This window comes from Rhipicephalus sanguineus, chromosome 10 (genome assembly GCF_013339695.2).
Source record: "Rhipicephalus sanguineus isolate Rsan-2018 chromosome 10, BIME_Rsan_1.4, whole genome shotgun sequence".
NCBI lineage: Eukaryota > Metazoa > Arthropoda > Arachnida > Ixodida > Ixodidae > Rhipicephalus > Rhipicephalus sanguineus.
In genome coordinates this window covers 25,955,624-26,099,802 of record NC_051185.1, presented here as the reverse complement: position 1 = coordinate 26,099,802, position 144,179 = coordinate 25,955,624, and the positions used below count along the sequence as shown (strand labels likewise).

General features: G+C 45.6%; 3 protein-coding genes across 3 annotated transcripts; 2 read left to right on the top strand and 1 right to left on the bottom strand.

Annotated features, from left to right (window-relative positions):
• Window positions 1–6,285: 6,285 nt before the first annotated feature.
• Window positions 6,286–9,570, bottom strand: LOC119406278 (uncharacterized). The gene is made up of 3 exons (XM_049420026.1): window positions 9,565–9,570; window positions 9,211–9,468; window positions 6,286–6,534 (listed from the first exon to the last, which is right to left on the bottom strand). The coding sequence occupies exons 1-3, from the start codon at window positions 9,568–9,570 to the stop codon at window positions 6,301–6,303; spliced, it is 498 nt and encodes a 165-aa protein (XP_049275983.1). The 3' UTR covers window positions 6,286–6,300.
• A 61,539-nt stretch (window positions 9,571–71,109) lies between these two features.
• LOC125760227 (uncharacterized) lies at window positions 71,110–134,424 on the top strand. The gene is made up of 3 exons (XM_049420025.1): window positions 71,110–71,393; window positions 107,268–107,723; window positions 134,237–134,424. Exons 1-3 carry the CDS (start codon window positions 71,294–71,296, stop codon window positions 134,422–134,424), a joined length of 744 nt encoding a protein of 247 aa, XP_049275982.1. The 5' UTR covers window positions 71,110–71,293.
• Window positions 134,425–134,813: 389 nt separating this feature from the next.
• LOC119372603 (hemicentin-2) lies at window positions 134,814–142,000 on the top strand. Its single transcript, XM_037643081.2, has 6 exons — window positions 134,814–135,238; window positions 135,550–136,008; window positions 137,681–137,974; window positions 138,960–139,286; window positions 139,981–140,307; window positions 141,464–142,000. Exons 1-6 carry the CDS (start codon window positions 135,001–135,003, stop codon window positions 141,718–141,720), a joined length of 1,902 nt encoding a protein of 633 aa, XP_037499009.2. The 5' UTR covers window positions 134,814–135,000; the 3' UTR covers window positions 141,721–142,000.
• Window positions 142,001–144,179: the final 2,179 nt, after the last annotated feature.

Here is a 144,179-nt window from a genome sequence, read left to right as displayed (position 1 = left end):
TTCTTTTTTTTTTTTTTTTTTGATAATGCACAATAGCTGCGGCGGACACTGGCAGCGGACGCCACCGCCACCGCTCATAATAGCTTACGGTGCAAAAAGAGAAACTACTTAATAAAAGGGGTACTGATACGAAAGTTTTCAGTTGTCGTTTTTTTTTTTTGCAGTAAATGTAAGGCCAAGACCTCAGGAGCCTAGAAAATGTACTGGTAAGCGTCAGTGCAACCTGAAAAAGTAATTGCAGCATGTTTTTAAAACCTGGTTTCGGTTACGACTGTACCCTGACTTCACAACACGGTAAGAGGTTCTCGTCACGTGCTCACGCAAGATATCGTGACGTTTCCACGGCCGTTCCGCGCTGTTGTTCCGTTGACTACGCACAATGGGCCATTTTGAATGTTTTGGTGACGCACAAGAGGGCATTTCGAAAGTTTCGGTACCTGACGTCATCACAAGTAGCCAGACTGCTGTGTGAAGTCACCAGAATTAGTACTGTAGCCTGACGTCAAGCTAGTGTCGATATCGGTAGATGCGCCTTGGGAAAATTGACTTTGTTATCAAAATCAAATATGTTATCAGCATTTGTTGAGCTTCATACTTGCTCAGAGCCGTCTTTGTACGCAAATTTGCATGACAGAGTAAATTCGCATTCGAAAAGTAGTGTCAGTACCCCTTGAAGAATACTGCAGGAGGGCGGTAAGCTGTCCTTACATAAGCTGCACGATGGCGTGCTTGGAAAATACGTTCCAAGACTTTTATGTGCTCTACGATTTGGGAGATCAGTAAGCCCTCCCTGGCATTCCTCAGCGTCGTCACTCAAAGGTATTGATGCAGCTCTTCGTTGAGAATAAATGCGAATTATTTATTGTACCAAGTACTGTACTATGCGAAAGCGCCTTCTCTGTCCTGCTGTTGCCTCAATGAGAGGAGCGTTGGTTACGTGGCACTTCGTATGACAAACGCACTAATTACTAACAATTTATACTGCTGTACGCGCAATGCTATGGGACAGCAGTAAGCTGTACAGTGCTCGTGTTTAGAAAAAATTTATTGTATCACTGACGGTTAACAACAATAACAATTTAACATCACGTTTTCTTGCTAGAAATACGTTCACGAGAAGGACAAAACATAATTCGGTAACATGGACATAAATAAACACATGAAATGGCGCGGAGGTAACAAGTACAATTGATGTTTAACACATTTACGCACACATACAAATAATGTCACAAAAAGTAGCGAAACATCGACTGTCGACGGAGCCAGATAGACTAGGCCATGCTGTGTGTTAGCTACATTTCTCGTCCTTCAATGTTTCCCTGGCTGCCGCTTAAATTGTGAATTGAAACTGCAACAGCATGTGGTGATGGTTTAAAGAATAGGAAACAATAATAACGAATATTGTTGGCAGCGCATATCCTTTATGCCATCACATTTAGCGCAAGCAGAGGATGAGAAAAAGTTTTAGAAACATTTTTAATCTTGCACTGCCGTTTCCGGAGTGCGGTCAGAATGGGGAGCTGTGTATTTTACGCATAAAAGAGACCTTTATTACCAAGTCACCGCTGGCGCATGCATTCGTGCAGTGCTGTTGTGAGTGGCCGTAGGTGTGAGAATGTTACAACTTAACAAAAACAATATGAACTCTACCCACGTAAGAATTTTGGCGACATGGGATGTCATCATGACGGCACATGTCGCCAAAATTTGCTACGTGATCACGGCACCACTGTGACGTCACATAATGTGACGTCACGGGATGACATCATCACACGATGGCTCCCTGTCACTTCGGAGCGACGACATTATTCTTTAAAGATAGGTCAAAATAATTTCGAACGCATAGGAATTGAGGGGCACGTAAATCTTAGCACACAACCCTGCGGAAGTCACGCCACATCCCCCCCCCCCTTTTTCGTTGGTCGAGTCGGAAAAAAAAAAAGATCTGCGCAATGAATGCAAAAATCAGAATGGTGAAGAGATCCTTGGTGCAACATCAATGCCCTCGGTCGCCATGGTCGTCAAAAAACATGTGTAGTGAAACATGCGTAGTCATAACGTTGCGTGTTAAAAGTGGCTTCAAAGGTGCGACTGGGTTAAGGTACGAGCCAGAATTGGCTCCCCCCTTTAGATGGTTAGGAAAGGCAGCCGCCCCCCCCCCCCCACCCCCACTTATGGCACGCCTAGCGCACGAGTGTTTCCGAATTGAGCCGCCATCAAAAGTATAATCGCTGCGGTAGGGAGCCAAAGCTGCGACCTCAAACTCAGCAACGGATGTTGTTTATTTATAGTTACATTGGCTTCATTGCCAACGTCAATCTTGTGTGCGTGGTATCTCTTAAAGGCCTGTTATTATGACTTTACTAATCTTAATTTCATCTTCTAATGTCACGTTCCCATGCGGTGTTCTACCTGTCGATGTCCGTCTAGTTACATGTCCTGGTTACAATTCCATTACTTGCCCGTTTTCTGTGCAATACACTTCTTGTGCGGTTGTGGCAACTAAGTCCAGAATGATGATGATGATGATGATGATGATGATGATGATGACTTGGGGATATTCCCTTTGTATCGGGCGGGCAAGATTAATTTGCCCTAGCCAGCGAAAAAAAAAAGAAGAAAGAAAAAAAACACACACACACACACACACACTCACAGCACCGTAAATAAGTCTGTACGGCTAATTCACTGCCGCTGCGTCGCTCGCCACCACCGCACCAGCCTTGCTTTGGTGGTGCGAACTGCTGCATAGTTCACTGCACCAGCCGTTTCATCGCCTGCGTGCAGCACCGTGTCACTCGTGCGCGCAAACCCCAGTGCCTCGGGCAGAGTAGTGCCCTCTCGCTGGTGGGGGCACAGAGACGTACAGCGTAGCACAAGGTGGGGGATGGTTTCCTCTTCCTGCTCGCACACCCGGCATAAAGCCCTCGTGTCGTCGGTAGCTTCGTCGAAACGACGGCGGTACACAAGTGTTCGCAGTGCCCCAGCCCGCGCTTCAAACAAAAGGCCGCTACCCCCATTTGTGTCGTAGATGCGTTCCTTTTCTATAACACTTTTGTGCTTGCGGTACTCCGTCAATGTTGTCTTAGAACACATCGCCTTCCGCCACTTTTCGTTTTCTTCTTCCCGTACTTGTTCTTGAACGGCCCGAGCCCATTGGTACTCCCTGGTTGCCGTCACGGGCTTCGCGAAGAACCCGAACTTTCGGCGGAGGGTGTGCAACCGCGCAGCCCATTCAGTCCTCGTTCCGGTCAAGTGTGTGTAGCGGAACAAGCGCCGTGCCCACCTGCGGTCGTTCATGAGACGCAGGCGGCCCTCGTAGGCGATCTTGCTCCTGGCTTCTCTAGCCTCATACGACGACCACCCCACGTCTCCTTGAATGGCCTCTATGGCAACTCGCCCGTGGCAGCCCAACGCCAGTCGACCAACCTCTCGCTGCCCTCACTCCAGCCACTGTCTAGTTCCTGACTGGAAGGTCAGCACAGCATTGGCAAACGAGAGGCATGGGACGTGCACACACTTCCACATTTCTCGGACCAGCAGGAAGCGGTTGCAGCCCCAGAGACTTCGCTTGCGCAACACGTTCGCCGCTTTGCGTGATGTCTGACGGATGTTTTCCTCGTGGATGTCTAGGACATGGCTCGATGTGCTCAGTTGTACACCGAGGTACCTGTACTCATCTCTCCGCGGAATCTGCCCACCCTCCGGTAGCGACACCACCGCAGATGTGTCCGTGCCTGCGAACACCAGCACCGCTGATTTCTTGGCGTTGAAGCGCAATCCGAGTTTGCTCAGGTGATTTGCCGATAGTGTGACGAGATGCTGCAGGTCTCCCACATTGTCAGCCATTAGAACAATATCATCGGCATATACCAAGCCCGGCAGTTTCCAGGGCACGGGTGTTCCGCCATAGGAGTGAGCTAGCGAGAATTCACCTCCATCCTCCAGCAGCATCCTCTCCAGGCTGGCTGTATACAGCATATACAGCAGCGGCGACAATGGGCATCCCTGTTTGAGGCCTCGCATCACCTTCACTGGTTCAGCTTGAGCTTCGGCAAAGCACGCAAACACCGTATTGTTCGTGTGTAGTCGGCGCAGTAGACTGACCCATGTCTTCGGCATGCCAATTTGTGTCATACAGTGAAACAGCGGGTCATGCGGTACGCTATCATAGGCCTTGGCGACGTCGAGAAAACAAGTGTACAGCCCTCTATTCTCCTTGCGTGCTATCTCGATAGCCTGTGTGAGCACAAATACATTGTCCTCGAGGCGCCGTCTGCTTCGGAAACCATTCTGTAGCTCAGTCAACTTTTCGTCGTGTTCTGCCCAGCCGCTCATCCATGTCTTTAAGATTTGTGCGAAAGTTCGGTATAGCACACTTGTAACTGTGAGCGGTCTGTACTCACGCAACAGCCCTGCATCCCCTCCTCTCTTCGGCACCAGGATTACTCGGCCACAGAGCCAATCCTCTGGTATCGGTTCTCCTGTCATAATGCCCGAGAAGATGTCCGCCAATTTCTGCCTTGCCTCGTCCCCGAAGCATTTGATCAGCCCCGCAGGTATGCCATCAAGCCCTCGGGCGGTGTGTGCTCCTATACGTGCAATCGCTCGGTCTAGAGCTGGACGGGTCACTTCCCATTTCACGTTATTGCTCAGGCGGTATGGGAACAGCGGCGCCATCTGTGGGTATTAGGCCGAAACGATGGGCCGCGGGAGAGACACTGTGCGCGCTTTCCGTCGACAGGCGGCGTGCCGCGGTTTCGTCGTTGCCGGCAAAAACTTTCTGCCAAGAAGTACGCGCAGGAGACTTCTTAGTTTGTCCAGTGAAAAAGGAACGGCCGAGTTAAGCACCGAATTGTGAAGTTCTCTGCAGCGGAATGACTGTTAAAGACTTGGCGAGCTGGTTCAACGTGCATTACACAGAGGCGCATGGAAAAGGAAGAACACCCGCCGTGGCTTAGCTTACGGCAACAAAAAAAAAAAAAAATCTGTGGACCTTGTTTTATTGGAAAACCTGGGGGCAAGTTGGCGTGTGCGTGCCTGACGTACCTTTCTTTCTTTCTTTCTTTCTTTCTTTCTTTCTTTCTTTCTTTCTTTCTTTCTTTCTTTCTTTCTTTCTTTCTTTCTCATTGCGTAATGCTCCCTCCTAGTTTTCTCCATCCTCCATGCCGGGAATAGGACCTTCATCCCCGTGCTTAGCAGCGAAACACTTCAGTTGTTTCAGCCAACAATGACGGTCATGCGTTCATATCCGGACAACGCAATGTGGCAACGTTAAATGACAAGTGACCCTTAAAAAAAGATCAGATTATCATATCAGAAACCGCTGATTACTGACAAGCCCACGCTTGTCCTCACCTCTTAGTCTTCCCGTTCTTGTCAGCTTTCATTGGTATTGTCCTTTGCACGAGTGATGCGTTACTGCCCGTCCTGAAGTATTTAGCACTTCTCTGTTTAGTACGATTAACGAGAGATTGACGACTTATCGTTACCAAACTGTTACAACGCAAGGTTGGGAGGAACCAGCCAAACCGGCAGAGAGTAGTATGAGAATGTTAAGCCGACTTGCCCAATCTTCAACACTATAGTCGGTTAATCCTAAGAATAAATACAAGCTCAGCCCCCAGATGGAAGAGAGTCGTACTGCGCTGTTTCAGTTGTAACCGTACGTTTTCGCCGCTAATACGAACACTGAGCAAATTAATAATTGAACGTTGTCGTCCGTACTGCAAACATTACGTTTTCCCGAGAAGTGATGTGGGAATCTTCGCTGAAGCTTGCCGTGAAGTTTTGGATCGAAAACTACCGACATGTGCTTGTGTCTGTATGGGAAAATCCCCTACTTGAAATACGCGAGATGTGCCTGACGTCACGAGGAACGAGGAAATGCTATTGGATAGGGCCTATATGCAATTTTTCTCTGGGTGGGGAGGCGACAGCTGTGGGTGGAGCTTATTCATAGGTTAATTGTACCCGACTGTAGAGAGTCCCTATCGCTGAGCTGATAATCACCCGCCATGGTGGTCTAGTGGTTATGGTGTTCGACTGCCGGCCTGAAGGTCGCGGGATCGAATGCCAGCCGCGGCGGCCGCATTTCGTTGGAGGCGAGAATGCTGGAGCCCCATGTACATAGATTGAAGTGCACGTTAAAGAACACCAACTGGTCCAAATTTCCGGAGCCCCTCACTACGGCGTCTCTGATAATCATCGTGGTCATGAGACGTGAAGCACCAACAATTATTATGAGCTGGTAATCTCGAAGAAAAGGAACACCACTGAGCCAACAACAAGCATCTTTTTTTACTGGCCATTCCTCGTTCGGTTCGAGTACGGACAGCGCTTCTTGGGGCTCAAGCGGTTACTGCGCGTACAGCCGAAGGCTCGTGCAAAGTTCGGCGAGCTACTCGCGACGACGTGGCAGCGGTAGCGGGCGCCTGGTTCTCCCTTGGCGCACATGCCAGCGCAGGCTGAGATGAAGAAGAGCATGTCTTCGCTCAGGAATTCCAGTCCGGGAAGTGCAAGCAGCTGGCCCACCTTTGCCGAAGAAAAACAAAGTTATACAACATAGTCAAGCCGCAGTACCGTCATCTACTTACGTTATCGAAAAGATATACATAAGCTAATCATACTATCGGATGGAATATATGATACAATGCACAATGTAAGCAAATTCTAGGGCTAATTACTAGAGACCGGATTTTAGACAAATGCCTATTTTGTTCCTTGCACTCCTATCGCGCCATTCTTATATATGAGCATGAATTAGAGGTTAAGAAGGGCTTTTATAGTGTTTTTATAGTGCCTATAAATGCCTATTTTTGGTGTTCGTGCCTAAATGCTTATAAATGCCTATAAATGCCTATTTTCAAAATTCGCGCTTATATGAACACTATTTAGCCTCAAGTTTCACTCCCGGTGCTGTATGAGACCGTTATTCGTGTTACCGCGTAAGACTGACTGTTGGGAACAGTGGGGTTCAACCTAGTCCCCCAGTTCAACCAACTCCCGGAAACAAGCGCTAGCAGCAGTGAAGCGGGACACGCCGGCGAGCATTCGCCGCCGCGCTGACATGGCCCGAGCGGTTGGCAAATGAGAAACCGCGGAGAGCCGTCAACGGAAAGGAGAGTGAAGAGCAAAAAAAAAAAGAAAAATGTTATGTGCACGCAGCTTTTGTTTTGTTTGTAATTTGCTTTTTAAGGTGTTCACTGCAGTAGCGTAGCCAGAAATCTTGTTCAGGGGAGGGCCGGGGGGGACAACCATACCTTATATATGTTCGTGCATGCGTTCGTATGTGTGCGTGTATATACACACACACAATACTGAAAAGTTTAGGGGAGGGGGAGGTTTAAACCCCCCCGCCCCCCTACCTCTTCGGCCTGGCTACGCCAGTGGTTCACTGCCAGGGGAGAAATTGGCTCTACGCAATTCGACCTGGCCAATAGGAGGAATCCCTGCCTTCTGGTCTTTTAGCAATCTGGCTGTCTGCTCCTGCTCTGCACTTCTCAGTCATGCTGAAAAGATACTCAGGAGTGTGTTGATTCGACAGTGGACACTTGACTCACTCTACAGAACATGGGAGTGCGAACCGTGCGCGACAAAACACGCTATGTTCAAATGTTGGCTCCTTTGTGCCATCTTAAGCAATAACATTTTTGTTTTCCTGTCGTAGATAGAGGTCGCGCACGTCTTCGTTTGAAATTATTTGCATTTATGTGAAAGTTTATCGGGCCTATATTTACGATATTAGAGGCCTAAAACGTTGTTTTGCGTGCCTATTTTTGGCGCCTAAAACGAGCTTTTTTAGCGTCTAAAAATCCGGCCTCTACTAATTACACTTTTGACTCCTGTAAGTATGCTATAGTTAGGCATGCTGTCGCATGCATCCCTAGCTATACGGCCACCCCTTGACCTCTAATCATGTTATCAAGTAGCCTTTTTGCTCTCAACGCTAGCACTCTGAAACATGTCTGAATAAGTATTTGAAGTATAGATCTCTGACCTGTGCCACCACATGACGCTATCAATAACTGCGCTACATACAGTGCACCTAACAATGCTGACCCAGCCTTAAAAGGGGCTTATAAGTATGCTAAGTACAGCACACCTAATTGTGCTAGCATGTCTAATCACTACGGAACCACTATGAAGTGTCACACTGCCCTGAGCAAATGGATGTGGTCAGTGCAGACACACCTAAGTGGGCTAGCACATAACACCCCCTACCGTATACTTGTAGTTAAGCCGGTACGTTTCGTTAAAGAACCATAAACCACCAAGAGATGCTCGCGCACTCCCCTGTGTGCCTTTCCGCTATTCCCAGCGACCGTCATGACGTCACCTGTCTGGTTAGGTACGTCACGAGCAGAAGACGCTGTCGAGCGGGCGAACCTGTTAGTCTGCTAGCAGGTGTACGCGTTCCCTGCTCTATCTCAAACGACGAGGAGGAGCACTCGGAAAGGTGGAGAGATGAGCCGACGCACGTAGCGTAGCGAAGAAAAGAGCGAAACGAGCAAGGGTCGCGTTTCTATTAACAAACGCACATAGCTCTGCAAGCGTTCGCTGTGGACTCGTGCAACGACTGCAACGCCACAACTGAATTTCAACCTCTGGGTGGTTTAGTCCAACACCAGGGCCAGTTTAGGCACCCACTAAGCCGGTAAGCTTTTACACTTTGCGACACCATTTGCATAGACTGCCTATAAATGCAATAAATTTTTACGATTTCATGTGAAGGTTCCGGAAACCAAGCTTAAAGCAAAACAAATGGGAGTGTTAGAATAAATTGTTGTAATTTACAGCAAACAATTGTACTTACAACGAAAATATTTGTTTAATTATTGTACACTCCGTCATGACATATTCATAAACCGAATTAAACAACGCACTCAAACTACTTCCGATAGTTATGTGCCAGCAGCAAGCATTCCTGAAAAGGTAAAAATAATTCGAAATTCCTGCCGAAACCCTCCAGGCCCAACGTGGATTTAAACGTGGTACTGTCTTCGCCAAATTGATCGTTTGTAGCAAAATAATTCAACCACACTTGACATAAAGGAACTTTGGGCACCAAGAATGCTTAATTTACCATTAGCTCACTATTCAGGGCTCATTGCTTGCCAAAAGTGCACAGAAACGGCAAAAGTAAGTCGCGTCTCCAAACGAGGACGCCGTGTCTCAGGGGGTTATAGACATCTTTCAACGTTTTCTGACCTCATAGTGTCGATCGACGAACGCTGCCACTACTTCGGTGGCCAGAGCCAAGCGAGCCCAGTCGTTGCCGGGCCCGACTAGAGGCTCGTTGGACTGCAGGCACCCCAGCCAAGACTGGCCCAGCGGCGCTCCACGGAGGAGGGCTGTGACCAGTTCGAGGGCGAAGCCGCCGTAGTTGAGCGAGGCGGGCGCGTCGGCGCCGAAGCGAGGTGGAAGGAGCCAGGTGAGGGGAATGCGGCCTCTGCCGCTTGCGGTCACCTGCGGGAAGAAGGCGCGTCACCGAAAACTAGAGCTACCTGTGGTGCGCGACATATTGAGTATTAAATACAGAGTCTCCTCAACGAACTGGATCACGTTCATGACCTAAATAAGAAAATTTTCGAAAAATATTGAAAGAAATTGCTCTAAATAATTGCACTCAGTGCGATAAGTACAGACATTTCGCTTAATCATCATTTTTGCGCGTTTCTTTTCTTGTAGTCAAATATTCACAGTGTGCCGTAATTGTTTTTAGTGACATTTCAATCTTTGTCAGCTTTTCTTTTCATTTTGTTCTTGCAGCTTAGGAATGCACCTGAGTGCAGATTCGCTCATTACTTCACCCTATTGAGTTAAGGATATTTTAGGTATTTAATGACTACTTACTGTCTCGCTCCTCTTTTATATTTTTGATGGTTTATGTCAGGTTCGAAAATAGCTGATTATGAGTCTTTATATACAGTGTTGTCAGATAATTGCGCCTAAATTGTGTATTACATTGTCCCTGTCCCAGGCTGTATTTCGAAGCAAAAGCCTCCGTTAGGCTCTGTGGCTTTTGTTTTGGTTCAATTTCTGTTAAATGAACAAAAATAAAAATAAAACACAAGACACGCTAGGGTGACACGCCATGTAGACTGTAGTCTAGCAAGTGGGGAGGAAAGAGAAATGAGAGTGAGGAGGAGGGGAAAGAAAAGGGGAGAGGGTAAAGCCTAGTATAGCGATGTATACAAGAGGTATTATAACAAGAGTGACGGGAAGGAAGTGATGGTGAGGAGTGATATGAGGTTGAGGAGGAGAGAAAGGAGGACGGGAAGGCCACCATCTACGCTGTTTCCACAGTCTTCGCACTAACAGTGCGCAGCTGTCGCAATTTTTTTTTTTGTTTTATGTTAGAGGCAGGTAAGCCTGACGCATTTGGCTACTTGCCTGCACTTCGGGGTGCCTCGGTGGCGGGATTGGGTAAAAGTAGCCGGAGCCACCGAAGAACACGCTGTGCAGTTCTTTGCTCCGGATGTGAGTCAGTGCGGTCAAGTAGGCCTCCAGGAGGGAGTGATGTTTGTCGTCCTCGGTCACTCGCAGGTCTTCGTAGAAGTTGTCCAGGTCGCTCGTCGTGGGCAGGGCCAAAGTGAACTTGGCATTTCTAGAGATGCATGCACGATGGGTGGGTGTCATCGCGCGTGTATTGAAACAATACTGAACTATATTGAAGCTTTGTCAAAAATTATGTTGAACCCATGAATCATATATATTGAAAATGTTTAACACTATAGAGAAATATATGTATTTAAAAATGCCTTAAAGTGCATTCTTATATATAAAAAGGTCAGCTATATGAGCTGATTGTCGAACTGTGCTACACTGAATAAAGTAATTAAGGCGGGAGGTTTTTTATGAGCAAGGAGCGTGTTTGAGCTCGACCGCGGGGCCTAATTGTAATGTTGAAGCGATGTTAGCAATGAGACACAAGATGTGTCTTTTTCGGAGAAGTTGTTTCATATACGATTTGTGAATACCTGCACCGCAAACATAGGTGAAAAATGAAATATATATTTAAGAAAAAAACATACGCACGTGATACAGAATAAGCAATTGCTAGTTAAGAAAAGTTCAAAAACAAGAACAAGGCAAATATATGCTGATGCTTCCACATTCCCAGTTTGCCTTTCATTTGTTGGTTTAGGCAGCTTTCATTTTCTTTTGCTCTTACGCGATTTTGAGCAATAAAATCCCGAACTTTTACCCCAGTGTAGTTACATTCCACGAATAACTTTTCTGTCAGCCAACTCATCTTCCTAATCTTCTAAGAATCACCTAACTATCGAGAAGAAAGCTTTATGTTTGATGGCGTGCTTTGGTAAGCTCAAGGTACGACAATTCTTTGTTGTGTGATGTTTTGACTGCAAGCAGAATGTGCGAATCATGCTTAGAGGGTCAAAGACCATCAAAATTGCGATACTGTCAACTTATAGTGAGAGAAGTTTAAAAAAAATGAAATTAGCATACCCTGATGATGGAAGTCTTCTGCCGGCTACAAAAACGCTCACGACAGAACTGATGAAACCGCGCCATACATTTATACTGGTTCACTGGCTATCCACGAGGTGGTGTTCGGTCATCCAGCTCGTCTTTCGAATAATCGATCGAAGGGCTTCGCAGCACGGACGTGTGTTAGTTGTTATGAAGAGGAAACTGCCTTCCATTACCGCCGGTTGTGCTGAGTGTTAGCCCGAGAATAACATTCTTAATCAACAGCCTTAGATTGCTCATCAAACGTGAAAAGTGACCGTCGTCGGTGTACGCACGATTGATGCAAATTTTTATGACGCGATGACGTCATCATGACGCGACAGGTCGCCAAATTTGTGACGTCATCATGAAGTAACTATGACGTTAGGCAGCGTGAGGTTACACGATGACGTTACTTGACATCTTCGCTTAGTCAAAGTTAGGTCGTCAGCCGCCACGGTGGTCTAGTGTTTACGGTGCTCGACTACTGAACCGAAGGTCGCGGGATCGAATCCCGGCCCGCGGGGATTGCATTTTCGACGGAGGCGGAAATTCTTGAGGCTCGTGCACGTAGATTTAGGTCACGTTAAAGAACCCCAGGTGGTCGAAATTTCCGGAGCATTCTCCTACGGCGTCCCTGAATCATATCGTGGTTTTGGGACGTGAAACTCCGAGATTAAGACTTTGATAATACCGTAATGAAAGGTAAATACAAGCATTACTAGGCCTAAGTATGTTTTCTGTAGGATCCTCAGGGCCAAGGAGAAGCCCAGCGTCCCAATCGCGATCCCGGCCGGGGCGGTCGCATTTCGATGGAAGCGAAATGCTGGAGGCCCGTGTACTGTACGATGTCAGCGCACGTTAAAGAAAACCGGATGGTCGAAATTTCTGGAGCCCTTCACTGCGGTGTGCCTCATAATCATATCGAGGTTTCGGCTCGTAAAACACCAGATAATATTATTAGTGCCCCATTCGTTCACTGCGGCTAACAGTGTCATCACATACTGCCTACGTCAGGAGCTAGAGTGGGTCTATGCAACATGACATGCTGATTCATCCTTATCTGTCTGCTTAGTCCGATTGTGCTTTTCGTCATCGCATACACCCTACGTCAGCAGCTAGAGTGTTTCTACGCAACGTGACAATACGCTGCGTCAATCTTATACTCGGGGATGGCAGTGGAGTGAAGGCTACGGAGGCGGAGCTTCCACACATTCGCGCTACTCCGCTAGTAGAACGGCAGCTTGCAGCTGATATCGATTCCAGTTTGGGTTTTGCTTGCTCGCAGCGTTAACGCGTTTAGAAAAAGATATAGATGAAAAATGTGAATGGGAGATAGTCATTTCGATGGTTCAGTATACAGTGTCAATTTTTATGAAAGGGAACACGCGAACGCGTGGCCTGCGCTCTGCGACGGCTGCCTTCAGCTCCGTCAACCGACAGCTAACGAAACCTCGCCCACTTTGGCGTCATCTATTGGCAAACAAAATAACAAGTCATGGCCGGTTGCGAAGCGCCTTTAGATAACGCTGCCTCTCGGCTCGCGTTAAGGGCAATTCCTGCAGCTCGCGCAGTGCTGGCACGCCACGCTCGATTTGTTGACAGGCAGACGACGCGCTGCCTGCATCGCCCGTTACGCGAGCCGAGATGCAGCGTTATCTAAAAGCGCTTCCCAACCGGCCATGACTTGTTATTTTGTTTGCCAATAGATGACGCCAAAACGGGCGAGCTTTCGTTAGCTGTCGGTTGACGGAGCTTACGGCAGCCGCCGGAGCGCGCAGGCCATGCGCTCCCGTGTTCCCTTTCATAAAAATTGACACTGTACATTTCAGCGTCACATTTCGAGTATGTTCTGATTGGAGAACGAAACGGCGAGCTTGCGGCAGCACACGGCCCAACAAACGTCACGGACGCCATCTTTACTTTGGAAAACAGACGCGCAGAAAACGTGCTGCTGTCTAAGAAATAATGAAAAAAATTCTTGTACAGCTAACAACTTTCTTTGTATACCTACGACTCCCCGTGCCTGTTATAGTCTCGCAATAAATTAGGCAGTATTTATGAGTGTAATGGAAATTAGAAAATTAGCAATAAACTTGGGTACTATTTCCAGGCGTGCTAGCAGTCATGCGCGTTGCTGTTCTGTAGCTCCCACATCACTGCCAAGAAAAGTTGCCCCCAAGTATAGACGATTATACCAAACATGGGTGCCGCCTCCTTGGGCTGTTAAACGAATGTTTTTTGTTTTGTTTTGTATATCGCGACTTGAATTAACAAGGTCGTTGAACGTCGAATGCACCGGCTCAACAGTTTTCATGCGTATGCGTCCACCGTAGCACTGTTCGTTTAGTTCTTAATGACAAAACGGCAAGGTTGTAGTCTACAGTTCAGTGCCTTGTCCAGTCGTGTTTCGTTTCACTATCACGCGACGAGATGCTGACTCATTCATATATGGAGACTTTTGTCAGTGCTTCCGTTTCGGCTCACCTTCGCTGTACAACGTAACAACTATGCTGACTCATTCGTATCTCGCTTTTTGCAGTGCTGGTGTGTACGTTCACCTCCGCCGTACGACGTCATAATATTATGACTCAATGTTTTGTCCAGGGTGTCGTAAGAAAATGTTTTCGGTTTCGCTTTTTATTTCTTTCCACCGAGAAATGTTCCGTTCTGTTACTGTTCCGGAACAAAAAACAGTTGTTCCATAACGGTTCGTAACGGTTTTTATTCGTGTACAAAAAAAATTGAAATTAAAATAACGATAAAAATAGTAGATAAAAATTCATTTTTCTCATAAGTCAATTACGAATTATCTGAGTAGGCTGAATACTTTGTGTCAAATGTGTGAGCATGATGTTAGAAGCAGCACGTTATCGAGTGTAGTCTCTGATATGCGAGACCGCTGTTCTGATAAAACAAGCTTCAGCGCTGACAGTGCCCTCTTCACGCTGGCCTGTGTTACTGGCACATCAAGGTCCACTTGCGTTAATATAAACAGTTCCGGTTGCAACTCTTCTCAGAATACCGTAGGTACACGCAACAACAGTAATAAGGAATAACAGAGACAGGAAAGCGTGCTGACTTTCAACTGAATTTATTGAAGGCACTCCGGCAGCTTTTATACAAGGTGGACGATGGGTGCGCATGGGCGACCACACGTGTGTGATCATGCATAACATTGTTAACTGAGAAAGAATGCTCTCTATCAGATAGGTGAATTGATGGTGTGCTAATGCATCGATCCGCAGCCTTCCTGATAAAAGCCGCTTCTATAATCTCTTTCTCGTTTTCGCTTTCCTCAAAAACATTGTCTCGTGGAATAGAGGATTACATTTGCATTCCTTGCAATGCGCAGTCTTGTGGCTACCACATCCATTTTTTCCCACTGCTTCTGTGCTGTACCTACGATATTAAGCATGAATCAACTCGATCAAATCAAGCTCTCGTTGCAACTCTCTTCGTTTCTTTTTCTTTTTGCGGAATTTCAACACATCTTTACTTTGGAATCTATTAGCGCGTATAATGTCCCCTGAGAAATGGATTAATGCTCACGTCGCATGACCGCGGTTGTTCTGCATCGGGAACTTTTCACTTGAAACGTAAAATCGATAAAAAATATTTCGATTTCCCTCCGAAACGAAATAATAGATAAAGTTTCATTTAAGTTTTCATTCCGGTCAAAAATATCGTTTTCTTTTTCGTTTTTCGTTTTTGGTTTTCGTTCCGTTCCAACACACTGGTTTTGTCCGAGTGTGTTTCGGTCCACCTTCGCTCTACAACGTGACAATATGCCGACTCACTTTCCCCGTACAGCGACTCCGTGTATCTTCATGAAGCTGACGAGGGCCTCGGCAACGTCTCTGAAGGTGAGCTCAGCCTCCTGCCAGCCTTTGTAAGAGTTCAACGCCTGCATGCCCGGCATCATGGTCGGGTATGGCATGAGACGGTAGACGGCATCGAAACAGGTGGCCTCGGCAGTATCGGTTGAAAACCTGAGGAGAAAAGAAACGGAAAGGAGAGAAATAAGCTAGAGGTAGCGTTATGATGCTACTCCGAAAGGCACACTAATGCTGCTTAGCCTTAAAAGCTATATTTTTTAGGAGTCTTGTGATATCGATATCACACGTTCATTTTGAAAAGCTAAAATGAAAGTTATTGTCTGCAAACATGTTATTTCTGGCACAATGCTTCAAACATGAAGAAAAGACACAAGAGACAGTAGAGCAATCGCATACTGCCAACGTCAGCAGCTGAAGTGTGTCTATACAACGTGACATGCGTTTGTGACTTGTGTTTGTGATGTGACAGTAATTTTAGGCGCCAACTCGCCCAGAAACAAGTTCTTCTAGAGGTCGGAGTCGTTTAATTTTTGAATTTCGCGCCATAAGCCTTTGTTTACAGCATTTTCCTCCCGTGTCTTTATTTACCCACGTAAAAGGGCTAAGGTCATTCGAATATTTGTTGATATTTGTGCAATATGAAAAAAAAAATTCTACTTCTGGAATTCTCTTGCTATTTTTGCACATAAAGGCGTTGCTGTTGACCGTTTTGCAAAGTAAATACAAGAACTTACCGTATACCACTGCTGTACTTTTCACTAGCCGCTAGTAATGGATCGAGCTAGTTTCGTTAGTTCTTGAGGCAAAAGTATTTTTCCCCTTCAAGATTTGATTTCATTTGCACCCCTTTGCCTGCAGCGTCTACCCTCCCACTCATACACCTCTCCAATGCTGGATTAATTAGTACTAACAGAAAAAGCCAATGAAAATATCGGGTATGTTATGTGTAGTTATTATATGACGTAAATATGAAGAAAGTAAAGTGGACCAAAAGATAACTTGCCACTGACAGGGACCGAACCTACGACCTTCGAATAACGCGTGCGATGCTGTAGACTCTAGAGCATCGTACGCGTTATTCCAAGGTGGCAGGTTCGGTCCCTGCCAGCGGCAAGTTATCTTTTCGTCCACTTTACTTGATTCGTATTTACGTCATATAACATATAATTACTACCAATACCATCCCCTATACTTTCCTTGGCTTTCCTGCCCGTTAGTTCTAATTAATGATGTGTTTTACACGAGGGGGGGGGGGGGGGGGGGGGCTAGGGGGTCTGTCTCCGCCCGCACGCACGCCAGTGCCAGTACCTACCATACTAATCATTTACTTCAACTCGTAAGTAACGGTAGGTTATGGGTCCAACCAGAATGGTTAATTTGTATACAATCTTAATCCTGAATTAAAACATTTCATGTGACTTTTAAAAGAGTACTGACACGGCTTTCAGGCATAGCAAAAATGATCTTTTCCGTTTCCTTGGTATGCAGCGTTAACGCTCTCCACACATCGGAGTCAGACAAAACGTATAATATATTTTTCTTCTATTTTGAAGTTTTTGTCGCCAGGCATCTGCGAGCCAGGCCCACCGCAGTGGACATTATCACGGCGAGTCAACAAAGTTCCACTGGGTTTGCCAACTCTGTCCTGCATGCAGCCTAAATCGGAGGAATCGCTGTCGGAGTCGCTGGACGGCAATTCACTCATCGTTGTTTACTTGCGCCATATGCGACTGACAGCACATGGCATTGCTGCTGCTAGTACATCGTGAGTTGCCGCCTCCACGTGTCGTCAGGCTGTGTTTAACACGTCACGTGGAACCGCCGCTTCGATATCGAAACCGAAGGTGTTTTTAAAGCTAGCGGTATGAAAAATACATTCGCTGCATTGCCAGGCATCACGATACTCTTTGTATGGTTTTCGACACCAGTGTTCCTACACGGAGAAACAATCCGAAAATATTTAATATTAGTTTCAGTCAGGGGCGTAGGCAGAATTTTTTTTCGGAAAGGGGGGGGGGGGGCGCACCTTCTTCAACTGAAGTGGTAGCCGGGCTGGCATGTGCTCTCTATGCTATGGTAAAAAATTCCGGGGGTGGGGGGGGGGGGCGGCACGGGCCCGGTGTGCCAAGCCCTAGCCACGCCCCTGGTTTCAGTACTTCTTTGAGCCAGGGAGAACCCGCGATATTCGCAAATGCTCCGCAACGCCACCCTACTCACCTGGGGTCGGCAAGCGGACCCAACTGACGCACCAGCTCCCATGTGACGTAGGCGGTCACGTTGTGGGGTGGCACATCGTACAAGAGGAAGTCCTGGTATCCCAGCGTGAGCGGATGGCCCACTGCGACCTCGCTCAGGTTGTAGACGGTTGGCGACGGCGGCCGATCCGATGTCGAGGCGCCTCCAGGCAACATTGACACGATGGAGTAGTACCGGTCGGGGTCGTCGTCTGGAATCAGTGCGGTCAACCCCAGCACGATCTCTTCGGTGGCCATGATGCCGTGCGCGATCGACTCTACGGTGCGGGCTTGGTATTGGGTGTCGTTTGCTTCGCCGCGCTTGTTAGCCTGTGATATAAGATCGACAGCTTTGGTTAAAAATTCAGTTTTACCGCAAGAGCGAAGCAATAAATGCGATAGCAATAAATTGGAATGCCGTACGAAGAAAAGCTATCAGCTCACCCCTTTTGAAAACACGCCTGCTGCAGCGAGCGAAGTTACCATCGGGATGTCTATGACTTTAAAGCAAACTTTTCGATGAAAGCACAACACGTACAAAGCTACGAGCCATCCGTTAAACCCCCTCTACAGATAAGCGCGGGAGCACAGGCGATCACGCCCTGTGTGCCACGATACGGAGCCCAAGGCGCGCACACCCACGGGTGGGGCGATACCCTTTAAAGCGCGCCCATTGGCCCTTTGCTCCATCTCGCGGGTGATGGTGAATAAGTCTCTGCCACGCCGAAGCACCTGAGAGATCTGGGTACCACCAACGGAAAATGGTGTACATAAAAAACTCGCCGTTATTATGCCGGAGGATTTGTGCGTTTGTGGCCGAGTGGTCAAACGCGTCGCGCCGCGGAGCGGGGGTCATAGGTTCGAACCCCCGGTCTCTCTATTCAGAAAAACTTTCTTTCGTCTCCATATAATTGCTATCACAATAAAAAGCATTAACTCTTTTTACGTCTTCTGGTATCCGTGTTTGGGTATTGATGGCTTCGACTTTCATCATCATCGTCAGCCTATCTAATATGTACTGCGGGATAAGGCTTCTTCCAGTGATCTCGAAGTAACCTCGCCCTGTGCCAGCCGATTCTATTTTATGCCATTACGTGGACTTTATCTTCATTTAGAACAAAAAACGTGCATTTCGGCTAGTTGACAGTTGACAAATACATTGCAAGGGACGGCAAGACAGATGCACAGACTATACAGATTGAAATATCACTATGTAGGGCGAATGAACTGGTATTAAAACAATACGAGTACACACATTTTAATCCGGACTCAGCCGGAGGGTATGAACAAGAAGCATCGCCGCGGCGTTGCAGCACACTTGCCTGCCCCAGAATCACGTTGATGTATCTCTGGACGAAGTGCGGGTATGTGTTTTCGCGGCGCATGCGATCTCGCTCGCGCCGCCACAGTTTGAAGTCTATGCCGGTGCGGAGGTCTAAGGACAGCAGCGGTCGGCCATCATGTCGACGCCATGTTGGATGGCGACGCAGGTCAAACAGCGTCTGCAAGCAGGCGTGCAGAGAACGCGGTAATGATGCGGCCAAAGTGTTCGGCTATAGGAGGTATGCACTGACGTCATAGACGCCACCATTTTGTTGCGCGGCATTGCACAGTGAAAAGCTACGCTTATCTCCGTCTGTTATCTCCGCAAGCACAGTGGAAGCAAGGTATCGTGAAACAAAATGGCGTAAGCTGAGTCACGCGAATACTTCCTTTAGAGTATACGGTGTCCCATCTACCATGCACAGAGATTTAGCGAAAAACTAAAGAGGGGGGGAGGGGGTGTAGAAAATCACTTTACACAAACTACACCTAGTACGTATTGTTTCCATTGCAGTGGAGCACACGGCAGTATTTATTGCTTGTATAACGTGTAATTAGGTAATTCTAGATATTAACTGAATTAGTGTCCTCATTATCAAGGGGTCAATTGAGCACATGTGTAGACACTGCAGAGACACCGAGCTGCTCGACTTTCGGCAGCTCGACTGCTATACAAAGCCTGCGAAATGTGAAAAATACTGAACAAGGGTGTCAATGCTGGCTAGTTGATATTTCATTGCAAAGCTTGGCTGTAGCGCCAAGTGTCTTTCGTGTCGTGTAACTTTGATAACTTTGTTACTTCGCGCTATAAGCAGACATTGCCAAAAATTTTAAAATACCATGTGAATATACTTGAGCACTAACAGACAATAATGCCAAGGAAAGTGTAGGGGATGTTATTAGTAGTAAATGTAAGGTAAATGTGAAGAAAGAAAAGTGGACGAAAAGATAACTTGCCGCGGGCAGGGACAGAACCTGCGACCTTCGAATAACGCGTCCGATGCTCTACCAACTGAGGAGGAGCGCTGGCTTCTCCGCCTTTTCACCAATACTGTGCTGTGCCCGGCAGTATTAAAACATTTCAATTCGGCTTTCTCGGGCGCGTGCCCTCACTGTGCGGAGGAGTCTTCTGACACCTATCACATGGTGTGGGCATGCCCCTCCAATCCTGCCTACCCACCCCACTCCCACCCCACCCGAGAGGACTGGGAAGCTGTCCTGCTCGGCTGCTCCGACCTCCAAGCCCAACAGGCATTGGTGGACAGAGCCCGGGCCGCCGCGGCAGCTACAGGAATTCCGGATTAGGAATCCCTCCTAGTGTTTGTGAAGGGCGGGCCCATCGGCTCACCCCGTCCACACCTCTCGCTGTATATAGCTTAATAAATGTTTTCCACAACCACCGCCACCATCCCCCCGTCCATTTTATGGGACATATGTGTACATTTAAAACGTGGAAATGTCAGTCAGCGCCGCCAGTAGCCATGGCGGCGAGTGTGGAACACTCCTTTTTCTGCCGGTTGGCGTCACGTAGCACGTGAACTTATTACGAGCTGGCAGCTGACCAATAATCCCTCGCATACTACCTGAAAGTATCAAGTCTGCCAGAACGAGACCCTCGCTATGAATGAAGGAAAGAAGTGAAAATCTTAAGGGTTCGTTTTTCTTTGTTATACACAATATAATGAGCACTAACAGACAATAATTCTTCTGTTGTAAAGCTCACGAAAAGAAATGTCTACGCTTGGTCCTCTGCAAATCTTGCCTTGAGGTCGTAGTACAGGTCGAGCTTGAGGGCAAGTTCGACCGGGTTCTCGACGTCGTCGTTGAAGGTGCCGAGCCCCAGGTCGCGTAGAAAGGCGGCCAGGGTGTCGGCACGGTGCTCCATCGAAGCTGCCAGGCACCGGCTGTAGAGCACGGCAGCCTTAGACGAGCTAGAGGACACCTGGCTACGTCCGGGTAGTCCCCGTTGGTCAATGGCGGCGGTTGGGGGCGGCTGGCCTCCTGCCGCGCTCGGACTACGTCGCACGTAGGTTGGGTGTAAGGATCAGGATGTGAGAGGAGTTAACTATGTCACTGTGTACACTACCTTGACGTTAGTTTGATCATCGCCCTTAGTTTTAAAGGACGACCTCTAAACCACTCAGAGTTCAAAGACGAGAGAGTGGTTTCTTTTTCACCTTCCCCATTCTTCATACAGGTGCTACCTCCTCGTCGCCACTCATTTCTTCATAAAACACGTGGACAATGTCAGCACTATGCGTCGAGCATATCAGGATTTCGCGCTTTTCGGCTACAGGCTGTTATCTCCGCTTGCGCAGTCGAAAACGCCTGAAACGTTCAATGAGTTGATCGCCATTATAGTCATGCGAGGCAAGGTAGAACGGGCGTGTGACTGCATAGCAAAGCAGGGTAGGGTAATTTACAACTGATATCCCTCGTACGTGGGCCAATTGAGAGCTTATTTCTTCATGACATCACGTTAACGAACTTCTCGCGTCACGAATCATGCCGAAAAGACGGGAAAACGCCAGGAGAGAATAACGCGCTCTTTTTTTTATTTCCAGAGCTAGTTTACGGACCCGTTAAGACAGCACGCAGAATTTAAGAGTGCTATATGGTGCCTCCTTATAAAACGTATAGTGGTGACTACTCCGCGCCTGGAAACGGCTACAGAACCATTGAACGTCACGCTTACATGCAGTTGCACGTTAAGGAGCCCTCATTGCTACCCACTTAGTCATGACAACAAAAGTCGAAGCTATCATCCTTGACCTAATTGATGTCCATACTATCAACGGAGCATTTTTGAATTATCTGTATGCTATCTATAGCGATTTGTCTTAAAGATTTGTATTTTTACCTGCTGAGCCTGTAAAAGTCAAGAACATGGTAACTGGGAATTGGGAAATAGTTTAGCAAATGGCAATAGTTTATATATTTATTTCCTTTTCTACGTACAAATTATTTATGCTGCAAAAAAAAATAATCCATAAGACCCTTGTTTTCGTTCCTGCAACTGCGTCTTCCACATTTCCGATCGAATCACTGTGTGTCTTGTGATCTCTCTACATTGTTGAAATCTACAACGTAACTAAGTGCAGATCCTTGTTGCCTTACTCTGCATTGAGCTGCGCCGGAACTTCGCCACTCCCCACCCCCCTCGCTATATAGAACGCTGCACGCCTATGCACCTGCTTCATTGCAGCATGAATCATTAAGAATATTCCAAATGATGAAAGTCTGGGCAATAGAACAGATGACTTGTCCAGGAAGTCAGTGAGTTAGTAAGCAAAACGTTGACGTGTTTGTGATAGAGTGAGCGCCTTCACGAGTGATTCGAGTGATCTCTCACCGGCTGCCCGAGACCACGCGGGAGGTCGTGGCGTTCGCGCGCTCAGCGGCGATGCGCTGGAGCCCAGAGCGTGCGTGCCACGTCAGCAGCTCCATCTGCTTGTCGTGCGTGCTGGTGAACGAGGGCTCCTTCATCCACCCCGAGCACACGTACGCGTACAGGTTGTCGCACGGGCTGCCGCGACGGTCCAGCGTCTCCTGCAGATTGCGCGTCATCGACATTCAAGCGAACAGAGCCTTGATATGGCCTGAAGGAGTGCTGACACCAAAAGCTCCGAATGAAGAAGGGTTCTTAGGTGGGCTAGTTGGGTAGAAAACGGGACATTGAACACTCAAGATGAAGCGCTGACTGTCAACAGTTTTTTTTATATTGAAAAAGCAGAGCGTATACAGGAAGGCGAACAATGAAAAAAAAGAAAGAAAGAAAAGAAGGCGCAAATGCTATCAAGTCACTTACCCAGCCGGCATAACTATCAATTTCGATAATGATTGCCATTTTAAATGACGTAATGAAAAGCAGATTTTATGAAATGGCAGTCAAAAGCCAAAAAAAGTGCAAAACAGGACCAAATGTTCCAGGGTCAGTAAAAAACTAATTGTTTCTCTTTTTTTAATACTCATTTAATAACGTGTTCGGATTATTAAGGCCAAAGTCTTAGATGCCTCATCAGACGTGAAAATCGACCCTTGGCGTCAGCACAAGTGATGCAAGAAAAAATTGACGTCGCCATATGACCTCATCATGGCGTCACAGATAGCTTAAGATTGTGACGTCATCATGACGTTACTCTGATGTTGCATAACGTAACGTCATGTGACTGCATCATCCCATGACATCGCCACTTGGTCAAACATGGGCCGTTCATGGTGGCAGTGCGCTGCAGAAAGCTTGCAATACCTTCAATCCCGGAAGCATTGCAAAGTTATGTTAGCTGCAGAAAGCATTCCGAGTGGGGTGGGGAAGGATCAGTGCATCTACTCAGAAGAAAATGAAGACGGCCTTCACCTCCGAGTCGTGTTAACCAAATGCGTAAGTGATCGTGTGACTTTTGTAGCGTTAGCTACACTGGCCTAGGTTGAGCAATTTCGCGTGGCGTCTGGAGAGCCGTGCTGCGCAAGCGCGAGGAGCAGTGGCGTAACACGGCGCACAGCTGGCGCACCGAAGCCGCCGCGCGCCTCGCGGGTCTGCGCATTCCAGAGGAGTGACGTCACAGCCGCGTCAGACGCACTGGCGCCGGCGCGTGCCCAGCTGTGCGCCTCCGTTGCCCAGTAGCCAAGTCTGACGCTGTGCCTGGCGTTGAGGCCATAGATACGGCAGCGTGTTACTACACTGAGCACCGAGCCGTCTTTGTGGCAACTAATGGAGAAGCAATCTGACGTTGAGCAAAAATAAATATACATGTGTCACATGCGTATACCGTGTGTGTGTCATTGAAGCAGCAGTAAGCATGATAATATAGCTATTCCTAGACAACCAGGAAAGCTAAAAATAATCAGCTGAGCCTTAGCTCACTCTACGTATATCCTGGCATAGCCGAGCTAAGCCACTGCTGAATGTTTTGTGCATGGAGCCCACGGAATGCTTTCGCACCTGGTATGGTTGAACAACACTACGTTTACCAAGTTAGGAATCCGGCTGCTCACCTTGAGCAGCGTTACGGTCAGGCGGCACGAGGTGGCGTTGCATAGTTGCGCGGCCCGGCGCCGGAAGCGCTCGGCCGCGCCGGCGCCACCTGGTAGCCGCATGGGCATCCCGTGGCGGCTGCGTGTCAGAACCAGCAGCACTGTGGTCATCACCACCACCAGGGCGAGCAGGACGAGCCCGACGCGCATGAACAGCACCTGCTGCTCCGGGCTGAGGCGGCGCTCCGTCAGCCGGTAGTCCATGGCTGCACAAAAAAGCATGGCTGATCCCACCGTCGCAGGAATCGGTATAACACGAAAGTGAAGCGTGTCGTACCAGAAGTAGTTGATTGTTTATTGTACATATAAGGCGCCTTCGCGAAGCCTCGTGCATATGCCTCGGTACCGCAGTGAACAGAGCGCCAGGCACCTATCATCGGGAACCGACAGGTCGTGGGTTCGACTCCCAGGTCTGCCGAGTGAAGAGAACTTTTTCTTCTCGTTTTTCCTTGTCACCTGTTCTTGTACATTTTACCGACATCACTTCCGTCACGGAAATGACGTCAGTGAAGTCTTGGTGGCCCCTGGCATACAACACTTTTGTGTTAAAGTAATTATCCAATGTCGTACTTGAAGCCAGCGAGGCAATCAATGCCGAACGCCAGGCAAGTCGCAACGGCAAAACACCAACCGTCGTTGCGAAAAGACGCTTGGACGGCGAGAAAAAGCGCGCGAAAGAAAAATGAAAATGCAGGCGGTGACGACGCCTTGGAAGTTCCCACACTGACCCCCCCCCCCCCCCGCCAAATTGTCAGAATTTGCCGGCGTCTGCCTCGGCCTCCACAAATCTGTATCCTAAAACCAGAACACACAGCCTTCTATCAAAGCTAGCAACATAACTGAATTGTAATGATGCGTTGCAAAAGTGCGCGCAGACGAATGACCACAAGAACGCCAAACGGACACAGACCTTGCGCCTTGGTTATACGTCTGTGTGAACCTCTGCAGTGCTTTATTACCCTTCAGTATGCCATATTGCACCAGCACCTCCACCAGATGTCACGTAGTCGTGACGTCGACGAAGACAGCAGTCAGCAGGTCCGAGGTGAAACTGTTTATTTGGCCGAACTTTTGGCCGAGAAACTTATAGTCAAACTGCAGCAATACGCTGATAGCGGTGGACAGAACGTCGACCGTCGATCAACTGACAAGCGATCAAGCGCGTCGGCTTTTATACAGGTGCTATCGAACTTTCCAGCAATATCGCTGGTGGCGGCGTTATCTCTAGACAAAGCGGAACATTCGCGTGCGGGGCGCAATCTTAATAAACTGGTCTACTACAATCGCGACGCTTCTAGAACACTACTTCGCGGACAGCGTCGAGCGTTGATAACCGTCCCTGCCGGTCAAACCCGAATACATCAAAACAAGACAAGAAGTGGGCGTGGCAATATCAAGTAGGCCCAATTGGAACACTTTGGAACATACACATCACATGGCGTATTGCGGGCTGCATTACTCTATATGCACTAATTAGCCAGAGTGCACACGAAGACGCGACCCGCATCAGGTGCGTGCTCAAGAAATCCGGCTGCACGAAATTAAATCGGAGCAGTGTGCCACGGCGTACGTGTCCCATAGACCACCGCGCGGTTTCGGATCTAAAAGCTACACTCCACGCTCTGAAATGCCACTGTGACGCTAAGCCTAACCGCATAGCCTAACTCCATATGATTAAGTATTCACGATGGTGCGACAGCCAGTAGAGCTTACACGGCAAAAGTTACGGCAATGGTACGCCACAATCCATCCACAAGCCAACTAAACTATCTCCGAGTACAGACACCTGACAAACATTCGACCGCGTCAAATTCCACGCGTCGTGTTAAGCGATTACCTTTGGTCTGCTGCTGAATTCACATTCTTCTGACTTGGTCAGCGTTTTCAGGAGCTCTTCCTAAAGTAAGCATTTCGTGCAGAAAAAGGGAAGGAGGAAAGAAGGGAAACAGAAATGGCGGCTGTGAAAATGTCGCGGAGCTCCGCTCTGCCGACTTACCGCGTCGCAGGTCGGTCTTCTTCTGGTGGTTGGAACGGGCGGCGCGAGCTTGAGATCGAACGAGACACGAGCACACGATAATGATGATGATAATGAGGATGATGACCTGATGATGATGTCATTATCATATGGCTCGCGCCCAAATTGGCGGATTGGCCAAGAATTGTACATGTAAAATTTTAAATATTAACGCGGTAGCGTTAGAGAGCTCGTGTCGCAGAAATTCCGCTGTCGGCGTCGGCACCGTTGGTTGTGAGCGAAAAATCATCCGTGAGCGAAAAATCGAGAAAGTAGCAAATAAAACTAAACGATAAAATCTTCGGTCCCAATGAGGATCGAACCCAGGCCGTTCGCGTGGCAAGCAGGTGTCTTACCACAAAGCCACGATGTTGCTTGCAGTTGCTTCGGACAAAAACACTACATAAATGCCATGTAGTAGAAGGAGTCTCCTTAACGCATTTTGTTCGGCACGTGTCACGACGAAAACGAGCCCATACGGTAGGCGCATTCGCGAGGCCATCAAACTACGTCGAAAAACGCCGGGATAGTGCAGCCATCGCCGCTAAATACACACACGAACTTTCAAACAGCTCTAAAAATGGACAACTATGTCCATCTAGAGGAAAACTTATCAAGCCAACGCAGCAATCGCTAGATAATGTGCTGCCATCTGTGAGGTATTGTGAGAAATATGTCTCGACTTTTCATGGCATCCGAGAGGGCCGGCGCGCGGCGTATAGGCACTGTACACTGACCAGATGGAGCTGCGTTGCTCACACTGCCCTGTCTCAAAGTCTTCGACATTCACCGTTAGGGGCACGCAGAAAATAGACGCGTGCTCGCGTCTCCCATGTATCCCGGCCACGGATCCCGGCCACAATCCGCCGGCAGATGCAGGGCGCGAAACGCGCGCGTCGCGTTCCAATTTCATTGAGGCCGTCTCAAGGTTGCTTCTTTTATCCGCTAGGCTATGTATTCTGGCGCTGCAGTCAGACTGGCAAACTCGACTGAACGGTGCCTATATCTTGGAGGCCATGCGACTCTTGCTTTAGATCGAAAGCCTGTAAAATTCGCACGCGTGCGTGCGTGTGTGAGTGTAACAATACACATTAATAAGTATGCACTTAGTGGTTGAAGTGCGCACTAGGGGCCGGATTTCGCTATCGCGTTCAACTCTTAAAGGCGAAGCTTAAGGGTCACCCAATTTTTTTGAGTAATAACTAAGGATTAAAGAGAAAGGAAATGCAAACACATAACAGAAATAGTGCAGTAATTATTTGCGTGTACATTCAGACCAGACAGCTAAATGGTTATTCTGAAGAGGAATTATAACACCGAGATTAAAGTGTAACCCAACATGCCTTTTTTGTAGTTATTGACTCATTACTACTACAAGAATACCTAGGAATTTGTAACTGCGTTCTTTTTGTTTCTTGAAGAAAAGCACAAACAGCATAAAAACATTCCTGTGACTTATAAATCGTGCTTCTTCTTCATTCAACCGACAGAATATGCATGTGCCACCTTTTTTTCGGTATTATATTCACTTGGCAAGTTTTTATGACTATCTGCGCACATTTTGTTTATTTCGAAAGTTTGTCCAGCGGCATAAGTTATTCAGTACATAATGGGGGTATTTGGTGTCCCTTTTTTGGTTATCGCTGTCGACGGTGGTTTGAAACAAGACGTCTACATTAGCATTCCTTTATCTGACGTAAACATTCAATGAATGTGTGTAACGGCGCAACTTTAGCCACCCCTATAGAGGAGAGCCCTGAGCACGCATATGCTAGTGAATGTCAAAGAGCGATGGTCATATTACAGCAGCGTTTTCTTTTCTACACGCGAAGCATCTATTTGGCGTGTATATCTCAAAGTACTGCAATATTTTTCTGATCAAACATTCTTTTATATCGTGAATGTTCTGCAGGCTTTCAAGCGCCGGCTGCATTTTCGATAGAGGCGAAAATGTTTGAGGCCCGTGTACTTGATTTAGGTGCCCGTGAAGGAACCCCAGGCGGTCGGAATTTCCGGAGCCCTCCACTGCGCGTCCCTCATAATCACAACGTGGTTTTGAGACGTTAAACCACAGATAATGTTAGATTACGTAAAATGACACGAGGCGTGACTATTTACATTATTATTATTATTAGTAGTAGTAGTAGTAGTAGTATGTGCAGGCTTTCAAGGCTTCTTCAGGTTTTATTGCGATAGCAATTATATGGACAGTCTCGGCTGAATTTTGCCGTCGTCGTCGCCCATCATGCACCATATATGTATAAGTATATATATATATATATATATATATATATATATATATATATATAGATATAAAACTCCCAAAGAAAAATAATTCAGAAAAATGCTTCCGAAGCGCGGAATCGAACCAGGGACCTCTTGCTCCGCAGCGAGTGGCGCTATCCACTACGCCACGAAACGCAGATCCTCCACGTAGCTAACGGCGAGCGTTATATACACACCATTTACCGCTGGACGGACTCAGAGACGCTAGGCGCTTATAAGCGTTTCTTCATTACCAGCGAGATGGTGTTAGGAGCGCGACAGGTGGATTTAAAAGTCGTCGGCGAGCGCGCTCGCTTCTTGTTATGTTTGCGCAGGGAGAACCTTGCCCTTCCGCTGTCTGCTCGCGCGGTTTTCTCGTGCTGAGGCGAAGAGGGATGTTTCACGCTTTCACCGTGATGTCCGCGCTCATGAATACGGAGCGTACGAAAGTCACTCGAGCTCAAGGGACGCCGCTAAACGAACAAACAGAAGATGAGCGCGAACTATCGAGTGTCACAGCTCGACACTTGAAGCACTCTAGTTTCCTCCGCTGCTTTGGCCGCCTTTGCAACAGGAGCGCTGTTCAAACTGAGAGTATCCATTGGCGAGCCTCGCTTCGTATAGCATTAGTTTCTTGCTATCGCATTCATTGCTTCGCCCTTGCGGCGAAGCTGTGACTTTTTTTTACGACCTACGTGTATCGTATGCGTGACAGCGACGCAGCTTTTTATGTACGTACGTGTACACAGGGATCCGCTGTTAAAGGGAACATCGGAGCGTGTGGCGGCAGCTCGGCGGCACCGCCGGCCAGCGGTTGCAACGAGTTTCGCGCAAGCGCAGTGCGCGCTGTGAGTAGTGCTCTTTCGTCGTCTGCTGCCGTCTGCTTCCGCGCTGCGAATCGTCGCGAAGCGAACCGTTTACGCGACGATAGAGCACCGGGTACGGTGCTCACTGCGTCTGCGCGAACCTCGTTGCAGCCGACGGCTGGCGGTGGCGCCGAGCTGCCGCCACACGTTCCGATTTTCCCTTTAACAGTGGATCCCTGTGTGCGTGCGATAAATATCAGCCGGGAATGACAAAGTCTGCATTGTGCGTCATCGCAAATAAGACTGCGCTTTGCGTGGTGGCGGTATCGATAAACCACTGCGTCATGACGCCAGCAAACTGTTCGAGCAAATAAACACAATGACAAAAACAAGTAGCTGTTGTTATTTCTTCTCGCCAGGTTGATCCGCATTCTGATCCTCGAAATAGGCCTTTGTCTGCTCGATTCGATGTTGAATGTGGATGTTGGATACGCGAACAGAATCTATTGTCAAGATGCGTGAAATTCGTCCACACTTTTTCATTTCCTTCGTTTTATGATATAGCCACCGCGACCTGTAGCTTTTATTTTTGATGTCCCTCGTTTCTGAAAGTTTTGCGCCCTCTGAGAAGAAGTCTGCTTTCTATTTCTCGTGTGACATCAGTGCGTACCAAGAGGCGTTCGTGTCAAGTCGAAAGCGCTGGTCATTTTCCACGTGCATGTTGTGAGTGCGTGGGTGTACGCGTGTGTGTATACAGGCTGTTTCAGATAAAAAGCACCAAGTATTAAAAAATTAAGCGTAGGCGCTACGTGTCTCCAATTAGCACAGTATACTTCTGAACCATATAGAGCACTTCAGAATATTTATTTCCGATTCGCAAAGCTCGTTAATTAACAAAGATTGCTTTGAAATTTTTAAATAGTAACCAGAGAAAATTTTTCAATGCAAAATTTGTAGCGCTTGTTCAAAAACGCCGAAGTTTTTAATCTATGATAACATAACTCCCCTGCTTAATTTTTTTCCGGCTTTTCTTAAATCGCGCGAATTAGAAAAAATGCCTCGTCACTGTCGCTTAACGCGCTGTGCTTTTAGTGCCCTCAAACGTAAGTTGAACAAATTATCAAAGGCTGCTTCGCGGCACGGACGTCGATTGAACAGGTTACCGTTGACTGTAAAGAAGGTTAAGCGACAAAAGGAGCATACCGTATCAACATAAAAAAATTCTCCAGCGTAAAACCAGCAGCCACGGAGCACATGACACATGAGACAGTAGGCAGCATCTGTTGCGTAGGCGTTTTATCTTTTCTTTTCGCACGAGTGAAGAAACACATCGGAAGGGGCGAGGGTGAAATTGTGATGAAGGACAGATACAAAAGATTCACTCACGCTTGGCGGCCGCTCTTTCGTAGATTCTATCTTTTTAACGCGGTAGCGTTAGAGAGCTCGTGTCGCAGAAATTCCGCTGTCGGCGTCGGCACCGTTGGTTGTGAGCGAAAAATCATCCGTGAGCGAAAAATCGAGAAAGTAGCAAATAAAATAAACGATAAAATCTTCGGTCCCAATGAGGATCGAACCCAGGCCGTTCGCGTGGCAAGCAGGTGTCTTACCACAAAGCCACGATGTTGCTTGCAGTTGCTTCGGACAAAAACACTACATAAATGCCATGTAGTAGAAGGAGTCTCCTTAACGCATTTTGTTCGGCACGTGTCACGACGAAAACGAGCCCATACGGTAGGCGCATTCGCGAGGCCATCAAACTACGTCGAAAAACGCCGGGATAGTGCAGCCATCGCCGCTAAATACACACACGAACTTTCAAACAGCTCTAAAAATGGACAACTATGTCCATCTAGAGGAAAACTTATCAAGCCAACGCAGCAATCGCTAGATAATGTGCTGCCATCTGTGAGGTATTGTGAGAAATATGTCTCGACTTTTCATGGCATCCGAGAGGGCCGGCGCGCGGCGTATAGGCACTGTACACTGACCAGATGGAGCTGCGTTGCTCACACTGCCCTGTCTCAAAGTCTTCGACATTCACCGTTAGGGGCACGCAGAAAATAGACGCGTGCTCGCGTCTCCCATGTATCCCGGCCACGGATCCCGGCCACAATCCGCCGGCAGATGCAGGGCGCGAAACGCGCGCGTCGCGTTCCAATTTCATTGAGGCCGTCTCAAGGTTGCTTCTTTTATCCGCTAGGCTATGTATTCTGGCGCTGCAGTCAGACTGGCAAACTCGACTGAACGGTGCCTATATCTTGGAGGCCATGCGACTCTTGCTTTAGATCGAAAGCCTGTAAAATTCGCGCGCGTGTGTGCGTGTGTGTGTGTAACAATACACATTAATAAGTATGCACTTAGTGGTTGAAGTGCGCACTAGGGGCCGGATTTCGCTATCGCGTTCAACTCTTAAAGGCGAAGCTTAAGGGTCACCCAATTTTTTTTTTAGATGGTACGCCCCAACCATCATTCAGCGTCCATCGCAGCCACCGATGTAGCCTGCTAAATCAACCGTCGTGCGCAGAGCAGCCTTTGATAATTCGTTCAACTTACATTTGAGGGCACTAAAAGCGCCGCGCGTTAGGCGGCAGTCACGCGGTATTTTTTTTTTAATTTCCGCGCGATTTAAAGAACGGCCGGAAAAAAATTGAGCAGGGGAGTTCTCTTACCACAGATTTAGAAATTCCGTGTTTCCTGAGAAGCGCTACAATTGTCGTATTGAATATTTTTCTGTACAGTTACTATTTAAAAAGTTCATTAGGCAATCTTTGTTAATTGCCGAGCTTTGCGGATTGGAAAGAAATATTCTGACGTGCTCTATATGGCTCAGGACAATACTGCGCTCACTGGAAACGCGTAGCGCCTATATGCTTAATTTTTTAATACTTGGTGCTTTTTATCTGAAACACCCTGTATGTGAGAGAGAGAGAGAGAGTGAGAGTGTGTGTACGTGTGTATGAGTGTATGTGCCAGTGTAAGTGTGTACGTGCGTGCATTGTAGTTTGTTCGTGCTGGTTTTCAACGGATGTTTTGTGTGCCATGCATTCCTTCATTGTGATTATGTATGTATGTATGTATGTATGTATGTATGTATGTATGTATGTATGTATGTATGTATGTATGTATGTATGCATGCATGCATGCATGCATGTATGTATGTATGTATGTATGTATGTATGTATGTATGTATGTATGTATGTATGTATGTATGTATGTATGTATGTATGTATGTATGTATGTATGTATGCATGCATGTATGGCATTATTGGACGATTTCTTTTCGAAAAAAAATTAAATGATGGCTAACCCTGGGAACGTAGCCTTTGATTAAATGATTCGTCTGGTATGGTATAAACTTAACGGCCTACTCATTTACTTATTATATGATAAGCGATATTTATTGTTATTTAAATTGTACGCTATTTTCCTCTAACAGTACCTTAATTATATGGAAGATTCTATTAAACCTCAAGCTAACCTCTGCATTTCAATTTGAATTTATTTTCTGAAATATACGCAAGTCGTACAAATACAACAGGAGGGTTGGCATCGACTGTATCATGCTTGTATGGATACATACATAAACAATATAAGAAACATGCACTTACACAATGGCAATATCGCAGTTTTGTTCTTGTGGTTACGCAGGCAGGAGACATCTTGCATTGTAGTAATATTCCGAAATTTATTGCAGCCCTTAGTAACGATTTACCAGCTCTACAGGGTCGTATTTACTGTGTATTCAACGGGAATTACTGTTCCGCAATGTGCAATGAACACTGAACATTCATCTTTTACCATACAAATATTTTCACAAGTTTCCTCAAGGACTTGCTTGTTTCGTTGCCTTGTATTGAAAGGCGGGGAGACATGAATAATGAACATATGTATGTCCTACTTATTTATATGTCCTATTTATTAGGATGTGTTGACTGTTATGTTGCCCATATATGAGGATTCATCTACATGGGGACTAGGGACACTAGTACGGACTTCATTAATGCGTTATGGACATTTACCTATAAGTTATAGTGGTTTTGTCTAACATACGTGTGTTTGTGTTGTTTCTTTTCCGTGTCCTACTGTATGTGTGCTTATTTGTTGCGTTGTATGCTCGATCCATTCAAGAGCTAAGGAGTAGCTGGCGCCTTATTTGTGCGCCTGCATCTCCTCACATCATCTCAATAAAAAAAATTAAAGAAACCATAAAATTGGACAATTCTACGTTATACATTATACACGACTTATGTAGTTTTATACTTTATGTTTGTTTTTTAACCAAGAGACATGACCACCTAATTTTTAAAGAGCGGCTTGCTAGCGACCGCATTCTCAACTTTTCATGTGTGTTTAAAATCAGTGAGGCATTTTTCTTTCTTTCTTATTACTTTTTTTGCACAGGCGACGTGTTCAATAACGTCTGCTGTCATGTTATTTGCGGCATAGCAATAGAGAACGGGTTTGACGCGCCGAATAATTCAGGACTATGATAAAACTGGAAGCCAAACGCGCTAATGTTCGCTTGTTTCGGCCTCTTCTTAGTCGTTGTCTTGGTTCACGCTTCAAACCTTTTTCAGCGCTATTTTCAATAAAGAAATGATACCACTCATGAATTTTTAGTTTTCATACACTTTAACAACGCCGGCGAAGTTGAAAAAAATCACAATCTAGTATACGTTTTACACGTTATCACACATTATCTAAATCCTGTCTTCCGTTATAATATTGTATTTTCTTTGATTACGTGTGCAGGACGCCCTGACATCTCAGACACTTCGGACGCCCCCCGCCCCCCCCTTCTATTTCGTTTGATTATGTACAGCATTTCTTTGTCATGTGATGTTTAACAAGGATAAGAAAAAAGTGGATGCGAATCTTGGTACTTCGTTTAAATTTCTCACACTTTTTTCTTTCGCTATTATCTCATGCCGCGCGTTAGATATTATGAATTCTCCCGTCAAATCGAGGCCTCTCTCTCGACTCCTTCGAAAGTTTATTTCTTGTATGATTGTTTTTCCAGCCCTTTTATTTTATAAGGACTTAATGTATATCTGATTCCAGGCATAGCTCGTGATATCATGCCGCGTCACTTGCCCTAATTAAAATGCCCAATCTCTGTCGAGCATCTTGAGACTTAACAAATTACTTGTTCTATTGTCTCTTCCCTCCGATCGTTCTTTCGTTGACGTCAGTTTTTGGAGTTCTCGGAGTTGGTAAACTACGAAACAGCTAGGATGCACCGATAAGCCTTTTCATTCCTACAAATGACGTCACTGATGCCTTGTGCGGCTACAATGTGGCAGTCAAAAGTCAACCAATCAGCCCTCGAGTGAAAGAGATGCGCTTTAACTGGCTGCCCCACGCAGTCATCACAATGCTGACGTCGAAAGGTAGAATGAGGATATAATAAGCGAACCTTTTATAACACATATATTTCAATGGCCTTGTCGTACGCGAAGAGACCCGGCGCTGGAGAGCGTACGTAAATGCGGCCCTCGAAGGTGCGCCGGTGGCACGCGTATTTAAATGCGCAGTTTTCCGATAATTGACGCTCTCTCGTTCGTGGGCTTGACGGCGATCAGCCGTTTCTGACAGGGCAATCCAATCTTTTGCCGAGGTGACTTGTCATTTCCCGTTGACGCATTTCATTGTTGCCCGGATATGAACGCATGACCATCGTTGTTGCCTGTAGAAACTGAAGTGCTGCGATGCTAAGCAAGAGGGTGAACGTCCAATTCCCGGCGTCGAGGAAAGACGAAGTTAGGAGGCAGCAGTGCGCAATGCGATGGAAAGAAAGAAAGAAAAAAAGAAAGAAAGAAAGAAAGAAAGAAAGAAAGAAAGAAAGAAAGAAAGAAAGAAAGAAAGAAAGAAAGAAAGAAAGAAAGAAAGAAAGAAAGAAAGAAAAGTAACACTTCAGGCGCGGAGATGTCAGGGTTCGCTTGCCCCCATTTTCCCGATAGGGCAAGGTATCCCGAACTTTTCTTACTTACAAATTATTAGCAGCTAGACTCCTAGGGCATGCAACAGACTAGAATTCCTGTTTATAAGTTTTGAGAACAATATGTTTTTGCGCCTCTTCCATGTACCTTGTGTTAAGAGGTATGCGGCAATGTTTGATCGTGAACACCAGTACGTAAATGAACACACATTTAATAAAAAAAACACCAGCACGTATTGTAGTCTCTAAAGCAATAAGCTACGAATATGACTCACGCGTTGCAGATAAAAACGCTCATTCTCCCGTACGCGGGAACTTTCATAGGCCCGTGTTTCGGCAGATTTTGCAGCATATCACAGCCCCGGCATAAGCGTCTAGGGTAAATAAAAAAAACTAGAAATGCGCGTAATTGCACAACCCGTGTAGCCACAATATCGTCCTGGGTGTTTCATGCTTATTTTTTTTTATTTTGAGTAATTGAAATTAGTTTATCAGATCCCGGTGTGTATTATCATATAAATGACTTTCAATGTTTTCCGCAAAAAGTCATGTCTACGCCCCTCGGCGTAGCTATCCAGACGTGAAATAGGTTGCTTATTAGTCACGTCTGAGTTACGTCAGTGTGCGGATATGTTCACAGTGCGAGAATTGGGTGTCAAAGTTTTGGTGATACTGAGCGTCTGATCATATCAGATGACAGAAACAAATTTGAGTAGTTGGTTTATAAGGTTGCCACTAAAAGTTTCGTTAGTGCACAAATATGTCAGTGTTGAGAAATTATGCCTCGGTGCTTTGGTCACAATAGCCGTTTTAGTATGACACATTACACAAAGAGACATTAAGTGTTCGGTATCCGGTCACACGTTAATACGTTTCTGGGGACATTAAGTGGAAAAGAAAGCCATAGACGATGACTGCCTAATTACGTTAACATCATCCATCACTCGAAGGCACTGCGAGAGACTGGAAACGCCATTTCGCGGACATAGCGTTCCACTAAGTCATGCCCCAAAAAATCATTTGTAATTCTGGCGTCCGCCACGGTGGTACGACAGTTACGGTGCTTGCCTGCTGACCCGAAGGTCGTGGGTTCGATTTCAGCCGCGGAGGTCGCATTTCAATGGAGGCGAAATGCTAGAGACCCATATACTGTGCGATGTCAGCGCCCGTTAAAGAACACCAGATGGTCGAAATTCGCGGAGCCCTCCATTGCAGCGTGCCTCATAATCATCTCGTGGTTTTCGCACGTAAAAGCCCGCATACCTTTATTTAAAAAATTTTGGCGTTTACTTTCAAATAGCGTGCGGCTAATCTGCCGATGTAATGCGGCCGTCAGCGTACGTGTAGGCAGGAATTCAATAAATAAATTGCAACTGTAACATTGAAAGTAATCTTCTACTTGTGCTATATGTTTCTGTGCAAGCAGACTACAGTAAATTTATACGGGCGCGTTTGCGTGTTTCGTCGTTTGTTTTTACAGTTTTAGACGCGTACAAACATTGGCGGCACAGTACTCTTTGCGTTTTATTGTATTCTACGTAATCACAATTTTTAGCGCTGACATTGTACATGCTGTTTTAATGTGATGCGGTTAAACGTGTTACACGCGCACCCCTCTAAGCAGAGGACCAAGTAAAGAATTTATTTCGAATTCTGACGTCACAGCGGCACAGATTTTACGTGTTTTGTTAGAACCCGAATGAACCAAACAATTCTAACATAGTATTTGTTTGGTATATAGTTACAAACCCCGGTGACTTCTTCTGGACGCGCTTGTGGCCACGAAAGATGATTCTGGACTGACAAAAGAGCGATGCATTTGTTGAAAGCATTTTTATTTTTTGTTTGTTTGCTTGCTTGCTTGCTTGCTAGCTTGTTTTCGTTTGCGTATTGGTTTGTTCAATTTGTTGTTTTGCCAACGTCAAAAAAGAACGTACAAAAGAGCTGACGCAATCATCGACACGGGAACTGACTGCTATGCAATTCAAAATTTCAGGAGGCTGAAAATTCGGCATGGTCTCAGCGATAAAGAAGAAAAATTCAATGACTCGTGTTATGCTGTCCTTTTTGCTTTTTTCTGTGAATGAGATCAGCCACATTTGTTGTGTTATTTTGACCTACGAGGGTAACCTAAAGAATCTTTTGCGAAGGAGCGTCACGAGCCAAAAAATCAATTTGCGCACGAATATTGAAAACACCTGCTTCAAAATGCTACTTCTGGTGAGAAATGTTGTCCGCAAGATTTCGAATTCTGTTCTTTTATATATATATATATATATATATATATATATATATATATATATATATATATATATATATATATATATATATATATATATATATATATATATATATATATATATATATATATGTATGTATGTATGTATGTATGTATGTATGTATGTAAGGGGTGTCACGTGACGCCGCCAGGTATGATACAAGCTTACTTAGCTTACTTGTCTTCATGGCTTATTCGCGCTGCCACGAACTAGATAAAAGGACAAAAGAAAAAGACACACACAGGGTGATGCGAGTACTAACAACTGGTTTATATTTGTGCCTGACACCAGAGGCGTAGCCAGCAATTTTTTTCGGGGGGGGGGGGCGGGGGGGGGGGGGTTCAGCCATCCGTTTTGTATGTTCGTGCGTGCGTTTGTATGTGCGTGTGTATATACACATGAAAAATCGAAAAATTGGGGGGGGGGGGGGTTCAACCCCCCAACCTACCCCTGGCTACGCCCCTGCCTGACACCGCGTACTAACGACTGGGTTATTTCTGTGTTTTTCTTTTGTCCTTTCGTGTAGTCCCTGGCAGCACGAATAAGCCATGAAGTCCTACCAACTAGCCCCCATGGCAGCTTTATTTGTGTTGTTTCCGGCATCTGATTCCTTCGAGGTTTTTTTCTTCAATAGCGCCGTGGTGGCCTTGAGAAAATTTTTGCTGATTGTAAAAAGTGTAGCACCGCAATACAATGCCACGAATGTTTTGTGATTGGCAACAAACAAAAAATCAAAGCACCAAACGATATATAAAGGTGAAAAAAAATGATAGCTAACGAAACTCGAACGTTAATATGTGACTCCAAGTCTTGATATTCTGGTTTGACTGTTGAAAAAAAAAGCTAAGTTAGCTGAATTATAAACGGTGTGACGTAATCATATCGTGGCCTGTATCAGCGGGGCCTAATAACGATATTCTGATTTCAGCTTGTAAAACCCTAGAGATTATTATTATTGTCACCACAACTCCCTCTAACTCAGTCTCACTAAACTCACATTCCACTGAGGAGCAGGAGAAGGAGGTACATTTTAGTGATTTGGTGATTTGGGCAAGTTGGAGTCATATTGTGAAGAACAGTGCGAGCTTTTAAACGTGGGCAAAACGATGAGAAAAAAGACAAGACGAGCGCTGCTGTCAACTGAAAGTTTTATAGCAAAAAGTAACATTTATACCTGAAAATTGCTTTCAACTAATTGTTCATGCACATTTTGATTACTGATATGTAACCGCATGCTCATATATGTTGTCTCTGATTATGGGAGTGTTCCGAACACGTGATCATCAATGCACAGGAGCAGTTGCAAGGAATTTCCGTGTATAAATGTTATCTTTGTCTATAAAAATTTCACCTGATAGTAACGCTCGTCTTGTGTTGTTCCTCTTTCTTTTCTCCGCGTCTAAAATTCCGCGCCGCTCTTGCGGTGATGGTGCTCGACTGCTGACCCGAAGGTCGCAGGATCGAATCCCGGCCGCGGAGGCCATATTGCGATGATGCCGATATGCTGGAGGTCCACCCCGCCACGGTGGCCTAGTCGTTATGGCGCTTGACTGTTGATCCGAAGGTCGCGGAACCGAATCCCGGCCGCGGCGGCTGCATTTTCGATGGAGGCGAAAATGTTTGAGGCCTGTGTACTTAGATTTACGCTTACAATATAAAATCCCCAGATGGTCAAAATTTCCGGAGCCCTCTACTATGGCGTCTCTAACAATCATGTCGTCGATTTTTGGCGTAAGGCTCCAACAATTATATAATAAAATTCTGTGCTGTTCTTGACAAAATGAGAAGACGCCGGCTGGATACACGCTCTCTAGGCCGACCTCAACTAACATGGTTTGTTTGTTTGTTTGTTTGTTTGTTTCTTTGCTTGTTTGTTTTCGTTTGCTTATTGGTTTGATACATGCGTTGTTTTGTCAACGTTAAAGAAGAACGTACAAAAGGGCTGAATCATTCATTGACACGAAAATGGACGGCGATGCAATTCAGAAGTTCAGGACGATAATAATACAACATGGTCTCTCGACAATAAACAAAAAAAAAATTAGTGTTATGCTGTCCTAATGCCTTCTCTCTTTGAATGAGATCAGCCACATTTGTTTTATTAGTTTGACCCACGAGAGCAACCTTCAGAATATTTTTGCGAATGACCTTCGGGATCCGGAAAATCAATTTCGAATATGGAAACGACCTGCTTCGTGATTATACCTGCTAGGAATATGTTGTCTGCTTTCTTACATACGACGACATTTGGTGTTGAATGGGTGAGAAAGATTTTTGGCCGCATTGCGATGTAGCCAAGATGCTGGAGGCCCGGGTACTTAGATTTGGGTGTATGTTAAGTACCCCCAGGTGGTCGAAATTTCCAGGGCTCTCTACTACGGCGTCTCTCATAATCATATCGTGGTTTTGGGACGTAAAACCCTAACATTTATATCTTACGTTAAAATTACGTGTTTTGTGACCAATTGAGGAGTGGCAGGCTGGAGACACGCTTTCCAGGCCGACATCACCTGATGTCGTTTGTTTGTTTGTTTGTTTGTTTGTTTGTTTGTTTGTTTGTTTGTTTGTTTGTTTGTTTGTTTGTTTGTTTGTTTGTTTGTTTGTGTTCTCATCAATATGACACATGTACACTCTGTGGGATTGCCTTCTCTCTGTTTTTTTTTTGTTTTTTTTTTTGTTTTTTGTCGCTCAGTTTCTTTAATTATTCGGTAGTTGCTGCTAGAAAAGCGGCTGCCTGCCAGCCAAAGCAAGCAGTGCCGAGCGATCGCTCGACAAACTTGGTTTAACTGCGTTGAACCAAGGCAGTATTTTAAAGGGGTCGGTAATTCATATATCATCGACGAAAAGAAATAACAATGAGCTGTCTGGCACGTGACATGATAATGATAGCTCTTCTTAAATTCGAGGAAGCATCTGCACGTTACGAAACCGTAATATGCCATTTTCGAAAGACTCTATATCCCAAATAAGGGTGAACGTTCCGGCCGACTTTCATTCTTTGCTGCAGTTATACAGCTCATTCAATTACTCTACTACGTTGGAACAACGACGCACTGAATTACGCCAGTCTCTTGTGGAGCAGTATCATTCTCATGAATGCCAGGAATCGATAACTGTGTTTAACGTTTCATCAGTAACCTCGTTCTAAGAGTTCACGACGTGTTTGGTAAGTTAAGCGTGTACTATTCTTAAACGTTTTATAGAAGCGCTTTCTGTCAGACTAAAGTTTATCGCAGTAGAAAGCGTAAGACTATTCGATACACGTACTGCAATGAACAGGGAGGGCACAGCGTGACCACTCTTCGTTCAGGTCATTTTCAAGCCCTTAATACCTGTTGCTACGTGACACCATTCAAACGAAGCGTCGACCCTTAGAGGTGATCTTTCGGTTTTGATTATAAGCACGAAATTAATCTTAATAATTAAGGTGGACGATAAAGAAATCTTGATTACTCGGGACACTTGAATGAATGAATGAGTCTTCGAACAAGCGTACCTTGCTCGAGTCACAGAGTTTTTAATTAAACGCGCTCAATCCGGCTCTTACAAAATTCTTGAAACCCGAGCCCTTGAATGGTCCGGAGAAATGAGAATTTTCGACGATCTATTCAGTGAATTGCCCACCGACATCGCGACACCATAGTTTAGGCAATCTTCGGCTCCCCGGATTACCTTCTCGTTGAGCCATTCACCGTGTCTTGGGCAACGATCTCGCTAATCCTAGGATGAATGGCACTCGTGACGTATCAAGGACGAGAGGGAGGTGACATTTGGCATTGTTTCAGAACCCTGCTGGAACAGTTCATCTTTCATCGTCGCTGATAGAGTCCGGCGAGAAGTGTTTGTATCGATACGAAAGGACAAGTGACCGTGAATTCCAGGCGTGCCTCTAATTAGTTGCCTTGTTGGTAAACTCTCGAGCTTCAAGCCGTGAGCAGAATCTGTTGCCAAATTTTCGGCTCAAACATGTTCTGACACACCGCTATAGAAAACTCACAGGGTCCCTTATGCACTCAACCAAGGTGACTGGAAGGCGAAAGCCATCTTTGTTTCTCATCGGTCGATGTATTGATCCTGCCCCGCCACCCACCGAAAGCTTTCTGCGCGTAACGTGGTTTTCCACTGCCCCTAGGATCCACGGCACCTCACCTGGTTTTACACTGCCTCTGTGATCGGCTCACCTTTGAACAAATTGCGATTTCATGTGATGACGTCAGCGTATGACATTAATTCAAGTGACCTCACTGAAACGTCACGATGACGTCATAATGACGTCACGAATTTTGGTGATCGGTGGCGTCATGATGACATCATATAGCGACGTCATCACGTGATGATGTCTTACATCACTCGTGTTGACGCCGCAGACTGGAGATGCTGACGCGGGACGCCGGTCAATTTTCTTGCTTGATGACCATCTAAAGCTTTCGCCCTAATATATGACATTGCATTCCTCTTCTTTTGCTTAGTATTCAAACAAGAAAAAGCGGTTGATTGCTGTGCTTTGGTGCTGTAGCATTTAGTGCTGGCTTCTCCCCTTTCTTCAATTTTATCGATTTCCCTTATGAAGCCTCAACTTACATCGGTATACTTCTAGCCTACATGGCAGATTCTTTTCAATGTAAATCAAGGTACTAAAGCGCCTCCCGTATGAACTTTTTTCCTCCTTACAACTACGCAGGGAAGACTTGTTTTTACTACGTATCACTCACTAACATGTCTATCTTTCTCTCTCTATCCCTCCCTCACGTCGCGGGTTTCGGAGGGGTTTCTTAATTAACAGTTTTCTATATACCTTAATTTGACTCACCATTAAAGAAGAGGGGATGCGCAGTTATTTCTCAAGGTTATAAGAATGCATGTACTTCACGAATGTTTCAGACTGAAATGCTCAACAACTAGGATGACACAAAGGGATAGTCACTGCGGAGTCGCGAAACGCATTGCCGTCGCACGAAACAAAAAGTGTTTGCTTTGCTTCCACAGAACACTTGATGCTGATTTTTCGAAGGCATACAAGCAATCCTTTAATCGGTTATGTATACGGAGCTCTTGTGAACCTTCGTAACCACCAATGCCGACGGGAGCAAGCACACAGCAGCTGCCGCGGCTCCCTGTACGCAGACGTGACTAAGAGGATGTACTGGGGCATGTTTTCAAAAGGACCGGGAAAAACACACCGAACATCCGATCGGGGCTACACTGGCTACGGTAGGCGTAAAGGCCAAAACAAATATTTCTCGTACGACGGTCTATGTACTAAGCGGTATTCGTTGGGACTGGGTTATTTAGCGTCGCAATTTCTGCCACGCAGGCACACTGTTTTGCTGCGTACAGGCGGGCAGTGTAGCTCTTCAGCGTCTGGCGACGCTGGGCAGAAGCCAGTTTGTAACAAGTGTACGTCTGCGTTGGCGCTGCGTTAGTGTTACCCACTGTTCTGTTATTGATATTCTTTGCGACCTCCCGAAATCGATCGCTGTTCCATTTTGTGAGTGCAAATTGTTAATGACTCCATTCCTCCATTAACCTGCTTTGTAATTATTATTATATTAAGTGCATTGCTGAGTAGATTCCTTTCATCTCAGAAACAAGAGAGATAGAGATAGAAATTTCTTGAGTCGAAACTGTGAAATTGGCCTTAATCAAACTGTATATACGGTAGACGTGAAAACACACCGATAGGTACAATTGTTGCCCTAGCGTCTATTCTCCAGCTTACCCGCCGAGGTGGTCTAGCGGTGATGGTGCTTGACTACTGACCCGAAGGTCGCGGGATCGAATCCCGGTAGCAGCGGCCGCATCTCGATGGAGGCGAAATGCTAGAGGTCCGTGTGCTTAGATTTAGGTGGGCGTTAAACAACCCCAGGTCGTCGAAATTTCCGGAGCCCTCCACTACGGCGTCTCTCACAATCATATCGTGGTTTTGGGACGTAAAACCCCAACGATTCTTATTATCCTCCTGTTGACCCATCTCATTCCTGCGAATATCGAAGCTTTGTCGCAGTGCGTTTTTCTCCACTCTGTCTATTACACGTCGCTTGTCTAGATCCGCATTGTCTAACTTCATTAAACGACCGCTTATTTGGAAAATCGTGAAATACTCAACATGATACTCAAGAAGTAAAACTCTGGTAATTAAGTTTTCTGTCCTCTATTGACGTCGAACGCTACTCAACAAAAGCTCTAATATTAAGACCAACCCTGCCTCTGCCTGTGTTGCGGCAGATCTCCAAGGAACCAAGATAGCCTTCTTTGAGCGGTCTGATATTTTCCTTGTTCGATGGCACGAAACTTCAGAGTTTACATTCTTCCAAAAAAAAAAGGTTTGAAGAAGTGAGAAACGTTTTTAGTGTTATTTTTCCGTTAACATATGGAAGGGATTTGTCCGCAAACCCAAAGCTAAAAAAACTGCACCTTAAATTAATCGAAGTACCGATTTCAAGGCTACGAACAAATACCCGAAGTTCGCAGACTGTAATCTGCAGAACCGTCATTCGATTATACAGCGCGGTCATTTCGAACACCTTTGAAACGGTGTTTGTTCAGAGAGGATCGAGGCGGGGGCGCCGTTTCCCAGCCCTATTCACTACACAAGAAAGACGACTGCGCGAATGAAATCTTTCCTTGAAAACTACTGACAGGCATAGAAATGCATTAGTAGTGGAATGCAAACCGCACTGGTGCCCAATGAATTCCTCCGCTCCAGAACCCCTCACAGCCATACACTTCACTGTCAAGGTATATTGATTTGCACTGTCGTAAGGCCTTTCTGAACAGGATTCCATCGTCTTTCTTGAAGCACGAACCAATATGTCGTGTGTAGATGCGGTCGCTCTAGTGCTCCAATAAACATCCACTATATAGTTCAGCGTTTCGAGGAATCCCATTACGGGCGTGAGTTTGCGAGACCGCCCGCGGGAGCGTTAACGTTGCGGTGAGTTGCTCACTTATTTATGTTATCAACACCCGCTCTTGCTATGCTTGTAGCTTGCGGCCACCGCGTACGAATTCGCTGGCGAGACGGGACTATTGCGCAAAGGGCCTCAGTTCCTTCAGGTGATGGCGTTTAGCGAAGCCTCTGGGAGGGTAATACTGCGACCGCAGCCAATGCGTGGTAGTCGGTCGGCTTTATATGGTGTGAAAGAAGGAGTGCGGAAGGAAATGGAAAAGAGGAAGGCAGGGAGGTTAACCAGAAAAGCTTCCGATTGGCTACCCTACACTATGGAATAGAAAAGGGAAATAGAAAAATGAGAGAGAGAGAGAGAGAGAGGGATGATGATGAAAAAAAAACAAAAAAGGCGAAGTGAATTAAGAGAAATAGCAGAGGGAATATAGCTGAGGGAAATAGCCTGAGCTCTCGCTGGAAGACCAGTGAGGGCTCAGACACATATATAGATCAGGACGTGGCTAGGACTGACGACTTCCTAGACTAAGGGGAGGGGGCCGCCCACAGTGCTTAAAGAACTTCGCTTGCTCTTTCATTAAACGTTTATTCTCTCTCTTTTTCTCTCTCTCTTCTACTTCAAGCTATATAGAGTCAGAGACGTGCACCACAAGGACAAGCCGCACAAAATATCTGCAGATTACAAAAGTCGTAAGCCGAGCGACACGTTTATGTTAAGCGTAACTCAGAAAAGAAAAAAAAAACAAGCCCCTGCGGAAATCAGGCACGACTCTCATGCTGAGCCCCTGCGCAGCATTCTGTGAACGCGTAAATGGCTCGACGGGCATAATTAATGATTGAACCGACATTATAAATCACTGAAAAGGCACGAGAACGGCTGATGCGCAGCTTAGCACTTCCGAGGGGCAGCTAAAAAAGTGCTGTATTCCTCGTGAGAGGCAGCAACTAGCGCTGAAGGGTTTGCTTTATTCTTGTCTCTTTGAGACACATTATCCCTCAGCAGATATTTAGGAGCAAACTGAGCAGCCCTATTATGAGCGCGAAGTCACGCGTTCGAATCGCGGCTCGCGGCGTCCGTGTTTCGATGAAGTTTAGCTGTTGCCACCTAAACTTAGTGTACTTCATAGTAAATTTACAGCGCGAAAAAAACGAGAGACAAAAAAAAGAAAACCAGACAGGACAAGCACTGACTGCCAACTACAACATACTTCGTTGAGGCTGTTCGTATAAGCTCTCTGTCAGATATGTGCGTCGCGCAGGCCTCGATCAGCATAATTTAAAAAAAAAAGATAGACTATCCGGGCATACGATGATAGTTACATCAATTTCTGTTTTGTTGGTTTTTTTTGTAATAAGCTTTTACCTTTCCGTCTCCCCATGTTCACGTGATACGCAGCGATGTTATTTAGGCATGGGTTATGAGCAGTAAATGTAGTTGGCAGTCAGCGCTTGTTCTGTGTAGTTTGTAGTTTTCATCTTTTGTCTCTCTTTTTTTTCGCGCTGTAAATTTACTATGAACGCTTACCGACTAGCCCGGCTTAGCATTCTTTAGTGTACTTGACAGATCGCTTCGGATCACAATCAAGGTGCCCAACGGAGATATGTACGTGGGTGTGTATATTTACTTCGTGAACATAGTTGCACAGGCTACTTCGCGAATTACTGGCGAATTAGGCTTTTGGGCGATAGAGACTTCGGCCGGTTAGTCGATATTAATCACAGAAAAAGCGAGGCGTGCAAAACACGCGGTGCACGTGATTACTTTATTGTGAAGCATCTAGGTTTTAGAAGCGTTTTTTGGGTCAGCATGTAGAGAGAGAGAGAGAGAGAAAGGTCAAGTGAAAGGCAGGGAGATTAACCAGAAGAAAGGTTTTCGGTTTGTTACCCTGCACTGTGGAAGGGGTAAGGGGGAATAGAAAGGTAAGGAAGGAAAAACAGAGTAAAAAAAGAAAAAATTGACCGCGTATCTGCGTGCTTCGCTGCAAATGTCGTCTATAGAAGAGGCGCTGCATGAGATATGGACGCCATCTGGCAATACGTCGGGAAACATGAGTGCTGTGTTGCGGGCTGGTAGTCCCGGCGCAGCAGCAGGCGAAGACCGGCGGTGACCAACGCGACCGGCGGGGACGCCAGCCAGCCCGAACACGCGGTTTGGCGCGAAGCGCTGAAGCAGCAGAAACGTCCGCACTGAACGAGTCGTCTCCACACACTCTTTTATTTACACGTCGCCTGGGTAAAACAGGAATGCCAGAGCGGCGCCCCATGGCATTCGTACAGTGCAATACAGAACCGAAACCGAAACACAACAATAAGCTCGTGCAGAGGGCACGGGGGAAGGCAAGTTTCAGCGCAGTCGCATTTTCAGCGCAGCTAGAGAAACTAGGGTCTTTAGAATTACGTATGTATGCATTTTCTATTAAAGGAACACACCACCTAATACTTACCTAGTGATGTTGCGCCTCAGATATGCGTAATGTTTGCTTTTTGATCGACAATGTACACAAGTATGAACCTAGTCAGCCGTTCAAGATTGCTAGCCCTTGGGCAAGTGGTTCAACTTTGGCCCTGCGGCTGAATCAAGTGACGTGCCGACAAAGAGTAAGACAGAGCGAAATTTTTCCGTTTAAGTATCCCAAGAAAGACTATCGTCTTTAAAAGAAACGCGCGCACACTCAAGCACTGGAGCATCATAATCGTTTAGCGAGGTCGGTTAAGCGCAGAAACTTCAGCAGCGCCTTCGTCGCTTTCTGGTTGAAAGCTAGAACGTGCCGGCACTCCAAAATTGATTGTTCAGAAAGCGGCCGGTAATCGAGGCGTGCTAGCGTTGCTGAGAGCTGTTGCCTTTGGGAGCTATAGTGAGGACAATGACACAGGACGTGCGCAATGGTTTCCTCGCTGCCACAGTGAGCACAGGCAGACCTGTCTGCCATTCCGATTCGGTAAGCAAAGCTTTTCTTGAAAGACACTCGAAGCCACAGGTGGCAGAGGACTGTTTCGGATCGGGATAGTCCGGATGGAATTTGAAGTTGAAGTGACGGATCCAGACGGTGAAGGCGGGTATGCAGAAAACCGGACGTATTCCACATTGAATGCGTTAGATCACGTGCGAGCGAGCGAGTCTTTGATGCTGCATCGGTTCGTGATAATGGAATGGCCTCCTGCACGCAACTTTCATGAGTATTCTTTTCAGAATTATTGGCATGTTCGTTGCCGTCGATGCCACAGTGGCCTGAAAGCCACTGAAAAGTTATGTCATGCCCTTTGTCTTTTAATTTCTGATAGGTTTTTCTTATTTCTAATACTAGTTGTTCTTGTGCACCACGACGTAAAGCTGATGACAGACACTGCAGGGCTGACTTCGAGTCTGTAAATATGCCCCATTTTAGTGGTGAATCTAGTTCAATTCTTTGAAGTGCACTGCGGAGTGCCGCAAGCTCCACAGCAGTCGACGTAGTCCTATGAGACGCTCTAAAATTATAGATTTCGGCTTTTGGGTAGAAGTTAACAGCTCCTGCAGATCCCCTAACAGTTGTAGAGCCATTCGTGTAAAGTTTAACGGAGTCAACATGTAAATAAATGTTTGCCTAGGTAAGATGCGAAAAAAATATCTGGCGATATAAATTGCGACATACAAACTGTTCAATAAATTTGAACAACTTTGATGTAGCGCGAAAGAGCACACAGACTCGAGAAGGCACATAAGGACGCCACAGTCCGTGTGTCCTTCGCGAAAGGACAGGTCGAGTCCGTGTATCTTATCGCGCTACGTCAAAGTTGTTCGAATGATTCCCCAACAAGCCCCCATTGCAACACTCGTTGTTCATCATCAGCCTGTCTACGCCCACTGCAGGGCAAAGGCCTCTCCCATGTTCCGCCAATCAACCCGGTCCTGTGCTTTCTCCTGCCACGTTATACCTACAAACTTCTTAATCTCATCTACCCACCTAATTTTCTGTCTCCCCCTCACGCGTTTGCCATCTCTTGGAATCCTGTCAGTTACCCTTAATGACCACCGGTTATCCTGCCGACGTGCTACGTGCCCGGCCCATATCCATTTCTTCTTGATTTCAACTATGATGTCCTTAACCCCCGTTTGTTCCCTGACCCACTCTGCTCTCTTCCTGTCTCTTAAGGTTACACCTATCATTTTCCTTTCCATGGCTCGCTGCGTCGTCCTCAATTTAAGTTGAACCCTCTTTGTAAGTCTCCAGGTTTCTGCTCCGTAGGTAAGTACCGGGAAGATGCAGCTGTTATATACCTTCCTCTTGAGGGATAGTGGTAGATTACCATTCATGATTTGATAATGCTTGCCGAATGAGCCCCAACCCATCCTTATTCTTCTAGTTATTTCACTCTCATGGTTCGGCTCCGCGGTTACTACCTGTCCTAAGTAGACGTACTCCTTTACAACTTCCAGTGTCTCGCCACCTATCGCAAAGCGCTGTTCTCTGCCAAGATTGTTCCACATTACTTTAGTTTTATGCATATTAATTTTCAGACCTACTCTTCTACTTTCCGTATCCAGTTCAGTAATCATGAGCTGTAATTCGTCTCCCGCGTTACTCATCAATGCAATGTCATCAGCGAATCGTAGGTTACTGAGATACTCTCCATTAACTCTTATCCCTAACTCTTCCCAATCTAGGGCCCTGAAAACTTCCTGTAAACATGCGGTGAATAACATTGGAGAGATCGGGTCTCCCTGCCGTACGCCCTTCTTTATTGGGATTCTGTCGCTTTCTTTATGGAGGACTATAGTGGCTGTGGATCCGCTGTATATTTCTTCCATTATGTTTATATAGGCTTCGTCGATGCCGTGATTCCGCAGTGCCTGCATGACTGCTGATGTCTCCACCGAATCAAATGCCTTCTCGTAATCTATGAAGGCTATGTATAGGGGTTGGTTGTATTCCGCGCATTTCTCTATCACCTGATTGATAGTATGAATATGGTCTATTGTTGAGAATCCTGTACGAAATCCTGCCTGGTCCCTTGGTTGATTGAACTCTAATGTCGTATTAATTCTGTTAGCAATTACTTTTGTAAATAGCTTGTAGACAACGGACAGTAAGCTTATGGGCCTGTAATTTTTCAGGTCCTTGACGTCCCCTTTCTTATGGATCAAGATGATGTTGGCATTCTTCCAAGATTCTGGTATCCTCCCCGTCGAGAGGCACTTCGTATACAGGGTGGCCAGTTTCTCTAACATAATCTCTCCACCGTCTTTCAACAGGTCTGATGTTACCTGATCCTCACCAGCTGCTTTGCCTCTTTGCATTCCCTTTAGGGCTTTCTTACTTCTTCTGTCAATACTGGTGGGATGTCAGATTCCTCTGCGCTACTCGTTGTTCAATTATACTCTATCAGGGCGAAATATACGCTTGATCAATATTTAATTAAAATAAGATATATAGTTCGTGCGAAGCCTACCATAATCACTGGCATTACGCCATTGCTACTAAATTCTACTTAAGTGTTGGCTATCCGTCCTTATATCAAAAGTCACGCGGTCCCTTACCCGTTCGCCGACAACGACTCGCAGGCGAAAGCCATCTTTTTCTTCTAAATCAATAGTACTGCCCCCCTTCCCCCTCTCCTTAAGCTCTCTGCACTTCACGCGCTTGTACTTCCTCCGGGATCGGCCCACCTTTTACCATGCGTGACGTCGCGTGATTACGTCATCATATGTCATGATGTCGCCAAATTCGGCGATCTGTGACGACATGACGACGTGATTATGTCATCGTGTGGCGTCATGATGATGTGGCATATGATGCTATCATGACGTCAACTGTATCTCGTGACTTTTCGCAACTTGCCGCCGCCTCCGACAGGGCCTCGGGAAGTGTCGTCAGGTCTTGCCAAATCTAGCGGAGCCTCATGACCCATGCAAGGGTTTCGCCTTTAAGTACAATGAAAGATTACATATGGACTACACCCGCGACGGTGGTCTAGTTGCTATGGTGCTCTGCTGCTGACGCGAAGGTCGCGGGATCGAATCCCGGCCGCGGAGGCCGCATTTCGATGGAGGCGAAATGCTAGAGTCCCGAGTTCTTAGATTCAGGTGCACGTTAATCCCAGGTGGTCAAAATTCTCGGAGCCCTCCACTACGACGTCCCTCATATTCATATCGAGATTTTGCGGCGTAAAACCGGAACAATTATTATAATGCGCTTACACCATTAGACGTACCGCCCTCTGCAACAGTTCCTCCTAAGGAAAATTTACCGCAATTTGTTTTTCTATTGCGATTGAGTTTCTCCACGAAAGGACACCGTCAGCTTTACATTAGTTGTCTCGAAGTAGCTGTCCGAGCGTATACTAACACTTAGGAGAACGGGCAGCGCCTACGAACGTATTAGGTATCTGTGTTTTCCCGCTGCTTCACCGGATGGCGCTGGAGTCGCATATCGCTTCTCCTTTCGGATCGAAAAAGTGCGCCCTTTCATTGAGCGGGTTCGCATTCGCTGATCAGGCGCTCGCGCCCACGGATACTACATTCTTTGTGGTTTGCGTCGCATACTTCCTGGGAAGTTTTCACTCAATTTTCTCTTTTCTCTCTGAAGTTTTTTTAATGCTTCATTCGTAAGCCGATTTAAGCTTTTAAACGTATTATCCGCAACGTTACGGAAATACTTCACTTTTTATCCGAAACGATGGGATTTTTGAACCCCAATTTGGCGTCAATGATCCCGCTCAATCTTCTCTTACTGCTAACTGCTCTAATCGCGACCTCAACTGGGAACGAAGAAAACGGTGAGTTGAAAATTTACATCGTGGTCGAGAGAGTTTATTTCTTAGTTGTACAAAGATCAGTCGCGAGGTTTCGTTTAATATAATGCCATCTTTTTCGTTGCTTCTTAAATCTGAGTGCTTGCCGCCTTAGTTCAACAGTGTGTGCTGACATCAGGTTATTGAATGTTGTGTTTAACGTAACATACCTATCGATGAACGTCATAAAGAAATTTGCTGTTGTGGTTGAGACAGTTATGCGATGACCTAAATTTCTTGATGCTTGCTTTGATCATATGCCTTTGATGTCGTTTGATCTCAAATCTTCGTGTCGTATTCTATCGGATGCTATATGAAAACATGTTGTCGGGGTCCTTGTGTAAAAAGCCGCTGCGCTTTGGTATTAACATTAGATTTCTGCCATGTATTTGGTGGGGCATGAAATGAAAATCTATACTATATATCTTGTTGGGAATAACTGCAGTGGCTCTCAGATTTCGGGTTGTTTGCTTTACCGCTTCGGCCTTTGATCTGCTTTGAAAGCAGATACTTGAATCGGGACCTTTATAGATCTTTTTTTTATTTCAAAAGCCCGCTCTTAGGTAATGTATTACTTGGTGCCTTGAATACACATACAAATTTGCTTTATGTAGCAACTTCAAATGTTATGCAGTAGGGTGATTCCACGAGAGATGGAACATGCCTCTCCGGTCGATATTTTTGTTTTGCCTGGGGTTTTTATATGCTCTGTGGCCACATTCAACGCGCATGGAACCGAAAACTTTATTTGCAGGAAACACTCCCAGCGCGCCAAAAAAATATTTGACGGTGGCCACGCGGGCGTCCTCTTTTTGCTCACTGCAATATTTTCGGATTTCACGGCCGAATTTAACGCGAACTATAATTGTTACGTGGAAATTTTTTTCTGTTGGCTTTAATATGCTTTACTGTGAATTACATCCATGCCTTGTCTTATGCCGTCCCCTGTCAAGATCGGACGCCGCAAGAGAACTTCGTATGCTAGCTCGTCGCATAACGTCGGACTTGTGGAAGTCATCATCTACATTTACAAGTGCACGGCTGCATGCCTTGGACCCTGAGCTTGAATTACGCATCCCGTCCACCTTATCACGACGTGACTCTACCCTGCTGGTCCGTCTATGGCTTGGAGTGGCCTTCTCAAATGCCTATTCGTATATTATTGGAATGGCTGAGAGCCCGTCGTGTGAAGTCTGCGGGTGCGGCGAAACAGTCGCGCACCTTCTCTGTGAGTGCACCCGCTTCAGCTCCGAAAGAACGGCCCTCTCAGCCGCATTAGGCCAGCTGGACAACCGCCCTCTCACGGAGAACAAAATCCTAGGGCCCTGGCCTACCCGGTCTTCAGCGCAAGCCGCTCTGAGGGCGTTGTTGCGGTTTCTCCACGCAACCGGACTCAATGTCAAACTGTGACTGCTGGAAGAAAATGGTGCTGTGTAGTACTTGGACTGCGGTTATGACTTCGTTTTGTTTTGTTTTGTTTTGTGTTGTTGTTGTTGTATTTCGTCGCGCAAACCGGAGACTGCTTCTGGTTAACCTCCCTGTCTTTCCTTTCTCCCTCTTCTCTCTCTCTCTCTCCTCAAAAGGAAAAAAGTGTGAAAAAAATTATATCTAAATTATATATATATATATATATATATATATATATATATATATATATATATATATATATATATATATACTGGATTTGTCGAGCGCAGAAAAGTGCTCTGTCATCCGTAATAGCATTCATCGCGCGCGACTGAACGCAGCAAATTTATAGCTGAGCCTCGGAATAATTTTGCTGATGAGGCGCAGCAATAACGCCGAAACGTAAAAATGAGAAAGAAAGTGTATAATGGGTGGGTGCTTTAAAAACTCGATACCTTTTATCGTGTCGCAGGTGACATATCGCTACGTGATCTTCAATTTTTTGTTCATTGTCTAAGAATTTTTTCTCTTGCGCCTTTAGAAAGCAATATAACAACATAGCTTGACGTATCCCAAAGAGAACATATTAAAAAGAGAATAAAAGCTCACGTCTAGACCCATTAAAGACTTCATATTGAAACTGAGGGCTAATTTTTCTTCATAAAGCAAGTTCAGTCAAAGAGCTGCCGTGAAATTTTAATGGCCGTTTTTCGACCAGTCTTTCTCGATTGATCACCTTCTGTACTGGGGCTTTTTCTGCAATGCTCATCAGAATGCATGGTCTTTTTTTTTTTACTTTTTAACGTTTAGTTGTGGTCTGGCATGCAGTCCTAGTTCTTACGTTTGCAATGTTATTTGCGTGTACGGACAAGTTGCCATTATTTTATTGTTCGTAGTGCCAAACAGTCCTAATGAATTTTTATTATCCTCAATTACTAAATAAAAACGCAGGAGGTTGAAGATTATTAGTAAGTATTTGTTTCATTATTTACTTTATACAGAGTACAGCGCTGGTTAGTGGGTTTCTTTACTGTTATTGTGTATAAGAAATTCGAAAATAGAGGTAACAAAACAATAAATACGAATTAAAACAAAATTCCGGAGTCAGGTTTTCGAGTGAGAACTGCGAACTTGAGTTAGAGTTAAACCAACAATTTTTAATAGAGGCGCAAGTTTCGCATCTGAGTTAATTACGGTTAAATATGTCGAAGTTATTCTAGTTTTGCATAGAAGCCCTTTCGTTCGTTTTACATCTGTAGTGGAACTTAAGTTCTCGCCACAGCAATGGGCCACAGTTGCCATTGAATTCATCCTGATGTAATGTAATAAACCTCAATTCCATGTAGCGCAATCCCAATTGAAATGTAATGCAGTTGAATTGGTTAGTGAGTTTTCGCATTCGCAGGCGTTTTACTGTATTACCGCAATGTATCTAGGATTCGTTGAGGTATATATAAATGAACAAATTATTTATTTATTGATTAATCAATTAATTAATTAATAATTAATTAATGTCTGTTTACATGGGGATGATGACAGTTAGGTTCTTCTTGTTTCTTCCACTCGTCTCGCTGGCTGCGCGACATTTGCTGCTGCCGCCAAGGAAGCCGAAGACGAGAACTTTTCATCTGCTGGCACCTTGAGGAAACGACCGCTCCGACATCATCTGGATAGAGACGTTTATTCGTTTCTCTTCTCCCTCTTTCCTGTCCCTGCACCCCTGCCTCTATTCCCTGTCTCCCCATTCAAACACTCTTACACTCCAATCGGAAAGCAGGAGCAACTCTCTCCTTGTCTCCCGGTCGGCTGCCGCTGAACGCACCAGGCCCGGATTCCTCCTCGCCACCTCCTCGCAGGAATACCGCCTCTCGCCCGCCGCTCAGCTCCATTTCACCCCGGTTTCCAGAATGTTCGGCCTCAGGCGTTGACGGGTCGTCAATACAATAGGCCGTGCATCATTGCCGCCGCCTTTGGCTGTCACAGCGAAGGCGCAAGTGTACCTTCCGTCCCTGTAGCCCGGCTAGGCCACGGTCTCCTGTAAGGTACCATAAGTGACCCCTTCGGGAGACGTGGGTCTTCGCGTCCTTTGTGACCAGCAGACAGTCGTCGTTCCACCATCCGGTACCACCGCCTCCGTGTTGGCGCAGGCACGCCGGCCGCGGGGCGGGTAACAATATGGAGGTATTCGGCGAACGTACGAAGTTCGACCCCAACAATGACCATAACGATGCAACTATGGCGTGTGAATGAAGTTTACTAGTACTGTACAGCATAAATATAAAGCTTCAGCTTAACGTACTTATTATACATTTTTGTTACAACGCAAGCATGGAAGTGTATAGCCGCGCGTCCCCAATTCTACGTGACTAGTTTGCCATGATTTTTTAATAGCAACCACAGCAAATGTCACCAGAAAAAAAATTCTTTATGTTTAATAAACATATTTGAGTACGAATTCTGACTGCTACCGGGTACATGTTACAGGCATCAATACGAAAGGTGAAATGACATGAAAACTCTCGCAACCTGAACTTTTTAAAATATCTGATAACACTTCAAATATATCATTTCGCAGCATTGTTTTACTATATCTTTTTTTTTTTCGAAAGAGAGAGACAAAACGATGCCCCACAAGGAAATGACGCGAGCTCGAATTTTTCACATTAGGCTTGACATTTTTTAATAGTCGGTGAAGGCAACTCAGTATGTTTTATTTATTTTTTTAATTACGGGTGCTCCAGCTGCGGAGAATAAATATTTACAATAACTTTTCAAGAAAGAAATTCGAGAAATCTTTCAAAACAGCGCGCACTAATAACGCGCTACAGCGAAAAAGCTTTGTGGAAGGAACGCATCTAGGCTGCGATATGGACTTTGCATCGCGAGCAGTCACGTTAGGCCTAACGTCAGCTTTGCTTTCATAACATCAGACATTTCGCTTGTTCTGTCACTGAAACGGACGCTCGTGTTCTATTTCAACTTTCCTCTCTTTCGCCTAAAATTTTCAAATGTGATTCTTAAAAACTTTATCATTTAACGCAAGAAGAGGTATATAATAGCATGTGCATATTTGAAGGTTATCTGGTTAACCTCCCGGCCTTCTTTTTTCATTTCTCTCTCTTGAAAGAAAGAAAGAAAGAAAGAAAGAAAGAAAGAAAGTAAGTAAGAAAGAAAGAAAGAAAGAAAATTGTAGGTCAGGCACTCAAACTTGAATCTTCGCTTGGCCCCATTTTCCCGACAGGGTAGGGCTCCTAATTTCTTTCCTTCTTCTTTCTCTCCATCTTTCTTTCTTTCTTTCTTTCGTTCATTTTCCGTCCCTCGCTCTGTCTTTCTTCTTTCTTTCCTTCTTTCTTCTCTGTTAAAGAAAGAAACCTGTTTTACTCCTGCCCCTTTCCCCTGCAAGCAGTATTTCATGTCAGAAGTTTTGCCGTCCCTTTCGCATGACTTCGTCTGAAGCAACCGCTCTTCCTGCCAACCCACCAGCAAGTATTTGCGTAGGCACGCGAGGTATCGTGTCCGAGGAAGCAGAATAATAAAAAAAGAAACCTCGCTCTATACTCCAACGAAACAAAGGAGAAGCTTTAGAAACTTGAGCTGCAGGTTCGCGATCGTGATACCATGACAATAAAACTGCCCTATTGACGCAACGGGGAGAATGAAAAAAAAAAAAAAAAAAAAAACTCCTGCACATGTGTGCAAGCTTATGTCAAAGGCAAGATAACCGTTCCAGGATGCATGCCTTTCGAATTCTGCGGACATAGACGGTGCGACACAAGAGAAAATACCGTTTGTGATAAAAGACAGAACGCACTTTGATTCACGTATGATGCCAACCACGCACCCTCCCCTTTCCGCCCTCAACACGCACACAAACTACGATAATGATACTGCTCTTTCTGGCGCATTATAGTGGCAAACAACTTTACCGGTGTTATCTATCTTTCTTGTTTTATCTATATGATATTTAGCAGAAAATATGTTTCGTGTCTGCATCCTGTTTTCTTTTTTCTTTTTTTTGTTCATTTTGCTTTTCAGCGTATGACTTGAGTTTGACGTTCTTGTCGGTAGAAAAGAAAACTTCCTGTTGCCGTTGAAGCGATAGGACAGCTTGATAAAAATAGTACTCTCACTCTTTTTCCTTCGCTATGTTAATATGACATTCCATTTTAAAGATTTAAGGGAACTTTTGGAGAAAGAAATTGTTTTAGAAAAGCACGCCAAAAGAACACGCTACAGCAAAGACCTTTGTGGGATAAAAACATCTGGTCTGTGAAGTGAAATTTGCACCCCTCGCAGCCTCGTTACGCTTTACGTTCGCCGTGCTTTCAGAACATGGGAATTCTCGCTCGTTTCGTCGCTGAAACGGGCGCTCGAGTTCCTTTTCAACTTTAGTCTTTTGCGTAAATAAATTTATCTGGTATTTATCTCGTATAATAATAATAATAATAATAATAATAATAATAATAATAATAATAATAATAATAATAATAATAATAATAATAATAATAATAAAGAAGAAGAAGCAGAAGAAGAAGAAGGAGAATTTGCTTCTTTTCATTGTTTCTCTTGCCACGTGTTACTGTATACCGGGTGTTAGACACAATATTAATGAGCACTAACAGACAATAACGCCAAGGAATTGTCTGTTAGTGCTCATTAATATTGTGTAACAAAGAAAACGAGCCCTTAAGAGTAATCTTCTTTCCTGTATACCGGGTGGTGTTTTTTTTTTTTTTTAAGACGAGACAGAACTACTACGCGATTCACCAAATAGCACCTGTAAAGACAGCTTCGCAAAACAAGCATGACGAATAGATCTGAATGACGTATTACTTGCGCAAGAATACTTATTTAGGTCTTCCGTTAGCCGCTTTGCAGTCCATATTCTAACTACTGAATTGCTACCGGCGAGTTAGTCAGTCGTGCACATTCTTTGACTTTCCGTGCAAGATCATTTCTTTGGAGCGCATTCTTGAAGTTTGAGAGGAATTATATTAGCGGAGGAGTTACTTTTGCGCATCAATTCATGGAACGGCGTTATGTGAAAGATGTACGTGTGGTACAAGAACCTATGCTAAAGGTAAAGTCTTACGGCGCATGTCACAATATCGGTGTCATCTTTAGAGTTTAACTGCGTACGCCTTGCAAGCTAATAGCGTGTATGTATGTATGTATGTATGTATGTATGTATGTATGTATGTATGTATGTATGTATGTATGTATGTATGTATGTATGTATGTATGTATGTATGTATGTATGTATGTATGTATGTATGTATGTATGTATGTATGTATGTATGTATGTATCTCTCAAGATACGCTCCAGTATACACTCTTAATTAAGCACCGGGTAAAGAGCAAGATATAGCCAGGATACTAGACATAAGAGGTGAAGTTTCCTGGCTACATATCGTTCTTCGCGCAGGACACGATTAAGAGGGAAGTACTAGAGCGTCTTAAGTGCTCCCTGAATTCTTGCTTTTTGATGCCAGTAACTTTTATCAGCGCATTATAAATCGGGGAAAAAGTATTCGTTACATAAGAGCCTGGGCCACTGGCTTGATTAGAACGCTGCTGCACGAAAGCAAGTCGAAGGAGAGAACGTTATGGCGAGGAGATAGGTTAGCCAAAGTGAAGTTCCCGTATATATCCGTCTACTTCCAGCTGCATGTGAAAGGGGTCCACTACGACAAGCAACATCCGAGAACGCTAAATGCCTCCTAAGGCAGATGTGCTCTGAAGTGAAATTGAAATGTGCTCTGAAGTGAAATTTAAAGTCGATTTTGAATTAAGGAAGAAACCTTTCGAGAAACGTTTCCTCCCGTACTGTGTTGAAGAAGTTTAAGCTCTCAATACGTCCCAGCAAGACCGTTCAAAGGGACTTCTTTCTTTTGTTGGTGTTTGTTACTCAGAGCGGCGCGTTCTCGTTAATTATGCAATAATTAAAGGGCGCTTCTATTTCGCAGTTTAGGGTCATCCCGCTATCTTTTTTAGTTTAGTTGCCGACGAGCTATGCGTTGAAAATTGTGCTCACTTAAAACTACCGTCGGACTGTTCGGTTTTACCGACCCTCTCTTCGGTGCTACTAATGAGTATTTTGCTTTACCGTGTCTAATATGGCTGCTTTAACACTCAAGTATTTTATGCGAGGCTTCGCCAAGAATTTACAGCCATTTGCGTCGACTATTTACTTCATAGAAGAGCACAATAGTTTTCTAGCATTCCGCGCGAGATGTGCCCCATTCGACTTCCGGTTTCTCTTTTCGGCGTATTTCTGCCATTTTGGTTTACACTTCCGCCCTATTGATTGACGTCCGCTTTACGCCTCTAGTCACTTGATTCGCATCATGGTTTCATTTCAAGTCACTTTACTCACTTTCGCGAAAGAGCTCCGTTGTATGTCACTTCTCATAGGGCACGTAAATCTGCTATATTTTCTTGCTTTGGACACTGTCCAATATGTGCACTTTTGATTTGTGTGCACATCTAAACGACTTATTCCTTGGAAACGAGATAAACTTTTTTTACGACAGTACGCCGAGCATTAAGTGAGGGGAAGTCTCAGCATAAAAATTTCAGGCAGCAGGCAGATGGCTGGTTCGTTAAAGAATGATTCTGCAGAGTTAGGTTAAAGTGGCGGTATGAATTACCAGCAAGAATTTTTGTCGCTTTCATAATAATCAGGTGATTAACGGCGATTATCAGCGTAAGCTGTTACTGCTGACTGGTGTACAACACGAACTTACCGTTTCTATCTTGGCATTCTCATGTAACAAACCTCTTGCAGCGTCCCTAAGCATTCAGCACATGAGCACAGCATGTGAGCACTTCGCACTTGGTGAGCGTGTGACAGAAATATGTATACCTCAGCGATGATTACGGCAAGAATATCGCATCTAGGAAATAAAAACAATGATTCTCCAACAGTCCCAGTAGCAGGCAAACTGAGAAGAAATAGGCAGGGAACTTCACGTCAGTATCTTTTGTTGCGCATATTTAAATCCGATCTAGGGTTACGCGTGCCGAAGCAACTCATCGTTGTAAAAGGACACCCTTGAGATAGAGCTCTGGGTAGTCGTCCGCCATGCGGCCTTCACTAACAAACATCCAAAACCATTTCGCGCGAAGCAATTCCTGGTTTTATATTAGAGTATCGGGACTCGATCCCCAAAACCTCGAGCTCTGCAGCAGTGCACATAATCCCCGGGCCACTGCGGCCACCACATACGGTAATTGCATGTAAGTTTATACTCCACTATAACGATACACAAAGCCTTTGACCACTTTCTGATGATTGTCCGAAATCGTTTCCAGAGATAGCGCCTGCTCTCGTTTTCAGTCGTACGCATCTATTGATTGTCTGTATACTGCGTACGCATTGCGTTGTATATCGCTTCGAAGATATACAGCCCGCCCTCATTAAGCTAATGACTTACAGAGGGCTGATTGGACATCCCCTGGTTTCGGTCTCTGCAGCATCAGCAGATATTGCACACGGGGGGAACCATTCAGCTTTGCTGACGAAAACCGGATAGTCGACAAAGCCACGACAAGCCGTGCCTCAGCAAATCTAAGAAATGCTGGAGAAAATCTCCGGGGCGTCGTTCGAAGCTATGGACCTATGGCGCTAGCCATAACGAGGCTTTGATCTGAGGTCGATAAAAGCGCTTAACCTCCTGAAACCCGTAGACTGTTCATGGACACAATTGTTCTTCAATCCAGTTGTCGGTAGCGAATGGGAAGTCACGAGAGGGGGAAGACTAATTCTTTCTTTAAAATATAGCAGTTAGATGCTTAAAGGGGCCCTGCAACACTGCCAAGTAGTCATGGAATGGCTTCACTTAAGGAACTTATTGCTCATGAATCCAACACCGCAAGAATTTTTAGAATCCGTCCAGTACGAGCGGAGTTACAAAGATTTGTGGCATGCTGTAATTGCCTTCTCTCTTCTCTCGCCCCGACGAAGCTCTGGAAGCTAAGCAGGTGGGGGGAGGGGGGGGGGGGGGTGATGGCACGGGGGAAGAAGGTACGTCGCGCGCACCTCCTAACCTTGAGCACATTTTCTTTTTTGTTCTTTCGAACGCGTGGCGTACATTCAGTGCGATCACACGCGCGCGCGGGCGAGTGGCGGCCTCTCGCGGCGCGCTGGCAGTAACTACCGACTGCGCCATGTTCAAATCAGCCAATGGCGTGGAACCTGCCTGTGGACGCCGTAAGCATCATTTTGGGTCCAGTGAAGAGGAAGCGCTTTTTGGCTGATTTGCGAATTTATTGCAAATCCCAGGCCGCGTGCTGCGCTATAATGTTTGGCTCGCGTGTTCTCGGGAAGCCTCGACTACCGATCGGCAGCGTTTTCTGACCATGCTGAAAAAAGTGTTGCAGGACCCCTTTAAGGCGGTCTTCGACGAACCAGAAGAAGGTAGCCATGTCCTTGATTATCGCCGTAAGCAAGGGTCACCAAGGCCACATGGAGTCTTGTGGATCGCCTTACAAGGATTGCAGAATGCATTCTCGGAGTTCTTGAAAAAAAAGTTTATCGAACTCCGCAATTTTCAAGGTGCTAATCAGCGGTTCACGTGCAAAGAGGGTCACCTTTTACTTAGCCTCGCTCACTTGAGCTTTGACCAAGGCATCGGAGGATAAAAGGTATTAACGAATTGCTTTTAAATAACTTATAACCCCATGATTACAAGTTATTATAAGCACGTTCTTACAAGTTATTATACCTGCCCAAATAAAGTTGAAGCTTGAGCGCTCAGAGATCCGTGGAAAACGGAGTGCCGCTGCAGCTAACGTTTCGACAAGCGGTCTTGTCTTCTTCAAGGCTACAACTGAACCGCGTGTCGAAACGTCCCCTCCAGCAAGGATTTTATATCTGCCCAAGATTTATACTTCCACATGTGGGCTTGCTAAATGTGGTTCCATATATGGCCATATCTGTGCAATTATCCATAAAGTGACTTAGATCCTACATAGCGCGTATACCTGAATAACAGTGTCGCCATCAGATAATGTGCATGTTTCAGTAGTGCTCATATTTATACGCCCGTTATCTGATCCGTTCCCACGCATATCCAACAGGTTACGGACATCCAATAGGGTATTCAGTTCCAACGCCCAAAGTCGCGCTTGAAGCTCAGCTTCTGTCTTCCCGGTATCAAAACACGTCAGCTATACTCAGTGGTAATAAGGGAATACCAACGCAACCTTTGTCTTATATTTTCGCTTTCGGTTGCTTAGGCTTTCAGGTATGCCGTCGTGAAAAGCATGGCACGCAGAGACGAGAAGAGAGCCAGAGAGTACAAACGCCGTGCGTCTTTCTTGTTTCTTTTTTTTTGCTTGTTCCGGTGCTTGCATGCCTCACCTTCTTTGATGATGAATCCCTACCGTCTAATTAAACTTTATCACCTCCAGGTACGTCAATATGAGTTTCATCCTTACGGCTTCACCAAACTAAACTATTTTCCGCTCTGTGCGTCGTTTCACGGCAGCTGCACGTGATGTGTTCTTTTGTGGAATCCAGAAAACTCCGCGCGGAAGAATAGTCTGGGGACGAGGAATTCAGAAATGCCGCGGGCCGTCGTGTTATTGATCACTTTCAATCCTTTTCATAAAATAAATTTTAACTCTCGTACTTTTGAAACGACGCGCAATTTTTTTCTTTCTCTTTTGCGTTCCCTCAAAACGCGTGCCTGCGATCAAGCCCACATGAACGGGGTAGCAAGAATGCTTTGAATCTGTCCCGGTAAGAAAAAAAGAGAGAAGTTTTAAAACATCGACTGCTAGTTGACGTCAACCTTTCTTAATTAATGTGTATTTATATGATGATTACTTTGCTCCAAATCGAGCGTGCGTGGACGAGGCATGCCACGAAAAATTAGAAATTATACCAGACGAATAAGATTATACAACTAAGAGAGTAGTTTCATTTCACTTAAACAACGCATCAGATATGAAGAGAAACACAGCTTTGTCATTGCCACCGACGCTGTTAAGCGCTGTCGTCGAAATGTCAGAGAAAAATGACAAACATTGTCAACTCTAACCACGTCATCGTGGCAAAATCTTTCTTTTTGTTTTTCTGGAAATTATTACAAGGAAGCAAGTAAACGAAATTAGTTCCAAACTACCGTTCCTCCTTTTTGATAGCTCGTGCCATTTGAACGGCAACATTTGGGTGTGGATAAACGCTTAAAGGCCTTGACAGCGTTCTCAGTGAGTTCGTAAAGATGCTCTAAAACTTGAAGCATCTTCTCTTTTTACCTCTCTCGAAAGTCAACAGCATTGCCTTTTCGTGTTTTTTTTTTTGTTTTTATTTTTGCGCTACCACCCTCAATGCAGTGAGCGTAGTGCCGATAAAACTCATTTACCCTTAAGGCACAAAGGGTTTGAACGTTATCACTTCTTGGAAGTACTGCGTTCTTCAAGGGAGGCCCTCAAGGTGACTTTGTTTCTGTCTTATTACGTTTTGTATTGCGCTAGCGGAGTATACATAACTAGCTGTGCGCTGCGTTTAAAAACCTCCTCTTTAACGAGAACTGTGAAACACAATTTATATTTATTTCTGCGTCACGAACAGAGGATCCCTGCATTTGGTCTTGTTCAGTGTTCCTCGGAGTTTACTCTTCTTCGAGTAGGAACTTTAAACTTTCCGGATGTCCGTTCCGCTTCCTGTTTTATGCTGGTATCGTTTTAGTTTCCGCGTTCAGCAGCTAGATCGATAGAAGAAGATAAAAAAAAAAAATAAGGCGCACGCAATCTGTCCTGCAATTCTCGGCGCCTTTGGCCGTATTTACAAACTCAGGGTACACAGTCGCTGAATTGAGGAGAAAAGGATCTCCTTGACGTGCGAAGATTGCTCAACGAAGCGGTCCAGTGATTGGAGTTCCTTAGTGTACCTTTCTATTATAGAGGACATCCGGACTGCTTCTGTAAAAAAAAAAAGACCGGAGTAAAAAAAACAGTTTTTCAACAAATAAAGTTTTTCAACCAACCAACCTACTCGTACGTAATTCTTACGTCTAGTGACTTTTTTTCTTTGTCGCTTCCAAATGACCGCGTTGAGGTGGCCGGACTTTCAGTGCTGTTACTTCCATTGCCTTCGCCGAGGGTAAAGAGATCTAAAGTGACCGCGGTCGCCTATTTTTACAACGTATACATATTCAGGAATTTTGCTGACGCGGGCAAGAACTCACTTGCGAGGATAATGACAGGTAACTCGTATTTTTCTCGTATTGACAAAGACAATTATTCATAAAGTAACAACATCAGGAGACGAAACATTGTACTTCTACCGCAACATTTAATAAAGATCGCACACGCTTAAATTAGAGTCCACTTGTTATACTTGTAGTGTTGAGGTTACATGTTTGTTATTAAACGTGACAGGTATCAATGATTCCCGGGATTTTTTTTTTTAATTCAAGCATGTGTCCGTTATTTTCATGCCAATAGATATCGACTTCCACTTTAAAAGGCCCAGGAATACTTTAACAAGTAACCATCGAATGGCTTCACTAAAGGAGTTTATTGCTTCTCGAATCGACCGCCGCACAAATTTTTTCAATCCGTGAAGTACGAGCGTAGTTACAGAGGTTTGTCGCTCACTGTAACTGCTTTCCTCTCTTCTCTCGTCCCCAACTGCATTGGAACTAAGCAGGGAGGGTTGACACGAGTGAAAGAAGTTACGTCACGCGCGCATCATGACCTTGAGCACTTTTTCTTTTTTTTTTTTTTTGAACACATGGCTTACCTTCATGTGATAGCGAGCCGAGCGCGCGGCACGTGGCGGCCTCCCGCGGCGGCCGCCAGAACTATGCAGCTTACGATGCTCAACTCGGCCAATGGTCGTGAATTTGAGTACATGGCACGGTCATTTGGGTATATGGCATCAATATAGATAGAGGAACGATTTCTACTACTTTGAGAATTATTGTAAATTCCGGCCATGTGCTGTCATACAGCGCGGTCATTCGAACACCTTTGAAACGGTGTTTGTTCAGAGATATCGAGGCGGGGGCGCCGTTTCCCAGCCCTATTCACTACACAATAAAGACGACTGCGCGAATGAAATCTTTCCTTGAAAACTACTGACAGGCATAGAAATGCATTAGTAGTGGAATGCAAACCGCACTGGTGCCCAATGAACTTCCTCCGCTCCAGAACCCCTCACAGCCATACACTTCACTGTCAAGGATATTATTTGCAACTGTCGTAAGGCCTTTCTGAACAGGATTCCATCGTCTTTCTTGAAGCACACCAATTATGTCGTGGTAGATGCGGTCGCTCTAGTGCTCCAATAAACATCCACTATATAGTTTCACGTTTCGAGGAATCCCATTACGGCGTGAGTTTGCGGACCGGCCCGCGGAGCGTTACGTTTGCTGTGAGTTGCTCACTTCCATTTATTATGTTTATCAACACCCCTCTCTTGCTATCTTGTAGCTTGCGGCCACCGCGTACGAATTCGCTGGCGAGACGGGACTATTGCGCAAAGGGCCTCAGTTCCTTCAGGTGATGGCGTTTAGCGAAGCCTCTGGGAGGGTAATACTGCGACCGCAGCCAATGCGTGGTAGTCGGTCGGCTTTATATGGTGTGAAAGAAGGAGTGCGGAAGGAAATGGAAAAGAGGAAGGCAGGGAGGTTAACCAGAAAAGCTTCCGATTGGCTACCCTACACTATGGAATAGAAAAGGGAAATAGAAAAATGAGAGAGAGAGAGAGAGAGGGATGATGATGAAAAAAAAACAAAAAAGGCGAAGTGAATTAAGAGAAATAGCAGAGGGAATATAGCTGAGGGAAATAGCCTGAGCTCTCGCTGGAAGACCAGTGAGGGCTCAGACACATATATAGATCAGGACGTGGCTAGGACTGACGACTTCCTAGACTAAGGGGAGGGGGCCGCCCACAGTGCTTAAAGAACTTCGCTTGCTCTTTCATTAAACGTTTATTCTCTCTCTTTTTCTCTCTCTCTTCTACTTCAAGCTATATAGAGTCAGAGACGTGCACCACAAGGACAAGCCGCACAAAATATCTGCAGATTACAAAAGTCGTAAGCCGAGCGACACGTTTATGTTAAGCGTAACTCAGAAAAAAAAAAAAAACAAGCCCCTGCGGAAATCAGGCACGACTCTCATGCTGAGCCCCTGCGCAGCATTCTGTGAACGCGTAAATGGCTCGACGGGCATAATTAATGATTGAACCGACATTATAAATCACTGAAGGCAAGGCACGAGAACGGCTGATGCGCAGCTTAGCACTTCCGAGGGGCAGCTAAAAAAGTGCTGTATTCCTCGTGAGAGGCAGCAACTAGCGCTGAAGGGTTTGCTTTATTCTTGTCTCTTTGAGACACATTATCCCTCAGCAGATATTTAGGAGCAAACTGAGCAGCCCTATTATGAGCGCGAAGTCACGCGTTCGAATCGCGGCTCGCGGCGTCCGTGTTTCGATGAAGTTTAGCTGTTGCCACCTAAACTTAGTGTACTTCATAGTAAATTTACAGCGCGAAAAAAACGAGAGACAAAAAAAAGAAAACCAGACAGGACAAGCACTGACTGCCAACTACAACATACTTCGTTGAGGCTGTTCGTATAAGCTCTCTGTCAGATATGTGCGTCGCGCAGGCCTCGATCAGCATAATTTAAAAAAAAAAGATAGACTATCCGGGCATACGATGATAGTTACATCAATTTCTGTTTTGTTGGTTTTTTTGTAATAAGCTTTTACCTTTCCGTCTCCCATGTTCACGTGATACGCAGCGATGTTATTTAGGCATGGGTTATGAGCAGTAAATGTAGTTGGCAGTCAGCGCTTGTTCTGTGTAGTTTGTAGTTTTCATCTTTTGTCTCTCTTTTTTTTCGCGCTGTAAATTTACTATGAACGCTTACCGACTAGCCCGGCTTAGCATTCTTTAGTGTACTTGACAGATCGCTTCGGATCACAATCAAGGTGCCCAACGGAGATATGTACGTGGGTGTGTATATTTACTTCGTGAACATAGTTGCACAGGCTACTTCGCGAATTACTGGCGAATTAGGCTTTTGGGCGATAGAGACTTCGGCCGGTTAGTCGATATTAATCACAGAAAAAGCGAGGCGTGCAAAACACGCGGTGCACGTGATTACTTTATTGTGAAGCATCTAGGTTTTAGAAGCGTTTTTTGGGTCAGCATGTAGAGAGAGAGAGAGAGAGAAAGGTCAAGTGAAAGGCAGGGAGATTAACCAGAAGAAAGGTTTTCGGTTTGTTACCCTGCACTGTGGAAGGGGTAAGGGGGAATAGAAAGGTAAGGAAGGAAAAACAGAGTAAAAAAAGAAAAAATTGACCGCGTATCTGCGTGCTTCGCTGCAAATGTCGTCTATAGAAGAGGCGCTGCATGAGATATGGACGCCATCTGGCAATACGTCGGGAAACATGAGTGCTGTGTTGCGGGCTGGTAGTCCCGGCGCAGCAGCAGGCGAAGACCGGCGGTGACCAACGCGACCGGCGGGGACGCCAGCCAGCCCGAACACGCGGTTTGGCGCGAAGCGCTGAAGCAGCAGAAACGTCCGCACTGAACGAGTCGTCTCCACACACTTTTTATTTACACGTCGCCTGGGTAAAACAGGAATGCCAGAGCGGCGCCCCATGGCATTCGTACAGTGCAATACAGAACCGAAACCGAAACACAACAATAAGCTCGTGCAGAGGGCACGGGGGAAGGCAAGTTTCAGCGCAGTCGCATTTTCAGCGCAGCTAGAGAAACTAGGGTCTTTAGAATTACGTATGTATGCATTTTCTATTAAAGGAACACACCACCTAATACTTACCTAGTGATGTTGCGCCTCAGATATGCGTAATGTTTGCTTTTTGATCGACAATGTACACAAGTATGAACCTAGTCAGCCGTTCAAGATTGCTAGCCCTTGGGCAAGTGGTTCAACTTTGGCCCTGCGGCTGAATCAAGTGACGTGCCGACAAAGAGTAAGACAGAGCGAAATTTTTCCGTTTAAGTATCCCAAGAAAGACTATCGTCTTTAAAAGAAACGCGCGCACACTCAAGCACTGGAGCATCATAATCGTTTAGCGAGGTCGGTTAAGCGCAGAAACTTCAGCAGCGCCTTCGTCGCTTTCTGGTTGAAAGCTAGAACGTGCCGGCACTCCAAAATTGATTGTTCAGAAAGCGGCCGGTAATCGAGGCGTGCTAGCGTTGCTGAGAGCTGTTGCCTTTGGGAGCTATAGTGAGGACAATGACACAGGACGTGCGCAATGGTTTCCTCGCTGCCACAGTGAGCACAGGCAGACCTGTCTGCCATTCCGATTCGGTAAGCAAAGCTTTTCTTGAAAGACACTCGAAGCCACAGGTGGCAGAGGACTGTTTCGGATCGGGATAGTCCGGATGGAATTGAAGTTGAAGTGACGGATCCAGACGGTGAAGGCGGGTATGCAGAAACCGGACGTATTCCACATTGAATGCGTTAGATCACGTGCGAGCGAGCGAGTCTTTGATGCTGCATCGGTTCGTGATAATGGAATGGCCTCCTGCACGCAACTTTCATGAGTATTCTTTTCAGAATTATTGGCATGTTTCGTTGCCGTCGATGCCACAGTGGCCTGAAAGCCACTGAAAAGTTATGTCATGCCCTTTGTCTTTTAATTTCTGATAGGTTTTTCTTATTTCTAATACTAGTTGTTCTTGTGCACCACGACGTAAAGCTGATGACAGACACTGCAGGGCTGACTTCGAGTCTGTAAATATGCCCCATTTTAGTGGTGATCTAGTTCAATTCTTTGAAGTGCACTGCGGAGTGCCGCAAGCTCCACAGCAGTCGACGTAGTCCTATGAGACGCTCTAAAATTATAGATTTCGGCTTTTGGGTAGAAGTTAACAGCTCCTGCAGATCCCTAACAGTTGTAGAGCCATTCGTGTAAAGTTTAAACGGAGTCAACATGTAAATAAATGTTGCCTAGGTAAGATGCGAAAAAAATATCTGGCGATATAAATTGCGACATACAAACTGTTCAATAAATTTGAACAACTTTGATGTAGCGCGAAGAGCACACAGACTCGAGAAGGCACATAAGGACGCCACAGTCCGTGTGTCCTTCGCGAAGGACAGGTCGAGTCCGTGTACTTATCGCGCTACGTCAAAGTTGTTCGAATGATTCCCCAACAAGCCCCCAATTGCAACACTCGTTGTTCATCATCAGCCTGTCTACGCCCACTGCAGGGCAAAGGCCTCTCTCCATGTTCCGCCAATCAACCCGGTCCTGTGCTTTCTCCTGCCACGTTATACCTACAAACTTCTTAATCTCATCTACCCACCTAATTTTCTGTCTCCCCTCACGCGTTTGCCATCTCTTGGAATCCTGTCAGTTACCCTTAATGACCACCGGTTATCCTGCCGACGTGCTACGTGCCCGGCCCATATCCATTTCTTCTTGATTTCAACTATGATGTCCTTAACCCCCGTTTGTTCCCTGACCCACTCTGCTCTCTTCCTGTCTCTTAAGGTTACACCTATCATTTCCTTTCCATGGCTCGCTGCGTCGTCCTCAATTTAAGTTGAACCCTCTTTGTAAGTCTCCAGGTTTCTGCTCCGTAGGTAAGTACCGGGAAGATGCAGCTGTTATATACCTTCCTCTTGAGGGATAGTGGTAGATTACCATTCATGATTTGATAATGCTTGCCGAATGAGCCCCAACCCATCCTTATTCTTCTAGTTATTTCACTCTCATGGTTCGGCTCCGCGGTTACTACCTGTCCTAAGTAGACGTACTCCTTTACAACTTCCAGTGTCTCGCCACCTATCGCAAAGCGCTGTTCTCTGCCAAGATTGTTCCACATTACTTTAGTTTTATGCATATTAATTTCAGACCTACTCTTCTACTTTCCGTATCCAGTTCAGTAATCATGAGCTGTAATTCGTCTCCCGCGTTACTCATCAATGCAATGTCATCAGCGAATCGTAGGTTACTGAGATACTCTCCATTAACTCTTATCCCTAACTCTTCCCAATCTAGGGCCCTGAAAACTTCCTGTAAACATGCGGTGAATAACATTGGAGAGATCGGGTCTCCCTGCCGTACGCCCTTCTTTATTGGGATTCTGTCGCTTTCTTTATGGAGGACTATAGTGGCTGTGGATCCGCTGTATATTTCTTCCATTATGTTTATATAGGCTTCGTCGATGCCGTGATTCCGCAGTGCCTGCATGACTGCTGATGTCTCCACCGAATCAAATGCCTTCTCGTAATCTATGAAGGCTATGTATAGGGGTTGGTTGTATTCCGCGCATTTCTCTATCACCTGATTGATAGTATGAATATGGTCTATTGTTGAGAATCCTGTACGAAATCCTGCCTGGTCCCTTGGTTGATTGAACTCTAATGTCGTATAATTCTGTTAGCAATTACTTTTGTAAATAGCTTGTAGACAACGGACAGTAAGCTTATGGCCTGTAATTTTTCAGGTCCTTGACGTCCCCTTTCTTATGGATCAAGATGATGTTGGCATTCTTCCAAGATTCTGGTATCCTCCCCGTCGAGAGGCACTTCGTATACAGGGTGGCCAGTTTCTCTAACATAATCTCTCCACCGTCTTTCAACAGGTCTGATGTTACCTGATCCTCACCAGCTGCTTTGCCTCTTTGCATTCCCTTTAGGGCTTTCTTTACTTCTTCTGTCAATACTGGTGGGATGTCAGATTCCTCTGCGCTACTCGTTGTTCAATTATACTCTATCAGGGCGAAATATACGCTTGATCAATATTTAATTAAAATAAGATATATAGTTCGTGCGAAGCCTACCATAATCACTGGCATTACGCCATTGCTACTAAATTCTACTTAAGTGTTGGCTATCCGTCCTTATATCAAAAGTCACGCGGTCCCTTACCCGTTCGCCGACAACGACTCGCAGGCGAAAGCCATCTTTTTCTTCTAAATCAATAGTACTGCCCCCCTTCCCCCTCTCCTTAAGCTCTCTGCACTTCACGCGCTTGTACTCCTCCGGGATCGGCCCCCTTTTACCATGCGTGACGTCGCGTGATTACGTCATCATATGTCATGATGTCGCCAAATTCGGCGATCTGTGACGACATGACGACGTGATTATGTCATCGTGTGGCGTCATGATGATGTGGCATATGATGCTATCATGACGTCAACTGTATCTCGTGACTTTCGCAACTTGCCGCCGCCTCCGACAGGGCCTCGGGAAGTGTCGTCAGGTCTTGCCAAATCTAGCGGAGCCTCATGACCCATGCAAGGGGTTTCGCCTTTAAGTACAATGAAAGATTACATATGGACTACACCCGCGACGGTGGTCTAGTTGCTATGGTGCTCTGCTGCTGACGCGAAGGTCGCGGGATCGAATCCCGGCCGCGGAGGCCGCATTTCGATGGAGGCGAAATGCTAGAGTCCCGAGTTCTTAGATTCAGGTGCACGTTAATCCCAGGTGGTCAAAATTCTCGGAGCCCTCCACTACGACGTCCCTCATATTCATATCGAGATTTTGCGGCGTAAAACCGGAACAATTATTATAATGCGCTTACACCATTAGACGTACCGCCCTCTGCAACAGTTCCTCCTAAGGAAAATTTACCGCAATTTGTTTTTCTATTGCGATTGAGTTTCTCCACGAAAGGACACCGTCAGCTTTACATTAGTTGTCTCGAAGTAGCTGTCCGAGCGTATACTAACACTTAGGAGAACGGGCAGCGCCTACGAACGTATTAGGTATCTGTGTTTTCCCGCTGCTTCACCGGATGGCGCTGGAGTCGCATATCGCTTCTCCTTTCGGATCGAAAAAGTGCGCCCTTTCATTGAGCGGGTTCGCATTCGCTGATCAGGCGCTCGCGCCCACGGATACTACATTCTTTGTGGTTTGCGTCGCATACTTCCTGGGAAGTTTTCACTCAATTTTCTCTTTTCTCTCTGAAGTTTTTTTAATGCTTCATTCGTAAGCCGATTTAAGCTTTTAAACGTATTATCCGCAACGTTACGGAAATACTTCACTTTTTATCCGAAACGATGGGATTTTTGAACCCCAATTTGGCGTCAATGATCCCGCTCAATCTTCTCTTACTGCTAACTGCTCTAATCGCGACCTCAACTGGGAACGAAGAAAACGGTGAGTTGAAAATTTACATCGTGGTCGAGAGAGTTTATTTCTTAGTTGTACAAAGATCAGTCGCGAGGTTTCGTTTAATATAATGCCATCTTTTTCGTTGCTTCTTAAATCTGAGTGCTTGCCGCCTTAGTTCAACAGTGTGTGCTGACATCAGGTTATTGAATGTTGTGTTTAACGTAACATACCTATCGATGACGTCATAAAGAAATTTGCTGTTGTGGTTGAGACAGTTATGCGATGACCTAAATTTCTTGATGCTTGCTTTGATCATATGCCTTTGATGTCGTTTGATCTCAAATCTTCGTGTCGTATTCTATCGGATGCTATATGAAAACATGTGTCGGGGTCCTTGTGTAAAAAGCCGCTGCGCTTTGGTATTAACATTAGATTTCTGCCATGTATTTGGTGGGGCATGAAATGAAAATCTATACTATATATCTTGTTGGGAATAACTGCAGTGGCTCTCAGATTTCGGGTTGTTTGCTTTACCGCTTCGGCCTTTGATCTGCTTGAAAGCAGATACTTGAATCGGGACCTTTATAGATCTTTTTTTATTTCAAAAAGCCCGCTCTAGGTAATGTATTACTTGGTGCCTTGAATACACATACAAATTTGCTTTATGTAGCAACTTCAAATGTTATGCAGTAGGGTGATTCCACGAGAGATGGAACATGCCTCTCCGGTCGATATTTTTGTTTTGCCTGGGGTTTTTATATGCTCTGTGGCCACATTCAACGCGCATGGAACCGAAAACTTTATTTGCAGGAAACACTCCCAGCGCGCCAAAAAAATATTTGACGGTGGCCACGCGGGCGTCCTCTTTTTGCTCACTGCAATATTTCGGATTTCACGGCCGAATTTAACGCGAACTATAATTGTTACGTGGAAATTTTTTTCTGTTGGCTTTAATATGCTTTACTGTGAATTACATCCATGCCTTGTCTTATGCCGTCCCCTGTCAAGATCGGACGCCGCAAGAGAACTTCGTATGCTAGCTCGTCGCATAAACGTCGGACTTGTGGAAGTCATCATCTACATTTACAAGTGCACGGCTGCATGCCTTGGACCCTGAGCTGAATACGCATCCCGTCCACCTTATCACGACGTGACTCTACCCTGCTGGTCCGTCTATGGCTTGGAGTGGCCTTCTCAATGCCTATTCGTATATTATTGGAATGGCTGAGAGCCCGTCGTGTGAAGTCTGCGGGTGCGGCGAAACAGTCGCGCACCTTCTCTGTGAGTGCACCCGCTTCAGCTCCGAAAGAACGGCCCTCTCAGCCGCATTAGGCCAGCTGGACAACCGCCCTCTCACGGAGAACAAAATCCTAGGGCCCCTGGCCTACCCGGTCTTCAGCGCAAGCCGCTCTGAGGGCGTTGTGCGGTTTCTCCACGCAACCGGACTCAATGTCAAACTGTGACTGCTGGAAGGAAAATGGTGCTGTGTAGTACTTGGACTGCGGTATGACTTCGTTTTGTTTTGTTTTGTTTTGTTGTGTGTTGTTGTATTTCGTCGCGCAACCGGAGACTGCTTCTGGTTAACCTCCCTGTCTTTCCTTTCTCCCTCTTCTCTCTCTCTCTCTCCTCAAAAGGAAAAAAGTGTGAAAAAATTATATCTAAATTATATATATATATAATATATATTATATATATATTATATAATATATATATATATATATATATACTGGATTGTCGATCGCAGAAAAAGTGCTCTGTCATCCGTATAGCATTCATCGCGCGCGACTGAACGCCAGCAAATTTATAGCTGAGCCTCGGAATAATTTTTGCTGATGAGGCGCAGCAATAACGCCGAAACGTAAAAAATGAGAAAGAAAGTGTATAATGGGTGGGTGCTTTTAAAAACTCGATACCTTTTATCGTGTCGCAGGTGACATATCGCTACGTGATCTTCAATTTTTTGTTCATTGTCTAAGAATTTTTTCTCTTGCGCCTTTAGAAAGCAATATACAACATAGCTTGACGTATCCCAAAGAGAACATATTAAAAAGAGAATAAAAGCTCACGTCTAGACCCATTAAAGACTTCATATTGAAACTGAGGGCTAATTTTTCTTCATAAAGCAAGTTCAGTCAAAGAGCTGCCGTGAAATTTTAATGGCCGTTTTTCGACCAGTCTTTCTCGATTGATCACCTTCTGTACTGGGGCTTTTTCTGCAATGCTCATCAGAATGCATGGTCTTTTTTTTTTTACTTTTAACGTTTAGTTGTGGTCTGGCATGCAGTCCTAGTTCTTACGTTTGCAATGTTATTTGCGTGTACGGACGAAGTTGCCATTATTTTATTGTTCGTAGTGCCAAACAGTCCTAATGAATTTTTATTATCCTCAATTACTAAATAAAAACGCAGGAGGTTGAAGATTATTAGTAAGTATTTGTTTCATTATTTACTTTATACAGAGTACAGCGCTGGTTAGTGGGTTTCTTTACTGTTATTGTGTATAAGAAATTCGAAAATAGAGGTAACAAAACAATAAATACGAATTAAAACAAAATTCCGGAGTCAGGTTTTCGAGTGAGAACTGCGAACTTGAGTTAGAGTTAAACCAACAATTTTTAATAGAGGCGCAAGTTTCGCATCTGAGTTAATTACGGTTAAATATGTCGAAGTTATTCTAGTTTTGCATAGAAGCCCTTTCGTTCGTTTTACATCTGTAGTGGAACTTAGTTCTCGCCACAGCAATGGGCCACAGTTGCCATTGAATTCATCCTGATGTAATGTAATAAACCTCAATTCCATTAGCGCAAATCCCAATTGAAATGTAATGCAGTTGAATTGGTTAGTGAGTTTTCGCATTCGCAGGCGTTTTACTGTATTACCGCAATGTATCTAGGATTCGTTGAGGTATATATAAATGAACAAATTATTTATTTATTGATTAATCAATTAATTAATTAATAATTAATTAATGTCTGTTTACATGGGGATGATGACAGTTAGGTTCTTCTTGTTTCTTCACTCGTCTCGCTGGCTGCGCGACATTTGCTGCTGCCGCCAAGGAAGCCGAAGACGAGAACTTTTCATCTGCCTGGCACCTTGAGGAAACGACCGCTCCGACATCATCTGGATAGAGACGTTTATTCGTTCTCTTCTCCCTCTTTCCTGTCCCTGCACCCCTGCCTCTATTTCCCTGTCTCCCCATTCAAACACTCTTACACGCCAATCGGAAAGCAGGAGCAACTCTCTCCTTGTCTCCCGGTCGGCTGCCGCTGAACGCACCAGGCCCGGATTCCTCCTCGCCACCTCCTCGCAGGAATACCGCCTCTCGCCCGCCGCTCAGCTCCATTTCACCCCGGTTTCCAGAATGTTCGGCCTCAGGCGTTGACGGGTCGTCAATACAATAGGCCGTGCATCATTGCCGCCGCCTTTGGCTGTCACAGCGAAGGCGCAAGTGTACCTTCCGTCCCTGTAGCCCGGCTAGGCCACGGTCTCCTGTAAGGTACCATAAGTGACCCCTTCGGGAGACGTGGGTCTTCGCGTCCTTGTGACCAGCAGACAGTCGTCGTTCCACCATCCGGTACCACCGCCTCCGTGTTGGCGCAGGCACGCCGGCCGCGGGGGCGGGTAACAATATGGAGGTATTCGGCGAACGTACGAAGTTCGACCCCAACAATGACCATAACGATGCAACTATGGCGTGTGAATGAAGTTTACTAGTACTGTACAGCATAAATATAAAGCTTCAGCTTAACGTACTTATTATACATTTTTGTTACAACGCAAGCATGGAAGTGTATAGCCGCGCGTCCCCAATTCTACGTGACTAGTTTGCCATGATTTTTTAATAGCAACCACAGCAAATGTCACCAGAAAAAAAATTCTTTATGTTTAATAAACATATTTGAGTACGAATTCTGACTGCTACCGGGTACATGTTACAGGCATCAATACGAAAGGTGAAATGACATGAAAACTCTCGCAACCTGAACTTTTTAAAATATCTGATAACACTTCAAATATATCATTTCGCAGCATTGTTTTACTATATCTTTTTTTTTTTTCGAAAGAGAGAGACAAAACGATGCCCCACAAGGAAATGACGCGAGCTCGAATTTTTCACATTAGGCTTGACATTTTTTAATAGTCGGTGAAGGCAACTCAGTATGTTTTATTTATTTTTTTAATTACGGGTGCTCCAGCTGCGGAGAATAAATATTTACAATAACTTTTCAAGAAAGAAATTCGAGAAATCTTTCAAAACAGCGCGCACTAATAACGCGCTACAGCGAAAAAGCTTTGTGGAAGGAACGCATCTAGGCTGCGATATGGACTTTGCATCGCGAGCAGTCCACGTTAGGCCTAACGTCAGCTTTGCTTTCATAACATCAGACATTTCGCTTGTTCTGTCACTGAAACGGACGCTCGTGTTCTATTTCAACTTTCCTCTCTTTCGCCTAAAATTTTCAAATGTGATTCTTAAAAACTTTATCATTTAACGCAAGAAGAGGTATATAATAGCATGTGCATATTTGAAGGTTATCTGGTTAACCTCCCGGCCTTCTTTTTTCATTTCTCTCTCTTGAAAGAAAGAAAGAAAGAAAGAAAGAAAGAAAGAAAGTAAGTAAGAAAGAAAGAAAGAAAGAAAATTGTAGGTCAGGCACTCAAACTTGAATCTTCGCTTGGCCCCATTTTCCCGACAGGGTAGGGCTCCTAATTTCTTTCCTTCTTTCTTTCTCTCCATCTTTCTTTCTTTCTTTCTTTCGTTCATTTCCGTCCCTCGCTCTGTCTTTCTTCTTTCTTTCCTTCTTTCTTCTCTGTTAAAGAAAGAAACCTGTTTTACTCCTGCCCCTTTCCCCTGCAAGCAGTATTTCATGTCAGAAGTTTTGCCGTCCCTTTCGCATGACTTCGTCTGAAGCAACCGCTCTTCCTGCCAACCCACCAGCAAGTATTTGCGTAGGCACGCGAGGTATCGTGTCCGAGGAAGCAGAATAATAAAAAAAGAAACCTCGCTCTATACTCCAACGAAACAAAGGAGAAGCTTTAGAAACTTGAGCTGCAGGTTCGCGATCGTGATACCATGACAATAAAAACTGCCCTATTGACGCAACGGGGAGAATGAAAAAAAAAAAAAAAAAAAAAAACTCCTGCACATGTGTGCAAGCTTATGTCAAAGGCAAGATAACCGTTCCAGGATGCATGCCTTTCGAATTCTGCGGACATAGACGGTGCGACACAAGAGAAAATACCGTTTGTGATAAAAGACAGAACGCACTTTGATTCACGTATGATGCCAACCACGCACCCTCCCCTTTCCGCCCTCAACACGCACACAAACTACGATAATGATACTGCTCTTTCTGGCGCATTATAGTGGCAAACAACTTTACCGGTGTTATCTATCTTTTCTTGTTTTATCTATATGATATTTAGCAGAAAATATGTTTCGTGTCTGCATCCTGTTTTCTTTTTCTTTTTTTTGTTCATTTTGCTTTTCAGCGTATGACTTGAGTTTGACGTTCTTGTCGGTAGAAAAAGAAAACTTCCTGTTGCCGTTGAAGCGATAGGACAGCTTGATAAAAATAGTACTCTCACTCTTTTTCCTTCGCTATGTTAATATGACATTCCATTTTAAAGATTTAAGGGAACTTTTGGAGAAAGAAATTGTTTTAGAAAAGCACGCCAAAAGAACACGCTACAGCAAAGACCTTTGTGGGATAAAAACATCTGGTCTGTGAAGTGAAATTTGCACCCCTCGCAGCCTCGTTACGCTTTACGTTCGCCGTGCTTTCAGAACATGGGAATTCTCGCTCGTTTCGTCGCTGAAACGGGCGCTCGAGTTCCTTTTCAACTTTAGTCTTTTGCGTAAATAAATTTATCTGGTATTTATCTCGTATAATAATAATAATAATAATAATAATAATAATAATAATAATAATAATATAATAATAATAATAATATAATAATAATAATAATAAAGAAGAAGAAGCAGAAGAAGAAGAAGGAGAATTTGCTTCTTTTCATTGTTTCTCTTGCCACGTGTTACTGTATACCGGGTGTTAGACACAATATTAATGAGCACTAACAGACAATAACGCCAAGGAATTGTCTGTTAGTGCTCATTAATATTGTGTAACAAAGAAAACGAGCCCTTAAGAGTAATCTTCTTTCCTGTATACCGGGTGGTGTTTTTTTTTTTTTTTAAGACGAGACAGAACTACTACGCGATTCACCAAATAGCACCTGTAAAGACAGCTTCGCAAAACAAGCATGACGAATAGATCTGAATGACGTATTACTTGCGCAAGAATACTTATTTAGGTCTTCCGTTAGCCGCTTTGCAGTCCATATTCTAACTACTGAATTGCTACCGGCGAGTTAGTCAGTCGTGCACATTCTTTGACTTTCCGTGCAAGATCATTTCTTTGGAGCGCATTCTTGAAGTTTGAGAGGAATTATATTAGCGGAGGAGTTACTTTTGCGCATCAATTCATGGAACGGCGTTATGTGAAAGATGTACGTGTGGTACAAGAACCTATGCTAAAGGTAAAGTCTTACGGCGCATGTCACAATATCGGTGTCATCTTTAGAGTTTAACTGCGTACGCCTTGCAAGCTAATAGCGTGTATGTATGTATGTATGTATGTATGTATGTATGTATGTATGTATGTATGTATGTATGTATGTATGTATGTATGTATGTATGTATGTATGTATGTATGTATGTATGTATGTATGTATGTATGTATGTATGTATGTATGTATGTATGTATGTATCTCTCAAGATACGCTCCAGTATACACTCTTAATTAAGCACCGGGTAAAGAGCAAGATATAGCCAGGATACTAGACATAAGAGGTGAAGTTTCCTGGCTACATATCGTTCTTCGCGCAGGACACGATTAAGAGGGAAGTACTAGAGCGTCTTAAGTGCTCCCTGAATTCTTGCTTTTTGATGCCAGTAACTTTTATCAGCGCATTATAAATCGGGGAAAAAGTATTCGTTACATAAAGAGCCTGGGCCACTGGCTTGATTAGAACGCTGCTGCACGAAAGCAAGTCGAAGGAGAGAACGTTATGGCGAGGAGATAGGTTAGCCAAAGTGAAGTTCCCGTATATATCCGTCTACTTCCAGCTGCATGTGAAAGGGGTCCACTACGACAAGCAACATCCGAGAACGCTAAATGCCTCCTAAGGCAGATGTGCTCTGAAGTGAAATTGAAATGTGCTCTGAAGTGAAATTTAAAGTCGATTTTGAATTAAGGAAGAAACCTTTCGAGAAACGTTTCCTCCCGTACTGTGTTGAAGAAGTTTAAGCTCTCAATACGTCCCAGCAAGACCGTTCAAAGGGACTTCTTTCTTTTGTTGGTGTTTGTTACTCAGAGCGGCGCGTTCTCGTTAATTATGGCAATAATTAAAGGGCGCTTCTATTTCGCAGTTTAGGGTCATCCCGCTATCTTTTTTAGTTTAGTTGCCGACGAGCTATGCGTTGAAAATTGTGCTCACTTAAAAACTACCGTCGGACTGTTCGGTTTTACCGACCCTCTCTTCGGTGCTACTAATGAGTATTTTGCTTTACCGTGTCTAATATGGCTTGCTTTTAACACTCAAGTATTTTATGCGAGGCTTCGCCAAGAATTTACAGCCATTTGCGTCGAATATTTACTTCATAGAAGAGCACAATAGTTTTCTAGCATCCGCGCGAGATGTGCCCCATTCGACTTCCGGTTTCTCTTTTCGGCGTATTTCTGCCATTTTGGTTTACACTTCCGCCCTATTGATTGACGTCCGCTTTACGCCTCTAGTCACTTGATTCGCATCATGGTTTCATTTCAAGTCACTTTACTCACTTTCGCGAAAGAGCTCCGTTGTATGTCACTTCTCATAGGGCACGTTAAATCTGCTATATTTTCTTGCTTTGGACACTGTCCAATATGTGCACTTTTGATTTGTGTGCACATCTAAACGACTTATTCCTTGGAAAACGAGATAAACTTTTTTTACGACAGTACGCCGAGCATTAAGTGAGGGGAAGTCTCAGCATAAAAATTTCAGGCAGCAGGCAGATGGCTGGTTCGTTAAAGAATGATTTCTGCAGAGTTAGGTTAAAGTGGCGGTATGAATTACCAGCAAGAATTTTTGTCGCTTTCATAATAATCAGGTGATTAACGGCGATTATCAGCGTAAGCTGTTACTGCTGACTGGTGTACAACACGAACTTACCGTTTCTATCTTGGCATTCTCATGTAACAAACCTCTTGCAGCGTCCCTAAGCATTCAGCACATGAGCACAGCATGTGAGCACTTCGCACTTGGTGAGCGTGTTGACAGAAATATGTATACCTCAGCGATGATTACGGCAAGAATATCGCATCTAGGAAATAAAAACAATGATTCTCCAACAGTCCCAGTAGCAGGCAAACTGAGAAGAAATAGGCAGGGAACTTTCACGTCAGTATCTTTTGTTGCGCATTATTTAAATCCGATTCTAGGGTTACGCGTGCCGAAGCAACTCATCGTTTGTAAAAGGACACCCTTGAGATAGAGCTCTGGGTAGTCGTCCGCCATGCGGCCTTCACTAACAAACATCCAAAACATTTCGCGCGAAGCAATTTCCTGTTTTATAATTAGAGTATCGGGACTCGATCCCCAAAACCTCGAGCTCTGCAGCAGTGCACCATAATCCCCGGGCCACTGCGGCCACCACATACGGTAATTGCATGTAAGTTTATACTCCACTATAACGATACACAAAGCTTTGACCACTTTCTGATGATTGTCCGAAATCGTTTCCAGAGATAGCGCCTGCTCTCGTTTTCAGTCGTACCGCATCTATTGATTGTCTGTATACTGCGTACGCATTGCGTTGTATATCGCTTCGAAGATATACAGCCCGCCCTCATTAAGCTAATGACTTACAGAGGGCTGATTGGACATCCCCTGGTTTCGGTCTCTGCAGCATCAGCAGATATTGCACACGGGGGAACCAGTCAGCTTTGCTGACGAAAACCGGATAGTCGACAAAGCCACGACAAGCCGTGCCTCAGCAAATCTAAGAAATGCTGGAGAAAATCTCCGGGGCGTCGTTCGAAGCTATGGACCTATGGCGCTAGCCATAACGAGGCTTTGATCTGAGGTCGATAAAAGCGCTTAACCTCCTGAAACCCGTAGACTGTTCATGGACACAATTGTTCTTCAATCCAGTTGTCGGTAGCGAATGGGAAGTCACGAGAGGGGAAGACTAATTCTTTCTTTAAAATATAGCAGTTAGATGCTTAAAGGGGCCCTGCAACACTGCCAAGTAGTCATGGAATGGCTTCACTTAAGGAACTTATTGCCTCATGAATCCAACACCGCAAGAATTTTTAGAATCCGTCCAGTACGAGCGGAGTTACAAAGATTTGTGGCATGCTGTAATTGCCTTCTCTCTTCTCTCGCCCCGACGAAAGCTCTGGAAGCTAAGCAGGTGGGGGGAGGGGGGGGGGGGGTGATGGCACGGGGGAAGAAGGTACGTCGCGCGCACCTCCTAACCTTGAGCACATTTTCTTTTTTTGTTCTTCGAACGCGTGGCGTACATCAGTGCGATCACACGCGCGCGCGGGCGAGTGGCGGCCTCTCGCGGCGGCTGCAGTAACTACCGACTGCGCCATGTTCAAATCAGCCAATGGCGTGGAACCTGCCTGTGACGCCGTAAGCATCATTTGTGTCCAGTGAAGAGGAAGCGCTTTTTGGCTGATTTGCGAATTTATTGCAAATCCCAGGCCGCGTGCTGCGCTATAATGTTTGGCTCGCGTGTTCTCGGGAGCCTCGACTACCGATCGGCAGCGTTTTCTGACCATGCTGAAAAAGTGTTGCAGGACCCCTTTAAGGCAGGTCTTCGACGAACCAGAAGAAGGTAGCCATGTCCTCTGATATCTCGCCGTAAGCAGGGTCACAAGGCCACATGGAGTCTTGTGGATCGCCTTAAAAGGATTGCAGAATGCATTCTCGGAGTTCTTGAAAAAAAAGTTTATCGAACTCGCAATTTTCAAGGTGCTAATCAGCGGTTCACGTGCAAAGAGGGTCACCTTTTACTTAGCCTCGCTCACTTGAGCTTTGACCAAGGCATCGGAGGATAAAAGGTATTAACGAATTGCTTTTAAATAACTTATAACCCCATGATTACAAGTTATTATAAGCACTTTCTTACAAGTTATTATACCTGCCCAAATAAAGTTGAAGCTTGAAGCGCTCAGAGATCCGTGGAAAACGGAGTGCCGCTGCAGCTAACGTTTCGACAAGCGGTCTTGTCTTCTTCAAGGCTACAACTGAACCGCGTGTCGAAACGTCCCCTCCAGCAAGGATTTTATATCTGCCCAAGATTTATACTTCCACATGTGGGCTTGCTAAATGTGGTTCCATATATGGCCATATCTGTGCAATTATCCATAAAGTGACTTAGATCCTACATAGCGCGTATACCTGAATAACAGTGTCGCCATCAGATAATGTGCATGTTTCAGTAGTGCTCATATTTATACGCCCGTTTATCTGATCCGTTCCCACGCATATCCAACAGGTTACGGACATCCAATAGGGTATTCAGTTCCAACGCCCAAAGTCGCGCTTGAAGCTCAGCTTCTGTCTTCCCGGTATCAAAACACGTCAGCTATACCTCAGTGGTAATAAGGGAATACCAACGCAACCTTTGTCTTATATTTCGCTTTCGGTTGCTTAGGCTTTCAGGTATGCCGTCGTGAAAAGCATGGCACGCAGAGACGAGAAGAGAGCCAGAGAGTACAAACGCCGTGCGTCTTTCTTGTTTCTTTTTTTTTGCTTGTTCCGGTGCTTGCATGCCTCACCTTCTTTGATGATGAATCCCTACCGTCTAATTAAACTTTATCACCTCCAGGTACGTCAATATGAGTTTCATCCTTACGGCTTCACCAAACTAAACTATTTTCCGCTCTGTGCGTCGTTTCACGGCAGCTGCACGTGATGTGTTCTTTTGTGGAATCCAGAAAACTCCGCGCGGAAGAATAGTCTTGGGGACGAGGAATTCAGAAATGCCGCGGGCCGTCGTGTTATTGATCACTTTCAATCCTTTTCATAAAATAAATTTTAACTCTCGTACTTTTGAAACGACGCGCAATTTTTTTCTTTCTCTTTTGCGTTCCCTCAAAACGCGTGCCTGCGATCAAGCCCACATGAACGGGGTAGCAAGAATGCTTTGAATCTGTCCCGGTAAGAAAAAAAGAGAGAAGTTTTAAAACATCGACTGACTAGTTGACGTCAACCTTTCTTAATTAATGTGTATTTATATGATGATTACTTTGCTCCAAATCGAGCGTGCGTGGACGAGGCATGCCACGAAAAATTAGAAATTATACCAGACGAATAAGATTATACAACTAAGAGAGTAGTTTCATTTCACTTAAACAACGCATCAGATATGAAGAAACACAGCTTTGTCATTGCCACCGACGCTGTTAAGCGCTGTCGTCGAAATGTCAGAGAAAAATGACAAACATTGTCAACTCTAACCACGTCATCGTGGCAAAATCTTTCTTTTTTGTTTTTCTGGAAATTATTACAAGGAAGCAAGTAAACGAAATTAGTTCCAAAACTACCGTTCCTCCTTTTTTGATAGCTCGTGCCATTTGAACGGCAACATTTGGGTGGTGTAAAACGCTTAAAGGCATTGACAGCGTTCTCAGTGAGTTCGTAAAGATGCTCTAAAACTTGAAGCATCTTCTCTTTTACCTCTCTCGAAAGTCAACAGCATTGCCTTTTCGTGTTTTTTTTTTTGTTTTTATTTTTGCGCTACCACCCTCAATGCAGTGAGCGTAGTGCCGAAAAACTCATTTACCCTTAAGGCACAAAGGGTTTGAACGTTATCACTTCTTGGAAGTACTGCGTTCTTCAAGGGAGGCCCTCAAGGTGACTTTGTTTCTGTCTTATTACGTTTTGTATTGCGCTAGCGGAGTATACATAACTAGCTGTGCGCTGCGTTTAAAAAACTTCCTCTTTAACGAGAAACTGTGAAACACAATTTATATTTATTTCTGCGTCACGAACAGAGGATCCCTGCAGTTTGGTCTTGTTCAGTGTTCCTCGGAGTTTACTCTTCTTCGAGTAGGAACTTTAAACTTTCCGGATGTCCGTTCCGCTTCCTGTTTTATGCTGGTATCGTTTTAGGTTTCCGCGTTCAGCAGCTAGATCGATAGAAGAAGATAAAAAAAAAAAATAAGGCGCACGCAATCTGTCCTGCAATTCTCGGCGCCTTTGGCCGTATTTACAAACTCAGGGTACACAGTCGCTGAATTGAGGAGAAAGAGGGATCTCCTTGACGTGCGAAGATTGCTCAACGAAGCGGTCCAGTGATTGGAGTTCCTTAGTGTACCTTTCTATTATAGAGGACATCCGGACTGCTTCTGTAAAAAAAAAAAAGACCGGAGTAAAAAAAGACAGTTTTTCAACAAATAAAGTTTTTCAACCAACCAACCTACTCGTACGTTAATTCTTACGTCTAGAATGACTTTTTTTTCTTTGTCGCTTCCAAATGACCGCGTTGAGGTGGCCGGACTTTCAGTGCTGTTACTTCCATTGCCTTCGCCGAGGGTAAAGAGATCTAAAGTGACCGCGGTCGCCTATTTTTACAACGTATACATATTCAGGAATTTTGCTGACGCGGGCAAGAACTCACTTGCGAGGATAATGACAGGTAACTCGTATTTTTCTCGTATTGACAAAAGACAATTATTCATAAAGTAACAACATCAGGAGACGAAACATTGTACTTCTACCGCAACATTTAATAAAGATCGCACACGCTTAAATTAGAGTCCACTTGTTATACTTGTAGTGTTGAGGTTACATGTTTGTTATTAAACGTGACAGGTAAGTCAATGATTCCCGGGATTTTTTTTTTAATTCAAAGCATGTGTCAACGTTATTTTCATGCCAATAGATATCGACTTCCACTTTAAAAGGCCCAGGAATACTTTAACAAGTAACCATCGAATGGCTTCACTAAAGGAGTTTATTGCTTCTCGAATCGACCGCCGCACAAATTTTTACAATCCGTGAAGTACGAGCGTAGTTACAGAGGTTTGTCGCTCACTGTAACTGCTTTCTCTCTTCTCTCGTCCCGACAACTGCATTGGAAGCTAAGCAGGGAGGGTTGACACGAGTGAAAGAAGTTACGTCACGCGCGCATCATGACCTTGAGCACTTTTTCTTTTTTTTTTTTTTTGAACACATGGCTTACCTTCAGTGTGATAGCGAGCGAGCGCGCGGGCACGTGGCGGCCTCCCGCGGCGGCCGCCAGAACTATGCAGCTTACGATGCTCAACTCGGCCAATGGTCGTGAATTTGAGTACATGGCACGGTCATTTGGGTATATGGCATCAAGTATAGAAAGAAGAGGGAACGATTTCTAGCTGACTTTGAGAATTAATTGTAAATTCCAGGCCATGTGCTGTCATACAGCGCGGTCATTTCGAACACCTTTGAAACGGTGTTTGTTCAGAGAGGATCGAGGCGGGGGCGCCGTTTCCCAGCCCTATTCACTACACAAGAAAGACGACTGCGCGAATGAAATCTTTCCTTGAAAACTACTGACAGGCATAGAAATGCATTAGTAGTGGAATGCAAACCGCACTGGTGCCCAATGAATTCCTCCGCTCCAGAACCCCTCACAGCCATACACTTCACTGTCAAGGTATATTGATTTGCACTGTCGTAAGGCCTTTCTGAACAGGATTCCATCGTCTTTCTTGAAGCACGAACCAATATGTCGTGTGTAGATGCGGTCGCTCTAGTGCTCCAATAAACATCCACTATATAGTTCAGCGTTTCGAGGAATCCCATTACGGGCGTGAGTTTGCGAGACCGCCCGCGGGAGCGTTAACGTTGCGGTGAGTTGCTCACTTATTTATGTTATCAACACCCGCTCTTGCTATGCTTGTAGCTTGCGGCCACCGCGTACGAATTCGCTGGCGAGACGGGACTATTGCGCAAAGGGCCTCAGTTCCTTCAGGTGATGGCGTTTAGCGAAGCCTCTGGGAGGGTAATACTGCGACCGCAGCCAATGCGTGGTAGTCGGTCGGCTTTATATGGTGTGAAAGAAGGAGTGCGGAAGGAAATGGAAAAGAGGAAGGCAGGGAGGTTAACCAGAAAAGCTTCCGATTGGCTACCCTACACTATGGAATAGAAAAGGGAAATAGAAAAATGAGAGAGAGAGAGAGAGAGAGGGATGATGATGAAAAAAAAACAAAAAAGGCGAAGTGAATTAAGAGAAATAGCAGAGGGAATATAGCTGAGGGAAATAGCCTGAGCTCTCGCTGGAAGACCAGTGAGGGCTCAGACACATATATAGATCAGGACGTGGCTAGGACTGACGACTTCCTAGACTAAGGGGAGGGGGCCGCCCACAGTGCTTAAGAACTTCGCTTGCTCTTTCATTAAACGTTTATTCTCTCTCTTTTTCTCTCTCTCTTCTACTTCAAGCTATATAGAGTCAGAGACGTGCACCACAAGGACAAGCCGCACAAAATATCTGCAGATTACAAAAGTCGTAAGCCGAGCGACACGTTTATGTAAGCGTAACTCAGAAAAGAAAAAAAAAACAAGCCCCTGCGGAAATCAGGCACGACTCTCATGCTGAGCCCCTGCGCAGCATTCTGTGAACGCGTAAATGGCTCGACGGGCATAATTAATGATTGAACCGACATTATAAATCACTGAAAAGGCACGAGAACGGCTGATGCGCAGCTTAGCACTTCCGAGGGGCAGCTAAAAAAGTGCTGTATTCCTCGTGAGAGGCAGCAACTAGCGCTGAAGGGTTTGCTTTATTCTTGTCTCTTTGAGACACATTATCCCTCAGCAGATATTTAGGAGCAAACTGAGCAGCCCTATTATGAGCGCGAAGTCACGCGTTCGAATCGCGGCTCGCGGCGTCCGTGTTTCGATGAAGTTTAGCTGTTGCCACCTAAACTTAGTGTACTTCATAGTAAATTTACAGCGCGAAAAAAACGAGAGACAAAAAAAAGAAAACCAGACAGGACAAGCACTGACTGCCAACTACAACATACTTCGTTGAGGCTGTTCGTATAAGCTCTCTGTCAGATATGTGCGTCGCGCAGGCCTCGATCAGCATAATTTAAAAAAAAAAGATAGACTATCCGGGCATACGATGATAGTTACATCAATTTCTGTTTTGTTGGTTTTTTTTGTAATAAGCTTTTACCTTTCCGTCTCCCCATGTTCACGTGATACGCAGCGATGTTATTTAGGCATGGGTTATGAGCAGTAAATGTAGTTGGCAGTCAGCGCTTGTTCTGTGTAGTTTGTAGTTTTCATCTTTTGTCTCTCTTTTTTTTCGCGCTGTAAATTTACTATGAACGCTTACCGACTAGCCCGGCTTAGCATTCTTTAGTGTACTTGACAGATCGCTTCGGATCACAATCAAGGTGCCCAACGGAGATATGTACGTGGGTGTGTATATTTACTTCGTGAACATAGTTGCACAGGCTACTTCGCGAATTACTGGCGAATTAGGCTTTTGGGCGATAGAGACTTCGGCCGGTTAGTCGATATTAATCACAGAAAAAGCGAGGCGTGCAAAACACGCGGTGCACGTGATTACTTTATTGTGAAGCATCTAGGTTTTAGAAGCGTTTTTTGGGTCAGCATGTAGAGAGAGAGAGAGAGAGAAAGGTCAAGTGAAAGGCAGGGAGATTAACCAGAAGAAAGGTTTTCGGTTTGTTACCCTGCACTGTGGAAGGGGTAAGGGGGAATAGAAAGGTAAGGAAGGAAAAACAGAGTAAAAAAAGAAAAAATTGACCGCGTATCTGCGTGCTTCGCTGCAAATGTCGTCTATAGAAGAGGCGCTGCATGAGATATGGACGCCATCTGGCAATACGTCGGGAAACATGAGTGCTGTGTTGCGGGCTGGTAGTCCCGGCGCAGCAGCAGGCGAAGACCGGCGGTGACCAACGCGACCGGCGGGGACGCCAGCCAGCCCGAACACGCGGTTTGGCGCGAAGCGCTGAAGCAGCAGAAACGTCCGCACTGAACGAGTCGTCTCCACACACTCTTTTATTTACACGTCGCCTGGGTAAAACAGGAATGCCAGAGCGGCGCCCCATGGCATTCGTACAGTGCAATACAGAACCGAAACCGAAACACAACAATAAGCTCGTGCAGAGGGCACGGGGGAAGGCAAGTTTCAGCGCAGTCGCATTTTCAGCGCAGCTAGAGAAACTAGGGTCTTTAGAATTACGTATGTATGCATTTTCTATTAAAGGAACACACCACCTAATACTTACCTAGTGATGTTGCGCCTCAGATATGCGTAATGTTTGCTTTTTGATCGACAATGTACACAAGTATGAACCTAGTCAGCCGTTCAAGATTGCTAGCCCTTGGGCAAGTGGTTCAACTTTGGCCCTGCGGCTGAATCAAGTGACGTGCCGACAAAGAGTAAGACAGAGCGAAATTTTTCCGTTTAAGTATCCCAAGAAAGACTATCGTCTTTAAAAGAAACGCGCGCACACTCAAGCACTGGAGCATCATAATCGTTTAGCGAGGTCGGTTAAGCGCAGAAACTTCAGCAGCGCCTTCGTCGCTTTCTGGTTGAAAGCTAGAACGTGCCGGCACTCCAAAATTGATTGTTCAGAAAGCGGCCGGTAATCGAGGCGTGCTAGCGTTGCTGAGAGCTGTTGCCTTTGGGAGCTATAGTGAGGACAATGACACAGGACGTGCGCAATGGTTTCCTCGCTGCCACAGTGAGCACAGGCAGACCTGTCTGCCATTCCGATTCGGTAAGCAAAGCTTTTCTTGAAAGACACTCGAAGCCACAGGTGGCAGAGGACTGTTTCGGATCGGGATAGTCCGGATGGAATTTGAAGTTGAAGTGACGGATCCAGACGGTGAAGGCGGGTATGCAGAAAACCGGACGTATTCCACATTGAATGCGTTAGATCACGTGCGAGCGAGCGAGTCTTTGATGCTGCATCGGTTCGTGATAATGGAATGGCCTCCTGCACGCAACTTTCATGAGTATTCTTTCAGAATTATTGGCATGTTCGTTGCCGTCGATGCCACAGTGGCCTGAAAGCCACTGAAAAGTTATGTCATGCCCTTTGTCTTTTAATTTCTGATAGGTTTTTCTTATTTCTAATACTAGTTGTTCTTGTGCACCACGACGTAAAGCTGATGACAGACACTGCAGGGCTGACTTCGAGTCTGTAAATATGCCCCATTTTAGTGGTGAATCTAGTTCAATTCTTTGAAGTGCACTGCGGAGTGCCGCAAGCTCCACAGCAGTCGACGTAGTCCTATGAGACGCTCTAAAATTATAGATTTCGGCTTTTGGGTAGAAGTTAACAGCTCCTGCAGATCCCCTAACAGTTGTAGAGCCATTCGTGTAAAGTTTAACGGAGTCAACATGTAAATAAATGTTTGCCTAGGTAAGATGCGAAAAAAATATCTGGCGATATAAATTGCGACATACAAACTGTTCAATAAATTTGAACAACTTTGATGTAGCGCGAAAGAGCACACAGACTCGAGAAGGCACATAAGGACGCCACAGTCCGTGTGTCCTTCGCGAAAGGACAGGTCGAGTCCGTGTATCTTATCGCGCTACGTCAAAGTTGTTCGAATGATTCCCCAACAAGCCCCCATTGCAACACTCGTTGTTCATCATCAGCCTGTCTACGCCCACTGCAGGGCAAAGGCCTCTCCCATGTTCCGCCAATCAACCCGGTCCTGTGCTTTCTCCTGCCACGTTATACCTACAAACTTCTTAATCTCATCTACCCACCTAATTTTCTGTCTCCCCCTCACGCGTTTGCCATCTCTTGGAATCCTGTCAGTTACCCTTAATGACCACCGGTTATCCTGCCGACGTGCTACGTGCCCGGCCCATATCCATTTCTTCTTGATTTCAACTATGATGTCCTTAACCCCCGTTTGTTCCCTGACCCACTCTGCTCTCTTCCTGTCTCTTAAGGTTACACCTATCATTTTCCTTTCCATGGCTCGCTGCGTCGTCCTCAATTTAAGTTGAACCCTCTTTGTAAGTCTCCAGGTTTCTGCTCCGTAGGTAAGTACCGGGAAGATGCAGCTGTTATATACCTTCCTCTTGAGGGATAGTGGTAGATTACCATTCATGATTTGATAATGCTTGCCGAATGAGCCCCAACCCATCCTTATTCTTCTAGTTATTTCACTCTCATGGTTCGGCTCCGCGGTTACTACCTGTCCTAAGTAGACGTACTCCTTTACAACTTCCAGTGTCTCGCCACCTATCGCAAAGCGCTGTTCTCTGCCAAGATTGTTCCACATTACTTTAGTTTTATGCATATTAATTTTCAGACCTACTCTTCTACTTTCCGTATCCAGTTCAGTAATCATGAGCTGTAATTCGTCTCCCGCGTTACTCATCAATGCAATGTCATCAGCGAATCGTAGGTTACTGAGATACTCTCCATTAACTCTTATCCCTAACTCTTCCCAATCTAGGGCCCTGAAAACTTCCTGTAAACATGCGGTGAATAACATTGGAGAGATCGGGTCTCCTGCCGTACGCCCTTCTTTATTGGGATTCTGTCGCTTTCTTTATGGAGGACTATAGTGGCTGTGGATCCGCTGTATATTTCTTCCATTATGTTTATATAGGCTTCGTCGATGCCGTGATTCCGCAGTGCCTGCATGACTGCTGATGTCTCCACCGAATCAAATGCCTTCTCGTAATCTATGAAGGCTATGTATAGGGGTTGGTTGTATTCCGCGCATTTCTCTATCACCTGATTGATAGTATGAATATGGTCTATTGTTGAGAATCCTGTACGAAATCCTGCCTGGTCCCTTGGTTGATTGAACTCTAATGTCGTATTAATTCTGTTAGCAATTACTTTTGTAAATAGCTTGTAGACAACGGACAGTAAGCTTATGGGCCTGTAATTTTTCAGGTCCTTGACGTCCCCTTTCTTATGGATCAAGATGATGTTGGCATTCTTCCAAGATTCTGGTATCCTCCCCGTCGAGAGGCACTTCGTATACAGGGTGGCCAGTTTCTCTAACATAATCTCTCCACCGTCTTTCAACAGGTCTGATGTTACCTGATCCTCACCAGCTGCTTTGCCTCTTTGCATTCCCTTTAGGGCTTTCTTTACTTCTTCTGTCAATACTGGTGGGATGTCAGATTCCTCTGCGCTACTCGTTGTTCAATTATACTCTATCAGGGCGAAATATACGCTTGATCAATATTTAATTAAAATAAGATATATAGTTCGTGCGAAGCCTACCATAATCACTGGCATTACGCCATTGCTACTAAATTCTACTTAAGTGTTGGCTATCCGTCCTTATATCAAAAGTCACGCGGTCCCTTACCCGTTCGCCGACAACGACTCGCAGGCGAAAGCCATCTTTTTCTTCTAAATCAATAGTACTGCCCCCCTTCCCCCTCTCCTTAAGCTCTCTGCACTTCACGCGCTTGTACTTCCTCCGGGATCGGCCCACCTTTTACCATGCGTGACGTCGCGTGATTACGTCATCATATGTCATGATGTCGCCAAATTCGGCGATCTGTGACGACATGACGACGTGATTATGTCATCGTGTGGCGTCATGATGATGTGGCATATGATGCTATCATGACGTCAACTGTATCTCGTGACTTTTCGCAACTTGCCGCCGCCTCCGACAGGGCCTCGGGAAGTGTCGTCAGGTCTTGCCAAATCTAGCGGAGCCTCATGACCCATGCAAGGGTTTCGCCTTTAAGTACAATGAAAGATTACATATGGACTACACCCGCGACGGTGGTCTAGTGCTATGGTGCTCTGCTGCTGACGCGAAGGTCGCGGGATCGAATCCCGGCCGCGGAGGCCGCATTTCGATGGAGGCGAAATGCTAGAGTCCCGAGTTCTTAGATTCAGGTGCACGTTAATCCCAGGTGGTCAAAATTCTCGGAGCCCTCCACTACGACGTCCCTCATATTCATATCGAGATTTTGCGGCGTAAAACCGGAACAATTATTATAATGCGCTTACACCATTAGACGTACCGCCCTCTGCAACAGTTCCTCCTAAGGAAAATTTACCGCAATTTGTTTTTCTATTGCGATTGAGTTTCTCCACGAAAGGACACCGTCAGCTTTACATTAGTTGTCTCGAAGTAGCTGTCCGAGCGTATACTAACACTTAGGAGAACGGGCAGCGCCTACGAACGTATTAGGTATCTGTGTTTTCCCGCTGCTTCACCGGATGGCGCTGGAGTCGCATATCGCTTCTCCTTTCGGATCGAAAAAGTGCGCCCTTTCATTGAGCGGGTTCGCATTCGCTGATCAGGCGCTCGCGCCCACGGATACTACATTCTTTGTGGTTTGCGTCGCATACTTCCTGGGAAGTTTTCACTCAATTTTCTCTTTTCTCTCTGAAGTTTTTTTAATGCTTCATTCGTAAGCCGATTTAAGCTTTTAAACGTATTATCCGCAACGTTACGGAAATACTTCACTTTTTATCCGAAACGATGGGATTTTTGAACCCCAATTTGGCGTCAATGATCCCGCTCAATCTTCTCTTACTGCTAACTGCTCTAATCGCGACCTCAACTGGGAACGAAGAAAACGGTGAGTTGAAAATTTACATCGTGGTCGAGAGAGTTTATTTCTTAGTTGTACAAAGATCAGTCGCGAGGTTTCGTTTAATATAATGCCATCTTTTTCGTTGCTTCTTAAATCTGAGTGCTTGCCGCCTTAGTTCAACAGTGTGTGCTGACATCAGGTTATTGAATGTTGTGTTTAACGTAACATACCTATCGATGAACGTCATAAAGAAATTTGCTGTTGTGGTTGAGACAGTTATGCGATGACCTAAATTTCTTGATGCTTGCTTTGATCATATGCCTTTGATGTCGTTTGATCTCAAATCTTCGTGTCGTATTCTATCGGATGCTATATGAAAACATGTTGTCGGGGTCCTTGTGTAAAAAGCCGCTGCGCTTTGGTATTAACATTAGATTTCTGCCATGTATTTGGTGGGGCATGAAATGAAAATCTATACTATATATCTTGTTGGGAATAACTGCAGTGGCTCTCAGATTTCGGGTTGTTTGCTTTACCGCTTCGGCCTTTGATCTGCTTTGAAAGGCAGATACTTGAATCGGGACCTTTATAGATCTTTTTTTATTTCAAAAGCCCGCTCTTAGGTAATGTATTACTTGGTGCCTTGAATACACATACAAATTTGCTTTATGTAGCAACTTCAAATGTTATGCAGTAGGGTGATTCCACGAGAGATGGAACATGCCTCTCCGGTCGATATTTTTGTTTTGCCTGGGGTTTTTATATGCTCTGTGGCCACATTCAACGCGCATGGAACCGAAAACTTTATTTGCAGGAAACACTCCCAGCGCGCCAAAAAAATATTTGACGGTGGCCACGCGGGCGTCCTCTTTTTGCTCACTGCAATATTTTCGGATTTCACGGCCGAATTTAACGCGAACTATAATTGTTACGTGGAAATTTTTTTCTGTTGGCTTTAATATGCTTTACTGTGAATTACATCCATGCCTTGTCTTATGCCGTCCCCTGTCAAGATCGGACGCCGCAAGAGAACTTCGTATGCTAGCTCGTCGCATAACGTCGGACTTGTGGAAGTCATCATCTACATTTACAAGTGCACGGCTGCATGCCTTGGACCCTGAGCTTGAATTACGCATCCCGTCCACCTTATCACGACGTGACTCTACCCTGCTGGTCCGTCTATGGCTTGGAGTGGCCTTCTCAAATGCCTATTCGTATATTATTGGAATGGCTGAGAGCCCGTCGTGTGAAGTCTGCGGGTGCGGGCGAAACAGTCGCGCCACCTTCTCTGTGAGTGCACCCGCTTCAGCTCCGAAAGAACGGCCCTCTCAGCCGCATTAGGCCAGCTGGACAACCGCCCTCTCACGGAGAACAAAATCCTAGGGCCCTGGCCTACCCGGTCTTCAGCGCAAGCCGCTCTGAGGGCGTTGTTGCGGTTTCCTCCACGCAACCGGACTCAATGTCAAACTGTGACTGCTGGAAGAAAATGGTGCTGTGTAGTACTTGGACTGCGGTTATGACTTCGTTTTGTTTGGTTTTTGTTTTTGTGTTGTTGTTGTTGTATTTCGTCGCGCAAACCGGAGACTGCTTCTGGTTAACCTCCCTGTCTTTCCTTTCTCCCTCTTCTCTCTCTCTCTCTCCTCAAAAGGAAAAAAGTGTGAAAAAAATTATATCTAAATTATATATATATATATATATATATATATATATATATATATATATATTATATATATATATATATATATACTGGATTTGTCGAGCGCAGAAAAGTGCTCTGTCATCCGTAATAGCATTCATCGCGCGCGACTGAACGCAGCAAATTTATAGCTGAGCCTCGGAATAATTTTGCTGATGAGGCGCAGCAATAACGCCGAAACGTAAAAATGAGAAAGAAAGTGTATAATGGGTGGGTGCTTTAAAAACTCGATACCTTTTATCGTGTCGCAGGTGACATATCGCTACGTGATCTTCAATTTTTTGTTCATTGTCTAAGAATTTTTTCTCTTGCGCCTTTAGAAAGCAATATAACAACATAGCTTGACGTATCCCAAAGAGAACATATTAAAAAGAGAATAAAAGCTCACGTCTAGACCCATTAAAGACTTCATATTGAAACTGAGGGCTAATTTTTCTTCATAAAGCAAGTTCAGTCAAAGAGCTGCCGTGAAATTTTAATGGCCGTTTTTCGACCAGTCTTTCTCGATTGATCACCTTCTGTACTGGGGCTTTTTCTGCAATGCTCATCAGAATGCATGGTCTTTTTTTTTTTTACTTTTTAACGTTTAGTTGTGGTCTGGCATGCAGTCCTAGTTCTTACGTTTGCAATGTTATTTGCGTGTACGGACAAGTTGCCATTATTTTATTGTTCGTAGTGCCAAACAGTCCTAATGAATTTTTATTATCCTCAATTACTAAATAAAAACGCAGGAGGTTGAAGATTATTAGTAAGTATTTGTTTCATTATTTACTTTATACAGAGTACAGCGCTGGTTAGTGGGTTTCTTTACTGTTATTGTGTATAAGAAATTCGAAAATAGAGGTAACAAAACAATAAATACGAATTAAAACAAAATTCCGGAGTCAGGTTTTCGAGTGAGAACTGCGAACTTGAGTTAGAGTTAAACCAACAATTTTTAATAGAGGCGCAAGTTTCGCATCTGAGTTAATTACGGTTAAATATGTCGAAGTTATTCTAGTTTTGCATAGAAGCCCTTTCGTTCGTTTTACATCTGTAGTGGAACTTAAGTTCTCGCCACAGCAATGGGCCACAGTTGCCATTGAATTCATCCTGATGTAATGTAATAAACCTCAATTCCATGTAGCGCAATCCCAATTGAAATGTAATGCAGTTGAATTGGTTAGTGAGTTTTCGCATTCGCAGGCGTTTTACTGTATTACCGCAATGTATCTAGGATTCGTTGAGGTATATATAAATGAACAAATTATTTATTTATTGATTAATCAATTAATTAATTAATAATTAATTAATGTCTGTTTACATGGGATGATGACAGTTAGGTTCTTCTTGTTTCTTCCACTCGTCTCGCTGGCTGCGCGACATTGCTGCTGCCGCCAAGGAAGCCGAAGACGAGAACTTTTCATCTGCTGGCACCTTGAGGAAACGACCGCTCCGACATCATCTGGATAGAGACGTTTATTCGTTTCTCTTCTCCCTCTTTCCTGTCCCTGCACCCCTGCCTCTATTCCCTGTCTCCCCATTCAAACACTCTTACACTCCAATCGGAAAGCAGGAGCAACTCTCTCCTTGTCTCCCGGTCGGCTGCCGCTGAACGCACCAGGCCCGGATTCCTCCTCGCCACCTCCTCGCAGGAATACCGCCTCTCGCCCGCCGCTCAGCTCCATTTCACCCCGGTTTCCAGAATGTTCGGCCTCAGGCGTTGACGGGTCGTCAATACAATAGGCCGTGCATCATTGCCGCCGCCTTTGGCTGTCACAGCGAAGGCGCAAGTGTACCTTCCGTCCCTGTAGCCCGGCTAGGCCACGGTCTCCTGTAAGGTACCATAAGTGACCCCTTCGGGAGACGTGGGTCTTCGCGTCCTTTGTGACCAGCAGACAGTCGTCGTTCCACCATCCGGTACCACCGCCTCCGTGTTGGCGCAGGCACGCCGGCCGCGGGGCGGGTAACAATATGGAGGTATTCGGCGAACGTACGAAGTTCGACCCCAACAATGACCATAACGATGCAACTATGGCGTGTGAATGAAGTTTACTAGTACTGTACAGCATAAATATAAAGCTTCAGCTTAACGTACTTATTATACATTTTTGTTACAACGCAAGCATGGAAGTGTATAGCCGCGCGTCCCCAATTCTACGTGACTAGTTTGCCATGATTTTTTAATAGCAACCACAGCAAATGTCACCAGAAAAAAAATTCTTTATGTTTAATAAACATATTTGAGTACGAATTCTGACTGCTACCGGGTACATGTTACAGGCATCAATACGAAAGGTGAAATGACATGAAAACTCTCGCAACCTGAACTTTTTAAAATATCTGATAACACTTCAAATATATCATTTCGCAGCATTGTTTTACTATATCTTTTTTTTTTTCGAAAGAGAGAGACAAAACGATGCCCCACAAGGAAATGACGCGAGCTCGAATTTTTCACATTAGGCTTGACATTTTTTAATAGTCGGTGAAGGCAACTCAGTATGTTTTATTTATTTTTTTAATTACGGGTGCTCCAGCTGCGGAGAATAAATATTTACAATAACTTTTCAAGAAAGAAATTCGAGAAATCTTTCAAAACAGCGCGCACTAATAACGCGCTACAGCGAAAAAGCTTTGTGGAAGGAACGCATCTAGGCTGCGATATGGACTTTGCATCGCGAGCAGTCACGTTAGGCCTAACGTCAGCTTTGCTTTCATAACATCAGACATTTCGCTTGTTCTGTCACTGAAACGGACGCTCGTGTTCTATTTCAACTTTCCTCTCTTTCGCCTAAAATTTTCAAATGTGATTCTTAAAAACTTTATCATTTAACGCAAGAAGAGGTATATAATAGCATGTGCATATTTGAAGGTTATCTGGTTAACCTCCCGGCCTTCTTTTTTCATTTCTCTCTCTTGAAAGAAAGAAAGAAAGAAAGAAAGAAAGAAAGAAAGTAAGTAAGAAAGAAAGAAAGAAAGAAAATTGTAGGTCAGGCACTCAAACTTGAATCTTCGCTTGGCCCCATTTTCCCGACAGGGTAGGGCTCCTAATTTCTTTCCTTCTTTCTTTCTCTCCATCTTTCTTTCTTTCTTTCTTTCGTTCATTTTCCGTCCCTCGCTCTGTCTTTCTTCTTTCTTTCCTTCTTTCTTCTCTGTTAAAGAAAGAAACCTGTTTTACTCCTGCCCCTTTCCCCTGCAAGCAGTATTTCATGTCAGAAGTTTTGCCGTCCCTTTCGCATGACTTCGTCTGAAGCAACCGCTCTTCCTGCCAACCCACCAGCAAGTATTTGCGTAGGCACGCGAGGTATCGTGTCCGAGGAAGCAGAATAATAAAAAAAGAAACCTCGCTCTATACTCCAACGAAACAAAGGAGAAGCTTTAGAAACTTGAGCTGCAGGTTCGCGATCGTGATACCATGACAATAAAAACTGCCCTATTGACGCAACGGGGAGAATGAAAAAAAAAAAAAAAAAAAAAACTCCTGCACATGTGTGCAAGCTTATGTCAAAGGCAAGATAACCGTTCCAGGATGCATGCCTTTCGAATTCTGCGGACATAGACGGTGCGACACAAGAGAAAATACCGTTTGTGATAAAAGACAGAACGCACTTTGATTCACGTATGATGCCAACCACGCACCCTCCCCTTTCCGCCCTCAACACGCACACAAACTACGATAATGATACTGCTCTTTCTGGCGCATTATAGTGGCAAACAACTTTACCGGTGTTATCTATCTTTTCTTGTTTTATCTATATGATATTTAGCAGAAAATATGTTTCGTGTCTGCATCCTGTTTTCTTTTTTCTTTTTTTTGTTCATTTTGCTTTTCAGCGTATGACTTGAGTTTGACGTTCTTGTCGGTAGAAAAAGAAAACTTCCTGTTGCCGTTGAAGCGATAGGACAGCTTGATAAAAATAGTACTCTCACTCTTTTTCCTTCGCTATGTTAATATGACATTCCATTTTAAAGATTTAAGGGAACTTTTGGAGAAAGAAATTGTTTTAGAAAAGCACGCCAAAAGAACACGCTACAGCAAAGACCTTTGTGGGATAAAAACATCTGGTCTGTGAAGTGAAATTTGCACCCCTCGCAGCCTCGTTACGCTTTACGTTCGCCGTGCTTTCAGAACATGGGAATTCTCGCTCGTTTCGTCGCTGAAACGGGCGCTCGAGTTCCTTTTCAACTTTAGTCTTTTGCGTAAATAAATTTATCTGGTATTTATCTCGTATAATAATAATAATAATAATAATAATAATAATAATAATAATAATAATAATAATAATAATAATAATAATAATAATAATAATAATAAAGAAGAAGAAGCAGAAGAAGAAGAAGGAGAATTTGCTTCTTTTCATTGTTTCTCTTGCCACGTGTTACTGTATACCGGGTGTTAGACACAATATTAATGAGCACTAACAGACAATAACGCCAAGGAATTGTCTGTTAGTGCTCATTAATATTGTGTAACAAAGAAAACGAGCCCTTAAGAGTAATCTTCTTTCCTGTATACCGGGTGGTGTTTTTTTTTTTTTTTAAGACGAGACAGAACTACTACGCGATTCACCAAATAGCACCTGTAAAGACAGCTTCGCAAAACAAGCATGACGAATAGATCTGAATGACGTATTACTTGCGCAAGAATACTTATTTAGGTCTTCCGTTAGCCGCTTTGCAGTCCATATTCTAACTACTGAATTGCTACCGGCGAGTTAGTCAGTCGTGCACATTCTTTGACTTTCCGTGCAAGATCATTTCTTTGGAGCGCATTCTTGAAGTTTGAGAGGAATTATATTAGCGGAGGAGTTACTTTTGCGCATCAATTCATGGAACGGCGTTATGTGAAAGATGTACGTGTGGTACAAGAACCTATGCTAAAGGTAAAGTCTTACGGCGCATGTCACAATATCGGTGTCATCTTTAGAGTTTAACTGCGTACGCCTTGCAAGCTAATAGCGTGTATGTATGTATGTATGTATGTATGTATGTATGTATGTATGTATGTATGTATGTATGTATGTATGTATGTATGTATGTATGTATGTATGTATGTATGTATGTATGTATGTATGTATGTATGTATGTATGTATGTATGTATGTATCTCTCAAGATACGCTCCAGTATACACTCTTAATTAAGCACCGGGTAAAGAGCAAGATATAGCCAGGATACTAGACATAAGAGGTGAAGTTTCCTGGCTACATATCGTTCTTCGCGCAGGACACGATTAAGAGGGAAGTACTAGAGCGTCTTAAGTGCTCCCTGAATTCTTGCTTTTTGATGCCAGTAACTTTTATCAGCGCATTATAAATCGGGGAAAAAGTATTCGTTACATAAAGAGCCTGGGCCACTGGCTTGATTAGAACGCTGCTGCACGAAAGCAAGTCGAAGGAGAGAACGTTATGGCGAGGAGATAGGTTAGCCAAAGTGAAGTTCCCGTATATATCCGTCTACTTCCAGCTGCATGTGAAAGGGGTCCACTACGACAAGCAACATCCGAGAACGCTAAATGCCTCCTAAGGCAGATGTGCTCTGAAGTGAAATTGAAATGTGCTCTGAAGTGAAATTTAAAGTCGATTTTGAATTAAGGAAGAAACCTTTCGAGAAACGTTTCCTCCCGTACTGTGTTGAAGAAGTTTAAGCTCTCAATACGTCCCAGCAAGACCGTTCAAAGGGACTTCTTTCTTTTGTTGGTGTTTGTTACTCAGAGCGGCGCGTTCTCGTTAATTATGCAATAATTAAAGGGCGCTTCTATTTCGCAGTTTAGGGTCATCCCGCTATCTTTTTTAGTTTAGTTGCCGACGAGCTATGCGTTGAAAATTGTGCTCACTTAAAAACTACCGTCGGACTGTTCGGTTTTACCGACCCTCTCTTCGGTGCTACTAATGAGTATTTTGCTTTACCGTGTCTAATATGGCTTGCTTTTAACACTCAAGTATTTTATGCGAGGCTTCGCCAAGAATTTACAGCCATTTGCGTCGAATATTTACTTCATAGAAGAGCACAATAGTTTTCTAGCATCCGCGCGAGATGTGCCCCATTCGACTTCCGGTTTCTCTTTTCGGCGTATTTCTGCCATTTTGGTTTACACTTCCGCCCTATTGATTGACGTCCGCTTTACGCCTCTAGTCACTTGATTCGCATCATGGTTTCATTTCAAGTCACTTTACTCACTTTCGCGAAAGAGCTCCGTTGTATGTCACTTCTCATAGGGCACGTTAAATCTGCTATATTTTCTTGCTTTGGACACTGTCCAATATGTGCACTTTTGATTTGTGTGCACATCTAAACGACTTATTCCTTGGAAAACGAGATAAACTTTTTTTACGACAGTACGCCGAGCATTAAGTGAGGGGAAGTCTCAGCATAAAAATTTCAGGCAGCAGGCAGATGGCTGGTTCGTTAAAGAATGATTTCTGCAGAGTTAGGTTAAAGTGGCGGTATGAATTACCAGCAAGAATTTTTGTCGCTTTCATAATAATCAGGTGATTAACGGCGATTATCAGCGTAAGCTGTTACTGCTGACTGGTGTACAACACGAACTTACCGTTTCTATCTTGGCATTCTCATGTAACAAACCTCTTGCAGCGTCCCTAAGCATTCAGCACATGAGCACAGCATGTGAGCACTTCGCACTTGGTGAGCGTGTTGACAGAAATATGTATACCTCAGCGATGATTACGGCAAGAATATCGCATCTAGGAAATAAAAACAATGATTCTCCAACAGTCCCAGTAGCAGGCAAACTGAGAAGAAATAGGCAGGGAACTTTCACGTCAGTATCTTTTGTTGCGCATTATTTAAATCCGATTCTAGGGTTACGCGTGCCGAAGCAACTCATCGTTTGTAAAAGGACACCCTTGAGATAGAGCTCTGGGTAGTCGTCCGCCATGCGGCCTTCACTAACAAACATCCAAAACATTTCGCGCGAAGCAATTTCCTGTTTTATAATTAGAGTATCGGGACTCGATCCCCAAAACCTCGAGCTCTGCAGCAGTGCACCATAATCCCCGGGCCACTGCGGCCACCACATACGGTAATTGCATGTAAGTTTATACTCCACTATAACGATACACAAAGCTTTGACCACTTTCTGATGATTGTCCGAAATCGTTTCCAGAGATAGCGCCTGCTCTCGTTTTCAGTCGTACCGCATCTATTGATTGTCTGTATACTGCGTACGCATTGCGTTGTATATCGCTTCGAAGATATACAGCCCGCCCTCATTAAGCTAATGACTTACAGAGGGCTGATTGGACATCCCCTGGTTTCGGTCTCTGCAGCATCAGCAGATATTGCACACGGGGGAACCAGTCAGCTTTGCTGACGAAAACCGGATAGTCGACAAAGCCACGACAAGCCGTGCCTCAGCAAATCTAAGAAATGCTGGAGAAAATCTCCGGGGCGTCGTTCGAAGCTATGGACCTATGGCGCTAGCCATAACGAGGCTTTGATCTGAGGTCGATAAAAGCGCTTAACCTCCTGAAACCCGTAGACTGTTCATGGACACAATTGTTCTTCAATCCAGTTGTCGGTAGCGAATGGGAAGTCACGAGAGGGGAAGACTAATTCTTTCTTTAAAATATAGCAGTTAGATGCTTAAAGGGGCCCTGCAACACTGCCAAGTAGTCATGGAATGGCTTCACTTAAGGAACTTATTGCCTCATGAATCCAACACCGCAAGAATTTTTAGAATCCGTCCAGTACGAGCGGAGTTACAAAGATTTGTGGCATGCTGTAATTGCCTTCTCTCTTCTCTCGCCCCGACGAAAGCTCTGGAAGCTAAGCAGGTGGGGGGAGGGGGGGGGGGGTGATGGCACGGGGGAAGAAGGTACGTCGCGCGCACCTCCTAACCTTGAGCACATTTTCTTTTTTTGTTCTTCGAACGCGTGGCGTACATTCAGTGCGATCACACGCGCGCGCGGGCGAGTGGCGGCCTCTCGCGGCGGCTGCAGTAACTACCGACTGCGCCATGTTCAAATCAGCCAATGGCGTGGAACCTGCCTGTGACGCCGTAAGCATCATTTTGTGTCCAGTGAAGAGGAAGCGCTTTTTGGCTGATTTGCGAATTTATTGCAAATCCCAGGCCGCGTGCTGCGCTATAATGTTTGGCTCGCGTGTTCTCGGGAGCCTCGACTACCGATCGGCAGCGTTTTCTGACCATGCTGAAAAAGTGTTGCAGGACCCCTTTAAGGCAGGTCTTCGACGAACCAGAAGAAGGTAGCCATGTCCTCTGATATCTCGCCGTAAGCAAGGGTCACAAGGCCACATGGAGTCTTGTGGATCGCCTTAAAAGGATTGCAGAATGCATTCTCGGAGTTCTTGAAAAAAAAGTTTATCGAACTCGCAATTTTCAAGGTGCTAATCAGCGGTTCACGTGCAAAGAGGGTCACCTTTTACTTAGCCTCGCTCACTTGAGCTTTGACCAAGGCATCGGAGGATAAAAGGTATTAACGAATTGCTTTTAAATAACTTATAACCCCATGATTACAAGTTATTATAAGCACTTTCTTACAAGTTATTATACCTGCCCAAATAAAGTTGAAGCTTGAAGCGCTCAGAGATCCGTGGAAAACGGAGTGCCGCTGCAGCTAACGTTTCGACAAGCGGTCTTGTCTTCTTCAAGGCTACAACTGAACCGCGTGTCGAAACGTCCCCTCCAGCAAGGATTTTATATCTGCCCAAGATTTATACTTCCACATGTGGGCTTGCTAAATGTGGTTCCATATATGGCCATATCTGTGCAATTATCCATAAAGTGACTTAGATCCTACATAGCGCGTATACCTGAATAACAGTGTCGCCATCAGATAATGTGCATGTTTCAGTAGTGCTCATATTTATACGCCCGTTTATCTGATCCGTTCCCACGCATATCCAACAGGTTACGGACATCCAATAGGGTATTCAGTTCCAACGCCCAAAGTCGCGCTTGAAGCTCAGCTTCTGTCTTCCCGGTATCAAAACACGTCAGCTATACCTCAGTGGTAATAAGGGAATACCAACGCAACCTTTGTCTTATATTTTCGCTTTCGGTTGCTTAGGCTTTCAGGTATGCCGTCGTGAAAAGCATGGCACGCAGAGACGAGAAGAGAGCCAGAGAGTACAAACGCCGTGCGTCTTTCTTGTTTCTTTTTTTTGCTTGTTCCGGTGCTTGCATGCCTCACCTTCTTTGATGATGAATCCCTACCGTCTAATTAAACTTTATCACCTCCAGGTACGTCAATATGAGTTTCATCCTTACGGCTTCACCAAACTAAACTATTTTCCGCTCTGTGCGTCGTTTCACGGCAGCTGCACGTGATGTGTTCTTTTGTGGAATCCAGAAAACTCCGCGCGGAAGAATAGTCTTGGGGACGAGGAATTCAGAAATGCCGCGGGCCGTCGTGTTATTGATCACTTTCAATCCTTTTCATAAAATAAATTTTAACTCTCGTACTTTTGAAACGACGCGCAATTTTTTTCTTTCTCTTTTGCGTTCCCTCAAAACGCGTGCCTGCGATCAAGCCCACATGAACGGGGTAGCAAGAATGCTTTGAATCTGTCCCGGTAAGAAAAAAAGAGAGAAGTTTTAAAACATCGACTGACTAGTTGACGTCAACCTTTCTTAATTAATGTGTATTTATATGATGATTACTTTGCTCCAAATCGAGCGTGCGTGGACGAGGCATGCCACGAAAAATTAGAAATTATACCAGACGAATAAGATTATACAACTAAGAGAGTAGTTTCATTTCACTTAAACAACGCATCAGATATGAAGAAACACAGCTTTGTCATTGCCACCGACGCTGTTAAGCGCTGTCGTCGAAATGTCAGAGAAAAATGACAAACATTGTCAACTCTAACCACGTCATCGTGGCAAAATCTTTCTTTTTTGTTTTTCTGGAAATTATTACAAGGAAGCAAGTAAACGAAATTAGTTCCAAAACTACCGTTCCTCCTTTTTTGATAGCTCGTGCCATTTGAACGGCAACATTTGGGTGGTGTAAAACGCTTAAAGGCATTGACAGCGTTCTCAGTGAGTTCGTAAAGATGCTCTAAAACTTGAAGCATCTTCTCTTTTTACCTCTCTCGAAAGTCAACAGCATTGCCTTTTCGTGTTTTTTTTTTGTTTTTATTTTTGCGCTACCACCCTCAATGCAGTGAGCGTAGTGCCGAAAAACTCATTTACCCTTAAGGCACAAAGGGTTTGAACGTTATCACTTCTTGGAAGTACTGCGTTCTTCAAGGGAGGCCCTCAAGGTGACTTTGTTTCTGTCTTATTACGTTTTGTATTGCGCTAGCGGAGTATACATAACTAGCTGTGCGCTGCGTTTAAAAAACTTCCTCTTTAACGAGAACTGTGAAACACAATTTATATTTATTTCTGCGTCACGAACAGAGGATCCCTGCAGTTTGGTCTTGTTCAGTGTTCCTCGGAGTTTACTCTTCTTCGAGTAGGAACTTTAAACTTTCCGGATGTCCGTTCCGCTTCCTGTTTTATGCTGGTATCGTTTTAGGTTTCCGCGTTCAGCAGCTAGATCGATAGAAGAAGATAAAAAAAAAAAATAAGGCGCACGCAATCTGTCCTGCAATTCTCGGCGCCTTTGGCCGTATTTACAAACTCAGGGTACACAGTCGCTGAATTGAGGAGAAAGAGGGATCTCCTTGACGTGCGAAGATTGCTCAACGAAGCGGTCCAGTGATTGGAGTTCCTTAGTGTACCTTTCTATTATAGAGGACATCCGGACTGCTTCTGTAAAAAAAAAAAAGACCGGAGTAAAAAAAGACAGTTTTTCAACAAATAAAGTTTTTCAACCAACCAACCTACTCGTACGTTAATTCTTACGTCTAGAATGACTTTTTTTCTTTGTCGCTTCCAAATGACCGCGTTGAGGTGGCCGGACTTTCAGTGCTGTTACTTCCATTGCCTTCGCCGAGGGTAAAGAGATCTAAAGTGACCGCGGTCGCCTATTTTTACAACGTATACATATTCAGGAATTTTGCTGACGCGGGCAAGAACTCACTTGCGAGGATAATGACAGGTAACTCGTATTTTTCTCGTATTGACAAAAGACAATTATTCATAAAGTAACAACATCAGGAGACGAAACATTGTACTTCTACCGCAACATTTAATAAAGATCGCACACGCTTAAATTAGAGTCCACTTGTTATACTTGTAGTGTTGAGGTTACATGTTTGTTATTAAACGTGACAGGTAAGTCAATGATTCCCGGGATTTTTTTTTTAATTCAAAGCATGTGTCAACGTTATTTTCATGCCAATAGATATCGACTTCCACTTTAAAAGGCCCAGGAATACTTTAACAAGTAACCATCGAATGGCTTCACTAAAGGAGTTTATTGCTTCTCGAATCGACCGCCGCACAAATTTTTACAATCCGTGAAGTACGAGCGTAGTTACAGAGGTTTGTCGCTCACTGTAACTGCTTTCTCTCTTCTCTCGTCCCGACAACTGCATTGGAAGCTAAGCAGGGAGGGTTGACACGAGTGAAAGAAGTTACGTCACGCGCGCATCATGACCTTGAGCACTTTTTCTTTTTTTTTTTTTTTGAACACATGGCTTACCTTCAGTGTGATAGCGAGCGAGCGCGCGGGCACGTGGCGGCCTCCCGCGGCGGCCGCCAGAACTATGCAGCTTACGATGCTCAACTCGGCCAATGGTCGTGAATTTGAGTACATGGCACGGTCATTTGGGTATATGGCATCAAGTATAGAAAGAAGAGGGAACGATTTCTAGCTGACTTTGAGAATTAATTGTAAATTCCAGGCCATGTGCTGCGCTATTATGTTTGGCTCGCGCGTTCTTAGGAGCCTCGACTACCAATCGGCAGCGTTGTATGTCCATGCTGACAAAGTGTTGCAGGGCCCCTTTAAGTGCTAAAATTTGTTTTTTTTTAAGGTGTTGAGAATTTTATTTTTTTGTAGAGAACACTTTCTGCGTTTAAAAACTCTTCTAACAAGCTGACACCTAAGACCGCGATACGTATTTTCAGCTTTTTCGCGGTCTTCTGAAAAGGGTGTATATTTTACGAAACAAACGCAATATTCCGGAGTGTTTACAATATTCCATATCCGAAACAGCACAAACAGCTTTCTTGCTCGTCACATATTGTATTTACGCTTGTCGTTCCCACTTTTCTGTTTTATATATGAAGAAAAAGTTGTAGTCGGAAACCAATACCGCACTTGCGCTTCCGTTGCGATGCGAGACACTTCCGCGCTGTCTCTGTACCAACATCCTCAGTTGGAGAAACATTCAACATTCTCACATCTCGGCGTTTCTTAAGCTCGCGGGAGCCTGCTTATTCGAACTTAAGGAAAGTGTCTTCTAGCGACAGCGTAAACAACTCGCTTGTTTACCTTGTTCGCCTCTTCTACGACATATAACTTCGCTACTGAGAAAGCTGTATAGAGAAGCAAGCCAAGTCGCGTCACAAATAGACTTCACTTCCCGGCTTCCCTCATTCAGTGAAATCGGCGCGAATCTCTTGTATCCATGACAACGAGGAAAAAACAACTTACGGGATTACAACCACGTTGATGGTTAGCGTGTGTCGGGTGATCACTCTCCAGGTACACGTTATACGTCGAATTTTGAAGGATATTTTGTGAAGCAGATTGCGTTACAGTCTACGAAATCGCATTCACGCGAGTGACGTCGTATCTTGAGTAAATACCGAGAAACGGAGTATTGCTAGCGCTCAGAGACTCGTGTTAGGATTGACTCGTGTTAGATCAACGAGAGAGAAAGAAATGTAGAGAAAGGAAAAAGATAGAAAGAAAGGGGAAGCAAGCATCGCGTCGTCTAGCGATCAGATACCGCACCACCTGGCCAAGCCGCGCATGCGCAGTAGCTAGGCCACGCCCACCGACTGAGCCATCGCGCGCAACTTCCACTCTATAGTGCATAGCCTGGCTGCGTACTCCCAAGGAGGAAGCCATGCATCTCGAAGCTAGACGTGTCGGTCGACGGAGAGTATGAGCAGCGACGGGCCCGTGCTTCACTGTGCCAAGCTTTAGCGACTTAGTGAAAACGGCCTGCATTTTTTTTTTTTTTGGAGGCGGGGCAGATAGATACTTTTTTTGGTTGTTCGGTATATTGAAGGTCCTTGAAGATACGTTGTCATACCTATGTGCTGACTTTACAATGTTAAGTTGCTAAATTTGTTTAGTCAACTTTGTTTACCTTTCTTACCGTTTTGCAAGTTGGCAAGTTTTCTACATGGGCGGCGACTGCACAGTTCGTTTGAGTTCACATTTTTTTATGTTTCTTCTAATAAACCTTTCAGTTGCGAGTAAGCGCTCATTGTGGCTCCTTCTTCGTCCGTGTTGTTTGCGCTGATTTAACCATAAGTGAATGTGCACCATATTTCTAGCCCGAAATTTTATTCTTTTTATAGAAAAACAGCACGTGAATAACTTCAGAATAAATGCGCGTATATATTTATTCGCAGTTTAATTAGGATTAATTCCTATAAGTGGATTAATTCCTATAATTTTTCATAGGTGGCGTCTGAAAAGATTAACGAATGTTTTCCTATTTTGCTCAATTAGAAATGCGGCCACAGAGCAGGTCAGGATCGAACCCACGACCTCCAACATAACAGATCAATGCAATCACTAAATCTTAATTTCGATTTCGCTTGTTTTTCGTGCAGGACTGGATCCGTCACCCCCTTCGCCATTGATACTAAGCCTACTGGAAGGCGAACAGACGTCACTTTCTTGCCCCATCAACATGACGTCGATGAAACCGGTGTCTGTCGTCTGGTTCCGCGTAGCAGACGTCAAGTTTAACTTGTCCAGCTACCTACCTCAAAGCTCGGACGATCACGTGGTACCGAAGAAAGTTTACGCGTTGGTGGCTCCAGAACCTCCGTCGGTCACTGTGCTGGGATCCAGTGTTGGACTAGTGGACGGTGCTCACTGGAAGCAGCCACCTTGGAAGGGCAGGGCGTTTTTTTCGCTGCTCAGTGACCCACCAGCTTTGCTCTTGAACCGTCTGAATCAAACCGATACTGGGAGATACGTGTGCAACGTGTCCTACCGCGGTGACAACGCAACCGACGCCGGTGTGACCGTAACCGAGACCGACGTCGAGCTGTTCGTCGCAGGTGAGTTACTTCATCGATGAACTGAATTTGACCTCTAGGAAGCGTCATTACAGGAAGGATGCAAGTAAGCAAAATAGAGAAGGCAGGGAGGTTAGCCAGACACATGTCCAGTTGGATACCCTAAGCTGGGGGAATTGAAAAGGGCAGTGGTAAGATTAGAGAGAAAGGAAGGAAGGAAAGAAGGAAATTATCAATAAATGCGTTGACGCGTACGTGGCTGTGGCCTTGTACAGCAGTCAAAGGCGTTCGCGTATGTCCTTAAAAAGCACAAAAGTGCTTTAAGCGCCTTTTGCGCCGACGGGCCATATTTTATGTTTGAATAAAGACGATTGAGTAGGCGTAAAACGATCAAGTGACCGCTTGCAAACTTTATTTTGTCGCTGTTCAGCCCTTTTGAGGAAAACTAACCGGATGCCCTGTGCATTCGCCCAAGACGACTCGAAGGTTAAAGTGACCTTCTCCTACTCCTTTTTTTTTCTCGGTCGATGTTTTATTTCTTTAATTCTTTTAGGTATATCATTCTGGAAGCGGCTATCTCAAAGGGACGTACGTCGAATACAAAAGAAGGAAGAAAAATGGTGCATGCACATCAAACGCAAACTAAGATAAAGAAAACACTTGAGATATTTCCCAACTATGCCTCTACGTTGCTGAACGTTTCTATGTCGTATATGCTTTAGAGATAAGAATATAAGGGACAGGCAGGGAGGCCAACCAGAATTATAACATCCGGTTTGCTATCCTACTCTAGGAGAAGAGTGAGGGGAAAAGAAATATGAAGAGAGGAGCGGAGGAAAGAGCAGGCGCGCAAAAACAAACAAACAAAAAAGCAAGGTGCGGATCGGGATTGCTATACCCTCTGCAATAGGCCAGTGCCACGCAAAACGTTGAATATGACCGTAATAGAATTCCGGTGCGACGACAGTGCGGAATGAAATTCTAGCACCGACAGTTCCGACAGGGTTTGTCGTCAAAGCGAGCCAACACAGCCGCTAGCGGATATCTGTGCGCGCTGTAGCGAGGACGACGACAAATAACATGTTCTATAGTTTCTTCGATACCGCAGTGGTGGAGAGCAGCACTGCCTTCCATGCCGATTCAGGAGGCAAAAGATTTGGTGAAAGCGGCACCAAGCCACAGTCAGCAAAGCACCGCTTTCTCGAGTCGAGAGAGTCCGGACGGGGACCGAAGTCGACGAAATGGGTCCTGTATATATCTTTGAAAAGCTATTGAACACAGGACATTCAGTATGTCAAACACAGAGACGATCTGCTGCGAGCTCACTTTGTATGCACCAATTTTTTTTCTTGCGATGTTGATACACTGTCTATTGTATTCGAGCCTCCTAGAACTACAATAACTCGTTTTCAACGCCGAGTGCGATGATGCTTGAAAAATGAACGTCCCAATTTGTGAGCTATCACTAGCGAACAGCCGGTACTGAATTCCTTTGTTTAATGTGCTAAAGAAGAAACTTTCGAGGAACCAGTGTCCTGCATATATTTCAGGCCGAAAATGGCTTCGGGCCCACCGGGTGTTGTCCTATTGTTCTGTTCTGAGGCTATGTCCGAGTGAAATGTTGAAGGAGGCTTCTTTTTTTGTACTTTGTATTTCTAACAAACGTGGGCCCTCGCTTAAGAAAACCAATCAGCCTAAATACACGCGCGTGCTTTCACTTAGTCAAAAAGCGCTTCCAGAATAATAAACTGTCCTTTTTCTCACCCTGCGGCGTCAGAAGAACCTCTTGAACAGACAACTTTGATGCTTCAAGATTTTTCACACCCGGTATTAGCGAGATTTTTTTTTCTTTTTTGTCTTTGTTTCTTTTCTTTTTTCAAAGTAAAATCCTTAGATGTCTCATCAAACGCGAAAAGTGACCATCGGCGTAGTCGTGAACACTAGCGGTTCAGAAATACATGATCACATGTAATCGCAAAAAAGCGCCACTTCGTGTATGGTGGAATGATTCCGTGGGCAATGCAAAACCACCCGATGTGCCGAAAGCTTGTACTGCCTCCGATCCTGGAGGCAGTGCAAAACCACGTTGAGTGGGGAAAGCATTCGAGGAGCGGGGTAGGGATAAATGCAATCGACTGAGAAGAAAAACAAGATGGCTTTCACCTTAGTCGTCTTAGGCAAACGCATAAGGGACCGTACGATTTTTTTTTTTTTTTGCGTGTTCAGCATTCCGACGAACACAAAAGTGTTTGTGGAACACCGGGTTACCGGACGACGGTGTCCACACCCTGTGAATGTTTGTCTGACCACATTTATATACATGCTTGTTTCATTTCGGCGGGTGCTCCTTAAGCAAAAAGCAAATTGAGAAGCGGTTTGGCCCCGCCGAACGACTTAGTATTGTGCGAAAGAACATCCGAGAGAGGCGTCAGGCGATGCTAGGCTCTTGCCTAATAAGTCAGCTTTATGGGTGGGCCCTCCAAACTTTCGGGGTTGGCCAAGTCACCTTTGGAAGTGGTTTGGGACATTGGTCAACTTAATCCTCGAATTGGGCGCAGTAAATTTCGGGGGTGGGTCACGCCAATTTTGGAAGTGGGCCAAGGCAGTGTCGAGAACGCCCCAAGCCAATTTTGGGCATGGGCCGTGTCAGTGCAGAATATTGAGCCAGTTCTCACCCGTGCCCAACTAGAATTTTCAACAGTGTAATACGGCCGAGGTTCAAATTTTGGATGGACCGTGACATATCCTAGACATGGTGAATATATTAAAGCATGCAGCGGTATTCATATCCTGCCGGATCCTTGCCAAAATGTTCATAACCTATTCGTAGCAAGAGCCCGTAAGTCAAACTCTTAAGTACGAGCTGGAAATAGGACAGCCGCGTTGCAAAAGCCGAACACACTGTGATCTAGCTGCGCAGCCTGAGGGATGGGTTAGGTTTCAAACCCTCCGCCTCCCCCCCCCCCCTCCGGAAGTATTTAGAATTTGTGCGTGTACATATACTCACATATTAGCACATGCACGAACACCCATATAGGGGAGTCGCACCTCTATCCCTTCCCCCGCCCCTCCATGTGAATTCGTGCGTGTGCTAATATGTGTGTGCGTGCGTGTGTGCGTGCGTGCGTGTGTGTGTGCGTGCGTGCTTGTGTGTGTGCGTGTGTGTGTGTGTGTGCGTGTGTGTGTGTGTGTGTGTGTGTGTGTGTGTGTGCGTGTGTGTGTGTGTGTGTGTGTGTGTGTGTGTGTGTGTGTGTGTGTGTGTGTGTGTGTGTGTGTGTGTGTGTGTGTGTGTGTGTGTGTGCGCGCGCGCGCGTGGTTATCAGTGTATATATCATAATCATCACCCAGCACCTGGAGTAGCATGTCAGGCTAACATCTCCAGCTTTTCAATAAAACATTTCTCTCCCCCCCCCCCCCCTTCTGAAAAAAAATTGCTGGTTACGCCCCTGCTTTGATAACATTCAAGAACGCTTCATAATACTGACGTTATAATGCAGGCACATCTTCAAACCGCGCAGCTCATTATAAGCCAAACGCAAAGTCAACTTTTATTTATTTTTTGGGGGGTGGGAGGGGCAGGATTCGCTTCAAGAAGTACGTAATCTTAAAAAAAAAGATGAATGATAGGGTGACCAAATAAACATGTACATTCTAGCTTCGTGCAATGCAAAGTTGATTTCCTGGAGTGCCCATAGATGGCATGCTGCGAGCTCATTAGAAGCCTGACTCGTAGCTAAGGTTGAAAACTGCGAGAGAGCCGCCTTAAAAAGAACCTAAAGCGAATTTTGTCTGAAAAAGAAAATTCTCCGCGGCCATTAAGCCTAAGTAAATACTGATAGGAGAGCCTGTACTAACAAGCGTAATGCGGTAGCTTCACATTTTTTGCGTCTGTAGTGGCTGTGGTTTGAGTGCCTTCCGTTATTATGCTTAGTTAGGGTGGATGTCTACTCGCTCGCTTGTTTGTCCTTAATCTTTGCGACTCAGTGGAAGCAAAGCTAAAAAAACCTGGTGCACTTTTTAGGAACGTTTATGGGCCACCCCATTTTGTACCTAGAGGGTGTCACGACTTTCTTTCTCTCTCTCTAAACGTAAATGATTAAGCGTGACATTTGTGATATCAGCGAGTTTTAAATATCTAAGCCAATTTTCTTGCTTCATTTCTTGCTCGTCGCATATTTTCTGTCACGCTTTAAATAAATACAGGTTTGAAGCAAGGTATATTTACTCCGGTTGCGATTAATACTTTAAAAAAAGGGGGGGGGGGGGCTTTGCTATCCTCTAAATCTCAACCCCATATAGTAGAAGTGGCAACGCGCGGTGATTCATAGTTGAAAAAAAAAACAAGCCAAAAAACGCAATAACACAGAGAGAAAGGAGGACACAGGACGAGAGTCGCCATCTTTCTACCTTAATGTAATGATTGTACACCTGTCGCTACATAAGTAGACTTCCTGTCGTGACAGAAAGAGATGTGCTCTAGCACCGTGAGTTTTCTTTTTACGATTAGGCTTCCGTGGCACTAATTGGCTCAGGTATACGCCCTCTTGTACACCTTCTAAAAATTTGTTGCCAAGAGTGAGCTCGCGTTCTTTTACCAGGACTTGAGCACTATATATTTGTTCTCATTATATTCCTATTTAGCCTTTGACTATTTTTTCAGGTTACATATTCGATAAGGTTTTCTTAGTATAAGTAGTAATTAGAAAATTCGTGATCACATAAGCTAAACCATGAATAAAAGCAAAGGCGAATGTTTAAGAGACCTGAGCTGGCAAAAAACATATGCGCACTTAACGGTTTGTCATGCAGACCACATATGTGTTAGAAATCTACTTAGTATACGATGATAAATACTTAGTAGCAACTTCTAACTAACGAGCAGCAACTAATGAAACGAACCTAGTTAACCAGGTGTTAGCCATCGTGAGATAGTGCGTGGTCACGTTCAGTGAAAATATTGGAATACATGTTCGTGCATTTATCGAGCATGCAGGGTATAACTGAGTGTGTCTATCGCAACGTGCGTCTTGGCCAGTTCTTGTTCTTGAAATGGTCATCCCAGCTTGGGAAAGTGGAATGCGGTAACAGAAAGAAATAAGTCTGCTTGGTCGGCTTCTGTCTGAAATTTCCGGGAGTCAACACGGGCTGTCGTAAAATTGACGCGCTTTTCATTATCACTTCAACTAGCCCCGTTTGCTGATTGCTTCATGTGGTAATCATCATCAATATTAGCATCACCATCGCTCACTGATTGATTCAATGATTAATTGATTCATTCACTTCCCTCATTACCAGACGTTAGATGTAGGGTGGGGAAGACGATCAACGCAAAGATATCGTCACATATCTTTGTGTCAGGCCCGTAGCCAAGAATTTTTTTCGGGGGGGAGGGGGGGGCACTTGCTGAAAGCTTTGACTATTTTAGAAAAACACCTATTTTCATTATTTATTTTAGGTAAAACACGCCCCTCCATAGAATTTTCGGGGGGGGGGGGGAGGCTAGTCCCCCCCCCTGGCTACGGACCTGCTTTGTCATATATAAGAATGGTGAGCATGTTCTAGTGCTGTTGGCTATCTCAGACGCGACATATTGCCAACGATTGGGCATAGCCTTCATACCTTCCCACCATTATTTCTTTCTTTATTTGTATTGCTTGATGTGACACCACATTCTTCCTGTTTAAGCAGTGGCGGTCTGAGCTTTATCAGTAACAGCTTTAAGTTCGGGGTTATAATACCTGAGATAATGCGCGCACGCGCAGTGTAGAACCGCGTCGTACATTTAGGGACTGAGCTGCCGACGGCATCGAACGCTTCGCGTAACGAACTTACGAAACCAAGCGCGTCTAAAGCCACTCATGCACGCTTCCGGTTTCCTCAACTTGATGCGCTTATCTCGTCCCCTGGAGTTTAGCGCATAATTAGGTGCGACGGGGAGGTGTACGGACACGTGACCTGATTTCAGAGTAGTGCGGGAGTTTACCGCCTAAGGCATTTCGCCGCACTCGGGAATTTAGTAACGCGCCACCTACGATGACGTCATCAGTAAGTTCGCTTGACAGAGAGAGGTGTATTGTTCGCCCACTCAACCCGCCTTTCAGGGTATGCACTTTCGTTACTACCTCTCCTTGGCATCTCCAGCGTTTCGCAATGGCATTTTTATATCAGGTGATATTGTACCTTTTTTAGAAACTTTTTGTTTTCTTGTAGTGACACCGTCCATTATAAAACCCGATTGTAGCACATTAATAATAATCTGTGGGGTTTTACGTCCCAAAGCCACGGTATAATTACGAGAGACGCCGTAGTGGAGGGCTCTGGAAATTTCGACCACCTGGGGTTCTTTGAAGTGTGCCCAAAGCAAAGCATACGGGCCCCTAGGATCCTGCTTTCATGGAAACGCGGCCGCCGTAGTCAATTGTAGCTCAAAAACGTTGTCAAATTAGGACTGTTGAACGTTTCTGTGCAACTAATGCACTGTGTGCGAAATATAAACTACCTCGTGTGTTTCGTTGAGTGCCAATGAACTGCAACTAAATCATGCAAAATGCCGTTGTTTTAATACGTCAAACGGACATGGGCCCCTGCCAGGCGTTGCTTACCTTTTATTACAGCGAAAGCTGTTATGACACAAAAACAAGGGCCGTTTTTGGCGCCGTAGTTGTCTGCCGCCGCCGCCGGTGTCCGTAACCACTATCACGCGAAAGAAGAAAAAATAAACGAAGTAAAAAAAAATATCCAGGATGGAACGATGTTCGAACCTGGGCCTTCTGCGTGGGACCCCATAATTATAATAATGATAATATATGGGGTTTAACGTCCCAAAACCACGCTATGGTAGGCGTTTTTCATCGCAAAAAGGGTAGATAGTGTGTCAGCTCTCCTTCGATATCATTATCAAGGGATGCAATTCAATTCTTAGATGGACATACCAGGTGACTCCCGCGTACGTGATGCGTACGCGCCGTTGTTGTTGTTTTTAATTGTGTCATTGCGATTGTTCCTTCCACTTATGTTTGTTACTTTGAAGAACCTTTAAATCACCTGCTTTCCGCAAAAAATTACACCATCTCCCACTAAAGGGGATCATGAGGCGATGCGAAGCCGGAGCACTTGCACGATCGCGTTCCGTTGGCGTTCGTTGGGCATGCTACCGACCTCGCGTCGTGGAACGCGAAGAGGGACGCTACGCGCGTCGTATCTTCCATCTAGCCTGGCCGTTAATTCTCGCAGGGCGAGCGGGAAACGCGGTCGACAGGCGGGCGAGAGGGGGGCAGCGTGGGAGAGGAGAGAGAAGCGGAGGGGACGCGCATGCGCTCGAGCTCATCGCGGCGTTGCGCAGGAGAGAATTTCCGCATGTCTAGCCCCCGTTTCAGAGGAAGAGTGGAAAGGGGGAGGGGAGAGGGGAGGAGAGAGAGGGAGGGGAGAGTGAATGTGGAGAGGGGAAGGGGAGAGGGAAAGTGGAGAGGGGAAGGGGAGAGGAAAAGTGGAGAGGAGATGTGTGGAGAGGGTATGCGCATGCGCAGTAAGGGTGATCACGCCGCACACCACCACCACCACCACCACCACCACCGGATTGAGCTCCGCCTTAAGATACTTCGCATCTAATAAAGTCAGTTGGAAGTTCTGCGCTTGTGTGTGTATGTGTTCCTGTTGTCGTCTCGTATTCATCGCGCAGTTTAAACCTTCTTTGAAATATTAATGAGAAAGTGAACTCATTAGAGAACACAACTGCAAAAAAAAAAAAAGACTCACAGGGTCCCGCATGCATTCGCCAGAGACAACTCTAAGGAGAAAGCCATCTTCTTCTTTTTCTTCAGCGTCGATGTTCTGATCCTAGCTCAGCACCCTCCGAAAGCAGTCTGCAACTAACGTCATTTTGCACTGCCTCCAGGATCGGAGCTACTGCAGGCTTTCTCCACCTCACTTGATTTTGCACAGCCCCCGTGATCAGCCTACCTTTGTCCAAGCAACGGTGTCATGGGATGGCATCATGATGTTACATCACGATATGCGAGGTCACGACGAATTCACAAATTTTGGCGTCATCACGTGATGACTACTTCTTGCATCAATCGCGTTGATGACAACGGTGAATTTTGGCGTTTGATGAGGCATTTAGGGCTTTCGCCTTCATAATCACTGTAATCGGAAGCAGCGCAAATCTGTTAACAAAGTATTGAACTGAGGGATAGCAGTTGGCTGGCCCTCATAAATTTACGAACAGATCGCTTTGAAAAGGAACCAGCAGTGCTGTCGGAGCTGAAATCAGTTCGAGAAAATGCACTTATTATAGAACACAACCGCAATTCTCGTTCCGGCAAATTCTGTGACTTTATGAAAACTACTCCTTCGTAATAGAATAGCTAAAACGCAAATTTACCTGTTTTCCGTCTTGTCCGCAAGCATTGAAAACCCTTTAGTTGAATGGGTTCCCATTGCCGCTTAATTATAATGATGAAGCTATATTATGTGTTAAAAATCCAGGCAACGCAGTTTTCACCATATGCTCTGCCTCTACAGTGCCGCGTAAGGACCAACGATGTTTATTAAGGTGAAAGCCTTCGATGCCTCGTCTAACGCGAAAATTCACAGTCGGCATCGGCGTCAACACGAATGATGCAAAAAATCATCATCAGGGGATGACGTCGCCATATGACTTCATCATGACGTCATAAGTCGCCATAATTTCTAGTGTCATCGTGACGCGATCGTTACGTCACATAACGTGACGTCACATGATGACGTCATCACATATCATCGTCGCTGCACCTCACGTGCTTTTGCACCGCCTCCGGGATCAGCCTACCTATGACCGATCGCCGATCTCACTTGATGACGTCATCAAGTAACGTCACGTAGTGACGTCATTGTGCGACGACGCGATGACGGCATAATTACGTCACACGTTTTGGTGATCTGAAACTTCATGGTGACGTCATTAGGTGCCGTCATCTCTCGCTCGGCGTAGGTCAAGTGTTTTTTTTGTGTTTTTTTTTTCTTCTTTTTTTTCTTCATTTTTTTGCACGTAGACGGACGCCAAAAAATCGAGGTGGTGTGCCATTTGCAGCTCCGCTGTAAAAATGATAATTTTTGGGGTTCTACGCGCAAGAATTACGATACGAACATGGGGCACGCCGTAGTCGACGGCTGCGGAAATTTCGACCTCCTGGGCTCTTTAACATGCATTTAATCTAAGTACACGGGTCTGCGGCATTTTCGCGTCGATCTAAAATGCAACCTCCGTGGCCGGCCGCTGTCAAAACGCTGAAGGTAAAGAAACGGCAGGCCTGCGCCGAAAGCGCAGCACAGTCGCAGCGAAAGCTGGAAAAGCGGCATTTCTAGAGCCCGTTATAAACCCTCTTGTGGCTACTAATACAAGTGCACTAGCAACGTACCCACTACGCCACAAATCATAATTTTGGGAAGCTGGGAAGCACCCACAACGACATTATTGTTATTCTGCGGAGAAGCGAAGTACCGTCTGTAAGGCATTATGTTCATTTTGTTGATGCGATGGGTGGTGACGATGAAGAATTATGGCTGAGCCTTTGTAATGGTTTGGAAGCTTTAAACAACCCACTAGTTACGTAATTCATATTGTGTGACGCCCGGTCGTTATTTAACCGTCCCACCACGCTTTATAACATACGTTAACCGGAGAAACGGAGAGCGAGAGACAGAGGGAATTAACTTTAATGAAAGCCAAGGAAATGGATCACGGGAGCCTTATGGGCTTCCATGACAACCAATAGAAGTGCACTTGCGAGGAACTCACTACTCTATAAATCATCATAATTTTTGTGAAGTAGGAAAGCAGCCACTATGAAATTTTTTGGCATTCTGCGGAGAGCCGTGGTACTCGCTAAACACCTGTAAGGCATTATGTGCGCTTTGTTGATGCTGTGGCTCATGACGATTAAGAATTATCGCAGAGGCCTTTGTAATGAGTTGTAAACAGTCAACAACCACCTCGTTGCGCAATTCGCATTGTGTGACGCCCGGTTACAGAATTTGCGTTTATGTGACGCCTGGTTGTTATTTTACTCTTCTACCACGCCACATTACATATGTTAATGTGGTTCCTTGCCGACATGAAGCCTGTATAGGGTCTTTTTGCAACGCAGTTTCAAGCACCGGCGTGGCCCTGAGGTAGCACACTGGGCTCCCACGCAAAGGGCCCGGGTTCGATCCTCGTTCCGTCATGGAAATTTTTTCTTATTTCCTTTTTTTCTTATTTCTTGCGATAGTGGTTACGGACACCGGCGGCGGCGGCGGACAACTACGGCGCCAAAAACGGCCGTTGAAATGATCTCATAACAGCTTTCGCTGTAAAAGCATCGCCTTAAGCAAGTCAATCAACTGTTTTTTTAAGTGCGAAGCACATTGGGGGGCGGCTTGTCTTCCATCCACCGTACTATGTCGCCTGGTCACGAAGTAGTCACTGCAGGCCTAAAACAAGGCTGGCAATGCTCAAAACCAGTGCGTAATAAGGTAACAAGGTCTAAAATTAGGACAACTGCAGATATAACCAAGAAGTAATCGCAATAATGCGCCTAAAATTACAAAAAACTCCTCTGACACCTGCGGTTGGTACCCGCTCCGCACAAGATAGGGTGCCACTGCCTCGGCACGCGTGGAATCGCCGAGGCTACCCACGCGGTGGCAAGCGCCAAGGGAATCGCTGGGTTGGCCATGCTACGCACTACCTCAGGTTTCAACGCAGTAGAGCTTCATTAAGAACAGGATTTAGAACGACAAAAACTACACAAGAACGCTATTTTTTTTCCTTTTATGAACGAAGAGCGTTTGTAATAAACGTGTTTAGAACAAAGAACGAAGGATTTACAATACGACGCGTACCACGGCCCCTCGATAAAAAAATAGGCCGGCTTGTTGCATCGGGCTGGAACACATTGGCACAAGTGTCAACGCTGCATTGACAGTTTCCTCCGCGTTGCCGCTAGTAGACGCGCAGCCAAGTGCCTTTACAACAACAAAAAAGGAACAAAAAAATTGGCCGCGTATCTGCGTGCTTCGCTGCAAATGTCGTCTAAAGACGATAGAAGAGGCGCTGCGTGAGATATGGACGCCATCTGGCAATACGTCGGGAAACATGAGTGCTGTGTTGCGGGCTGGTAGTCCCGGCGCAGCGGCAGGCGAAGACCGGCGGTGACCAACGCGACCGGTGGGGACGCCGGCCAGCCCGAACACGCTGTTTGGCGCGATGCGCCGAAGGAAAAGAAACGTCCGCACTCAACGAGTACTCTCCACAAACTCTCTTACTTACACGTCGCCTGGGTAAAACAGGAATGCCAGAGCGGCGCCCCCTGTCATTCGTACAATGCAATACTGAACCGAAACCGAAACACAACATGAGCTTGTGCAGAGGGCACGGAGGAAGACAAGTTTCAGCGCAGTCGCATTTTCAGCGCACCTTAAGAAACTAGGGTTGTAACATTGTAGGGCGAGTAGGGCCAGAAGGACCGTCACGACGAAAACCTGCCTCCTCAGTCGTATTCGCCTGGAACGTTGGTGTGGCTTCGCGTTCCCTCCTCGGCTCCTGGCCTTTCCACAAAGCTACTGCCTAAGTACGAAGGCCCCTACCGCGTCCTACGTCAAGCATCCCCAGTTAACTATATGATTGAGCCTGTTGAATCATCTACGGGCCGCCGTCGTCGCGGCCGCGAGACTGTTCACGTCGATCGACTGAAGCCGCATTATGACCCACCAGCTGTACCTGTTCCTTAGGTCACCAGGATGGCTCCTTTTCCGCGGGGGAGTGATTTGTAACATGGTACGGCGCAGACAAGAACGCCTGCGAAAGAAGAAGACGAAGACGGTGGCTGTTAGCGCTCGCGCTTGCTCGGCTTGGAGCGCTGATCGCTTAAGCTGTGGCAATCTTTTAATAAACGCGTTACTGTCTCAACGTTAAACGCATACCATCAAGGTCTTTAAAATTGCGTATCTATGTATTTTCTATTAAAGGAACACACCACCTAATACTTACTTAATGATGTTACGCCTCAGATATGCGTAATATTTACTTTTTGATCGACAACGTTCACAAGTATGAACAGCCGTACCAGTTCAAGATGGGTGGGCGGTAAGCAAGTGGTTCAACTTTGGCCGGTTGGCTGAATCGGGTGACGTGCCGACAAACAGAAAGACAGACCAAAATTTCTGCGTTTAAGTTCCCCAAGAAAGACTATCGTCTTTAAAAGTGAGGGTTGCGTCGTGCACGAGACGCCGCACGAGACGCCATGAGCACGCCGAGGAGCCATTGCATTCCCTGAAAAAGGATCTCCACGTCGGCGACCAGGAATATTCGTATGGCACTCAATGGTATTAAAAGTACGAATAATAAAATATCTTTGTTTTCGCAAGAAATACTTCATTAAGAGGAGTGTTGATCACCTGGTCGCCAGTAGTATTTTCCAACAGCTACAGGTTCCTCAAGAGAACCCACAACGCAAGGGCATTCATAATTTCATTGAACAACCCTGGTGCGATGCTTCTTGTGGCGCCAGATCGGCAACCGGCTAAACTAGTCTGCTCCCGCCACTTTAGGGGCACTGAACTTCTTTTTTCTTTTCTTTTTTATCGCGCGGCCGTGCATGTGTTCTACGACGGGAAAGCAGTAGGCCATCCCGATTTCAATTGAACGTGTTCAGAAAAAAATTGGCGAAGCTTGCACTAAGCCGCGCAAGCCTTGAAACAGCGAAACTGGACGATTCTGAAGACTAATTTGGTTGCTTCTGGTTGTTTCTAGGCCTTAGCTAGGTGATGCAGGTTGTCTCCAGGTTGCTTCTAGGTCGTTGCTAGGGTTTAGCTAGGTGATGCTGGGTTGTTTCTACGTTGAATCTCAGCGCAGAGAGGTTCGAGTTAAGCCACACGCAGTCACAGACATGTCACGGATGTCCACCAAACTCCAGAGACAGAAACTCGCGCAGAAACCTAGTGTTCGCTGCTCTCACAGATCTAAGGGCAGGTCGTCGTTGGCGTAGGCCTTCCATCGCTTCGGGGTCTTCGAGCAGCCGCCATTGCCTTTCCCGTTCCTTAGTGTTGGGCTAAATGTTGCCTTCTTCTTTTTTAGTGCACCAGTGGTGAGTAGTGGGATTTACCCAATTTCTGTGGCACATACCTGATGGGCCGCACGGGATAAGCCCCAGAGGATAGGTCGCACAAATTACGGCTGCCTTAAACAGCTTCGCTCTTAAAAACGAATGATTTTAGAGTAATGTGTAGTACTACACTATCGGAGGACTATACACAGTTATCCCGTACCTTTTAAACGAGGTCACAAGGCGCTCGCCTTTAAAAAGCGCGGAAAAAACCACAACAGACAGGTAGGAAGGAGACAGGACGACCTGTCTGTTGTGGTTTTAGGGGCGAAGCTCCTTAAAGGGGTACTGACACAAAAATTTTGGCCTCGCGTTTTTTTGCTGCAATGTGTTGCTGGGGGCCTCTTAGTCATAACACGGCACATCGTTTGCTGCAGCGCGCGACAGATAATTAATTACAGGCTCCTCATTATCGACCAGTGTCAGTTTCGGTTTCAAAAACGACAAACCTCCGGGTGCAACTATCACCACCTAGCGGCTGCAGCGCTCGATCACGTCAGCACACAGAAGTGTGATGCACTTCCGCGCTGTTCGCGTCGTCTCCTCGCATTCGCACGCTTGCCGCACGTGCTGCGCGATGTCGTCGCCATCACCGTCCTCGTTGCCGTCGTCCTCCTCATCGTCGTCTCTTGGCGACAATTTTCTTGAGACACCAACAGCGCAGCGGCGAGCGCGTCAAAACAGAAATGGCGGCTACGACGTCATCATAACTTGTTGTACCGGCGACAACGGTTACGTAGGGGAAGTAGGGGGGTCACCTCGGGTCACCTCCGAGGGTGTCAGTGCAATAGGTGCGGCCTATAATGCTGGATCGCGCACGCGAACTTCAAAATTCATATAAAATACCTTCCAAGCTTTATTCGCAGTCGATATTTTGCAGATGGTACACGCACGTACACGAAAATCGATCCAGCAGGCTATCTCGGCCGCGAGATTTTGTGTCAGTACCCCTTTAAGGCGGCACCCGTTCGTCCCTCGTAGTCGTCGTGGTCGTAGTAGTGAGTAACAAGTCTTACGCTTTGACCTCCAAGGTGGTGCCGGTGGGAGATTTCTCCTGTGCGTTGTTGAACAATAAAAAATTCGCAGCGTGCGCGTTAACTAAAAGCCGAATTCTTCTGTCTCTCATTCCCCATTAGCAGCCATTGGCATGTTCCAGTAGGAAACGTTAGTAGAAGTAGAAGTGTAAGTGTTAGCTAAAAGCCGACTTCTTCTGTCTCTCATTGCCATTAGCAGCCATTGTTTACCTCCAAGGTAGTGCCTGGTGAGATTTCTCCTGTGCGTGATTAAACAATAAAAATTTTGTTCAAAACGCCGTTGATTGATGAAATAAACCAACGAAAGACGCCAGATGTTTTGTAAAAGCAGAACGAAAGAACGCCAGATGTTTTTCTTAAAGTGTAGTAGTAGTAGTTATATGTAGCCACCTCGCCCGATCGTCAACGGGCGAGGTGGACCGGCAACGGCGCGAGGACCCTGCCGTACGAGAGTTAAATCACACTAAAAGACATACTTTGCGGGCGATACACTCTAGTGAGCTTTCAACTTTTCGTCTTAATGTACATGATAAAGAAATTATTTCTACGAAAAACGCAAGGCACACCTTGAGCAATATGTTTGGTTGTGGGACGCTAAATGGAACCATGAGGCGATGCGAAGCGGGAGCACTTGCACGATCGCGTTCCGTTGGCTTTCGTTGGGCATGCTACCGACCTCGCGTCGTGGAACGCGCGTCCTGTCTTCCCGCTAGCCTTGCCTTTAATTCGCACAGGGCGAGCGGGGAATGCGGTCGCTCTTGGCGCTCTTTCGCTCGGGAGCGGACTTCTTCCTTGCATTTCACCGATCACAAGTGATAATGAAGGGACCATGTAAACCAACAGTACAATAAAAGTTTGATGTTTAATATATACACGATGTTTCACACTCTTAATATTATGTACTGGGCGCATTTCACGGAAGAGTTTCACGGTTTACAGATGATTCCCTCCGTAGCTTCGCCCCACTCATCATCATTCACCCCGTGGATATGCTGTGATTTTTTTTCTCGCTTTTAAAGATGAACTTCAAGTCACAAGGCGTCGCCAATGCAAAAGTAAGCCCCCAAGACACGTGAGGATACACTGATGCTGTAGCTGAGACAAGTATAAGCAAGACCACTTGTTTTAAAATACAGCCACATTAATTACTCTGGCAAACACTGCAGGCATCTTAAGAGGCACAGCAAACATAATTTAATTGCACACAAGAAAAACTATAAGAAAACACTCAAAACAACTAACAGAAAAAATCTTATAAACACAAAGGAAATATGTGAAAGTCAACAAACACAACTCTCAGTACTTTCAAACCTACGACTAGCGTCGCTACTAGAGTGTCTGGCCACGTAGGCCTCGCCGTCGAATCGTAGTCTGGATGGAACACGCTTACTTGGTTCCGTCAAACTCCATGAGTCCCGCCTCCGTGGGGTTGGATCCGCAGTCGATGTTTCCGACGATCCTCTTCAATTGTCGCTCCGATACGCGACGGTTAGCCACGCTGCGGTAAGCCTCTTCCCGGTCGCTGACGTGGCCAGGCGTCGCTGCCGCTTAGGCCTAAGTACGAGCTCGGCCCCTGCTGTACATGATGACGTGGCGTCCCGGGGATTGTTGCTGGCTGAAGCTTGAAGGGGGACTGCTGCTGGTGCGTCCGGGATTGCCGTAAGGTGCTGCAGCACCTCCGAGGAGCCTCGCCCAAGCGTCGTCGAGGTCAACGGCCACGCCACGGAGTGCCAGCGTCACGGCCTCCGGAATCGAACGTCCGCTGCCTTCCCGTTGGCAGAACGTAGCTGCCAATGCGACCTTCTTCTTCAGTAGCCACGCAAACAATGCCAGCTCATCGAACTGCTGCCTTCGTTTTCGGCTCGTGTCACGCGCATCGCGCCGTGTGCTACCCTGCACGCGCTCGTGCCTGTTCCGCGTGCTTCTCCTCCTACTTCGTCGTCTTCGTCGTCCATACGTCCTCTCCTTACTCATGACAGGTAGTGGCACTCGAACGCCGGTATTTCTCGTGCCCTGGAGTATTCCTTGAGTTGTCTGTTAATTCTCGTTTATACTGTGTCTAACTAAGAAACGAGCCCTTGAAAATCATGCTCTTTCCTTGAGTTGACCTTGTGTTCTGTCGCGCTGCCGAAGCGGATTATTATTATTATTATTATTATTATTATTATTATTATTATTATTATTATTATTATTATTATTATTATTATTATTATTATTATTATTATTTATTTATTTATTTATTTCGTTTGGATACATAGAAAACGCCAAGATACAGATGAAATGAAGATAGGGGGAAAGAAAAGAGGAAAGAAAAAAACAACAAATAACACAGACGTAAACACAGATAAGTAGTCACATGGAAAAATCGCAGCATATCCACGAAGTGAATGATGATGAAGGAGCTTGCTCCAGAGGTTAAATCCGGTAAACCGTGAATCCTCTGTACACCTGCTCAATCATCATGATATAAAGAAGTGACACGAGAATTTTTGTGGTGATTGTATATACACATTATATACACAATGTTTATCATTTACATATTGATGCAGTATATACATTTTGTTCAAGAGCTTATTTACGGATCACATAAGCTCGGGGGAACGTTTTCCTTTTAGTATAATGGCTTCTGCTTCGCGGGCTCTCAGCTCGGGGTCCGCTTGTGTTTGCGCCCGCTTCGCTGCGGCCTCGCGGGGACGTGCCGCCTCCGGGTCCGCTTGTCGACGAGCCCGTTTAGTTTCGGCATCGCCAGTGCTGCCGCCGCCTCGGTGATGGTAGTGGCTTGTGCTTGCTGTCGGCGCTGGCGTCTCTCTTCGGCCTCGCGAGCTCTCATCGCAAGATATTAAATGCGAAGCATTTCTTAGCGAACCTTTGGCACTTTGAGCGTTTCTATCTACGTATCTATCTATCTAGCCGCCTACGTCTGGGTGCTCTCAAGATCGCCTCCTTAACTTGGTGTAGACCAAAATTTACATGGGAGGGTAAGAGGATTTGACGAATATGACTGTCGGGTCATTACACTGACAACGTGAAAATCCTGTCGCGTACGTCGTCAAACCTTTTCCACTGGACACGTGTGGCACATACCCGTTTACCACGGGCCGCGGTGTACGGGTATGCGCCACAGGTGATTGACAGTTTATATCTACCCAGGAACGGCGAGAACAGACATTGGTAGCTTAAATGCGAGAGCGTTAAAAAAACCAACATCGGCTGCGTTGACCGGACGAATAGGAATAATGAAGATTAGGATCCCAGCAGGACTCGAACCCAAGCATTCTGCGTGGCAATCGGGTATTCTACCACAGAGCCACGCCAGGTCTTTAAACTGGCTTGGAAATACAGCCTGCGCAGGCGTAATATCGATGTAGCGTCAATTGTGATTGTGGTGCTTGCTATCTAATTTTACAGAAAAGCAACAAACAATACGTTATACTCCTACGATGTGTACTCCTACGATACAGACATCATATCAGATTAACGTCTGTGGCTCCAGTGTTGGCTCCGCTTTTATAGCAGTCTAATAAACATTACATTTGTATTCCTATGATTCAGCAATCTATATTAAAGCATTGCTCGACCCCGGAGGAATACATTAACGAATGTTACATATGATATCCACATCACAGCACCATAAAGTGCACTTCGTCCACCAGAACGACGAAGTGTCTTCTTCATTTTTACGAAGCTGGGCGACGGCCTCATGCTAACCGAGGATGATATCAGACAGATTGACAGCCGCTTTTTAGACTAGGCGGCGTAGGCCACATACGCCCAGGTAGTCTAGGAATACGACAAGCCCCATCCACTGATGGTGGTCCACGTAGCACCTGGCCTAGCAGCCTCGACGGCCTATACCTCACCTACGCAAAGGGTGACTTCGGGTTGCGAGATGTCACCGGCTCTATCGACAGACAACTAGTCGACAAAATGACCGAGCCATCCACGAATTCCAACAGCTGCACTACACCTCATATTTCACTACACATGGCCCCTCGTCACCGCGATCACGACCGGATCCTATAACAAGTCATGAGCAGCTGCTTGTACTCTCTGATAACGGAGATGATGACCTTGTTCGAGAACTGTAAGAACTTTTTCCACACATGCACACGGGTTCGTGAAACGTGCATGCGTTCTCCATCATAAGGAACAAGTGTAAGCACCACATATCAGCTTACCGCTTCTGGTGTTGGTAATACACACGTTGACGTTGGCAGCGTTGCCCAACCGTAAACAACTGGTTATATAACACATATGCGGCTCGTAAACATACATATCTGCGTATGAAATTTGTACAGATTTTAGCGTCATTTTGTAACTTTTGTCGCTCAGTAAAAAAAATTACCCCACAGTCACCTTCCTCCGCATGCTTCGCATAACACGGACTCCCACGGTACGTGGGTTCTGCCGAATTTTTTTTCTTAGTTTATTTAGTTTTCTTTTGTTTCTTTTTATGTTTTTTTTTTCAAGTGCACGATTCAAGGGCGCGTGCTCCGCCGAGAGCGGAGCACGCGCCTTTGACTTAACGGAGGGCACAGCTGCGCCTCTAGCGGGAGCACTAACACGGCAGGAGGGACAAGAGACAACCCCCCAGCAAAAATGAACAAGCTCCTAAAATGTCTATAAGCGCGAGGCCAAATCGGTATCGTTTAAGAAAGTTAGTAGGGTTAGTAGACGCGAGCCGTTTGTGTAGACTGTGGTTGGGCTTTGCGTTTACCAACGCCTATGCTTTCCGCATTGGGATGGCCGACACCGCAGCCTGTGACCGCTGTGGCAACGCAGAAACAATTGGACATATTTTTTGCGACTGCCCACAGTGTAGTACAGAACGACTATCCCTTTGCAACGCGCTAAACAAGTTGGATGACCAACCTTTGTCGGAAGAAAGAATTCTACGCCATCGACAAGACACAACGTCGCCGTAGAAGGCCACGCAAGAGCTACTGCGCTTCTTGCGATTGACTGGCCTTTCCGAACGATTGTAACCAGAACGCCCTTCCTGTATGTGTGGTTGTTTTTTATTTTCTGTGTGTACGTGCTCGTTTTTTTCTCCTCTTTTTCCCCCTCTCCCTCTCTAACTCCACACGCCCTTTCTTGCCCCTATTTCCCCACCCCTGTGCTGGGTAACAAACCAGATGCTAATATCTGGTTAACCTCCCGGCCTTCCTTTTTTAGGTGCGAAGCATCTTATAGCGGAGTTCAAACTGGTGGTGGTGGTGGTGGTGTGCGGCGTCACCACCCTTACTGCGCATGCGCATACCCTCTCCACAAACATCCTCTCCACTCCCCCTCACCACTCTTCCTCTCCACTTTCCTCTCCGACTTTCTCCCTCACCACTCTCCCTCTCCACTACCCCTCTCCACTATATTCCTCTGAAACGCGGGCTAGACATGCCGAAATTCTCTCCTGTGAAACACCGCGATGAGCGCCGGCGCATGCGCGTCCCCTCCCCCTCTCTCTCCTCTGCTACAATACCCCACTCTCGCGCGCCTGTCGACCACGTTCCCCGCTCGCTCTGCGAGAATTAACGGCCAGGCTAGAAAGCAGACAAGACGCGCGTAGCGTTCCTCTTCGCGTTCCACGACGCGAGGTCGGTAGCATGACCAACGAACGCCAACGGAACGCGATTGTGCGAGTGCTGCGGCTTCGCATCGCTTCATGGTCCCCTTTAGCGGGAGATGGTGTAATTTTTCATCTCTCTCTCTCTAGTAGGGCTCGATGGGCCTGGTCACACCGAGCAGCACAACCGCTTGGGAACAGGCAATCATGAAGAGGTCCCGCAGAAAGATGCGCGTGGTTGAGATCTGCCCTTCCAGGTGCCACAACGATCCCAGCTGCTAACAAGAGACCCGTCTGCCCTTTCAATGAACTAGTTCAATTAGTTTTCATTAATACCCTCACAGTTAAGCGGCCCTTATATTAAGACAACTTATTATACGATATCATATGTGTGGAATATAAACTCTTAAGTTTAACCATAACCATCGATGTCGTACCAGTTTTAACGTTTCGAACACTTTTGCTGAACATTGGGAAAGCCGGAAGTGCTTGGACGCGAAGTAAGAGTGTCACTCGCGCCACCATACACCACTCAAGCGGTCGTTAAATGGATTTCAAGAACCACCAAAAGACAAAGCTGCTGGAGCCGAATCCACTTCGATAAAGTGTACCCATTATAGAACACAACCACAATGATCGTTCTGGGAAATTTCGTGAATCTCTGAAAAATACTGCTTTATGCACAGTAATCTAAGATCCAAACCGATGCCATCTTTTTGTCCTGCCCGCTAACACTGGAACCCTTTAGTTTAACGAGCCCCCTGCGCCGTTTAATCAGAGTGACGAAGCCATATTATGGCTTCAAATTCCCAGCAGCGTACTTTTCACGATATGCTTCGCCTCTACAGTACTGCATAAGGACGAAAAATGGATTCTTTTGGATTGGATAACGTTTTAGTGGTGCTCCAAAACGAAGATCACTGTGTCGAGGGCCGCTCCCAGGTGGGTGCCGACAGGTCGAACCCCTCAGCCTTTTCTCGGGCTTAGTGGACACCAAGGATGATTATTACGGGGAAAGCCCCATATGTCTCATCGAGTTAACAAAGTTCGAGATTTAGCGAGACATCGCGAGACGGCTGCAACAACACGAATGATTAACAAAAAAGTACTATTAAAATTTGGTCAAAACTCAGGTGATACAGAAGAGCATTGCACGGGGGCCGACGATGTGCCGAATGTCCCATGCGCGCAATGTAGCATGAGGACATCAAGTCGTCACCACACGACGTCATCAGGACGTCACAGATTGTCAAAATTTGTGACGTCACATTGAAGTTACGATGACGTCATAACATGACATCACGTGATGGTATCATCACACAAAATCGCGGCATGGTCAAAATCAGACCGATCACAGAGGCTCTGCAAAACTAAGCGACCAGCAGAAGGCTTCCAATGCATCGCATCCCAGAGGCAGTGCAAAATCACGCTATGTGCAGAAAGCTTTGACAGGAAGGGTGGGGGGGGTGTGTGGAATCTATACAATCGGCCCCAAAAGGACGAACCTCACACCCCTTTTCATCCTTTGCGGCTTAGAGTGTACGCGAACAACTAACCATCGTTTCGATATGTTTCGAGAGAGAGAGAGAGAGAGAGAGAAAGAAATAAGGAAATTCAGGGAGGTTAACAAGACACATGTCTTGTTTGCTATCCTGCACTGGGGGAAGGGAGAAAGGAGCTAAAATAGAGAGATGGACATAATCGCGCGCACACTTGGGGAAACACATCAAGTCTGCAGGCGGTCACACAACTCTGCCGACTTTACTTGTATCAGTAGCGTTTTCGTTGCCCTCAGCGCCTTCGAGGCTCATATCCATGGTCCTAGAATGGAGATCAGTGTTGACAATACAGAAGTACGTCTTCAGTCTCACCCTCAATACGGAACAAATGAACTAGTTACCATGTTTATTTGGTTTGAAGCGTCACGTCCGCAAACACTGTCCGACTCATCGTAGCTCGAACTGTCTTGTGCCGTTTCGTTTGCAACTGCTCATTATCATGCGATCCACAGCCTGACGGACGCGGTGCGCGTGGTCACACGCTATACACGCCTCTCCGGAAAGAACGACTTTTCGTTTGTTTTCCGCAGCATAAAGTAAACGCAAACTCTACCCCCGCGTCATTGTTGACGGATGTATCGGACCCGTGGTGCCTAGTGTGCTGACGACTCGCTAACGCACGTGCTTCATTGAGTTAGCGGACACACAGTATTGCTTTCGCATACGCGTTGGTCAGGCAAAGAGCTCTTCTTCCGTTGTATTGGAGGATCGACCCACTAGCAATGTCAGTTTGTAGGTTCAGGTGCCTTACGATGGAGTAGCGTTCCTCTGCAATAGATCAGTGCCACAACAGGGTACTAAGCACGAAAAAAGGATAATTGTTCGAGGGGATTGTTTCTTCGTTAGACGCAGCCAAGTCAATCCAACAGACAATCAAGCCAAGGAAAGCAAAGGGGACGTTATTTCTGTGTTCCTAGACGCAGTGCAATGGGATTTACATTGAAAGGAATTAAATTGGACGAAAAAGCTCTCTTTCCGTCGCTGGCATCCGAACCTTCGATCACAACCTCCGAATTCGAAGGCTGTGGGTTCGGATACCACAGACGGAAAGAGTGCTTTTTTGTCCAATTTATTTCCTATTGGTTTCAGTCGTAACCGTTACACTAAAGTAATAAGCAACAAATAATCTCCCCTATGCTTTCCTTGGCTTAATTATCTCGTGAATTCATCTATCTATATATATACATACGCACACACACACACACATATATATATATATATATATATATATATATATATATATATATATATATATATATATATATATATATATATATATATATATATATATATATATATATATATATATATATCTATAACGAACGGGCGCCACCCGTGTACCATCGCTCGAGTTCAACTCGCGCCTGGTGAGTCTAGATTATTCCAGCATGCATGTCTGCGACGTCTCTATCGCGCTAAGTGTCTCGCGAAGGTTCGCTTTGGTTTCGCACGCGGTCGTCTAAATCAGACACGGGGCAATTTGATGGCGACGCATTTGCATATAAGCACCTACACGTGCCGAATCAGTAACAGGTGTTCCATAATAAGCGTACGCCAAGAAGCCTTCCTGCGGCTTTCTAAGCTTTACGACCCACGATCATTTTACGATTTGAGCCAGAGCTATTGAGTTGAGCTAGAGCGCCTATAGTAAAGTGTTTTGGTTTAGTTACGGTTTTTCCGTTTTTTGTTGTTGTTTTTTTTTACTATTTTGCATAAGACCTGGAAGCGCGCTGTTTCTAAAAAAGTCCGTTTCGTAGAATTTGAACTGCATCGACGGAACGTGTAGCGATCGTGTTTTAACGCGGATTTCTGTTTGCACCGATGTATTGTGTCAGTGTTAAAAAGCTATTTTGTAAAAAGAGATTTTAACGTCGTTGCGCACCAAGTGAATAAACAACGAAGAGAACGACTAAATAAATATACGTGGTGGTATATTAGATTCAGACAAGCAACAATGTTGACTCAAGGAAAATCTAATGCTGAAAAATGTTAGCTTTCACGTAGAGTATACTAATTAATAATAATAATAATAATAATAATAATAATAATAATAATAATAATAATAATAATAATAATAATAATAATAATAATAATTTTCATCATTACATTGATGGACAGTTGTAGCTAAAAGCTCCTCTCCATAGAAGGAGCTCGACAAGGACCACAGCTGCCTTTGCGCAAAACAGCAGTGACAACAGTCAGCAGTAGCAACTTCAATAACATGCTAACATCAGCAAACAGATGACAGCTTTGTCTAAAAAAACTCAGATAACAATAATGTAATTGCCAAAAGTGATTTAAAAACTGAACGTGTATTTCGCGTAATCGTATATTATGAATATTTTATTTAAATATGCTTCGCTTTGTTGAACCTATGGCAAATTAGCTTAACAGTTGAGTCGCTCCCCTGCGATTCTAGTTTAGCAGGTAAGGTGACGCGCTGAAAAGGTCGAGGACGCGGGTTCGATCCCCAGCCACGGCGGCCGCATTTCGATGGGGTCCGAATGCAAGAATATACGTGGTACATAGATTTAAGTGCGTGGTGAAGAACCCAAGGTGGTCAAAATTGATTCGGATTCCCCCGCTATGGCGTGATCGATAATCCTACCGTGATTCCGGCATGTAAGACCCCATAGTTACGTTACATTAGTGCAGCGAGCTGTATTGCTGGTTGCGTGGAGCGGTGGTGATTCAAAGTGCGTTGAGCGCGAACCCTTCTTTATTCACCTGCCAAAGGAAAGATGAACGCACGAGCACCCTGCACTTATAACGCTCCGAGAAACCGCGTAATTCGCAAGATGCTCAGGCAGCTAGCGGCTCAGACGGCAGGGAGATCGTACATCAAACTCGTGCCGGCTTCAGCGCTAAACTTGTTTCGTTCTTTCCCCTCAATCAAAGGCACGTGTTTGCAGCCGCTTCTGGGGCGATGAAGCAGCCGTGTATTTAAAGAAGTACTTGTTTTTTGACGAGGTTCCTGGCAAGCCTTCATCGAAGGATGGGGCCGCATTCCCTAGCTATTTATTTCAGCTTGCCACATCTCATTTCCTTAACGCATCCAACCGCCTACTTAATAGGGGCTGAACGGCAAAATTTTACCAAGAAAGGGACGAAAGTAGTTTAGAAAAAAAAGGCGTATTGTTGGAACAGGCGGCACGTGCCACCATTCCCATGCCGGCTAAAAAAAATAATAAATACCAGCTGTGCTTTTTTTCTTTTTTTTTTGTAGTGCCGCAATTCTTGCGGACCAACTCGCTTCTGCAGTTGTTTCGTAACAAGCTATTGAGCTATAAAATATATGGCTACGTTCGCAGGTGCTGCCGTTACTTGGCAGAATCAATAATTGTTGGTATATTACGTCCCAAAACAACCATATGATTACGAGGGATGCCGCGGTGGAGGGCTCCGGAAATTTGGACCGCCTGGGATTGTTTAACGTGCACCAAAATCTAAGTACAGGAGCCTCCAGCATGTTCGGCTCCATCGAAAATGTGGCCGCCGCGGCAGCGATTCGATCCTGCGACCTTCGCGGTTAGCAGCCGAGCACCATAACTACTAGACCACCGTGGTGGGTCTGCAGTCATTTCGAGACCAGCTGTTGAGGTATATATGTAAATGACTTCTTTCACTGTTGCTTGCTTTACTTAAGCAAACCCAAAATCATAAAATTTATTTGGTGTTTTGTGTGCTAATACTGCGATCTCTTCATGAGGCATGACGTAATAAGGGAATGCCGACGAGATCTGACTAAGAATAATTGTTTTTTTAATAACATATTACACGGTTACAGGACTATGCCATGTTAAATCGATCTCACTGGCGTTCACGTCGTCATAGTGTAGCTACACTCTTTATAAGCTCCGGGATAAGGTGCAAAGAAAATAGGCCGAAAAGGCTTAGTCGTCTGGTTATACCAAGCACTGTCGCCGTGGTGACTCGTGGGTTACGGCGCCTGGCGGCTGACCCGAAGGACGCGGATTCGATACCAGCCGTGGTGGTTGCATTTTGATGGAAGCGAAATGCCAGTGTTGTGGGCTATGTCGGTTGGCCCAAATGATTGCGCCCACCAGTTCTTGTTGTGTCTTCCGTGCCTTCCGTGAGTGTTTTTCTGTACCGCTTATGCAGCACGAAGTACCGCAAAATTTGTTCAACATGTACCAACTAGCCCAAAGAAGCGCTTTGCTGAACTGCATTGGGTGTTGAACTCTATATAAACCAACTCAAGTAACGTATGTCGGGAAACTAGTTGGTGAGACATTCCTTTGGGAACCTAAACTGCGATCGGGAAAAGACACCAGAGTAGAAGAGTCTTCTTCGAACTTCGATGTTTCTTCCATAGCGTAGCGTAAGTGCTCTTTACAAAATTTATCCATCGTGTGCCTTCGATATACCGCGAGACCTCAACAGACAAGAGGAAATATGCTTGCACCGCATCAGACTAAACGTCGCCTACACTCATTACTTCAAGAACAAAATCAAGCTGTCGGACTCGCCGTTGTGCGTCCAATGTAACGTCCCAGAAGACCTGAAACACGTTCCCTGCGAATGCAAGAGTATACGCAACCGAAAGACGATCTCTGAAGGCGGCTTTGCACCTTCAACAGGACTCGTGTTTAGAACTACGGCACATTCTGGGCCCATGGCAAAACAGCACCTGTGCGTTACGCGCAACGAAAGCGCTGCTGACTTTCTTGCGGGCCACAAGCTTGACCGAAACTTTGTAAACAGTGCAGTCCGTCCGTCCGTCCGTCCGTGTGTGTGTGTGTGTGTGTGTGTGTGTGTGTGTTTGTGTGTGTGTGTGTGTGTGTGTGTGTGTGTGTGCGCGTGTGTGCGTGTGTGCGTGTGTGTGTGTGTGCGTGTGTGCGTGCGTGCGTGCGTGTGTGTGTGTGTGTGTGTGTGTGTGTGTGTGTGTGTGTGTGTGTGTGTGTGTGTGTGTGTGTGTGTGTGTGTGTGTGTGTGTGTGTGTGTGTGTGTGTGTGTGTGTGTGTGCGGTTATCAGTGTATATATCATAATCATCACCCTGGAGCACCTGGAGTAGCATGTCGTGCGAATAGCCAGGCAAACATCTCCTGCTTTTCATTAAAACATTTCTCTATATATATATAAACCAAACCTACATTTAGCGGCTAGCTCGGCACCTTATTAACAGTGTGGGAGTTTTGACTCAATAATAACGATGCTCGTTAAAATGTCAATCACCTTTCTAGGTACGCCCGCCTGCGATTAACTTTTTATTTACTTCTCCATCTCTCTCTCTCTCTCCTTTATCTCTACATGCAGCTCCTCAGCAGCCTCCTGTCATTACGGACTCCCAAGGCTACCTTCTGCCTGCGACAGCGGGGCCTTACGCGGAGGGCGACACCGTGCGATTGAATTGCGCAGTGCCTGCAGGTGTGAACCCCAAATTTTCTCGCTTCGCTTATTTGTTAATCAACAACATTGTGTTATTCAGCTTTTTTTTCCTTTAGGAAGAAGGCGGCGACACCAATAGACCAGCGCACAAAGAGTCTGTTCACGATCCCTTAAGTGCATAAAAGCGGCGATTATTCGTCGCGTCACGCCTGCAATTTTATTCTTGATTCGAGAACACGTGCTTCCAAACATGTCAAATTCCAAGACTGAATTTATGTAGTAAATCTCTTACTCTTAAGTCGTCGAGTGGACTTTATCGTAATAACGTCTCCGCAATTTCCGAGAAAGAGCTTAATTAGTGGTCGCCTCCAGTTGGTTACCTTTTACGCGCTCACGTTAGCGATGACTGTTTTGCGAGAGACACACCCCAAGTCAGATAGTTCTTCGGAAATGAAGTTTGTGTCTCATCACGTTTCCTCGCTGATTTATACAATGCTGATGGTACAAGAAAGAACTGACACTTCCTAATCGACGATCTGTCTACGCTACTCCATGTAACGTGGATGGATAGCCTCTGCTCGACTTGTTAAAAATGGCGACCTAACATAGTTTTGCTTCAACTTAGCCGCCTCTGCAAAAATAAAGTACGCATAATGCACTAACGTTCACGTTACACCTTTTCATAAAAATTGATGATCACTGTTTCTTTTGCTTGCGCAGCCGATCATGAACTGAAGCTCGCCTGGATGCGAAACGGCCAGCCAATCGGCTCGTCGGTAGCTACTGTAACGACGACGCCTAGTGGTGGCCGGGAGAGCCACCTCGACCTTGGGCCTCTATTCCGCGAAGATCTGTTCTCGAACATCAGTTGCGTGGCAACCAGTGACGTCACTCTGCCGATAGAAAGCTCGGTGCTTGTCGACATGTTCCGTAAGTACGTATGAACTGCACAAATGGAACGCCTGAATTTAAGTATACACGTATTTTTTTTTCACTTCAGGTGCAATGACATTTATCTTTATGATTACGTTCTTACTTATCAATATATCACCCTACCGACAATGAGTCTCATATGCTTCTGGGTGACGCAATCTGTGACTTGTTTTCTTTTTAACATATTTCTTTGTGTGTTCTGAGCTACTATGAGTAGCCGATTCCGTGCTAACGATGCCAACATCTCCTGTTCATCACTTCAATAAAACAAACAACAATATTCCTTCCATAACTTCAACTTATCCTAGTGCCGCCTGCCGAAGTATCCGTATGGAGCTGGCCTCACGACAACGCGGATGCCTCCGGCTGGGTTATGGTCGCCCCTTCGGAAACCAGGACTAAGTCTTCGGCTGTGGCTTCGACATCGGCTCGCGATGCTAAGGACGGCAGCTCGGACGTAGTCTCCGACGGAGCCATCCAATCAGCAAACGCCGACTCGTCTTCGGCCGCCAAATTCCCCTCGCCGCGCAGCTTCGAGTGCGAGGCAACCGGAAGTCGGCCGCCGGCGAACATCACGTGGTTCCTGGACGGAATGCCATTGGACGAACGCCTGAGCCACACTCGAGTCGATGGCAACGTCACGGCAAGCGTGCTTCTCCTGTCGCCTTCCGAGCACGCGGGAAAGCTTCTCGAGTGTCGTGCGAGCAATGACAACTTGGGGGAGCATCGAGGTGTGGTCAGTCGCTACCTGGCCGTGAATGTCTCAAGTGAGTGGACATAAGATATGGAAGATAGAATTAGAGCAGGAGCCGCCAAGCAACTGGTAGGTCTGACAGGTTATCGGCGTTAATTCACCTACGATAAGCTCGCTATGCAGGGGCTAATTGATATCGTAATAAAATCAATAAGGTACGCATCTAACTATTTGCGACAAGATCAGTTAAACTTCAAGTAAATAGCAGTTATTGCCCACATCCGGTATATCTTCAAGTGTCGAACTTAACTGAAACGTCCACGTGACGTCGCCGGCTTCAGCAGGCGGTTTGGCATGTGCGATGTTAAAAAGTCCAAGCCTGTTTACTGGCCCTTTACGGCGTAAATCGGCATTGGCTGATCTTGAACTTCCTCTGATGAACATGTGAGAGGCGAGTCAGCGCTGAAAAAGAAAACTAGACATAAGTACTTCGTCAGGATGCTAGATTGACACGTTAGTGAAGTGCATCGTCACATCACCGCCTCGGCGTTGGTTTGCACAATGAAAGAGCATCTTGTCTTCTCACTTTCTCCTCAATAACAACGTGCCGGTAGCACTGGGCGATGTTCTAGTGCTACCACCGTCTCTGTGTTTAGGAAAATATTGTCTAAAAAACACTCTTCCCGGACGTAAAGCGGTGTCGCGACGGGGACGGGGAGGTGACAGTATTGTAAAAACATAGTATAACGGTACGGTACATATATATAGTAATGTTTCGTTATCTGAACGGTAACAGTATCATAACGTGAAGGTAACGAAGTGATAGATGCACGCTACAGTAATAGAAAGGAGGAACAGGAGGGAAAGGAAAGGCAGAGATGTTAGCCAGTTTAGAATAACCGGCATGCTACCCTACACTGGGGGAAGTGATGGGGGAGCTTTAAAGTTAGAAGGGTAAAGAAAGTGAGCGAAAGAGAGGGGGAGCGCACACACAACGTCACAGTTGGGCAGTCTTGTGCTTCATACGGCATCACTATCAGTCTACAGCCGCTTGTGGTAGTATGTTGTTTTTAAAAATTTTAGCGGTGCAACGGAATTTTACCTAGACGGCAACGGTACGATATTGAATATAACGGTATATTAACGAGACAGCGAGGAGGCACTTATTAAGTCACAACCTTAAATGCTTCATCAAACGCGAAATTTCACCGTCGGCGTCCAGCGGCGTCGGGGACGAGTGGTGCAAAAAATCATCACGTAATGACTTCACCAAATTAGTCATGATGACAACACACATCGCCAAAATTTCTTATGTCATTATGACCTCAGAGTGACGTCACATAATAACGTCGTCATATGACATTTTAGCTTGGTCAAGAGTGGTGAGATCACGGAGGCAATGTAAAACCAGGTGAGGTGCTTCCGATCTTAAAGGCCGTGCATAACCACGTTAGATGCAGAAAGCTTTCAAACGGTGGTGGGGCAGGGTCAATGCATCGACTGAGAAGAAAAATATCTTGGAATTCGCCTTCGAGTCGTCTTAAGTGAATGCATGAAAGACCCTGTGAGTTGTAAAATGTAAGGGGACACTAAAGAGATCGGACACATGATGGCTCTATGGTTAGGTTAGGTTAGGTTAAGTTAGGTAGGGTTGGGTTAGGTTAGGTTAGGTCACACACGTCACACGATAGCAGCTGGCTTTCTTCATGTCCAACAACCGTTTCTTTCGCTCTTCTTTTGCTCAGACAAGCCGGAAGTGAGCATCAAGCTAGGCACTGGTCTCAACGCGAGTCACATCACGGAGGGAGCGGACGTCTACATGGAGTGCTCCGTCCTGCTCGCTTCGAGAATCACCGACGTCACGTGGAGTCGCGACGGTCGAGAGCTGGACGCTGACTTGTCCCGGGGCACGGTGATCACTTCGCGCTACTTGGTGATCCGCCGGGTGACTTCCGGTCACGGCGGAAGCTACACGTGCCGAGTGACCAACACCCAGGGCGACACCGTCGAGAGCGCGCCGCTTCTCATCCGCGTAAGATGTAAGTAGACGTGTTAACTTTCATCGTTTTATAAGATCGCTCTTTCATTGAATAACGTCGTATGATCCTGCGAGATACTCGAATAGACCTTTCGTCGAACTTTCCTCATCCGCAAAACTATTGGACTAATCACAGCTGACATGGGATCTCCTTCTATATACTAAATACCTGTAATAGTACCCAACTTTTAATAAAACAATTTCTTAGTCTGATTCGGATTGTGATATATAGGTGACACAAGCAACGAGTGACACTATTGTTCTTCTTATAAGCACTTCCGCTCGAGCACTTCCGAGCATGCCGAAAAGATAACCCCACGCTGAAACCCTCGAAATGTAAGCCAGAATTAAAACCAAGAAACATAGTGACTGCACAGTAGACAAAAACTCAGAAGGTCCCTTACACGTTCGCCTTAGACGACTCGAAGGTGGAAGTCATCTTCTTTTTCTTCTCAGTCGATGTATTTACCACCCCGCCCACGAAAGCTGTCTGTACCTTGCGCGGTTTTGCACTGCCTCCGGGATCGGAGGCATTGCGAGCTTTCTGCACCTGAAGCGCCTCCGGAAACGGGCCACCTATGATTAAGCGATCATGTCATGTGAGGACGCCATCATGTGACGTCGCATTATCTTACGCCACAAATTTTGACAATCAGTACCGTCACCATGTGACATCATCGCATGATGACGATTTTTTGCATCACTCGTGTTGACGCTGGCGCCGGTCTCGCGATGTATCGCCAGGTCTCACCAAATCTCGAAGCTGCCGACGGTGAATTTTCGCGTTTGATGAGGAATCTAAGGCCTTCGTCTTGATCTACGAGTTCGAGATATTATTTCTTTGCTCTAGGGGATAACCAAGTCTCGCTTATGCATATGCACTGCATAATTACTGCATAATTATGCAGTAATTATGCAATTGGGCCTCCTCGCCCAACCGGATACTGTTACACTTTGATCACCTGGGGTTTTCGCGTTTCGTGCAGACTCTCCCAGGTGCGTTTCCGAGGGAAACCTCGTCCTGAGCGTCGAGAGAGACGCGGCCGTGAACCTGACCTGCCACGTGCGAGCTGATCCAAGCGACGGCCTACGCTATTTCTGGCTCGCTGAGAACGGCACGCACGGCAAGGAAGCCGCGCGGGAAAGCCAGCCTAATAGGCGCCGCCAGCAACTGCTCTTGCCACTTGTGACGGATTCGAACCTCCTGGAGATCATCGCGAACGCTTCGATCTTCCATGCGGCGTTCGCATGCTGGGCAGAGAACGCCGTGGGAACGCAGGAGAGACGCTGTCGCTTCAGATTTGTACACAAGGGTAGGTGTCTGCGTATTCCTTCGAAAGCACCTGTCCAAGATATAATGCGTGTTAAATGCGTGTTAGCGCACCCTCAATTGCGCAAGAATTTGGTTACCTAGCCGGGCTTTAGGGGAATGGTCATTTTAGGTGACTTTTTTTTCTGTTGTTGTTGTTGTTGTTATTGATATGATATAAGTAGATGTTGGTGCACAAGTAAGGCGCCGGCTACCTTAGGACGCCAAACTCACTCATGAGGCGACTAACTCAAACTCAGATCGAGCCGTGAGTCTGAGTGAGTCTGAGCGAGGCATATTTTGTCCAGGCTGTCCGAGTGAGTTCGGTTGGGAAAAATTTTAACAAGTCTGAGCCCGTGTGAGTCTGGTTGAGGATAATTTTGATGACCTGAGTGCGAGTGAGCACTAATCGCAAATATAATTCTTGAGTCTGAGTGTGCTCCACTTTTTTTGCTGACCTATATCGGCCACTCCTTAGCTCTTGAAGGGATCGAGCATTTGCTGCGTAAGCACTCGGTCCGGGTGCTTCACTTGAAACGAGCTCTCTAACTCCACATCCGCAATGTTTCACAGTTCTTTCTTCCGCTTTCTTATATACAAAAAAAATCTGTACGCACACACGCAGTATCAGATGCCGCGGCGGTGAAGAGCAAAAAAGAAAAAAGAAAGTAATAATCGCCCATCTGTCATCTGCGCAGGCGTGAACAGACCAACCCTGGCGTGCAGTGTGGGCAAATACACCGACAGTTCTTTCACCCTGACCTGCTTCACGCCTTTCGTCAACGTCACCACGACGTCATCAGCCAAACTGAGACAGCAACAGAGATTACGAGTACAGGTGTTCGACGCCAGGAGGGGCAACCGATCCGAGCGCAGCTTCTGGAGCACGGACCTGGGCCCGATTCTTGTCAACCGACTCCGCTCTGCCACCGAATACTTGGTCGTTGTTCAAATGCCTCCCGAAGCGAGGTTCCAGGCTTATGTGCGCACCCTGGGTCCGGCACAAACTCTTATTGGCCAAGGAGGTGAGAGGCACGAAGGCCTGATCATAACGCTCTAGTTACGCTATCTTTGTCACTCAAGATTCTTAAACAGTAGAAAAAAGAATAATACAAAAAAGAATAATTCATTAAGGTTCTATCAAACAGAGAGACGAGCCCTCAAAATTCTCTTCTTTCATACCAGAAAGTTATACATCATAAACTGCTATTCACCCTACAACAAAAAGAAAACAAACTGCCGGCATTATTTCGTTTGTGAGATGTTTTGTGTTAGTGTATCTGATGGACAATTACGCCTCTGGAAAGTTAGGTAAAAGTTTGCTGCACGGAAGGGACATTTACGCTGCTCACTCCCTCTATCACAAGTGTCCTAAGTTACTCTGGTGGCAATGAGCGTACTTGTTTTTACCCCGATGTAGGGGTTTCCGATATTCTTGAGGACAGGTAGCGATTAACCGTTCAACTGCATAGCACTGTACCGTATTGTGTCAGACGGCTGTGCTTTGCCTAAAGCATGCAGCAGGGCAGTACGAAATGAGAGAGAGGTAAACGGAAAGCGGCTTATTGAAAAGCAGAGAATTCAGCCTCTGTATGTAGTGCACACGCAATACTGTGCATAGGGATGGTGACCGGGGACAGAAAAGCTCTAGAGGATGGTAGGGTATACTACCAGAAAAGATATAATCACGGTGCACCGGTAAAACTTAAGCTCAACGAGTCGATGTAAACAGGCGATGTTTTGATAAGTGGATGTTTTGAATAAGGCTAACGACTCGAAGAAAAAGGAAAATAAGTTTTAAAGCCTGATGTTGTTAGGTGGAGAACGCAGGGGACATAGTGTTCTACATAGGTCTAGTCGGTTTTTGTGATGCCGAACTCTTTCTGATCAAGCGACAAGTTCCCTGACATCTGTACCCAGCGCATTCGAGCGATCTGTCTTCCATGATTTTGAAGACGCGCCTCGCTAGTTCAGTGTGCGTTTAGTCCGGGGTAAACCAACGACACAGACGCAACAGCTCCAAAACATTCCCAAGAGGTTTCAACTACTATAACGTAAAACTAAACCTAACAGTGATCCCTCCTGCCCCTTGTGCCCCTCCCAACCCGTATAAACGCAGTAAGCAGAATTCAAGTCATTGTTTCTGTTGAGTTGCGAATGCGTCACTTGATTAACCCGCAGATTTCCAGCGGAATACTCGTGGTGGACGCTGGACGCTTGCCCTGAGCGTCGTCGTGTTGGCATGCAGCCTGGCTGTGACTCTGACGGCACTGCTAGCAATCTACTGCGCACACGTACGCAAGAAGAGGTCGAAGAAGCGACGGAAGCCCCCGGACAAGGACTGCAAGAGCGACAGCAGTTCAACGAGCCGCGAAGACGTCGCCTCCGTGCATATTCGAGACCACAAGGCGTACCTCACCGCGACGGATAGCTGCTGACAGCGCAGACTGCACGGGTGGTATGCCCGGGCTTGGACCGGCAGTCATCGATAGCACTCCCAAAAAGGTTTTGTCACGTGTAACGTCCTTTGGTGGCGTGAGGAGCGGACAATGAAACGCGTATTTTGCGGAAACCAACTTGTTTTAAAAACGGCGAGCCGGGGCCCATGTTACGAACAATGTACAACAGGCAAAGGGACCATTCATAAGCAGCTGTCTCCTTCATGTAGTCACACTGTTTGTAGCGGTGAAAACACCAGCAGCCACAGCCTCAAATAAAAGGTTGAACCACTCATCGGATAAGCTTGCGTCCAGCAAAGCAAGTAACACAGTGCACAAAATCTCACAGGGTCCCTTATGCATAAGGCGACTTGAAAGCGAAAGCGAAAGCCATCTCCTTCTCTTTCTTCTCCCCTGCCTCTAGGATCAAAGGCATCGCAAGCTTTCTACACCTCACCTGGTTTTGCACTGCTTCCGTGATCGGCCCACCTTTGACCGAGCGACAATGTCATGTAATGACCTCATCATGTGACGTCACGTCATGATACCCCATAGTCGTGTTATAATGACGTCACAAATTTTGGTAATCTGTGATGTCATGCTGACGTGGTATGGTGACGTCATCACGTTGCGATGATTTTTTGCATCACTCATGTTGACGCCGCCGACGGTCAATTTTCGCGTTTGATGAGGCATCTAAGGCTTTCGCCTTAATAATAGCGGCAAGCGCAATGATTTGACCTGGTGACCTAACGCGTCGGATATTTACATACGAGACTCGCCATGGTGGTAGATAAGCATTGACGAATCAGGGGGGGGGGGGGAGTTCATGCTTTCATAAAGCTTTCAAGTTCTCACGTGTACGTATACATGCACACATGCAAACGCACGCACGAACGTACATAAAGGATTGTCTAAGCACCCCTATTCCCCTCCTTCCGCCTCGAAACAAACTTCCGTCTACGCTTTGCAAACCTCCACCTGAGCAGCAGTTAAAGCAGATTGCTGGGCTAGCTGAAATAGTGAACTTTGATGAATTTCCAGCGCTTAGGCGTTATAGGAAAAAGATCAGGCAGACACGGACAGCAAAAGGGACAGCAAGAATGCTGGAAGGCTTTCTTACTGTCCCTTTTTGTTTCCGTGTCTGCATGCTTGTTTTTCTATTTCGCCTAAGCGATGGAAATGCGTCAAACTGCACCTTAGCAAATAGGCTACCGCGCTGCTAAACAACTCGAGGATGCGGGTTGTGTTCCCAGCCATGATGGCCGCACTTTGACGCCAGAGAAACTCAAGAACATCGATGTCGTTATGAAGGCATTGCGCACATCCACAGAACGAGGCACAAACAAGTGCTGTTGAGCAGTTCACGCATGCGCAGGAGCTTTAGCGCCCGCTGCTGGAGCGTTGATAAGGAACTGACTGGTGTGTTTCGATCTTGATCAAACGGGTGGTTGGTACGGCAAAGAACAGATACGCCGGCTTGCACCACTCATACCCAACTTGCAAGACGCAATTTCCTCGGCTGGCTACCTCAGCGTACCGGAATACCGAACGTTAAGGCTTCACGCTTGAACTGGTGAGACTGTCGCCCCATTTTTTTCGCATGAAGAAGGCTTCCAGGTTATGTAAGCGCATCAACTTTGTCCTACTTATTGTAGGTAGTGTAGACTACTGCTACTAGTTAGCGAACAGAAAAAGAAAAGAAATACAGGCTTGAGAGCGGTGGCAACGTTTTTTCACGTCAACACGTGTGGCATACGTAACTTTGAATCGCAGCTTAGGATTCAGTAGTTCGAATGGTTTGTAGATTCAAGGGAGCATTAAGAAAAGTCGGAAACAACTTTGTTCGTGGACGAAGGCGGCGCTTACAAAACTTGGTAGTCGTATTGTTGCCGCGCAAGGTGCGGTACATTTCCGTACGTCCAGCAATGGCTTAAAGCAGACACCGTTCTCTTAGCGATTCCCACGACATGCTGACGAAAATTATAATAATTGTAGCGGTTTTTACGTTCCAAAACCACGATATTGGGGGCTTTTAACTTGTAGGCGTGCTTTTTTGCGTTGCCGTGTTACCGGATACCGAATGAAATCTGCGCATGCGCGGGTCTTTACGGAACGTAGACTTGCTCTCACGGGACGAAAACTGCTCACTGGATATGTTTTACGTTTGCGACCGTAGCTCGCGAATTAAAATTCGTTCGCCGCTACTCGCGATATCCGATTTTCGGAGACTCCAGCCGCCGAGTCAAAATAAGCCGACGTGCGACCGCCAATTACGACCACGTTGTTTGATCCGCATTACCGACGTTAGAGTGACCTAGAATACCGAATCCGTAAACGTAAGAGGCCTAAAGCCCCTCACAGGGTGAATAGGTGGTGCCATCTAGCGGGGCCGAGATGTACTAGGCAAGCACAAAATTGTTGTTGTAGAAACGTGGTGCACTCTACTTCTGGTGTAC

Bases quoted from the DNA above. Each gene is read 5' to 3' on its own strand.
- LOC119406278 (XM_049420026.1), bottom strand. The intron at 6,535-9,210 runs GTCAGAAAACGT...TCTTCGGCAAAG, and splicing joins TCGTCGATCGACACTATGAG to GTGGGCCAGCTGCTTGCACT.
- LOC125760227 (XM_049420025.1), top strand. From the start codon at position 71,294: ATGGGATTTTTGAACCCCAATTTGGCGTCAATGATCCCGCTCAATCTT. The intron at 71,394-107,267 runs GTGAGTTGAAAA...TTTTTCGTGCAG, and splicing joins AACTGGGAACGAAGAAAACG to GACTGGATCCGTCACCCCCT. The intron at 107,724-134,236 runs GTGAGTTACTTC...CTCTACATGCAG, and splicing joins CGTCGAGCTGTTCGTCGCAG to CTCCTCAGCAGCCTCCTGTC.
- LOC119372603 (XM_037643081.2), top strand. From the start codon at position 135,001: ATGATCACTGTTTCTTTTGCTTGCGCAGCCGATCATGAACTGAAGCTC. The intron at 135,239-135,549 runs GTAAGTACGTAT...AACTTATCCTAG, and splicing joins GGTGCTTGTCGACATGTTCC to TGCCGCCTGCCGAAGTATCC. The intron at 140,308-141,463 runs GTGAGAGGCACG...ATTAACCCGCAG, and splicing joins AACTCTTATTGGCCAAGGAG to ATTTCCAGCGGAATACTCGT.